Here is a 144,179-nt window from a genome sequence, read left to right as displayed (position 1 = left end):
GTGAAGACTATGCGTCATATATTATTGAATCTCTGAAACATTTTCTCCATGATTTAGCACTTAAGTCTGGTTCAGGAACATTAAAAAAAGTACTGAGAACACAATAGCACGCTGAAAACGTGTTTTGTGAAGAAATGGCACCAGAACGTTTGACATTTCCACTCTTTATTTGTTTCCTCTGTTTTATTTGCCTCATTTCCTCCACTGTCATCTTATTTGGTTTTTAGTATTCTGCTTGTACCACAAGAATTACGTGAATCTTCGATCACGTGACGCGTCGTATCCAAGACTTGTTCATGTCCAAGGGGCATGCTGGGAATGTCCTGTGTCGCCTTGAGGAAGTAACAGAATGAGTAGATTTTTATTCCGTTGCGTTTTAGCGAAATTCTATTCGATCAGGAAAGACTTTCGGTTCTCTGGTAATTTTTCCATCGTGGTTTTGTGGGACTGTTGTATCAGGAGGTATTTATTTAATTATGTATTCCGTAGCTTTCCATCAACTTCTGTTAGTGTGGACATTTCTAGCATACGCAGGAAGCTATATTGTATTGCCACTCATCTTTATCAAGTCACACAGGAGGTGGTGCTACACACGGATGACAACGGATCAGCAGGCAAGTCTCACCAAATCCGTCAACTATTTGATCTGATGGTATTGTCACTCACACACAGAAATGGAGTGTCTTTGTGTGTTCTTTCGTTAGAGATTGTTACACAGATGGACAACATTTTGACTGACAATGTTTTCGAGATTTTAGTATCAGATGGAAGATTAGATTAGATTACTAGAGATGCAGGGCTGATTCCCATTGGACGAAGTTAAGGAGTAAAATAATAGTGGCTTTGTTAAATGGATCATCCATGGGTTAGAGTTGTAAGGTCATCCTTAAGACCGCTGGTCGGTCACGAAAGATCCTTGACTAGATAATGACGGCTCATCACTGATGCCGAAGGATTGCATTTCACAGCCTTACATTCACGCCAGTTCTTGCAAGTAATGGTCTGCGCCTTAAGGTAAAGGGTCATGGAATCTACTCTACAAGTAATAGCCGCAACGCGGAAGTGCACGCGACGCAGCTTTAATAGCATGACTAAATAACGTAACTGATTAACTAATTATAAAATAGCAAACACTGCTGGTAGTTACTTAATTGGATTGTATCGGGTTCTGATTATTCTTATTCTAAAATACCTAGCGTGCACGGGTTTTGTACAACTCCATAAAGTTTACGACGTATTCACGGACCAAAGCCCAATGCATTCTATCGTAAAGTTCACACGCACTAGTAGTCATATAGCGAGGTATACTAGCACCTAGGGCATGTTAACAGGAGCAAATAAGTCATCAGGACTGAAGAAAAGCTTACAGGTCACTTTTAGCAAAAGTCAATTTTTTTCTCCATGGCTGCAGCTATGAGTGAGTCCGAACGGCCCCACTCGTAACGCACAACCCCACGCAACAATAGATCCAATGATTATCACAAAGTTCATTTCTCATAGAAATATCTGTGCCCAACAGACACGCACCATGCTCTGATTCACATCCAGCTGCGACTCTCGCGAAAATTTACAAGCTGAACGATACTGCCAGTTTCTTAGAACAGAGTTCTACTCCCTATTTAGCACTATAATTGTACTTAGTGCCGAGCTCGAACTCCTTCCCTGTCATTGACACGGTGTGTGTTCAACAAGAGCTAGAACGAGTTAGACCGTGAGACATGGGACCCTCCATCGGAAATGTGTTCACCGCCTTCCCATTATCGTCTTGCTTCAACCGATCAGTCTAAAATTTAGGAAAAAACTACGCATTTAAATTAAAGCAATAATTACATTTAATGTACAGGGTGATTCAAAAAGAATACCACAACTTTAAAAATGTGTATTTAATGAAAGAAACATAATATAACCTTCTGTTATACATCATTACAAAGAGTATTTAAAAAGGTTTTTTTCACTCAAAAACAAGTTCAGAGATGTTCAATATGGCCCCCTCCAGACACACGAGCAATATCAACCCGATACTCCAACTCGTTCCACACTCTCTGTAGCATATCAGGCGTAACAGTTTGGATAGCTGCTGTTATTTCTCGTTTCAAATCAATGGTGGCTGGTAGAGGTGGCCGAAACACCATATCCTTAACATACCCCCATAAGAAAAAATCGCACGGAGTAAGATCAGGGCTTCTTGGAGGCCAGTGATGAAGTGCTCTGTCACGGGCTGCCTGGCGGCCGATCCATCGCCTCGGGTAGTTGACGTGCAGGTTTCATAACTAACCTTTTTCGTAGGACTCTCCATACAGTTGATTGTGGAATTTGCAGCTCTCTGCTAGCTCTGCGAGTCGACTTTCCTGGGCTGCGAACAAATGCTTGCTGGATGCGTGCTACATTTTCATCACTCGTTCTCGGCCGTCCAGAACTTTTCCCTTTGCACAAACATCCATTCTCTGTAAACTGTTTATACCAACGTTTAATACACCACCTATCAGGAGGTTTAACACCATACTTCGTTCGAAATGCACGCTGAACAACTGTCGTCGATTCACTTCTGCCGTACTCAATAACACAAAAGGCTTTCTGTTGAGCGGTCGCCACCTTAGCATCAACTGACGCTGACACCTAGTCAACAGCGCCTCAAGCGAACAAATGTACAACTAAATGAAACTTTATACCTCCCTTAATGCGGCGACAGATAGTGCTTAGCTCTGCCTTTTGTCGTTGCAGAGTTTTAAATTCCTAAAGTTGTGGTATTCTTTTTGAATCACCCTGTACTATAACATTTTTTTGTCTTTCCATGCTGCTCATTTCGAGATCTTGCAGTCAGTTTCTGTCACTAAAATGGGAAGTCTATCAATCGATGACAAATACAACAAGCAAACCACTCATATCTAAACATTTTTCTACTGATTAAAACGGTATATCATTTTGTAGCAGTTTTTAATAGGCTTTTCAGTGGTGCTACCAAACTTTACATATGTCACACCACTTCTGAAGTACAGTAATCGCTGTTTCCATTAAATCTTAATTTTACAGTGAAATCCATCTTATATCTTCGGGGTTCACACGTATATGAAGAAAGGTAGCGCGCTTACTTACATCATACTGTCACCTTACTACCTATCTATGTCTGAATTTCTGTTTTCTGGCTGACTTTGATTAATGTATGATTGTAGCATCGGACCAACTTAATGAATAGTCATTATGGTCAATTGGTACTGCTGATAGCAGTAATGTTCTCTGTAGGCATATGGATGTAACTCTAATTTAATATTCATTGATGAGTGAAATGATCTTTTTAGTTTATTTGCCATAACTTTACCCCCTGTGAAGTTTGATGAGTTTATAAAATAAATAAAAATAAAATGGAATAAAATATTAATGATTAATTATTCTGTATGTATGATGATTGGTTGTAATTGGTATTTGCTTATCTGGAACGTGGACGTTTAATTATTCGGTATCAGACGCTTGACAATGGCTATTTGGAAAAGGCAATGTAACTCGTAGTTGACCGTGAAATAAAACTGAAATAATCGGACTTCGTAATTAAATCGTTTCCAAAGACTGCTGCGGTAGGTACGGACTCATGATCTAATCTCAATATTACAATGATTTGCCAGCCATGCCAATACGTCGTACAGAGGTGATTGTCTACTAAACATAAAAAAGTTACACAGTTAGTTAAATCAGATATATTCAATGAAATAGCCTACAGTTCATAATCCTACTTACTTTTATATATAAATTCATTACAGAATCGAGTGCCTAGTGTGGTTGCAACTCGCAGTATTCTTCTATAACATGAAAATATGGCGGTGTGCCAGACAATAAAATAAAATACGTGCTTCTCGCACCACTTCTACCTGAGCTCTCTCCTCTCTTAAACAGACATAAGAGTAACGTAATTATTCTTTTGTCTTTATCAGCGACACAGCGCTGCAGTTGTGTGCCATAGGCTTTATTTATTAGTCACTGATTATTTATTTAATAATATTTCGCGTTTCCGCGGAAACTCACGCTCGGCGTGCAAATGTGCCTTTATATTGCCCCCTGAATTGCGAGGCGAAAGGACACACCTGCAGGCGAGCAATTCACCTAAAGGCACAAGAAAATCTAAGTTATCTACAACTATTCACATGACTTACATTACACACATTATACACGTTATATACAAAATTTGAATGACGCGGGTGCGCCGTAAAAGTTCTTATGTTGGCAGATAGAGTGCGCGCATGCGCAGAAGCGTCTGTGTGACTCCGGCAGTGCCGTTATATCATACAGTTAGATCACGCGGCACAGTAATGCAGTTCATATTGTTCGTGTGCGCGCGTATCTTAGTCGTTGCACAAAGAAAATATTCAACCAAGATTACATATGAAGACTACATTCTATAACAGGTAACTTAGTTTTAAATTTACAATATTTGTTATATCACAATACAACTCAGATTGTTGAATGTTCTTAGTTACATAGTATTGTTTTGAAATACTTCAAAGAAAAATGTCCGTATGTTTCAGGTGCGTCGACCTATTCACATCGTGTCGTTATTACAGTTCATATTCATCTGCTGCACAATAATTTTTTCACAGGTTAGTATCATCGTTGTATAACAATGTGATTAAAACATAAGCGTGTCCATTTCCATTTCCATTATAGTCATTGTGATGCAGTTCGTTGTGACTAAAAAACATTGTTTATTACAGATCTGACGTGACCCGTTAGTAATTGGTCCTCGTGCAGTTTGTTTTTTACATTCCGTGGAAGCTTGGTTGCAGAACCTCGGACGGCACATAGCTGGCGTGGATCCTTGGACAGTGCAGGTAAGAGTGTCCGTCACATTTCGAGAACATTTCATTCCCTGAAGTTCCAACCAAAATTCTTCCACCCGTCGTGTTGTTTTCTGGACAGGCACTTTGTGTCCGTTTAATCCAGTTAACTTCTTGAAGTTAGGTACTGTAGTATTGTCACTAGACGATGTACGAATTATGCACTTCACATTTTCAGTTTTTTGCTGAATATAGCTCACCTAAATGTTCGTAGTTATTAATCAAAGAAATGGTTCATCGCGTTTACATAGGTACGATGCATAATGAATGTCATTAACAGTTTCTTTCACATAGGTTTCTGCGTAGTTGCAGAGTTAGTAATGTTCATTAATGTCCGTGAACAATGGTTCACTATGCAATGTCCTTTTGGCACTCGTTTTGTTCAAATTTCTTTTACATAGTAACAGTTACATTATACATCATTGAAAGAGAAGCAAAAAAAAATATAAGTAATCATACATACACACGTCACATATTTTCATAGCATAAACATAATACAGTTGCACATAAACATGTTTACATCATTATTACATAGCTATGGGTTATTACATTGTGTCACATTTGATTACATGAATTGCAGATAATTACGTCCTCTTTAAGGGTTTTGCTGGGATTTTATCGATGTTTATTTTGTGATGTCATCTGAAATTAAGATAGGTTAGACACAACATTCATTACATCAGTAGGCAAGACCAGGCATTTTCACTACTCAATAAATATTCAAAATAGTAAGAGAGAAAATGTTTGATTCCTCGCGTTTTGTGCGTGTGTGTATAGTGTCTGTGTGGCCTTGACTACTGATAGATGCTTTTCGTGTTGAGAGATGTGCGTCTAATCTATTTCTCAAAGTAAAAGTTCGCTTCACAGATGACGTCTGTCGGTTCGTCAGGTGTCACACCAAGTCAGTGATACCTACAGTCACAAATGTTCCGTGAAAAAATTAATATATCATTCACTGCTACGTAAACATAAATTTTATTTTAATATTCCGTCTTCCAGGTGGTGGCGCGCGCTGAAAGAAGAGTTCTTCTGCCTTTATCATTTAAAATACATTTACCTTTGGAGAAGTCTATAATGCAGTCCTTCTCGCTCATAATATCTATTCCTAATATGCAATTTGTCACAAGGTTTTGTACAACCAGGAATGGCCATTGTACGGTTCCATTACCTATTTTAATGTTTACAAAAACTTGCTTCGTAACCCTACATGACTTATTACCTAGTGCAGTAGTTATTTTACAGTTTTGGGCAGGAAACTCAGGCACAGGTTCCAATTCACACATCTTTTTATAGAAATTAAAAGACAAAACGCTCACAGCTGCACCTGTATCTAGAATAATAGTAGTTGGAATCCCACCTACTACACCAGTGGTAGATGCTAAAACAATTTCATTTGTGTTTGAACGACATTGTGTACTGTCTTGTAAAAGTTCATCTGATATATTGTTATTGTGGTTGTATCTTATAAATAAAACAGGTAATTTTTGTTTAGAATTATTCGGCATATCATTATTCTGATGTTCAACTGTGGTGTCAAATAACTGATTAACATTGAAGTCGCCCCCCAAGAATTCTTCAGCCACGACCAGGGGCATAGAAGTGACTGTTTCTAGTTTGTTGGATTAGCATTTGTACTAGGTACTGACACAGATTGAGGTTGTGTGTCAGGTGTCATTTCTATTATATTCACATTCGGATATTGCCTATTGTGATCTCCAAACTTTTACGGTTGTTGTTGCTGTTGCGCATTATAACTTACCTGTCGGTCATAAGGTATGCTCCAATTTTGTCCTGGTGGCTGCTGTGGTAAAGCAGTGTTTGAATGAAAGTACTGATCGTTACGAGTCCAGCCTTGACGCTGTCTTGGCTCGTAGTTATTATTATTTCTGTTTCTGTTTGTGTTTTTGTTGTTGCCTATGTATCCGTTGTTACCGTTGTAGTTATTACCGCGGTGCCTTTTGTATGGATTGCCGTATGAAGTGTTATTACTGTTGTAACTATTGTTTGTATTGGAATACGCGTGTTGATTTTGATTTCCGTATTGAGACGGCATGTGAGTTTGCTGTTTTTGTTGTACCGCGTATCCAACTGTGGGCGCGCCAGAATTGAGTTGGCAAGCCTGCATGTTTTGCATTCCACTAGTGTAAACATTGTGGCTGCTGTTTTGCCGCGCGAAGCGCTGATCTTCAAGTAACATGTCAACCGAATCTAAAGCTGTTAAAAAATAATCTGAATCGTCATCCGGGATATGTAGGAGTTTTTCTTTAATGTTGAAAGGCAATTTGGCCTTCAACGCACGGAGTATATCGCGTGTTGCGACTGGTTCGTCTAAAAAGTGTCCCATGTTCAAGTATTTTTCAAAATATCGGCGTAAGTTGCCATTTTTACTGTTAAAAGTTTCAGGTTCTAGGATTTGTCTTCTGAGTCGCTCCTGGACGGATTGCGACCAGAATTTGTTCAGAAAAGCACGCTCAAACTCACTGTACGTGGTACATACGTCAGCTTGACTGTATGCCCAGACAGCTGCATCGCCTTGGATGTAACCGACAATATATGAAATCTTTTTCCGGTCACTCCAAGTGCGTGGAAATGCGTTACTAAAAGATTTAAGAAAAATCACCGGATGAATGGTTCGTTTTTCTGGGATAAAAATCTGAAATTGCCTGTGTTTCATTAAGCTTTCTTCTTCCTTCGCATTGTGATATGGATTTGTTCCACTGTAATTACTGCAATGTTCAGCTGGCGAGTAATTACGATAATGTTGCTGTGGTTTACCATGATAATAGCTTGTATTTGTGTTTGTACATCGTGGTATGTGTTGTAGTCGTGGTGTGTTTTGTTCTTGTGTGTTTGTCGCGTGCGGTATGTGTGTGTCATACTCGAATGTATATTGGTTCCTGAACTGTACATTTTGACTGATATTTTCGTTACATTCAGACTGTGGTCGATCGGTGAATTGTGTCATTGGTCCAGTGATGGATTGTACTGCGTCACTGATCAGCTGTTTGTTATTAGTAATGTATTGCGCTACGGAGTCGTGCACAATTGTTGGTAAATTTTCACGTAGGCATCTATCAAAATGTTTGTCTTTGTTCACTACCCAATCATGAAATTCTTTATTAATGTTTTGAAAATGAGCTGTAGCATCAGATTGTAAGATGTCAGTCAGGTGTTGTTCAACATTGTCAAATTTATTCTGTACGTCAGTAATTCGTTTTTCAAGGTTGTCGTGTACTGAAGGATATGTTTGAATTTGTTCAGTAAGAACTTCACACGTGACATTAAGATTTTTTACTTGTGTCTGTAAAAGTGCTACGTCAGTTGTAGTCTTTTCTTGTGTCGTATTAAGCTGGGAAAATTTAGTACTGAGTTCAGTCATCTGTTTGGTCAGTGTGGCGTCTATAAGTTCCACACGTTTACATAAAGTGTCATTACTCGTCTTGAGTGCTATGAGGTCAGATTTAATTTCGTCATTTTGTGTCTGTAAGGTTGCCATGTTTTCGGCGTTCTGTTTCATTATCATTTGTAACATGTCGGCAATGTTTACCGTTTGCAACGTCTGTGCCCCCGCCGCGTCATTAGACGTGACGTCATGCATTAACATGGGCTCTGACTGAGACTTTGAAATTTTTGTGGTGGACGGCCTATTGTCAAAATTTCCGTCAACACTTGCGTCAATGTTTGATAAATCGTCACTACCGGTTGCTGTCGTAAAGTCATTTTCTAACATTTGTCTCTCGTCCGAGTCGGATTGTGTCTGAATAGTACGTCTTTGCTGTTCCATTTTTGCGTATTGATTTCTAGTCATTACCATGCCACACGTGATTTATGTTTCAAGAAAATATTTGACACTGATTTTAAAATGAAATGCAGTTGAGCATGAATCGCTCGTAGCAACAATGGCTGTCCCGTTAATTTAAAAATATAAACTGAATTTGAGATTATTGGTAATGGCTGCTGGCCATGTTACATCATATCGTACAGAAGTCGACCATATTGTACACTCGTGTATTTGTATTGTTGGATACGTTATTGTTTAGGAAAAAGTGCTAAGAATGAAATTTGTTACTGAAAACTGTTATGCGCGAAAGAAACACTACAGAATTAACTGAAAAGCTAATACACTGAATTATACGTCTGGTCAAGCCTGCTAATGCAAAGATGCTGCGTCTTACCTTATTTTGCTGGGAGCTTCATTGCGTCTTCCAGCAAAACTTTAGAATTGGAAAATATCTTCAGATTTTCATTATCTCTCATACATTCACGTCCAGGTCCAGAAAGTTGATTTTTGACATGAAACAAAAAGAACAATGTAACAAATGACAAAATAACAAGTCCGACACGCAGTCGCCAATATAAAATAAATAAAAAATAAAATGGAATAAAATATTAATGATTAATTATTCTGTATGTATGATGATTGGTTGTAATTGGTATTTGCTTATCTGGAACGTGGACGTTTAATTATTCGGTATCAGACGCTTGACAATGGCTATTTGGAAAAGGCAATGTAACTCGTAGTTGACCGTGAAATAAAACTGAAATAATCGGACTTCGTAATTAAATCGTTTCCAAAGACTGCTGCGGTAGGTACGGACTCATGATCTAATCTCAATATTACAATGATTTGCCAGCCATGCCAATACGTCGTACAGAGGTGATTGTCTACTAAACATAAAAAAGTTACACAGTTAGTTAAATCAGATATATTCAATGAAATAGCCTACAGTTCATAATCCTACTTACTTTTATAAATATAAATTCATTACAGAATCGAGTGCCTAGTGTGGTTGCAACTCGCAGTATTCTTCTATAACATGAAAATATGGCTGTGTGCCAGACAATAAAATAAAATACGTGCTTCTCGCACCACTTCTACCTGAGCTCTCTCCTCTCTTAAACAGACATAAGAGTAACGTAATTATTCTTTTGTCTTTATCAGCGACACAGCGCTGCAGTTGTGTGCCATAGGCTTTATTTATTAGTCACTGATTATTTATTTAATTAATATTTCGCGTTTCCGCGGAAACTCACGCTCGGCATGCAAATGTGCCTTTATAAGTTCATATAATTGATAGCAGTACAAGTTTAGATTCCGAATTTTCGTAGTATTAATGGATCACACATATTGCCCCAGAAGTTGGACCATTACGGAATACAGGGAATAGTCCACAATTGGTTCACTTCTTACTTTAACAACAGACAGCAAAAGGTCATTATTCACAGTGTTGATAATGGCTGTAATTTGGGATCTCCATGGGGTATGTTTAAATTGTGGGGGGGGGGGGGAGTGGGGGGGGGGGAAAGGTCAGGAATTAGTGCTGGGGCCACTCCTGTTCCTTATTTATTTAATTAATATGCCCCCTAGTATTAAGGATAACTCTAAAATATTTCTGTTTGCTGATGACACTAGCTTGGTAGTAAAGGATCTTGTGTGCAACATTGGGGCGGTTTCAAGTAGTGCAGTTGATAACATAAGTTCATTGCTTGTAGAAAATAAACTAACGCTGAATCACAGTAACACTCAGTTTTTACAGTTTCTAACTCACAATTCAACTTTTTAATTTCACAGAATCTGCATATGATTAGTGAAACTGAGCAGTTCAAATTTCTAGGTGTTCCGATAGATAGTAAACTGTCGTGGAAAGCCCACGTTCAGGATCTTGTTCAAAGACTTCATGCTGTCATTTTTACTATTCGAACGGTATCTGAAGTAACTGATTAGTCTACTTTGTTTATTTTCATTCGCTTATGTCGTATGGCATTATATTTTGGGGTAACTCTTCCCATTCTAAAAGGATATTTTTGGCTCAGAAACGGGCATTTCGGGCAATAAGTGGTGTAAATTCGCGGACCTGTTGTCGGTCCCTGTTTACTAGTTTGGGTATTTTGACATTGGCCTCACAATATATATAATCTTTACTGTCATTTCTTGTTAACAATATCAGATTATTCCCACGAATAAGCAGCTTTCACTCAGTTAATACTCGGCAGAAATCTAACCTGCATTTCGATCGCACTTCCTTAACTCTTGTGCAGAAGGGTGTGCAGTATACTGCTGCATCCATTTTCAATAAGAAACCAAAAGAATTCAAAAATCTTAGCATTAATCCACGCGCTTTCAGATGGAAACTAAAGAGTTTCTTGAAAAGCTGTCTTTTGTTACACTGTTGATTGCGTTTACTTAAACTTATGGCTTGACTTTTTTTGGGTTCATAAACATTAAAATTTTTATCTGTTATTACTTTGATTTTGTACTTTCATGTACTGACACGTTCCATGAACTTAAAGATTTGCTGCTCTGTTTTGTCCTACGGGACTTGACCTGTAATAAATAAATAAAAAAAAGAACTTCATTCTAGCTGGATAATATGGCCTGCAGCAACCAACAGTCAAAGATACTCGAACGTTTTTGCATAAACCACGTGTACAGAACTCCACCTCCTGTTCCATAGATATCAGCCTGGTTCACGAACGTTAAATTCTATCACAAGTAAGTGCTCTAACAGAGTAGACACCGCCAGAGTCAGAGCTGGGAACCGAGTCTTGATCGCAACCAGTCGACACCCTTGCTAGTTCAGCAACTCAACAGCTGCAGCAGCCACTTCCAGGTTATTGGACTTGCGTATCTCAACGGTCTGGTACAACAGGAATCTTCAGCTGTTTGATATAGTTCCGCATGACAACAGACGAACGTCGGTCACCGTCCTCTTCTAGGCATTATCACAGTGATACAGAAACACAGCCTCCACCACAAAGTCACCACTGGGCAGCTGCATTTAAACCCCAGCCCAGCCCAGCTGATCGTGTTCGGCATGGCACAGTAACGCACGGCGCCTGCCGTGTGTCAGTCTTCGCCACAAATTCTGCTGATGCAGCTTCGTCACCATACCGTAATTGTGACGCCGCCGTCACCGTGTGGTGACCCAGAGACCTCTGCCTCACTGCGTAGGCCCTGGCAGCCAAAACTCTGCCGCTGCCTCTACGGAACCACTCATCTCATCACTGTAGTCCGCCAGCTGCCCGCCACTTTTCCCCAGCCTTCAGCTGACAGTTATCAGTACCGCGAAATCCCGCGTCCGGCCATCCTGCTTTAGGTTTTCCGTGATTTCCCTAAATCGCTCCAGGCAAATGCCGGGATGGTTCCTTTCAAAGGGCACGGCCGACTTCCTTCCCTAATCCGATGAGACCGATGACCTCGCTGTTTGGTCTCTTCCCCCCAAACAAACCAACCCCAACCCCAAGTACCGCGACCTACCGCAAGTAAGAAGACGCCTCTGGCCGCCTTGCACCCAAAGGAAAGCTGCTGTCCACAGCCCCAGACGCGATGGCCGCATCGGCATGAATCGGCATTCCCTGGTATACATGTTGCCCTACCTCCCTACCTCCCCCCTGCCACACACAAACTTGTGTGCGGAGCGCTCAAGCAGCCTGCCTGCCTCGACCGTCGCGCTGAGTGGAAATCTTACGAGCCAACTCCATATCGCCCTGGAGACCAGGGCGCACAAGAATAACTGTCCAGATTTAACTAACTGCGAAATAACTGTGTATGTTCACCGCTAGTTTCTCTAAAGCTGCCTTCAGCATCACGCCCAAGTCATCGAAGGAATGCATTCCTGACAAACAATAAGACGGCTCCCACCACCCGCTAATAGACTTCGCATTTCCGGCCTGCTACACCACAATCGCTTCGATACAAAGGGTGGATTCAAAATTGCACACTGGGAATAGCAGGAGCATCGTTTCTGAAAAACAGAAATTTAACATCAGACATAAATTTAAATCAAAATTTTGAAAAACACGGCCCTCAGTCGCGAACACAATTGATTTGTGACCTAGGTTTCGGTGTCACAAGGAACACCTTCTTCTGACAGAATTAAAACTAAATGTTACAGCATAACGTACGAAAAAATACGAAAGCTGCGGTCATACCTGACAGCGTTAGATAGTCAGAATTAAAATAAAATGCAACAGAGGTGCAAGCCTCTAGGGGCTGCCATGTGTCCTCTGCTACAGTCAACACAAAACTAAAACATCATGTGACTTCCAGAATGAGATTTTCACTCTGCAGCGGAGTGTGCGCTGATATGAAACTTCCTGGCAGATTAAAACTGTGTGCCCGACCGAGACTCGAATTCGGGACCTTTGCCTTTCGCGGGCAAGTGCTCTACCCACTGAGCTACCGAAGCACGACTCACGCCCGGTACTCACAGCTTTACTTCTGCCAGTACCTATCCGGTATAAATTTTCACTGTGGCTAAGCCATGTCTCCGCAATATCCTTTCTTTCAGGAGTGCTAGTTCTGCATGGTTCGCAGGAGAGCTTCTGTAAAGTTTGGGAGGTAGAAGACGAGGTACTGGCAGAAGTAAAGCTGTGAGTACCGGGCCTGAGTCGTGCTTCGGTAGCTCAGTTGGTAGAGCACTTGCCCGCGAAAGGCAAAGGTCCCGAGTTCAAGTCTCGGTCGGGCACACAGTTTTAATCTGCCAGGAAGTTTCATCATGTGACTTGTGCGCCACGGCAACTTCAAGACAAAACCGCCATCTAGGTGGCTAATTGGTAAAACAAGCTGTTTTGTGAACATCTCTCGTAACTGCAGAGAGGGAAATAAACAAACACCTGAACGGTGTACATGAAGTAATTACAATAGCGGGATTCTGCATGATATAAATACAACTAATGAATGACTGGCTGTAGTACATAAATTCCAGAATAAATGCATAAAGAAGATATATACGAAATAATCCATTAAATGGCATTACTGCTTACTGTAATAGATACGTTATAAAAACAAAACAAAAAATTTTAATTTACATATACGAGCGGTTAAAAGTAGAAAGAAAAGGTATCTCTGAATCTGCAAGAAGTAGTTGGTACATCAAAGTGTTAGATCTCGTCAAGCAGCGGCTTTATACCATTGAAATAACTTCTTCCGCGCAACTGCACCTGCTCGTTGAGAAAAAGTCCGTCATTCGAAAGTAAATGCTTGAAAATTTCCAGCTCCTCCAAAATATGAAGTTTACGCCCTGTTTTTCCACATGCAAAATTTCCAACTTCTCAACCCCTTTAAGAGAGTGCCCTGTGATTAACAGGTGATCTGTAAAAGAAGAATTAGGGGCATCTAGGCGCGCAGTCCGGAACCGCGCGACTGCTACGGACGCAGGTTCGAATCCTGCCTCGGGCATGGATGTGTGTGATGTCCTTAGGTTAGTTAGGTTTAAGTAGTTCTAAGTTCTAGGGGACTGATGACCACAGATGTTAAGTCCCATAGTGCTCAGAACCAATTAGGGGCACACGAACAGTTTTTCCTCAGAAAATGTTCTTTACAGCGAATTGAAAAGGCACGTCCTGTTTGACCAATATAATAGGCACCGCAAGTGTCACATGAAATCTCAAGTTGTTATTTGTAGAAAAGGCAATATTACATTTGTATTTAATCCGAAGCAACCTTTGAATCTGGTATGACACTGGACCTAAAAATGGAATTGAGAAGAATTTTTTCTGCGAATTAATTATGTTCGCGACTGAGGGCTGTGTTTTTCAAAATTTTGTATTATACAACAGTCGCTGATTGACAGCCATTTTAAAAACCTTAATAAATTGAAATGTCGGAAAGTCTCTTCTGAAGGTATTTTGAATGTAACCTTGTACAGAAATGAAACGTGGATGATAAATAGTTCAGACAATAGGGAACAGAAGTGCTGAAAAGCGATGCTTTATAAACATCCTGAAGATTAGATGGGTAGATCAAATAAGTAATGAGGAAGTACTGAATCAAACGAGGGAAAACTCATTTCCAGCACAAACTGACCAAGATAAGGTATAGATTCAGAGGACCCATCCTGAGGCAGCAAAGATTCGTCAATTTCGCAATGGCAGGAAGAGTGGTGGGTGGGGGGAGGGGTGAAATTGTCGAAAGGGGGGAGGGTTGGGTTGTTTGGGGAAGGAGACCAGACAGCGAGGTCATCGGTCTCAGCGAATTATGGAAGGATGGGGAAGGAAGTCGGCCGTGCCCTTTGAAAGGAACCATCCCGGCATTTGCCCGGAGCGATTTAGGGAAATCACGGAAAACCTAAGTCAGGATGGCCAGACGCGGGATTGAACCGTCGTCCTCCCGAATGCGAGTCCAGTGTCTAACCACTGCGCCACCTCGCTCGGTTGTAGAAAGGGGCCAATGCAACAACACAGTAACCAGGTTCAAATGTATGTAGCTTGCAGTAGTTAAGCAGAGCTGAAAAGGTTTGCACAGGGTAGACCAGCAAAAGAGTTGCATCTAACACTTTTGAGATTGTAGACACCATTAACAACAACAATAACAACAACAGATGGTGAACGGTAGAGTGTGTCCCTCGGCAAACCACAAGCAGATGATTTCAGTGCTTAAGAAAGACAGCGAATATTCTGGCCACGGCAACGTCGAACACGCTTTGTATCGAGATAGGCCAGGACAGCATGGACAGAATGTGGTCCTGATTTATTTTGTTGAAAGATAATGTTACAGACCTCGAAGATAGCCATTCGCCTTTCTGTGCTCTAGTGCACAAGAGTCGTGGGATCATTGAGATCCTCCATAGCGTTGGGTATAGCTCTTCTGAACCCGTAGACTGCAAATTTTCATAGTAGTCGAGGTAGCTCGTCCAACGAGAGTAGCTATATTGAGGAACTGTAAACCAGTCTTGATAGACCATGACTCTGTCGCTATCGAATTTCCACATATGGTGGATACGCGTTTCTCGTTTTTACGTCACGCATAACACGACCTTCTCACTAACAATCAACATTCAGATTAAATTTCTGACTGAGACATTAGTTGGATTTCTTTCCTTATATACAGAATGCAGACGGCGCTACTCCTAGCTACTCTGTGCGGTTGCCCTGAAACGCTGATCATTTTCATGTCCAAGCCCGTGGTGCTCCTCAAACTAATTTGACGTTTGCTCCGTTCCGTATTCGTGGTGTTGATGTCTTAATGCCCAATGCTGTAATAAGGCACTGCTGCGTACGAGATGAAATTTTCGAAGGCTGGAAAAGTAAAGGTTCATTGGCCCTCTGCACTGAGATCGAACACGGAATATCGAAGCGATTTTACGATACTATGTCGGTAATGATGGGAATGGTTTTCAGCGGCGAATGATTCTCCGCTAGCGGCATTCCGTGTGCTAATAATGGATATTGCGTGAGACGGCTACCTTGTTACAGAGCAAGTTCTGTGCGCGTAACCTTGGCATGGCTCCAACTCTGCAGGAATAATTCCCCATTTCTTATCGAAGGACACCGGATGGACCGTAGTAAATAAGCGTGCGTGCAGTTTCTGTCTGTTTCTTGCGCCCGTAAATGAGGTGAAAACGAATCCGAAGCTTGCACAGATTATCAGTTGCGCAATGAGAGGATTGAAGGATTTCCACACTGTTGTGCGCGGTTAGTTCATGTAGCACCTCTTCGTGAAATACCATGAAAGAAGATGAATAACTTTTTTCACGTAAACAAAATTACAGCATTCAAGCTGGTGATTCGAAACATAACTAAAACAAAGTGTAGATTATATTTCATGTGCCAATACGCAAATGTAGCGATTAGTCTGGACTCTCATCCCAGAGAATCTGTATTCAAACACCCTTTAGAGATTGTGGACCTATTCTGGAAAGGGGGTAGAGTCACTTCCCAATTTATCATTCTGGTTTTAATATTTCGTGATTTCCCTGAAATTATTAAGTCCAATGCCACAATGGTTTATTTGTAAACGATGTGGGCCGATTTTCTTCTTTATCGCTGCACTATTGTAGCGTCTGCTCCAATGGTTTCGTCGTCCACGGGGTGTTAAACACTAATCTACCTTCGTTTCAATTTCTGTGTCTACTGGTTGGATATCTCTGCTTGCTGACTTAATCTGTTCGTTTGTAATTTCACAAACGACGCAACCTTTTTCTTATAGGTATTGTGGGTTCACAGAAATAGTGTATGAGCAAATATAAGTATGCTCCCTCAATAAATACGTTTTTAGTTTATTCTTTAAATCGTCAATTTTTCTGTTGTTTTACTGTCATCCTTCGTCTCTGACTATCTTGTAGTAATCATTTCAATTCTACGTATCAGATTCACTAGTCGTTTTGGTAATTTGCTTCACATCTTTTTCTGGTATCACACATTTTCGCTGCACTACTCATTCCAACAATTACTCGACTCCTTAGCGTGCTAAGAGATTTTCAGTATGGTCCTTTCCACTCCTATTCTTCCTGGCCCCTCTTCGTTTCGTATTTTCTGTTCTATGAAGTTTTTTTACAGCTAAGAAAGTTTCGCTTTCACCGGCTGTGGTTTTTCCATAAACCATACCTCATTTCCATACACGTAAATTCTGAGCGCTTTCACTTATTCTGTGTCAACATCTAATATCATTAAAGCTATCTTATTTGAAACAACTTATTACTGGTATTTTGGTTATCTTTGCTTTAAACTACAGGTAGCACCATAACTAACTTAGTGCCTGTAGTTCTGTACATTTTTTTAATTTTATAATATTATTACAATTACTCTCTATTTTAAAGACATAAACTGATTATGACAATCTAAGAACTCATCCCATTTACATGACATTAGACCGAAAATTAAATAACATAGCTTAGAGAAAATTTTATCGTTGACATTATGATACTCCACATTTTCTTCCAGACCATTAAGTAACTCCTCAATTGCTCAGTATTGTACAGTCCAGAAGAGTCTTTGTAATTGCAACGTTAAAGTCTTTGTGCTTGTTACCCATGGGGGATGATAAGTAATCGAATGTGCGTGAAGAAGACAGAATCCCAAAAACTTATCAATAACAGGAAGAAATTAAGCGTCAGTAAAAAACAGTCGTGGTGACTGCTGACCTTCACTGAAAATTTCGTGTGTTATGTGGTTGGCATTATGATGTGTTAAGATTGACATCACATAATGTTTTATCTCAAAATATTAGCAAACCATTTTATATAAGTAACTTTTTTCTAGTGTTATGTAGATAATAAAAAATTCTTTTTTTGTGCTCATTGTTTTGAGACCAAAGGCCCTCGTTTCCAGTTGGATAATGAAGCTCTTGTAGATCTGTAAGGATATTGCTAGGCGATGCTTTATTATTGGGTGCAGCTCCCCATGCTAGTCTGTGTACCACGAAAGCTTATAACCTGTTTACCGTAGTCAAGTCATGGTCTCCCTCGACATCCCCTCTCCTCCCAGCCACACCGCACACGATACCCATTAATCTGTCCCTTCTTTTAGTCGAGTTTTGCCATGAACTTCTCCCCCCCTCCCCCCGTCCCCCCCCCCCCCAATTAGCTTCAGTACATTTTCATCCGTTACCCTATTTAGCTATCTAGTTTTCACATTCCAAAATTTTCTTGTTTAAACTGTTCATCAAGCACGGTTCAGTTTTGTACTATGGTACACTTCGGACATATACACTGAAGCGGTAAATGTTATGGGATAGCCATAAGCACATATGCAGATCACGGTAGTATGACATACACAGGGTATAAAAGGGAAATGCATTGGTGGAGCTATCATTTGAACTCACGTGATTGAAGCGAAAACTTTTCCGCCTTGATTCTGGCCATACGGTGAGAATTAACAGACTTCGAAAGCGAAATGGTACACTACTGGCCATTAAAATTGCTACACCAGGAAGATGACGTGCTACAGACGCGAAATATAACCCACAGGAAGAAGATGCTGTGATATGCAAATGATTAGCTTTTCAGAGCATTCACACAAGGTTGGTGCCGGTGGCGACACCTACAACGTCATGAAATGAGGAAAGTTTCCAACCGATTTCTCATACACAAACAGCAGTTGCCTGGTGAAACATTGTTGTGATGCCTCGTGCAAGGAGGAGAAATGCGTACCATCACGTTTCCGACTTTGACAAAGGTCGTATTGTAGCCTATCGCGATTGCGGTTTATCGTATCGTGACATTGCTGCTCGCGTTGGTCGAGATCCAATGACTGTTAGCAGAATATGGAATCGATGGGTTCAGGAGGGTAATGAGGAACGTCGTGCTGGATCCCAACGGCCTCGTATCACTAGCAGTCGAGATGACAGCCATCTTATTCGCATAGCTGTAACGGATCGTGAAGCCACGTCTCGATCTGTGAATCAAGAGATGGGGTCATTTGCAAGACAACAACCATCTGCACGAACAGTTCGACGACGTTTGCAGCAGCATGGACTATCAGCACGGAGACCACGGCTGCGGTTACCCTTGACGCTGCATCACAGACAGGAGCACCTGCGATGGTGTACTTAACGACGAACCGGGGTGTACGAATGGCAAAACTTCATTTTTTCGGATGAATCCAGGTTCTGTTTACAGCATCATGATGTTCGCATCCGTGTTTGGCGACATCGCGGTGAACGCACATTGAAAGCGTGTATTCGTCATCTCCATACTGGCGTATCACCCGGTGTGATGGTATGGGGTGCCATTGGTTACCTCTTGTTCGCATTGACGGCACTTTGAATAGTGGACGCTACATTTCACATGTGTTACGACCCGTGGCTCTACTCTTCATTCGATCTCTGCGAAACCCTACATTTCAGCAGGATGATGCACGACCGCATGTTGCAGGTCCTGTACGGGCCTTTCTGGATACAGAAAGTGTTCGACTGCTGCCCTGGACAGCACATTCTCCAGATCTCTCACCAAATGAAAGCGTCTGGTCAATGATGGCCTAGCAACTGGCTCGTGACAAGATGCCAGTCACTACTCTTGATGAACTGTGGTATCGTGTTGAAGCTGCATGGGCAGCTGTACCTGTTTCACTCAATGCCCAGGAGTATCAAGGCCGTTATTACGGCCAGAGATGGTTGTTCTGGGCACTTATTTCTCAGGATGTATGCACCCGAATTGCGTGAAAATGTAATCACATGTCAGTTCTAGTATAATATATTTGTCCAATGAATACCCGTTTTATCATCTGCATTTCTTCTTGGTGTAGCAATTTTAATGGCCAGTAGTGTAGATGGAAATAGACGCATGGTACATTCCATTTCGTAAATCGTTAGGGAATTCAATATTCTGCTATCCACAGTGTCAAGAGTGCCGAGAACGCCACATTTCAGGCATTACCTCTCTCGGCGGACAAAGCAGTGGACCACGGCCTTCTCTTAACGACCGAAAGCGGCGGCATTTGCGTAGAGCTGTCAGTGCTAACAGACAAGCAACACTGCGTGAAGTAACCGCAGAAATCAATATGGGACGTACGACGAACGTATCCGTTATGCCAGTGAGGCGAAATTTGGCCTTAATGGGCCATGACAGCAGACGGCCGACGCGAGTGCCTATGTTAACAGCACGACATCGCCTGCGGCACGTCTCCTTGGCTCATGATCACATTCGTTGGACCCTAGACGAGTGAAAACTCGTGGCCTGGTCGGATGAGTCGCGATTTCAGTTTGTAGGAGTTGATGGTAGGGTCTGAGCGGGGCGTAGGCCCCACGAAGCCATGGACCGAAGTTGTCATGAAGCCACTTTGTAGGGTGTGGGCTGTGTTAAGATGGAATGGACTGTGTCCTCTGGTTGTTCAGTTGGCTGGAGGCCATTTGCCGCCATTCGTGGACTTCATGTTGTGGACGACAATGCGCCGTGTTACCAGCTCGCAGTTGCCCGCGACTGGTTTGAAGAACATTCTGGACAATTTGAGAGATGGATTTGGCCACCCACATAGCTTGTCATGAATCGCATAGAACTTTTATAGAACTTAATCGAAAAGTCAGTTCGTGCACGAAATTGTTCACCGGCAACACCTCTGCTATTAAGAACTGCTACAGGGGCAACATGGTTCAACATTTCTGCGAGCGACTTCCAACGACTTGTTCGTGTCACGACGATTCTGCACCACTCCGGGTATAAGAAGCTCAGACACGGTATTCGGAGGTGTCCCTTGAGTTTTCTCATCTCAGTGTGTCTTCAGGAAAGACTTCCTAGCTATTAAATTTTTATTTCATATTAACAAACTACTTTTTTCCAGAACTGCTTTTTTGCTATTCCTCTCAGAATTTCAAATCCTCCCTACTCCGACAATCATCAGTTACTTCTCCATGCGTATTCGAAGCCTCTTCTGCTGCTAATTATACCAGCGTCGAATAAATGAATTGCTATTGTTTTACTTTCGTTGTTCATGTTATAAACTCTTTTCAGTGGTTATCCAATCTATTCAAATCGTCACTAAAGTCCATTGGCGTCTCTGGCAGTAATATCGTGTCATCGGCAAACAGTATTTCAATATCTTCTCCCTAAATTTTATCTCCGTTTCCAGAGCTTCACAGCTTACTGAATATCACTCCGTCTTCAGGCCACAAGTGGCCCGTCGGGACCATCCGACCGCAGTGTCATCCTCAGTGGAGGATGCGGATAGGAGGGGCATGTGGTCAGCACACCGCTCTCCCGGTCGTTATGATGGTATTCTTGACCGAAGCCGCTACTATTCGGTCGAGTAGCTCTTCAATTGGCATCACGAGGCTGAGTGCACCCCGAAAAATGGCAACAGCGCATGGCGGCCTGGATGGTCACCCATCCAAGTGCCGTCTACGCTCGACAGCGCTTAACTTCGGTGATCTCACGGGAACCGGTGTATCCACTGCGGCAAGGCCGTTGCCCTTACTGAATGTACGTACTGAATAAAATCAGGGGTAAGCTACAACTGTCACTCCCTTCTCAACTACTTGTGCCTTTAAAAGTCCTTCGGTTTACCTTTTACTTCCTTTACTTTATCCTTCATACCTTCAGAATTTCAAAGGGTATATTCCAGTCAATACTGTCAAACGATATCTAGAAATTTACAGATGTCATAAACCAAGGTTTTCCTTTCTTCAATCTCTCTTCTACGATAACTCTTTGAGGCTGTATTACCTCGCGTATTCCTACATTTCTGCGGAACCGAAACTAGCCTTCCCCAAGGTCGGTTATTAAGTTTTCTTATTCGTGTTCAAATAATATGTGTCAGTATTTTGGAACTGTGACCTATTGAAGGGTGGTTCGACGATATTCACAACTACCAACACCTCCCTTCTTTGGGACTGTAAATACTATATTATTCCTGTGGTCTGACCATATTTCATCTATATCATATCCATCAGTGAGCCAAAACACTAAGACTACCCGGTCAATACCTTGCTGGTACGATTGGAAGGCAATACAGCAGCGATTTTGCGTGACATGGATTCGATAAATCGTTGGTAGGTATATAAGTGCAGATCAAATGATTCCAGTAAATTACGGACTGGTAGTTTGTTGACGAGGATGTGGCATCCTATAGCGAGCCGGATGTGTTTCTTCGGGTTCAGATCAGGCTAATTTGGTGGCCAAGACAGCAACGTCAGTTTACTATTACGCACCTCAAACCATTCTAGCACGATTCTGGCGTTTTTCCACGGACATTTATCCTGCTGGAAGATGCCATGACCAAGCGGGAAGTTATAAAGCGTGAAGACAGTCGACGATTTAGCTGTCGTGGTGCAACAGATCCCAAGGAAGAAGTGAGAAATTCCACACATAGCATTTAACTGCCCCCATCGGACACATTAAAAATAATCCACTTTCCATTCTCAGCGATCTCCTACCCACTGCAGCCGTAATTAATGATTTCGTTACGCAACGTGGATAGCCTATTACGGTGCCCCGTGTTAAACATCGCGCTGGACGGTGAATTCCGAAACACTAGAGCTTGCAGTAGCATTGTATTCTGCTTCAGATCTGCCACAGACCAACGCATGTCCTGATTAACAGAGCGGGCAAGCCGATAACGTCTGCATTCTGTGACGGGTCATGGATCTTCAACACTTTGTTGCCTAATCCCTGTTTCACTGTCCTGCAACCATTTTCCGTAGATGTTCACGACAATACGACACGAGGAGCCGACCAGTTTCGCCGTTTCCGAGATTCTCGCTCACATGAGCGATGCCGTGACAGTTTGCCCTCTAAGTCGCTCTTGTATCTGAATTTTACCAGCTGTGCCAGGATCGTCGATACAATTATTCCCCATTCTCCTCTCCTCCACTTCTATACTTCCCTTGCTCATCAAGTGCTTGCAGCGCCGCCAGTGGGCATTCGGTCTAGGGGTGGGCAGTGGTCATACTGCTTTTACTCATATGTATTTATTGCATAGGATGTGAAAGAAAGATTGGCTTTCCCACGGGCTCAGTGATGAGGAAATGCCGTCTAGCCGAGCTGACTTGTTTCTACTCAGGTGTTTCAGTGCTTTGACAGTCTCATCTCGCAGTATCTTATCTCACATCTTATCTTCATCTACGATATCTCCCCTTTCTAAAAATTGTCTTCCAGTTCGTTTCCTTAGTATGTCATAATTATGTCATTTCACAATAGCAAATAAAAATACATATCACTCGTAAAATTTCTTAAGTTCCGAGTGATGAGTTTAAGAACATTTGCCAACGACGATATCGTGCTATAATGAATGTTGAAATTAAGAAAAAAAGGTTCCTATGGGGATCATCATCAAATATTAAACCCAACTCCCGGTTAATGCAGCCATTTTTCTCTGTCCTTCGCCTTTTGTACCATTTCTTTTCACTGATAACATTTCGTGATACGGATAATTTGTGTCTGCCTCAGGATTTTTCCCCCAGTATTTTTCTTTTTAACATTTTTTTAAGAACCTGTTATATCGAATGAGGTGTCTAATTTATTTATTTTATCTCATTTTAAGCATGTGAGTTAGTAATTCCCACCCACCATCTTTTACACATTACATAATAACAATGCTGTTACGGAAGGGGAGAACTTGTCAGGGGGAAACTTTTTCAATTTGTTTCCAACCAAGACTTTTCTGTCTGTTAGAAATTCTATATAATTGCGTAAGTAATCAAAAGTTTTGGTGGCAACATTCTGGATCGGTTTCTGTGCTAAAAACAACTTTAATGTGTGTTTATGAATGACATTTTTTCTTGTGGTGTAGTAACTATTTACATCATTGTTCCTTTTGAATACAGTGCATTATTTACGACAAACTTCACGAGGAAATAAATAAAAGAAGACTATTCGGAAAGTAAGGAATGATCGATAGCGAAATGGGAACCACAGTGAAAACCGATGAAGCTTCGCATAGATGTGATGGGCAGTGTCCCTAGTATGCGTGTCTATAGCGTCAAGTCGCTCTTCTAATTTGCCAGTGCCCACTCCCCCCCGCCTTCCCCCCAGCCTCCCCCCCCCCCCACAAATAACAAATATGGATGCATGCCGGGAGATCTCGTCTGATTTCGTGCAACCGAGCATAGCGTAACTGTCATGTGGTTTCTTCTCCATGGCAGGTCTTAGCCGCGCACTAAAGGGGAATGAGGATACCCCTGCAGCGTTTCCGATGGAAGGTGTTTTATTACCCACCATACAGCCCGGACTTTCCTCCATCTGATATTCATCTTTGCTCAAATGAACCGTTAGCTATGAAGACAGCATTTTCACACAGACAACGAGCTGTAGTCTAGCGTGGAAATATGCCGGAAAGCACACAGGGTGTCTTCTATGCCGAGAGTATTGGAAATTCGGTACAACGCTACGATATATGTCTAAGTCGGAGCTGCGAAGTGGCTGGGAGTGGCTGGAAGGTGTAGATAACTGTTGCCAATAAAACAGTTTTAATTTTCACTGTGGTTTCCATTTCGCGACCGATCGTTCCTTACTTTCCGAATAGCCCTCGTATTTGAAGCAGTAGTCAAAATGTCTAACTACTTAAACAGGTATCTACAAGATGATCGTGGGTGACACCACGTGTTGAGAAATTAAAGCTTCCTTTCTTAAAGGTGAGTAACCCCAGAACATTAGTTTATATGACCTTATGGAATGATAATGCCCAAAATATGTCAGTTTACTGATTTATCCCTGTCCAAGATTTGCAGTGATCGTAAGTGGTAAATGTGACTGAGCCCTCACCGGTAAGGACAGCGAAAGAGAAATTTCGAAAGGAAATTGAAGGAGAAGAAATAAAAACGTCGACGACGACGTTTCAATTTGTCGGAGACGGCGAAGACCTTGGGAGAGCAGATGAACGGAATGGACACTGTCTAGAAAGAAGATTATAAACTGAAATTAACTAAAGTAAAATAAGGGTTATGGAACTTGGTCGTCTTAAATCGGACGGTGCAGAAGAAATTATATTAGGAACGAGGCACCAAAAGTAGTATGTGAGGCCGTTCGCTGTGGCCGAACGGTTCTAGGCGCTTCAATTCGGAACCGCGCTGCTGCGGTCGCAGGTTCGAATCCTGCTTCGGTCATGGATGTGTGTGATATCCTTAGGTTATTTAGGTTTAAGTAGTTCTAAGTACAGGATACTGATGACCTCAGATGTTAAGTCCCATAGCGCTTTGAGCCATTTGAACAATTTTGTAGTCTGTGGATTTTTCCTATCCGGTCAGCAAACAAACTGCTGTGGCCGAAGTGGAGAGGATATAACAAGAAACACATTTCTGATAAAGAGGGATTTGTTAACATCGAATATAAGTTTACATGTCAGGAAATCTTTTCTGATGGTATTTGTCTGGAGTGTAGATGTGTACGGAAATGAAACGTGGACGATAAACACTTCAGACAAGTAGACAATAGAAGCTTTCGAAAGGTGGTGAGCAGAATAATGCTGAAGATTACGTAGGTAGATCAAATAACTAGTAAGAGACACTGAATAGAATTAAGGAAAAAGAAATTTTCGGCACAATTTGACAAAAGCAGGGGATCAATTGCTAAGACAGATCTTAGCAGGTGTCTGGCTTATACTGAAGGGAAGTATGGGCGCTAAAAATTGGAGAGTGAGACCATACCATGAATACAGTAATCGGACTGAAAAGGATGGTTGTTGCCGTAGTTATTCAGTGATATAGAGGCATTTACAGGTTAGACTAGAGTGGAGCGCTTGGACTAGAGTGGCGTGCTACATCAAACGAGTCTTCGGACTGAAGTCCTCAACAACCGCACCTCTCCAGTATACCTCAGTTTTATTTAGTTTTCCAAACAGTTTTTTCAAGTTCTCTTTACCAAAAACCTACTCTGTGTCAAGGAATGCGGCATAAATTTACGTGTTCCTCTCAATTGTTCTTTCAAAGTTTATTCTTAGTGAAATTTAGGCTTTCCTGTTTCCCTTTCTTTCCCTAAATCTAAATTAGTCTTCTTTTAAATGTTAGATAATATTATTTTTTAGTTTTCCTTTAACAATGCTGAGTAGAATTTTTGAAGCATGGCTTTTAAATGCCAAGGTTCTTCAATTTGAAGACCATTGACATTTCCTTTCTTAGATGTGATAATTGTTCTACTTTTTATTAATTCCATTGATAGTTTCCATCCTCACAGTAAACGCACACACACAGATTTGTACAGTTGTTCTTTCACCTTACCTCCAGTATTCCCTTTCACTGGGACGTATACTTACCACCAACTGTATTCCTTTACTGCTTTCACAGGAAAATGTCGTATCACCTCAGTACATCTCTGGCAACTAGTGATAATTTGCTGCACCTGTTATAGTTTCTGTTTGTTGTGAAATATAGCTTTTAATTCCCATGAAATGTCTCTTCAGACGTTCACAGGCCGCCGTAAGTATACATATCACCAAATAACATTGTTACAAAGGCCATTGGGAATATGCTTTCTACCAAAGAAATTTTCCTACTAGTTGTGGGAATGGTACACCGAGATGACAAAACTCATGGAATAGCGATATGCACATATGCGAATGGCAGTGGTATCGCGTACGCAAGGTATAAAAGGGCAGTCCACTGACGGAGCTGTCATTTATACTCAGGTGATTCATGCGAGAAGCTTCCCGACGTGTTTATGCCGTACGACGGGAATTAATAGACTTTGATCGCGGAATGGTAGTTGGAGCTAGACGCATGGGACATCCCATTTAGGAAATCGTTAGGGAATTCAGTATTCCGCAGTCCACAGTTTGGAGAGTGTGTCCAGAACACCAACTTTCACGCATTACCTCTCACCGCGGGCAAGGCAGTGGCCGACAGCCTTCACTTCACGACCGAGAGCAGTGGCGTTTGCTTAGAGTTGCCAGTGCTAACAGACTAGCAACACTGCTTGAAATAACCGAAGAAATCAGTGAAAGAAGTACGACGAACGTATCCGTTAGGACAGTGCGCCGAAGTCTGGCGTAACAGCACGACATATCCTGCAGCGCCTATCCTGGGCTCCTGACCATATCGGCTGGATCCTAGACGATTGGAAAACTGTGGCCTCATCAGAGGAGTCCCGATTTCAGTTGGTAAGAGCTGATGGTAGTGTCCGTGTGTGGGGTTGACCCCACGAAGCCGTGGACCCCAGTTGTTAACAAGGCACTTTGCAAGCTGGTGGTGGCTCCACAACGGTGTGGATTGTGTTTACATGGATTGGACTTGGTCCTCTGGTCCAACTGAAACAATCATTGGTTGAAAATGGCTATGTTCGGTAACTTGGACGCCATTTGCAGCCATTCGTGGACTTCATGTTCCCAAATAACGATGTCATGTCACCGGCCCACAATAGTTCGCGATTGGTTTGAAGAACTTTCTGGACAGTTTGAGCGAATGCTTTGGCCACCCAGATCGCCCGGCATGAGTCCCATCGAACACTTACGGGGCATACTCGAGAGGTGAGTTGGAGCACAACATCCTGCACCGGCAACACTTTCGCTATTGTCGACAGCTGGTTCAGTATACCTGCAGGAGACTTACAACTACTAGTTGAGTGCATGCCACGTCGAGTTGCTGCATCACGAAGGGCAAAAGTAGATCCGACACAATATTACCAGGAATTCCATGAGTTTTGTCACCTCATTGCAAATTCCTAAAATTAATATTCCTTTTTGTGGACTGCAGGAAACATACTTATCACCAAATTAATTGCTCACTAAGCTCATGACAAAATGTCTTACTACATCTACATCTACATCTACATTTATACTCCGCAAGCCACCCAACGGTGTGTGGCTGTGGGCACTTTACGTGCCACTGTCATTACCTCCCTTTTATGTTCCAGTCGCGTATGGTTCGCGGGAAGAACGACTGTCTGAAAGCCTCCATGCGCGCTCGAATCTCTCTAATTTTACATTCGTGATCTCCTCGGGAGGTATAAGTAGGGGGAAGCAATATATTCGATACCTCATCTAGAAACGCACCCTCTCGAAACCTGGCGAGCAAGCTACACCGCGATGCAGAGCGCCTCTCTTGCAGAGTCTGCCACTTGAGTTTGCTAAACATCTCCGTAACGCTACCACGGTTACCAAATAACCCTGTGACGAAACGCGCCGCTCTTCTTTGAATCTTCTCTATCTCCTCCGTCAACCCGATCCGGTACGGATCCCACACTGTTGAGCAATTCTCAAGTATAGGTCGAACGAGTGTTTTGTAAGCCACCTCCTTTGTTGATGGACTACATTTTCTAAGGACTCTCCCAATGAATCTCAACCTGGTACCCGCATTACCAACAATTAATTTTATATGATCATTCCACTTCAAATCGGTGTGCCTGGTATATTATGGCAGCACGCTGTAATTCGCGTATAAAAACTGCGTGGCTGACGTTTCGTGGTCGCACGCTATATCAGGCATATAAGAACTGCTACAACTGTTAGTCTCTGTTTCTCGTAAAATTACTACTGTTGTCACGTCTTGTGTAGTCAGAACACATTGCCTTGTTTCTTCACTAAACACTGTTGGGAAGGAGCACAAATCACCAAATTTTCAAATCTGGGGTACAGCGAGTCACCTTCTACAGCTGTTTAGCGTCATTAAGGGAATTTCGAAGTTTGTGTAGTTGCAACCCATAACAGCATACAAAAGGACGGGGCGAAGGATATTTACCACCATAGTTGTTGGTCCTAAATCACAAAATTAAAATTTTAAGAAATTAAATATAGTCAGTTAATATGATACAAAAAAATTATCTTCGCTGAGTCGCTAGCTCAATTGCACTACGAAAGTGTTGAAAACTCAGCAAGGATGTTATCTTTTCCAGTCGCGTTGTTGTTGTCCAAGTTTTTAAAGTATTGTTGAATTCCGACTAGATAATAAGTGTTCCTGTGAATTCATTTTCATTTCTTCCAGTTATTTAATCTAAATCATATCTATGCAGACGGAAACGCAAAAATTGAGAGCAATCACATCTTCTTCCTTTGCTTTTAACGTGATTCAAAGAGCAGTTTCGTCTAGCGATACTGCACATTTTTACGAGCACCATTGTAAGATTTTCCCGTAATCGTAACATTAACTTTGGGAGAGAGATTTCACATCTTATTCAAATAGGCGAACAATATTTTAAATGATAATGGAGTCTTTTGTGTAGCTGTAATGAAATTGTCTCGATACGTTACCTTCGAAAGAATGACGCTTCATAGAAAAACAGGCGAAAAAATATCATACAATGTAAGCTTTCTCGGCTGGTACTGACATCACTCAAAATTTCCGGGCTACTAGACCGTGGTCGATGTATAAAACTTTCTCCTAACGTTTCCTCTTAGACTGAGGGAAACATCTTCAGAGGTAAAATGGAGAACTGCAATAAGATCTCGACGGAGCTGTATAGGGGGTACCATAGTCTGTCACGTGACATCGGCTACGAGATTATCGTCGGTATTGCCAACGTTCTCGATTGGAAGTAATCGATCGTCGTTCTTACGTTCCATTGTTGATATCCGAATTTTGTTTAATTTAAAAGAGTTAAGTCCTCCAGAAAGAGTCATCACTTCTGTCTCCATGCTGTTCATTTTTGGAGCACAACCTACGACCAGCTTAGAGACAGAAGTGATGACACTTTCTGCAGGACCTAACCATCATTTTGCAGGACAATGCTCAAGCACGTACAGTGCAACTGTTACTGATTTGTTTGACGGGGCTGCTAAGTGCCATACCACCTACTTACTCCCATGACTTAAGCCCATGTGAGTTCAGCTCGATTTCTAAACTTAAGGAAACACTTCTTTGCATTAGCTTCAGACTGCTACAGATTCGCCGGTCAATAGACTGCGCCCCTCGAACTGTAACACAACTGGCACTGCTAAGAGTATCCTAGGACTTCCACATCGCTAGCAACGGTTTATACACAATGCTGGTGACTACTTTGAAGGTCAGTAAAACTTTGAAACACGTATCTATTTTGTACGAGCTGTAAATAAATAGTTGCCACTATTAAAGTTCCAGCCTTCGTATTTAAGTCAGAGTATGTTCTCTCAAAACGTATAGCTATCTGGAGAGCATTTATGAATGTGTGGTTTGATCCCAATATTAATAATTAGGTGTAACAAATAAAAACCACAACCTGCCCTCGGATAGAACGGACAACGTTAAAAAACATATAATTTTTTCATTCTGTTGGTATATTTGAGACATCTTGTTAGCAGGTGAAATTAATTAAGAAGACAGAAATTATTTTACGGACTTTCACAGTTCACAAGTTCTTATCCATTATCAGTCCAGCAGTAGCTACTATGTTGCTACCCTCACACATCTTGCAGTCTGGACAGAATCCATGGTCACAATATTGGTGTTCAGTGCTGCAAGTGTGATCTAACCGAGATCTTTGATCTAGAGCATGTCTCTAATTAGTATTTTGATTAATGTGAGCAGCTATTGTCTGGGAGCAGTCGATTAACATTAATGTGGTGACTGTCCTTTATTCATTTAGTTCAGTGAGCCCCACGGGCACAGTCTGACAAGAGTATTAAATGAGACAGAGGCAGTTAATTAGTTTCAGGTGTAGACCGACGGGAGGGTACAACGACACTCCGATAATAAAGATTAGAATCTGATGTTTCCTACCAGCAGTTCCTTCACATAAGGATCCAGATGTTGGTTAATTATTTTGTTGAAATGGTTCAAATGCCTCTAAGCACTAGTGTACTTAACATCTGAGGTCATCAGTCCCCTAGACTTAGAAATACTTAAACCTAACTAACCTAAGGACAGCACATACATCCATGCCTGAGGCAGGATTCGAACCTGCCACCGTAGCAGCAGCGCGGTTCCGGACTTAAGCACCTAGAACCGATCGGTCACAACGGACGGCTAACTATTTTGCTCGTTAGGACATAATATGTTTTTATAAGGAAATTGTTGTAATTCATTGGTGACGAGAAAAGGAGAGGTGCATGGCAGACAGTATGTGAACGGTCGCTTCTTGGTTGTAATGCAGAGCGTGATTTCGGAAACTAAGGCCATGTGGCCATAGAACATTTTTTATAGGAAAAGATTGGCAGTTTTTGTTTCTTAAAAACCTACCTCACTTTTTACTACAGTCTCAGTGTCTACTTCGAAGCTTGTGGCACCAGCTTCTTCAACCTTTCTACACACAGTTTTTCCTCCTGGGAACTGAACGGCCTTGAGTTTCTTGGCATGATGAAAGTGCTATCCGGCAAGCAATTGTCAAAAGTGCTAAACAGGTAGGTATTGAACGGTGGGTGGTCTATAACTGTCTAAAGTGATCCAAAATCGCTAATATGATTGAGAGTCTTTGCTGTTTATGTTCGTCGGTAAACAATTTTGCTACCCATCTTGCGCACAATTGCTGTATAAGAACGTTTACGTGTAAATAATGTAAGCAGTGATGAGATCAAGACTAGAAAATTCGCCAGTCAGAGCACCAGTAGCCAATTACTGATCTGATAGCAGTTCTTGGTCCACTTGTAGTACGATTTCATCTGTTTGGATACTGTGCCTTCCACTCTGCTATTCATCATGAACGTTTGTAAGGCAATTTTTCTCTCTCGACAACGTTATCTAATTTTTCCTTTATTGGATACCCATAAAGTAGGGATCAAAGTGAAAGCATCCCCTTGTATTGTATTGAATTATAGGGAATTGGGGACCTAGAAACGACGGAGAGGCTTCGTCACCGCCATAGCCCTCAGTGGCTCACAACCCCACAACAGGCTACAGCAGTCCACTCACCACACCGCCGCCCCACATCGAACCCAGGTTTATTGTTTATTGTGCGGTTCGGCCCCCAGTAGACCCCCCCCCCTCCCCCACCGCCACGGCGGGGAACGTCTCTCACCAGACGAGTGTAATCCCAATGTTTACGTGGTAGAGTAATTATGGTGTACGCGTACGTGGAGAAAGTGTTTGCGCAGCAATAGTGTAACTGAGGCGGAATAAGGGGATCCATCCCGCATTCGCCGAGGCAGATGGAAAACCGCCTTAAAAACCATACACAGACTGGCCAGCACAGCGGACTTCGACACTAATCCGCCGGGCGGATTCGTGCCGGGGACCGGCACGCCTTCCCGTCCGGAAAGCAGAAGCATCCCATACTCAGGGAATGAGCGTAGAGGAGTAAATGAAAGTCCCCTGTTTCGCAGTTGTAGGCAAAGCTCTAGTGGAGGTGGTCTGCCGCTCTTTTCTTCCTGCCCGTTATGAAATGTTAAGTTTGTGTTTTTGCGAGTGGATGACTGTGACGAGAGCTTGTGCGGTTTAGTGTCGGGTTTTGTTTTGTTAGGGATGAAGGGAAGGGAAAGAGTGAAATACGTTACCCGCACATAGCCCGCTCCTGCCGAATATTACGAAGGGGGCCGCCAAGGTTAACGTCCGCATCCGACGGACTGGTTACCATCAACTGTGTCGCGTGTCCTCACTTAAAGAGACATCTCGGAGAGGCTTGGAATTTAATCCAGGACGTTGGCACAAAGACTGATGATCAGAGACTTAAGCCACCATTTCTTCAACCCTTACCGCCCAAATACTGGCAGCGAAAATTTTCCAGCATCAGAATTCCAACCGGTTTACCGATGAGTCGAGCGCCACCGCTCAGGTATGTGTTAGCAACCTCAACTACAGAGGTGCCTCATATAGATACCACTGTTAATAAATCCGAGCAGCACTAATCCTTTACACAAAACGTTGAATTACGGCACGTACTTCGCTTCTGGCGGGATCAACGATTTTCGAAGCCATTGTTGTTTGCTTCCTGCTACAGTCAAACGCCTACTGTATCAAATCAGGAACTTCTGTGTCTTCGTAAATAATCAAGAGATGACTCTGGATTAGTGCGATTTTATTCTGATCTAATAACGTTTAAATATAATCAATTTTTCACTTATACCTCGTATTTTTTGAAGCACAGGTCATGTGTTACTGAGCCGTATATGTTTCTTTATTTACGGCTCTGAAGGATGTTAAAACTAAGCGGATAGCTGAAGTACGAAATCAATAAATAAGGAAAGAATAGTAGAAGGAAGAGGTGCATGTTCATAAACTCTTACCAAAAGACAGGGCGGCGGATTGATGGGGCCGGCCGGTGTGGCCGTGCGGTTCTAGGCGCTTCAGTCTGGAACCGCGTGACCGCTACGGTCGCAGGTTCGAATCCTGCCTCGGGCATGGATGTGTGTGATGTCCTTAGGTTAGTTAGGTTTTAGTTCTAAGTCCTAGGGGACTGATGACCACCGATGTTAAGTCCCATAGTGCTCAGAGCCATTTGAACCATTTGAACCGGATTGATGGGACTCGACTTAGAAATCCTGTACGGTTATCTTAGCTTGGGAAGGAGCAGTAAGGAGAATTTTGTAAGGAAACAGAAGCACTAGAATGTGTAAAACAGATTCTGAAATGTAAAGTGAAAGCGCAACAGCTCAGAATGAAAAAGTGCTAAGAGCCGTGATGGGTATGTGTTAACGTTCAATCGTGTTTTTCGTGAGTGAGGAGAGGCGGCACATACGAATTGCTGAGGTGTGGGAAGCATCGGACATACGGGAAAATAAAGGAAAATGTTACGGTTGGGTGCTACCCCACTTACCTTGCTTACATTGGTTTCATAACATTGCAGTCAATCGCAGAGCTATCTCTACAATCACTCCGATCAGATTCAATCATTACAGCTTCCCCCTCATTTGTATTGCCTACAACCAAGAAATTCAGACACTTGTTATCGCAGTGAATCCGACGTTGGACGTATTAATCATTTAATCTTCACTTGTTTCTTGTACCAGCAGCATAGAGAACAATTCCTCGCAGAATTGAGGTATAATGATGAGGCAGTTGATTTCTGATAAGATTTATTTTAGGTAGCAGTTTTAAAATCTGATCACAGACGTATATAAAATGTGTAGTCACTGTTTTTGTGGTCAATCAGAAAAAGTTCTTATCTCAAACAATATTGACTGTTCAAATGGTTCAAATGGCTCTGAGCACTATGCGACTTAACTTCTGAGGTCATCAGTCGCCTAGAACTTACAACTAATTAAACCTAACTAACCTAAGGACATCACACACATCCATGCCTGAGGAAGGATTCGAACCTGCGACCGTAGCGGTTGCGCGGTTCCAGACTGAAGCGCCTAGACCCGCTCGGCCACCCCGGCCGGCTTGACTGTACAAACCTGATAATAAAAATTTTTTGTAAAGAAAAATTTAATTACGAGTATTACCTCTGTGTTTAGAAATTAAGTTTTTCACGGTCTGCTAATAGTGAAGAAACATTGTTTAGTTATTTTAAAGTATAGTGTAAGTATTGGTGAACAAATAATGTACTAACGTTGAAGACCAAATACAAAAACATGAAATATTGCCTAACGCTAATAACATTGACGGTTAGCGTGTGCTAATTTTCTTCTGCTGAATTATAGTTGTCGATGAGCTACGTTTCAAGAGTAGAAGGTGGTAACATTTTATCATGATTTTCTCTAGTCTTTTGTATAATAATACGTATACACGTGGACTGTGAGTAAGCCCCTCGTTAACCTGATCGCCGGTACATACAGATTTTGCAATGTATTGGTGTATAGGTAGAACATAGATAGAACTGATATGTGAACGGCCGCAGTTTTCTAAAGACAACATGCTCTGTCTTCTAAAAATTAAAAAGGAAGATTACGGTTTAATGTCTCGTCGGTATCGTGGCCAATAGAGACGGTTCTAAAAAGTCTTCGTGCTTGAGCACAATACGGTTCCATAGATATGACAGTATTCGTCATCAATATATGTCTGTAGCAGGACGCATCTCATGCTACGTGCTTTGCTTTGGTTTGCTCCACATCTCATTATTTTTATTTTTAAACATATCTTAGGTGCTGACAATCAGGTTTATCGTGGAATTTTTGGCTGTCCGCGCATACAAGGATTAGTACACAAAAGAACAGAGATACGACTGATCTGAGAACTTCCTGAAAGGTAAAATCCAATCTGGATTCCTTAGTAAGGGGACGCAGTGTTGGTTTTACGAGGCGGGGGATGAGGTTTAAAGAAGAGCCGTGCTATTGTCAGTTCTGAGTGACCGAGAGCGTCATTCCGTCCCAATACAGGTGAAACATAAAATGAAAAATATGTTAGGAAGCGAGAAACCTGGCTTCTAAATATCAAAGAACCCACTTATCTAAAAGAGTCACTGGGTACAACAACCAGGACAGCCGTTTCCCATCCAATACTTCCTGCAGTCAAATAAGAGTTTAAAAGCCGCGTAACAGAATAACTTTTGGAAACGTAATTTGTACCATAATGAGCGCCGCAGTCACTTATGTAATAAATGAAAGTGATATTTTTTCACTTAGGCTGTATTTACTTACATCTTCTTTTCTAAAAGCTGATTAGAGTGGCTCTGAGCACTATGGGACTTAACATCTGTGGTCATCAGTCCCCTAGAACTTAGAACTACTTAAACCTAACTAACCTAAGGACATCACACACATCCATGCCCGAGGCAGGATTCGAACCTGCGACCGTAGCAGTCTCGCGGTTCCGGACTGAGCGCCTAGAAGCGCTAGACTACCGCGGCCGGCTAAAAGCTGATTACTTATGGCACTGGGTATACAGTAACACGTGAACAGGAGCAAGAAAAATACCGCTTTCCTCGCATTCTTTTAATGCATTCAAATCTGCAGTAATCTTTTGTAGATGTCACTTCCACTACAAGTAACATTTACATTAGTATTTATAACAACTCTTGAAATGCTCACTATGTTCATAACAGATATCCAAGTTTTCGGACACAAGAGTGATTTTGTTAATGATATTCCATTTTTCACTGTTCCTACTTGTCAAAATAAGCCCATATGACTTTACTGGCTTAATCTAGTAATTGTTCTGAAATCTAGTAGTGCATCGTTAGGAAAAACTCTACAAATCGTTACAGTGTCTCCATATGCAAAGTTTGGAAGTGTCTATCTGCTTTCATTTTCCGCCACCCTCTCCCCTCTCTCTTTTCTGTATTTCAAACATTCCTGTGATGCTATCTTCCTCTCAGACACAATCTCGTTTCTCCTGCACTGTGTCTCAGTTGGTTCTCTCGTTTCTCTGTTCACTTGTATTCGCCAACTCGTAACACCGGTAAATGTATCCTTCATCTGGGTTACGTGTTTGTCTTATATGGAACGAAGAAATTCCCCCAGCACACATTTTCTTTATAGGCTAAAGTAGAAATTAGACTTTGCAACGCAAAGCATTACCTTAAAATTGAATAAGTCTTTTTGGGAACTTTGATTTATGCTTCTTCTCTTTTCCGATAGTACTGCTTACACTATATTTGTACTAACCGACTTTTTTTATTTCGTAGGTATCAAATGTTCCATTGTTTACCCGACTTTATATTGTATAAATATATCAGTTTGTTTTGAATGACGCCTTGAAATCACGTACATTTTTAGGAGTTGCTGTAACAGCTCATTTCCATTTGCTACTGCGATTACATTTATTTCGAAACTAGGTACTTGCCTGAAATGACATATTGCATAACAACTTGCATTTCTCTGGGGTTTTGCCCACTGACACAATGTATAATCACTTGATCATCAATTAGTGACCCTCTCTGGCCCAGGTTGGCTCTCAGCTGCAACTATCTCTGCTTCAAAGCGTTTTGCAACAAGTCATACGGCAGAGAAAGAAATAGATTCCATTCAGCAGTTTGTCATTACAGTCATAAAATGTTCGTGTTCGTAGCTTGCATGTGCGTTTTGTATTCTCTTCTTATGATGTAAGAAGGTCAGATACTTTTCTTTTCATGTGGTACATTCACATTTTCTTCTTGAATTGTGTGCAAAATATTCTTTGCATAAATTATTATCTTTACAATCCTTTCGATTCCGTTTTCCGATACATAAAAAAATGAAATATCAGTTTCTGGTCCACTAGAAAGATATTTAACTTTAACAAACGCTTGTCAAAAATATTAATATTTCCAGTTGCAAAGACGTAAAAATATAGTAAAGTTTATGTCACAGAAGTGAAATGTAAATAAGTAGTTTATGAATTGTAGTGTAATAGCGAACATGAAGATATGTACTTCTATACATGAAATGCAGATGAACTGTTTCACAAAAACAAGTGACTTATCTGTACGTCTTCTTTGTTTCATACTTTATGGTATAAAAGCCTTTATTTACATTTTATTATTACATCCAGAAGGCTGATCGAATACAAAGACACATAATAAATATCATGTTCTTAATCATATATGGTTAGTTATTTTAAATCGGCCGTATGCCTTGTGTGAAAAAAGGTATAGAGCAAAAGCGTTTATGTAAGACATTGTTTCTTTGGTCATCTAAGAGGTTTTTGAGGCTTCTGAGTTACGCTAAAGTATTTTCGCTTATTTACACATATTGTCGTAAGTATTTAACCAATAGAAACAAATGTCTGGTGTTCATCTGAATTGTAAACGCTGCTGTGGATTGTCTATCTGCTGCCTCTCAGCAGACTTATGTGTTACATATAATATATTCAGTACTTAAACTAATGTAATATTCTCATGAAATGTAAGTATGAGAGCCTCTGTTAGGCCAATGATTATTTTTGAGCTCTGTACCAAAGCGTCTGTCTCTATCAGACTGTTTCATTGCCTGAGTGTTGACTTAGAAAGATGCAGTCTAACTTACGATTTACACATCCACTCGAAAAAAAGAAAATAGTTGTTTGGTAATGTTCTTACACTGTTCCCAAACGAGCACATTCTGTAACATAAAGTATATAAGCCTCCAAAAACTTCAGTAGTGTAATGATCGTTCTGTATGAAAGAAATATGCCGATAGAAAAGTGAGAAAATGAAAATGAGGAAAAAAGAATCCACTGCTAGCAAATTACCTCAATGATAATGAAAAACCAGATTAAACATGAAGGACGGTGTTATCACCTGACATGATGCCCTGCAATATCAATGCCCATAAAATTCTTAATATATTTGCTTACTGTAATTTGGTGATCATTAACCTCTTTCAGTAAAGGTACAGTAGTAATAAAACATGTACCTGAAATAGAAATAGTTAGGGAGAGATAGTGGAATTTGCACTTCGAAGTAGGGAAGTCGTGACGAGAGGCAGTGCATTCAAAAGTAGTAGTCCGTCGATCACACAGCGCCTGAATGCAGGCCGTGCGCAGGAGCGTCTGCTGGTTTGCATAAGCAGCAGGCGTAACCTCACAGACAGCAATCAGCTTTCTGCGTCTCGCAAATGATTCGCTATCGTACACTCATTATTACGGCACGATGACGAACAAACAATATGATCTAATCTTCCTACACAATTTAGGAAGGTATAGAATGTTTATCAGTCTCTTTCCTCCTCCACCATTCGAAAAGAGTTGTGCTGTAGACTACTTGTGGTAAAGGTGGCTGCGCCTACGCGTGCAGAAGGCGGCGATCGGGGCGCCGCCTGAGCAAGGCGCGTTCGAAGCTCTTCAGGTGTACGCCGGTGGGGTCCCAGTGCGCCTGCAGCTCTGCCCATTCGGCGGGGTAGTCTGCACGCAGGCGTCGAATCACGCGAATGGCAGCAGCCTTCTGCACCGTCGTGCACCTTGCACAGCGCGTAGCGATGGCCTCCGGCAGTATTCCTGCACAATACATGAAAAAGCAAGAGACTAATTAGGCACAATGTAGGATCCACAGAAGTTTATGGGATCATAAACGATTATATGTCAACCATAATCCTCATACTGCAACTGAAGACGTTACCAAAGAACAGAAAAGAAAGCATGAAATGGGGACGCTCACTGCTACTTCAAATGTCTCGACGAAAAAGTTACATCCGTTAAAAAGATATAAACGGTGGTTAATAGAATCTGGCTAAAGACATCTTATTGTTGGGAAATTTGTTGTCGTGGTCTTCAGCAGTCCGAAAACTGGTTTGATGCAGCCCTCCATGCTGCTTTATCCTATGCAAGCCTCTTCATCCCAGCATAACTACTGCAGCCAACACCCATGTGAACCAGTTTAATGTATAAAGCTTTGGTCTCTCTCTCTCTATTACACCCTCCCCCAACCAAAACACACAAATGCACACACACACACAAACACACACACACACACACACACACACACACACACACACACACACACACACACAATATAACACTGCAACACATAATTCTTATACTATTTATTTTTTCAATCTAGGTTTTTTTCTCAGTATAAATGTGTATATTTTATTATTTTATCGTCAATGATAACTAATTGAAGGAACGTAATGTGCATTTATGACAGACCATTTGAAATCAAGATTATAAACAATATAGAAGCTGCTCCGGTAATGTCAGGGAGCTTGGATTATGTAGAATTCAAAGATAATGTTAAGAGCATGAGAATGAAATCGTAGACACAAGATCGGGTGCAGACACAGAGAAAGAGTTGCAAGCCAACAGTGGTTGAGGGCGGACATAAAGTTGCTATGCTAGCGTGCACAATTAAGTGTATTGTCGACGTGGTATCCAAAGTGCGACGAGACATGGTGAATTTAGGAGTTGGAATTTACACAGGCCACAGTACAACGTTTAATCAAGAATGATTGACAAAATAAATTATTTGAAGAACACTGTGTGGAAAATACTAATACTACGATATTGCAGTGATGCATGTCCAAAGAAACAGGTACTACGGCGACTACATCCATCATGAAATACATTAAGTTAATTCGCAATTGCGAATGAAGACAACTATCGGCTGTAGAATGGAATGACGACAATGAAAATTTGTGCCGGACCAGGATTCGAACCGCAGACGCATGGTTGACGAAATATGGAAGTTTGGGTCTGGCCGTGGGTAGTGCATGGATAGCCAAATTGTAGGGCGCCGCTCGCGCTACGCGGCAAATCCGGGTTCTATTCATGGTCCATCTCAAATTTTCACTGTCGTCATTCCATTCTACAGTTGATGGTTGTCTTCATTCACAATTGCGAATTCACTTCATGTAGGCCTAATATTAATACTGATTGCTCGTTACGGGAGAAGAGTCTGTTTCTGTTTACTGTTTCACAAAATCATTATGTCGTGCCAACTACGGGTTCACCAGAAAGTAAGAGTGTGCCATTTGGCAGTTTAGTGTTGTAAAAGAATTGCAAATGTCATGGACTCAATATCTGAGAACACTGTAGTGCTTTCTGATGAAGTATAACTAGCACTGAGTGCTAATAATTTCCCCAAGTCATCAACCAGCAGTAGCATCATTTTTCTATCATTATTATTACCTAGTGCCTCTTTAGTAGTAACAGATTATTTATCTAAAAGAACTTGAAAGCACTAGCCCGTAAAATTTAGTTTTTGATACTTCATGAAAGGAGAAAGCAATAAGTAACGAAAGCCATTAACTCATTGTAATACGTTTACTCTCTTCTGTAATTATTTGAGAAAGACGTTTGTGCAAAATTGTAGGATGTGAGGTCCGCCAGTTATGCAAAACAACGTTTTGTCAAGTACCCAAACATGTTTCAGCAGTACTGGGCCATCATCAGTGGGTTTCCGTTTTATTTAATCTGTAATGTGTACATTTTTACTAAATGATTACAAAATTATGTGGATATTTAGTTCAAACAATACTTCCTTTCGTTTTGTTAATACCTTTACACTTGGTGTGTATGATTTTTCAGGACCACTTGTGTGTTATTCATTACATCCTACAATTTTAACTGAAAACACGGGAAACACAAGGAGCTGCAAACCCAAATGATGGTAGTTAGTGCATTTAAAACTAACTACAAAATTTTGGCTAACTCAAGTGCTATATTATGATCAAGAAAACTAGTTATAAGTTATGTGTTCTTTAAATGTGTTCGTAATTTCGGCGTTCCTTAACACATTGCTGCTATTTTATGAAATCATGTTGAGATTCAGTGTTATAGAAGGCGTTACGGCATTTTGATAAGTCGTAGATGTTACTTCACAAACCCTGTCGACGACAAACTTTGTGATGAGTAACGTTGCTCAGTCTATACCGTATTACCTACTGTTACTAGCTAAAGTGATTAGATTTTCACTGGTTCTAAATTGTTTCGTACAGTGATAGTTTAATTTCATTCAAGTCATTATCATGGCATTTTCATTAGAACGTCCACGTATGCATTTATCGTTGCCGTCTAAACACATGTCAGTAATTGTTACGTAACAACAGTTTCAAACAAACGTACAAAAATTAATAACTTTTGCTCAAACATAAGCTGGCGACAGAATATTCCCATTCAATAATTAATATTTCAGTCAGTTTGAGTTATGTAATTGATTACAAGCTTCACTAACTACACATAATTAATTAACTTCATTAGAAAGTTTGTGTTCGATTGTTGTCTGTGCTTTAACGATTAGTAGTACACTCGTCGGCTTCCTTTCGCTCAACCATTCCTCGAAATAGATGCCTCTTCTGGAAGTTACAGAAAACTAGGTCATACGTGTCATTAATATAAGGGAAGATTTTGATTGGGTTACAAACCCTCCATAGCAATACTGTCTATTCCTTCATGCTTCAGAATGTGTCCTTCTGTTAGACACGTTGTGCCATGAATTTCATTTCTCCCCAATTCTGTTCAGTACCTCTTCGTTAATTACCCGGTATACCAGCCTAATCTTCAACAATCTCCTGTAGCGGCACATTTCGAAAGCAGCTATTCTCTTCTTGTCTATATTATTTACCTTCCACGTTTCGCTTCCGTACACGGCTTCACTCCAGACAAACTACGCCACGAAAGACTTCCAAGCGCTTAAATTTATACTAAATGTTAAGAAATCTGTCTCTTTCAGAAGTTTTTTTATTGCTTTAGTCAGTTTGCTGTTTATGTCCTATCTACTCCGGCAATCGTTGATTTGACTGCCAAAGTACCAAAATCCCTCTGGTAATTTTAGCTTCTCAGTTCGTAATATAATTTCCTCAGCACAACCCGATTTAATACGTCGTCTCTGACATTCTCAGTATACATAAGCGATTTCTCAGACAGAGTCAGCGGCACTTCAAGGCTGTTAATGGATGATGCTGTTGCGTATAGGAGGGTATTACCACTGAATGATCGAATGAAATTTGCAAAAAGTCCCGACTAAACATTCCTGTTGGTATAATAAATGATAGCTCTCCTCAGGTGTGGATAAATGAGTAATATTGACTATAAGGAAAAGAAAGAACGCTATAGATTCAGATTACAGGATTAGTAGTGAACACCTTGATCGCCATGGATATGATTATTTATGGGTTGTACTTAGAAGCCATAAAATTGGGTGGTAAGGGAAGGCGAATGGAAGGTACAGATTTGTTGAAAGTGTTCTCGGAGTGTGCAGTGCATCAGTAAAGGAAATCGCATACAAGACGCCTGTGAGACCAGTTTTGGAGTATTGATCCAGTGGTTGGAGTCATTAACAAGTATACGTGACGATACACATCAGACGAATTCGGAGACACGTTGGTAGAATTGTAACAGGTCGCTATGGTCCATACGGAAGGGTGACATTAATTTTCATGGAACCTAAATGTGATTCTCCGAAATAAAGATGACGTAGTTCTCGAGACAATCTACGGGTAAATTTCGACAACCTGGATTCGAAGGAGACCGTACGATCATTAAACCGTCAACATTGCATGTCTCCCGTTGAGACTGTGGGAATAGTAAAACACAGATTAGAGCACATACAGAGGCACAAATACAGTAATTTTTTGTTCGCTCGATACCTGAATGGAATAGGACAGAAGAATGATGTATTGCTAGGATGTACCTACCGCTATGCTCTGTACACTGGTTTGCTGAGGATTTATGCAGAAGCTGATGTGGACATACATGTATTATTTCTACTGCATGGTTCAACTAATCTTAGGGCACGAATTTCTGTTTTTAATTAAAAATATGCAGACAAGACGTAATGAAACACAAAGCTGAATGTTCCAGGGAACATTCAGCTTTGTGTTTGATTACACATTACACATTACATTTGTCACAAACAGAAGAGATCGCAATGATTGTGCGACGTGAAGAAAGCACTGCCACACGCCGTAAGGTGGCTTCAGGGGTATAAATATAGATAGATGTCGGTGCCTGTAGACATCTGTAACTGTCTGGATTTACAAAGCGCGACATAGCAATCGCCTGCTTGTAGAGAACAAGCACAGTGTAGCTGTTCGCTGGGTTGCCTGACCAGCAGGCGCTATGCTTCTGCCTATGCATGACAGTAGAGACTGCTCTGGTGCGCTGCTGTCGTACGTACTCTTTAACCTATCATTGTCATTATCATCTATACGCATGTTTACTTACTATTTCAGTTTGATAAGAGGGTGCGTAGGTGACAAGCGCAAGAATAACTTTCTAAACTGAATATCACATAACGGCTTGTTTTATTGCTGTTGTAATATGTCTTCTCACACTATTTCCTAATTTGCTCACTCTTAATTACTTTTCGTGCCTTCTGAGCAAGAGGAGAGAGATAATGAGGGTATAATTCTTCTTTGTGTCTGACTATCGATATTTGATGCGCAACACTGTCAACTGCAGTTAATGAAGTAATACTTCATAGCGATGAGGATACAGCTACTATTACAGAAAGAAAGGAGCAAGGGAGAGGTAAACATATATTCAGTTACTTATAATATAACGAGGTAAATAGGAGCATTGATTCGACAAGTCCTTAGGAGGTTCTCGTGGTATGTGACGGAAGGTGTATACGCACAGATCACGCAGTTAGCGTAAATTACGAACCAGTGGTTAGAGAGCACATAGGTGGCAACGAATGGCTTCCCCTTATGTGATTCATGGGATTCAGATCAGGCCAATTTGTTGGGCAGGACGTCAACATGAGTTCGGTATTATGCTCCTCAAGCCGCTTAGCACGATTCTGGGCTTAGGGTACAAATAGGTACGCTGCTGGAAGATTCCATCGTCCTCAGAGGAAGACATCAACATTAAGAGATTAGGGTGGTCCACAATCACATTCACATAGTCCAGAACTATCACGGTGCCCTTCATTACTACCACAGGTGCCATGAAAACACAGGTGAATGTCTTCCATAGCATAAAACGATCCTCAACGGCCTCCGGAAGCTTTTCGCTTGGATGACGGCGTATCCGGAAACGACCCTATATTTTTGTGAGACGATATGAGACAACACGTTTTCATTGATTCACGACCCAGACTCGATGATACCACATCCATCGTAATCATAGCAGACATGGTTGACGGATAGTTAAAGGACCACGTAGGGTCGTTTGCTGCGGAGCTCCATTTTCAAGAACGTTAGCTGGACAGCGTGCTCCGAAACACTTGTGCCAGCACAAGCATTGAACTTTGTCGCCAGATCTGACAAAAATCACCCTCTTTCCTTCTGTATAGAGGGTAAGGCTCCGACCTCCACGTTCTGTGATGGGTCGTGAGATGGGTCGCGGTTTCACCGTCGTTCAATCACTTTTCCGTATCTGTTCACGACTGCGGCACGTGAGCAGTCGACCAGGTTCGTTGTTTCCGAGATAGTCGTTCCTAGACGCTGAGGCATAAAAATCTGTCCTTGTCGAATACCGTTAGACCCTTAAGTTAATGGATTTCCCCATTTGCGACCCATGTCGTTGCCAGAATGAGTCCAGATTCATATCTGCTCCGCTTATGTATCTTCCCTGACGCGTCATGTGGCACAATACCACAAAGAGGCATTCATTGTCGCAGTGAGCAGCTGTCGTAATGTTTAGGCTGATAAGTGTACTCACTCTTAGCTGAAATAACGTCATTTTTCAGGAAATTTCAAAAGAATGTTGAACACAACCTGAAAACTATTAATTTGCTGTTACTTTCTCTGTCGGCAAACGCCAAGATTGTCCAGTTTCAAATCGAGACTTTCTTTCCATACCGAAATTTTCACTAGGCTTCTAAATCACTTCAAAAGTGTGCGGCATCTTCAGTAACACTGTGATGAGTTTATTCTGTTACGCTTTACGAAAGAAGTGTATTGTCTGCTCCCCCCTCCCTCTCTTTCTCTCTTTCTCTCTCTCTCTCTCTCTCTCTCTCTCTCTCTCTCTCTCTCTGATGACGTTGTAGGAAACCAGATATTAATTCCTAACCTCCTGTAGATGCAATCTAAGTGCTGTTTTTGCAGGTGTTTCCTCACCTCGGCGTCGGAATCCGCGCAAATCAGCTTGTTAAGGCCAAAGGGAAGACCTCTCCATCTCTGATCGTTCGTAGCGCGGCGTGACTGGAAATCGTTTCCAACAGGTTGGAGCAGCAGCCAGTGGAAATGCGAGCGAGCGCCAGGTCAAGACCGACCTGTCTGTTGGCTTTTAATGACGGATGCAGCCGGCGGCCGGCAGCCAGCAGTGCCGGCCAGTTTCGCAAACCTCGAGCGCACCGGCCGCTACCGCTCTCACCTGGCACATCGCGAGCGCGCAGGCACCTAGCTGGCGTCGGCGCCGGTTAGGGCCCTCGTATCGTAACGTATACAGCGTCTTTCATGAGGAATAGTCATTATTCCCGATGACAGTATAGACTAAATCAAATCAAACAGTACATGTAGCATGTCTATAACCTTTATTGGTTAGAGAGAGAGAGAGAGAGAGAGCTCTTAGAATGTAACCCAAAGAACGACCCACAGTAAGTGTTAAGCAAACGAAATTGATTTAAGTTCAGATTTTTCATAAATTGCTCCTCCAACAGCAAGCACTATTCACAGTTCGAACGATCAATTCGTCTCCTGGGTTTATTTTCCCTTTCTAAACTTCGCCTCTCATCCATCGGCAAAGAAAAAAACAATACAGCCAACATTCTTCTCATTTATGAACAGCATGACGTGCGCCCATAAAACACTTTTAAATAAAAATTTGAAATTAAAACTAGTTGGCTGCGCGACCAGTACTGCACAAAATAGAGTGATATAATTAGTAGGGAACTATTTGGAGCTAGACTGATTCTCGACCACGAACTGTGTCCAGAAACGATTAGAACTTTCGCTATAATGGGTCAGCTCGGTGGCAGTGAATCGACGGCTTACTAGAGTCGTTTTCCTGCATTCACCGCAAGGCAAAACTGGCGGAGCTCCAATGTAGCCCACAGAAAACTACAAAAATGCTTCGAGCAAAGTAAGGAGCGAATGCAGACGTGTATACTCGTAACTGAGTTCTAGTCTGACGGTTCCTAGCACAAACTGAACACAGACTATCTGATCAAAAGTACCCGGCACCCCTATGTAACGCTGATGTCACGAAGAGCAGACCCGCCAGTTTAAAAGACAACTATGGTAGGGAAGGTGAATGATCGACTTCGGTTTATTGGAGGAGTTATAGGAAACAGTCGTCCAGCGGAGGCGACCTATAGAACGCTGATGTGACCTATTTTGAGTACTGCTCGAGTGTTTGGGATCCGACCGGGTGGGACTGAAAGAAGACATCGAAGCAATTCGGAGTCGGGCTGCTACATTTATTACCGGTAGTTTCGAACAACGCGTGTTACGGACATGCTTCTGGAACTCAACTGGGAATCCCTGGAGGGAAGGCAACGTTCTTCTCGAGATACACTATTGAGAAAGTTTAGAGAATTGGCATTTGAAGCTGAATGCCACACGATTCTACTGCCGCCAACATACGTTGCCCGTAAAGACCACGAAGATAAGATGCGAGTAATTAGGACTCATACAGAGGCCTACGGCATTCGTTTTTCCCTCGGTTTATTTGCGAGTGGAGCAGGAAAGGAAACGGCTAGTAATGGTACAGAATACCCTCCATCTCGCACCATACGGTGGCATGCGGAGCATATATGTAGATGCATACGCGAAAAAGGAGGCGTGTAATATTGGGTAATCAGAGTAGCAATAGCCGCAGAATGGGTCGGTCACGAGAGCTCATTGACTTCGAAGAGAACTAGTTACGGGAATAACAAATCTATTAGGGCATTTCAACCGTTCTGATGGTGCCAAAGTTGACTGCTGGTGATGTGATTGTCATGCGGAAACGTGAGGTAACAACCACAGCAAAACAGAGACCTGGTAGACGTCACGTACTGACAGACAGGAACCATTGAGCATTGTGGAGGCTGGTAGTAAAAAGATCACATGATCAGTGTAACGAATCACTCAAGAGTTCCAAAGTGTTACCAACAGTCCATATAACACAGTGACTGTGGGTAGGGAGTTAAAATGAATAGGGTACAATTGCCACGGAACTCCTCATAAGCCACACATTTCCATAGTCAGTTTTTGGCTAAACACTGACGTGGTCACCACACCTCAAGGACCTGAAGGGCCAGAAAGTCTTGAAGTGTCTTAGCTAAAGGTCCTGTTTAGAGGACAGGACGCGTCGGCTGCAGTTTGATAGGGGTTTCATGTGATCGAGGCTGGACTGTGGGTGCACAGTGTATGGGACACGGAGGCTACCATACCTGAAGATCAGTTTTGCTATACTCTTTGAGCGGTTGAGGCTGGCGGAAGGCGCTCGACGGACCCAGTCTGTGTGCTGACGCTGATGAACCGCCACTTATCATTCGGTGGCAACTTCTCACGGTGCGCTACTCCCACTTCCCCAGCGTATCATACCGTTGCTCGTCCGACTAAGTAACGCCTCAGTACCAATCGTCCACATGCAACGAGACCCTTTGGGAACCGTGTGAAGTGTGTTCTGAAATGCCTTGGTGTGTGGCCATGCAAAGGCTCAAATCTGTGGATTTAACTGACGGCCAGCCTTTTTAATCCAGAGTCCCAGATTGGTTTTTTAATTTAGTGCCGTAGAGGAGAGTTTGCACTCCTGTCTATGCTCTATTTTCCAACATTTTACATCAGCACCACAACCGTGTACCAGTATTCGCGGATGAGTCTAAACAGTGGGATTCCGTTGGCTCCTCTGCTGTTTTTCCTTGATCGAGTTCTCAAGATCCGGTAGCCTCGAGACCTCATTGGTTTAGATGCCGAATTACCTGCGATATTGAGGGTGCTGGAGGAGATGAGATGTGTCATGCGTTGCTAAATTGCTCATCTTTTCCATCTCCCTGAGTGCCCTTCAGCCTCTAAAATGCATATATCCAGACCATAAAGTAGTTCAGGATATCAAGGACGCCTTTCTCAATTTACAAAATCTGGGGGAAGAGGTATCCTTCTATTGGGTACCAGGGCATATGGGTACTGTGGGGAACGAAAGGGTAGATACAGCAGCCAAGGAGGTGTGACATGACCTTGAGTTACTTCAGTGTGCCATTCCTGTGCACGCTATCACCTCGCCGTTGGGGTACAAAATCAAGCGCCGATGGAAGAAGTTGTTCAAAATGTTCAAATGTGTGTGACCAGCCGCACAGTCCATGACTGCAGCGCCTAAGACCGCTCGGCTAACCCCGCGCGGCATGGAAGAAGAGTGGGTGGAAGTGACAAACAGTAAGCTGTATTAGTAAAGTCCAGAACGCGGCTGTGGTGCACCTCCTTCTAGCCGTGCAAGCAGGATGAGGTCCTCCTTACTCGTCTTCACATAGGCCACCGCGCTATGAAGCATGGCTTCTTGTTTCGGCGAGAGGTCCCTTCAATGTGTGCTGTTTGTAGCATACTATACTGTATTTTATTTTCAGACCAGAGGGCAATGACAGATTTCTGAAAGATCTGCCCGTTATTGTGACATTCAAACAAAAGTGGTTAGTATTTCAAAGTGTTGTGATACGTCCACTTTGCTCCCTAAAATTTTAGGGACATGTTCTTAATGTATTAACAGGGTGATTGGCTGACAAATGTTTTCTGTAAGTGGCCAGCCAGTCACATTTCCGTGTGCTATTATTTTGGCTTCTCTATCGTTTCCTTTATTTTTTAATCCAAGATTTAGTACCTTTCACTCTTTATCCGTTGCCTTACGACGTGACTCTGTATCAAAGCGAGTGAGGTGGTTGTGAGTGAGTGTCACTTTGTAGGTTCTAGCCCTTTTCTGTACAGTCTATCTTTTAATATTTGTAAGGGTGCTGATAACCTCGCCGCTGGGCGTCCATGGACTCCAAGCCCCCACACTGCAGTCAATGCTCAGCGGGGCTTGAGGTGTTATAAAGAGCAACGTCACAGGACAATGGATAACTGGAAACGAGTGATGAATCACGCTGTACCCTGCGGCAATCCGATGGAAAGGTTTGTGTTTGGTGAATGCCTGGAGAGTGAAATACGCAGGAGGCGGTGTTACGGTATGTGGGTGTTTTCCCTAGTCTGGTGTGGTCCCCTCATTCCGCTTAAGAAAAAGTCAATGCCGGTAAGATATGAACACTTTTAACAGCAGCATCTTCTGAGTGCAGAGAGGAACAGCTCTGAGACGGTGGTTCATCAGTATACACGGCACCCTGTCATAAAGCAGCATCTGTGAGGCAATGGTTTGTAGACAATAACATTGCTGATGCATTGGCCTGCCCAGAACTACGTCCTGAACCCCATGGAATATGTTTTGGATGAACCGAAACTTCGAGTTTGCTCAAGACCATGCAGTCCATCGTCACTGCCTTCACTTATTTCGGCTGTTGAGGAAGAATGGGCTGGTATTCCTCCACAGACATTCAGACACGTCACTGACAGTATTCCTAGCAGAATCCAAGCCGTCATAGGGGTGAAGGTCGACGAACCCCTCATTAATGTCCGCCAACAGGTCTTCGAGTATTTTTGATCCAATAATGTATTTGATAAGCACACATATTTCTAACATCAAATTTCTTCATATCATATCAGTTCTTGCGCACGACATTTTCTTAGGCACGGATGAAGTCTGTAGGAAATGTCACTAATATGCGATTACAAAAAGTTCATAGTAATGTACTCACGGTTCTCTATTTTTGTTACACAGTAGTATTCTCCTCATCTCTACACATCTACCACAACTAGCACACTCCATAATTTGTTCTTATGTTTTATAGTCTTTGTTTGGCCCCTATAATTAATAATAACTCCTTACGTCTGCTCCTTTCAATGCTGGGTTAACTAGTCCTTGAAGCTATAGCTGGTGCCTTCTACGCCACCTACGCTTGTGCTTTGTGTTCCCCATAGAGTTCTTCCTGTATTGGTGCTATCTATGCTCTTCCTTATCTGACCACCTGAGTTTAAATCTCCTCCAAATTTCCCATCTACCACGCTTCATTTCCATGGAAGCGTTGCTCTGGGGGCACACTTTTAGCAACACCTTTCGTGTCACTCTTTTATATCAGAGGTCTGTTTTCTTGAGTGAAATAGAATCACTGAGTGACAAAATTCATAGGATAGCGAGGTGCACAAATGCAGATGGCTGTAGTATCGCGTATACAATGAACAACACAGTGACAGACGGCCTTCACTTCACGAGCAAGAGCAGTGGCATTTGCGTAGAATTGTCAGTACTAACAGACAAGCAACAATGCGTGAAATGAACCAGAAATCAATGTCGGAAGTACGATGAACGTATCCGTTAGGACAATGCGGCGAAATGTGGCGTTAATGGGCTATGGCAATAGACAATAGACGCGAGCTACCACCACGACATCGCCTACAGAGTCTATCCTCGATTCGTGACCACATAGGTTGAACCCTAGACGACTCGAAAACCGTGGCCTGGTTAGATGAATCTCGGTAGGGTTCGAGTGTGGCGGAGGCCCCACGAAGCCATGGACGCAAGTTGTCAATCAGGCACTGTGTAAACTGGTGGTGGTTCCATAATGTTGTGGGCTGTATTCACGTGGGATGGACTGCGTCATCTGGTCCAGATGAACCGATCGTTGACTGGAAATGGTTATGTTCGGGTACCTGGAGACCATTTGCAGTCATTCGTGGCTTTAATGTTCCCAAACAACGATGCCCTTGCCACCAGGCCACAATTGTTAGTGATTGGTTTGAAGAACATTCTTAACGATTCGAGCGAATAATTTGGCCACCCAGACCACCCGAAGGGAATTCCATGGAATATTTATGGAACATAATCGAGAGGTCAGTTCGTGCACAGAATCTTACACCGGCGACACGTTCGCGATTATGGACGGCTATAGAGGCAGTATGACTCAGTATTTCTGCAGGTGACTCCCATCGACTTGTTGAGTTCATGCCAAGTCGAGTTGCTGAAATACGCGGGGAAAGAGGAGGTACGACACAATACTAGTAGGTAACACATGACTTTTTACGCTTGATTGCAATTTAGCATTTTATATAAAAGATAGCTCGTGGGTGACAATAGTGTGAAACTACGAGGGTTGACTGAAAAGTAATGGCCCGCATCTCGTGGTCGTGCGGTAGCGTTCTCGCTTTCCACGCCCGGGTTCCCGGGTTCGATTCCCGGCGGGGTCAGGGATTTTCTCTGCCTCGTGATGGCTGGGTGTTGTCTGCTGTCCTTAGGTTAGTTAGGTTTAAGTAGTTCTAAGTTCTAGGGGACTGATGACCACAGCAGTTGAGTCCCATAGTGCTCAGAGCCATTTGAACCATTTTTTTGAAAAGTAATGCCTCCGCCCTCGTAACTCTTCAACAGTTGGCAGCATTGGTATGCGGCAGGTACTGGCTTGTTCCACAGCCTCTTCTCTACAGCTTCAGTTGGTGGGAAGCCTTAGCATTGAACGATTGTGTTGTTACAGTGCAAATTATGGAACCCTGCACAGACGGTCGGTCAATGCGAATTAAGCAACGTGCATTCATTGAATTCTTGATAGCAGAAGGTGTCATCCCAAAGGCGATTCATCAGAGAGTGAAAGCAGTTTATGGTGATGGTGTTCATGTGAGTACTGTGCGTCGTTGGGAGTAAGTTTAAAAATGTTGAGGCGGATACATCTGACCAGCGTGACAAACAAAGAGGTGGACGTCCTGTGACAGCAACCACCGAGTTTCACAAGCAAAATGTTGACAGATAGATTCAGTACGATCGGCGTATCACTCAGAGAGAAACTGCAAGCACAAACGGCATTTTACAAGAACGTGTGGGTCACATTAATGCGTTGCTTGGCTATCGGAAGATCTGTGCACGATGTGTTCCCCGAATGCTGACTCCTGAATTGAAGGCGCAAAGACTTGACGTTTGCCAGGAACTCCTCTCGCGCTACGAGAATGAAGGTGACCCCGTTCTCCATTCAATTGTGACAAAAGACGAAACGTGGGTACACCATTACGATCCGCAGACGAAACGTCAGTCTATGGAATATCGACACAGAGACTTTCCCCAGAAAAAGAAATTCAAGACGCAGCACTCAACTGGAAAAATCATGGCGACAGTGTTCTGGAACGCAGATGGTGTTGTCCATGTTGATTTCCTTGATCGTGGAACTACAATAAATTCAGGGCGTTACATCACATTGCTAAGACCTCTGAAACGCCTGTTAACAAGGGCCCAAAAGGAAAAGGGAAATGTTTTCCTGCAGCATAACAATTTCAAACCACACACTTCACGTGCCACCGCAATACAACTTCAGAGACTGAATCTCACCACCGTACGGCATCCTCCATACAGTTCAGATTTAGCACCGTCTGACTTCCATCTGTTCCCTATAATGAAAGACGATCTGCGGGGACATCATTATGTTTCTGATGAAGACGTTAAGAGAACTGTGAGACTATGGATGCGGAAACAGAGTGTCGACTTCTTCCGTAACGGCTTCAGACGGCGGAGGTTCGAGTCCTCCTTCGGGCATGGGTGTGTGTTTGTCTTTAGGATAATTTAGGTTAAGTAGTGTGTAAGCTTAGGGACTGGTGACCTTAGCAGTTAAGTTCCATAAGATTTCACACACATTTGAACATTTGCACGGCTTCAGAAACCTTTTTCATCGTTGGCAGAAATGTATCCAATTGGCTGGTGATTTTGTGGCAAAGTGAATATTGGTTATTAAAGATCAGATTCTAAGGATTATTTCTGCGTTTGATTTATTAAAATATTCCCATCCAAACGCAATAAACGAAGGTGGAGGCATTACTTTTCATTCAATCCTCGTATAACTGTGTCCCAGAGACGTCCAACAATGTGTAGCCTTGCAAATTTTACGAGCCGTCACAACGCGCCACATCGTCCACGCAGACGGGAAGCCGTGCCGTTGCCCTCGTTTGGGTCGGCGAGCACAACTGCCACGTTGCTCAGATGTTATCTTCGTCCCCATTCGGAAGCAAGGACGTCGGTCACGGTCAACCGGCCGCTGACATAATGGCAAAGCGTGGCGCGCAATGACTATGCGCCGATTCTGGTGGGCTTGCGGCAGGTGGCAGCCGAGCCGCGTAATTGTGGAAGGCTGCGACTCGACACTTACTGAACCTGTAGCACTGACCTTAATTCGCCCGTCTCTTATTCGATAACTGAAGCAAGGCGCTGTTAACACCGAAAACACAATACAGTTGATCGAATACATAATGGTTTATGATGACAACGGAAGAAGATACGATGGTCTTGTTTGCTGTCGTTTAATCCGTCAGCCACAGGACGCAAACATTTATTGAAAACTTGAGTTCCAAGCTATAGCTTTATTTCCCCCTCTGCGAAGTCTATTGAAATGGTCACTTCTAAGATAACTGAGAAAAATTGATACTTATGTAAATAACAGCCCATTCAATTTCCACAGAAAGCCTTTATAGATTTTCCCGCGCGTCACCCCTGCTTAGAGAAGTGGAAAAGATGCCACTCGAAATTAGTGTGATGTCTAAAAACCCAGTACTAATGAATAAAGCTTTGCTTAGTAGTGCTACAATCAAAATGAAGGGGAAAAAGGAAAACAAATTACAAGTAGAGGACTTGGTCGTGAATGCTCTTTATAGTTTGTACTTCTCTGAGTACATGTAGGCTCTGTCTAAATAACAGATGATAAAATCACCTTACACTGTGTATAATAAAGGCAATATATAGACCATGTTTAATGAACAGATATTAAAATCAACTTACAACTCATATATCGAAAGCAGTAGTTATATGACGCAGCTTATAGTACTGGAAGATTCCATTTTTATAAATATTCGAGTTATTTCCAAACAGACTTTCTTATGTAAATAAAAAATTATAAGAGATGTAGCCCCAGCACATAAATAATAGCATCCTATGACGAGAAATATTTTGAATCAAAATTTATATTGGAGAACAAAACATTAGGCCAAGTTACACTCTTTAGATAGAGAGAAGTAGTCGAAGGACGTCGAGAAGAATGGTGTACAGTAATCGCATTAATAACGCCCACTGGACTCGCATTCGGGAGGACGACGGTTCAATCCCGCGTCCGGCCATCCTGATTGAGGTTTTCCGTGATTTCCCTAAATCGCTCCAGGTAAATGTCGGGATGTTCCTTTCAAAGGGCACGGCCGACTTCCTTCCCCGTCCTTCCCTAATCCGATGAGACCGATGACCTCGCTGTCTGGTCTCCTTCCCCAAAACCAACCAACCAACCGATAACGCCCACTATCTGTAACAGTTATCAGTTCACGATTATGGTATTGATTGAACCGACCTTTAGAAAAATACTTGAAAATCACAGTAACGACAAATCGATATGGGAAAAGTTAAAGAAGCAAAAAAGCGTAATTGATGGAGAAATAGACTTACCCGCAGTTAATGACCGTATATCATATTACAAAAATGTAAATCAGTACATAAATAAAACTTATTAATTACTGTAGTATAATACAGTTACGACAACAGAATTAAAGAACTCGAGAAAACACTCTTTGCAACAATCACTTAGGTTTCTGTGAATTAACTGCTCTCGTCAGAGACGGAGCACTTGCCTATATTGACAGAAGACTGACAAGATCATTTAACAGTACTAAGTAACCCAACTAATTTTGAAACATCACACGCAACATGGAGGAGACGAGCACAGTCGCAGATGTTATATTCTAGAAATTTTGCCACAGGAATTACCCATGTTAAGAAATAACCCAGGCCGCTCAGTGATTGTTACGGGCGCAGTGTCAAATCGTGCTGTGAAATCAAAAAAGCTTCCGTTAGTTACATGACTTTCCGTCACAACCTCTAGTTTCCCTTCCTCGTCCAGCCCTGCTCAACAGTTGTTAAGACACTGAATAAACGGTTACAAACCGAGGCGCGATCAAACAGATTTAGATTTTCCATGTTTCTCCTACGTTTAACACGAATGACAAGTCTTCGGATTTCACATTGATTCAGTGACTAAGGTGTCAGTGACGTTACTACTATGTTCAAATGGCTGCACAGTTGGCACCGTGAATCTCAGGGTGACGTTGGCTTCTACTGTACCCAGATAATTTGAGGGCTGTACCAACGGTGCTTTGGACTGTACTCAAAGCTGTTTTCACCTAGATCATTGCATAAGAGCGCTAGAATGTTTGTATAAGCAAAGTCATAGTCTATTCTTTATTGTATCGTAGTCGACCCGTGCTATTATTTTGTTTCTAACGCTATTACTAAGGAAAATACCTTAGATCCGAAAAATAGGAATAATAAAACAAGAAAACAAAAATTTAAGTTTTGACGGCAGGTAACTTCACAATTAATAACATTTTCCGGGATATTAAGCTGTGATTGAAAGGATTTTCTCGATAAACCCAACTTTTCGTCTCCGCCTAAGGAGAATATCTTCGGTGGCTTCGATTCACTAAACATAGTGGTACGCTGCTGACACTTATCGAAAAATCAATTCATGCACAATGGAAGAGCCTGCGAAATTGTAATGACTGGGAGACAAAAGAAATATCATTTTATTACGACTAAAATGGCATTGGAGGTTACAGTGAAAGAAACAGCAGTATAAGGATTATCTTGTTCCTCTGCTGACGAAAAAAGCTGTATTTGAAATGCAGAGATACGAGACAGGTACGTTGCAAAAAGAAATAAGTGCAACAGTCACTAAACGATCACTGAGCACCCTAAGGACAAACTCTAAGTTTCCTATAATCAATGTTAAATTATGCCGTTACGTCCAAGTAAGGATATGCCAGTGGTTGCCCTTGACTCTTGTTGAGAGCATCAGACGAACAAATGTTGGAAAGTCAATTCCCCTCACACTAAAAGTAGGACATTCCCGTTAAGGAAATAACCCTGACTGAAATCCTTGACGGAGGAAACATTGCAGGACTATAGCAAGAAAGCAGTACCTCCTTCCAAGACAGTTAAGAAGGGCCTTTGTTTTAAGTCAAGGAAAAGTAAGTTTGGACGGAGCAGAACAACGGAAACAGTGACTCTACAATTCCCTCGAACCGCTACAGCCTGTTATTATTTCCTTACTGTGCTGTTGTGTTGTAGCCAGAGTAGTCATCTGTGAATTATGTGGCCAAAAATAGTCGTTTATTGAAGGAATGCAAGTTCTATGAAGATGTCCCGTTCATATTCAGACAAAACGCTAGGAATGAGACACAGAACTGTTGGACTCCAGTCTACCACCGCAACAACCTCTTTCTATATTACTGTTGCAAACATAGAGAACTGAAAGTACAAAACCTGGCTTCGGAGTTAACTTTATGAAGCGATCTTGATGTAATTGTAGAAATAAGGAAACCGCGGAAATAAGTATGTGTATCGTACAGATCATAACGAGAACGACGTTCGAGAATAAAGCTTCCATCACTGATGAAGACATGGCAGCACTCTTATTGGTCTCAAATATTGAATGGAGACTCTCTCTTTCCAAGCAGTTATTCCGACTTGCGGGGTCTGCTTTGTAAATACTAATTTGGCATGGTTAACTTTGAAGGGGTGGCCAGATGTCCTTCTTATCGCCACTCCATACCCCCCGGGACGGAAATAGTGAACCCCAGGTGTCTGCGTCTAGTGTAAACCATGAAATAGTGAAAATGGGTTTCAAATGTCTGCGATTCGTGTAAATGAGGCGGAACGTGGGGACTAGCCCGGTATTCACCTAGTGGGATGTAGTAACCGCCTAAAAACCACACCGGCCTTCGTCATTAAGGGGCTCCGGAAAGGCTCAAAATCATGAAAAGTTCAATTTTTACTTTTTTGCGTTTTCTGAATCTGCAGACTATTACCTTTTAATAGATATATAATTTATTCAATTCCGAAGACTACAACTATTTTTAAATTTTTTTTGAAATGTGTTCCACATGGGCGTGACCCACTGTGGCGCTGTTAAACTGCTGTCAAATGGTGTTATTATTAACGTCCGTGTTCATCAGGTACATTTTAGTGATGTGAGATAAAGTATGTGTTGTGGCTAACCTGTGATGGTTCAATATATATCGCTGGTGTGATTGTCGATTGTTTCATGTTTATTTACTCTGTCGTTATCTCGAAAATATTCGTAATTAATTCTGTTTCTTGAGTCTCTGTTTTGTTGAAGTATAATAATGAGTAAAAGTAAAGTTATTAGAAATCCTCTGATCCTTTCAATGATGGCAACATTGTAAGGTGCAAGGTATTTAGAAATATGGGAATGAAGATAGGTTCTAACATGGTACGAGCGATGCTTGCTTTAGACAAGGAACGCCTTCGGGCTGCAGACAGCGCTGTAAAGAGTCTAGAAATACAAGCAAGAGTAAACAGGAGGAGGAACAAGAGGAAGCTGGAGGAGGAGTTTGCAGAGGATGAAGATAATCCATCCTATGGACCTGGAATGCACTAAAAAGTTAATCCAATCTTTGTCGCTCGATTCCCAAAACTTTTATTTTCTCATACTAATTACATGTTTTCTAAGGATCTTCCAAAAACATATTTGTTTCAAACTTTCAGTAACTGTTACACAGTACCTTCTGCAAAATTTAACACAGCCTTTTTCCAAAAAACTGTATATTTTTGAATATATAAATAAAAAATTGCAAAAAATGTTGTGAATTTTCATTACAATTGAAATAAAATCATCTTTAATAACTGAACTAAAATTTTGTAAAATCCCTGTGTTAAGTTGTAGCCCATATTCCAATAAATAATCTGTAAAAAGTTCAACTTCCTACCTCAAATACTTTGTGAGGAAAGATGTAATTTATATGCGTTATTTTAACATTGCAAGTATAGGGCGTTCCGGAGCCCCTTAATCCGCCGGGCGGATTCAATCCGGAGCCGGCGCGCCTACCCGAGTCCAGGAAGCAGTGCGTTAGCGCTCTCGGTTACCCTGGTTGGTACTGAACGAAGACTATTAGCAAGATAAAAAACAGCACCCTACGGATGGGTCAGTATTTTCCCAGTAAGGCAGGTCCTTATCTCCGGCCAGTTGTACAGGGTGACAGAGAATATTGCAGGGTGTACATTACTTGTTCACGCTGGGAGTACAGAGCTTGCTCACGGATGGCAGGCGCAGTTAGGAAAGGGTTACGGTGTGCTTAATGCACAATACGACGATACTCCCTTGTGGTGGTCGGACATGCTCCTCTGCCATTTTGATGATGAGTATTCCTGCCCTCTTGTTCCCATGGAGCCCAACATCCGGCCACTGTCGCATTCGCACACCCCACAATCTGAGCTGCGCAGCCAAATGGAGACCCACAATGAGGCCCTTTCAAACACTGTGGGGTGCTCATAATACTGTGTCACACGATTTCGCAGCATCTCCGTGTCCTTCAGAGTATCAGTCAACATCTGACGTTGTTCACACCTCTCACACCATCCAGTAAGTTTACAGTCTGTGCTAATGAAAAATAAAGAAAAGTTAAGATGGTGGTTTTAATTATTCAAATGTTCTACAAAGTTTACTCCCTCCACCCCCGTTGAGCACAACGCACATAACATTCATACAACGATGTGAAACTGTCAGAAAAGTCCTTCTTTGGGATGTAGCACAGCTCGCGTGGCTTGAATGTCAGTAATGTCGTCAAAGCGTTGATCATTCATGTGCATTTTTGCTCTTTATCGTTAGTGGTGGCGCACTTAAAATAGCGTTGGTTACGTAAGTAAGGATAACGTGTAGGGGTCGTAGCTTGCTTTAAGCATCGACTCTGATCAAGGTCTCTCTATTTCGCCCTGCTGCGCAACCTCTCACTGACTATGCGCTGATGCGCGACTAGGAATATTTGCCATGCTACACAGCCTTACGTTTTCCTCAAGAACAAGCAGAGAATGGAACCAAAAACTTCTAACATGTAGAGGGAAATACCCGTCAATCTGCTCAATCTAATGTACGAAGCACCTATCTCAGTAGCTTCAAACGAGCACTTATGCTCCTGAAGATGTAGAATTACACAAAAAAGGCGGATAAAGCGATGAAAATATAATAGTACAGTAAAGTTGCAAATAAATTTTTGTCTAATATGAACCGTGTTGTGAATTGAACATAGGCTTTCCAAATGAGGTAATCATTTCTCTTGTTTTGCAGTCAGTGACAGCGATGTAACGTCTAATGACAGTTATATTCACCACGAACGCTGATGATTTCACCTCCATAGCGATTTAATGATTATTTTCGTGTTGCTAATGCTATTTGTATACTATTTCGATGAATACTTAAATGCAAGCTTGTGTCTACAAAAACAAAGACAAACTTTAGCCATAGCCCTCAGCTGTGTATCGCTTGTGGCATATTGACTTACCCTGTTATCGCCAATGCTCGTCTTTCTGGAAACTATATATTTGGCTGTAACGAGAAGTTCTATAGTTTCTACAGGTTAACAGTTGAAAAACTGAAGATCTACATAACCTCTCTGTAATGACACAAACTGTCGTATGTTACTTTCTGAGAAATTGCGAATACGGTTTCCCTCACACCTTTACAGTGGACTACAGGAATAAAATAAACTTATATTTGACCTGTGAAGCTGTAACATATTTACATCGTAATTTCGCCAAACGCATATTTACAGATTGTGGCGGCAATTTTCAATTCAATAAGTATTTACTGTAAATAATTTGAGCCAACGCATCTTGCTTCACACTAAATGGTTCAAATGGTTCAAAATGGCTCTGAGCACTATGGGACTTCACTTCTGAGGTCATCAGTCCCCTAGAACTTAGAACTTCTTAAACCTAACTAACCTAAGACAGGATTCGAACCTGCGACCGAAGCGGTCGCGCGGCTCCAGACTGTAGCGCCTAGAACCGCTCGGCCACATCGGCCGGCTGCTTCACACTTCATCGTGCCTGTTTTAGTACCGTTTTTGCACGTGTAATGATTCGTTTTGCACCCAGTTTCGTAAATTACATTTTTACATACAGTGTAACACATTCAATATTGCTCTCACTGCAGTTAAATCAAACTACGCTGTTTGTAAAATACACATCAAAATCAATTTGAAAATGATGTCTCTTGTATTTGGCATCAATTTGAGTTATCTAATGTAACAAACACAGTACTCAGTTCATGAGCTGCCAATGATACAAAAATGACTGCAGAGTTCATTCTTGTGGTAATTACATGAATTCAGTAGGTAACTGCTTAAAAATGTCACCGTGTGGTATGCATCCAAAATAACATTCAAAACACACTTTTTATACGTTAGCTAGTTACGTAATCAGCTCGCTGCAATCCTGCTTCCACTTTTCTGAAACATACTATTAGTAATTTGAACAAATATGCGCTACGTTCTGTTTCAGATATATTTGACATGAGTTGGCGTCGTATCAAAACACTGACTAAGGAAAGAATGCCATTAAAGTCCCATTACACCGATAGCAAGACAAATGTTCCCTAATCACTTGTATTGTCTCAGAAAATAACTTTACATATTGATTCCATTATGATGTTACAAACTGTCAGGGATGATGGAGAAGGGTAAATCCATCAATTTCTGGTAATAGACCCTGGTCCAGAAACGAACGAGTCCAAGTTCCAAGCGTCAATCGTTCTGACATCTCTGAAAGTGGAATACCGGTACTGTTGTTGCTAACATTGTAGTGTAAGCAAATTTCAGAGGTAGTAGTGTGGAGCAAAACAAGTGAAAAGATGTCTGATAAACATGGGTGCTGAAATGCATACTTTAACAGTTAAGAGCGATTGTTCGTCGTCGCTACTGTGAAATTCATCGCTTCTACTGAACAAGTGCCCATAGCTCTTAAGGTATTCATTTTAGAGCCCATGTTTATCAGACTTTTTTTCTTTTTGGTCCACACTACAAATATAGCAACAACTTGACTGCTACATGTATTCATTGCCAGGACCAGGGTATTTTACCTCAAATTGATACATTTACCCTTCTCCATCGCCCCTAAAGTTTGTATTATCACCGCAGAATCACACTGTATACAGGGTGGTCAGAAACAGTCTCAAAAGCTTGTAAGCGTGTTGTAGGGGAGATTGAGCCGAAAAATAGTTGTTGTTGGATGACACGAATGGTATACAGCCAGCCTTCAAACTAATCTTGCTAAATCCGTAAGTAACAATGCCGATCCTGTGCCGATGTGGAACAAAGGCAGAAGCAAAAGAAGAAGAAGAAGAAGAAGAAAAAGATTCATCTTCAGAGCCAAAGAAGAATAAGCTTAAAAACTGACGATAAGAATCTGGTCAGTGTAGGTGTAAATTTATGTTCAGCGTCATAAATTATGAGATGTCCAAAGTGTTGGTGGGGGTGGGGGTGGGGGGAGACAGTGGACCTGAACAATGGTGTGGTAGGCTGTAACATTTGTTTATCACTCCCCAAGGACGTGACAGTGTGATGTGAAAGAAATTGATTCGTTGGCAGAAAGATGTAAGCATAGGACACTTTGCTGAAATCAATTGGCGTACATTGGGTCTGTCTTGTGTACAAGGTGCAAGGGTGTTGATGTGTTGATGCTATTCACCCAGTGTTGAGCAATTCTTTCACAGGCAAAAATTAAGTATGGGCTTTGATCCACCCTAGCGGTAGTTTGGCATACGGATAGTATTAGTAAATTTTAGAACCATCTGCCTATCTGTGCTGTCACAATGCCACTAGATAATTCTCATATGAATATATAAAGGCGTTGTTCTTATGAAAATATTAGGGACTCAATAACACACAGCTCAGGCGCAGCATAGAATCTCAGTAGCATGCTGAGCTTGGTGAACCTTTTATTATTTCTGGTTCTGTCTGTCTTCAGGATACGCACATTGAAAAGCTCTTCAACATAGGCGCTTTTCGCTATTATTGACAAAGCATCATCAGTGGTTTATTGTAATCATAACGAGTGGATGACACTTGTCGTTATTTCAATATTAGCCGGCCGTTGTGGCCGAGCGGTTCTAGGAGCTTCAGTCTGGAACCGCGCGAGCGCTACGGTCGCAGGTTCGAATCCTGCCTTGGGCATGGATGTGTATGATGCCCTTAGGTTAGTTAGGTTTAAGTAGTTCTAAGTTATAGGGGGCTGATGACATCAGATGTTAAATCTGATAGTGCTCAGAGCCATCTGAACCATTTTTTTTTTCAATATTACAGACTCAATGAGATATTTGCTTACAGATAACATATTATATATATATATTACTGTCAGCTTTTTTTAGGTCCTCATTCCACATTTTGATAAAAACTGCTTTTCCTTTCATGTTAGTGGAAGCTGGAATCGAACTTCAACAGCTTTTTGAGCACGCATTTTCTGCTGTTGTGTATTGTTTCCTGCACAGTAGCCTTTCTTGAGTTTGAATTTTATTTATTCATGGCTTATGCAGTCCTCTTGTGGAAGCTCATGTTTATAGTCAATACTGTGTTGTTATCTTTTCATTTGTGTGCCTCTCTTTTGCAGATAGTGCCAATGACGATGATCTCAAGAAAAATATTTTCTAAGTTTATAATCATAAAAAAAAATTATTGCCTTAGGTACCCGTAATGTTTACAGTATACTTACTGGGGGTAGTCGGAAAGCCTTCCGGAGTGGCCGTGCGGTTCTAGGCACTACAGTCTGGAGCCGCACGACCGCTACGGTCGCAGGTTCGAATCCTACCTCGGGCATGGATGTGTGTGATGTCCTTAGGTTGGTTAGGTTTAATTAGTTCTAAGTTCTAGGGGACTGATGACCTCAGAAGTTAAGTCGCATAGTGCTCAGAGCCATTTGAACCATTTTTTGGTAGTCGGGAAATGTAAATCGTATCTGGTGAAGGAGCTTTTTATTTTTCTGTATGCTCAAGACAGAAAAACACAAATAATTGTGCAGTTAGTGATTTATGATGTTTATTTTGCAGTCGGTGCATCCGAGTATTATTAGTAACTATGGTTTAGTCCCTAAACGGAGATACTGAAATACTTCCAGTATTCCAGCCATCGACAACTGCTCTAATCACTTTACAGCCTGCTTAAGGGACGCATCGGCTACTATTCTTAATGCCGATAGTATAACTGAATCTTGACAACGACACAAACTATGTTTGTCGATCATATGATCCATAACTTACTTTCTGATTGGCACAAAGTTATCCTGTTATGTTCACTTGATATATTTGTGTCACTTCCATAGAACAGTCAGAGAGATTTTCACTTAACGTGTGACTAGTTTATTATGGTTTTGAATTCAGGAACATTAAGTTGCTACCAGTGTCATCTTTTATGTTGCGATTTATCTTCCTAGCCTCACTAGGGCAATAAGGGAGAGACGAATACCACAGCCGTCTTCTCTCTGAGGTAATGTGCTCACCTGTAAAGTGGAGGCTGCTCTGGCTTGCTGAAGACAGGATTTTTAACCATCCTGTGACATAATTACAAGAAACCAAACAAAAAATCAATAAGCAAATCCTAACAGTACTTCTCCATCAAAAGTCGGTTCCCTACTTCCATTACCCCTTAGAGTAAGGGTGAAAAACTTATGATACTACGAAACTGGTATTGCCCTTTGGATTCTGCTGACATAATTTTTGGTTTTTGTGAACACACAATTTTATTTATGCAATGCCATATTTCCATACTACTTGAGTAGGATAACTAGTAAATCCAGACCGTTTTGAAGTCCAAAGTGAATAATATGTTGCTGAGTTGTACCGATATAGGCACACTCACGGTACAGATGCTGTGTGTTTTACTGAAATAGACTTCTGTCATGAAGTTATCGTGGTACGTATTATTTCATTTGTGTTAGTACAGGGCATATTTTAATAACGTTCTCCATTCATTTATTAAACGCAACAGTAAACATCAGAGAGACATTAATCATCAACAATATATTCTCTTACATTATCTATAAGAATCTGACAGTGCTAAGGTATTTTGCTGTTTCCACACCTGCAGAAACCTAACGGTTCTGAGTTGAAGATGTCGTCAAACTTGGTCTGAAGTGTATTTTCGATAGGAAAGGAGTTTTCTTGTCAGTTTCTCGACAGGGAATGGCAAAAGTAAAAATTTTATGGGGAAAGATGGGAAGAAAATATCTGTGAGGGATGACTTGGCGAGCAAACTTTTCAATAGTTTTTTTTTTATTAGCAAAGTGTGTTATCGTCAAATAGCACAACATGATGCACTTTTGTGGATCGTTTTTACATTGAGACAGAAAGGTGACTCAGTTTCTGGCAACAAATACCAACTGCTATTCAAACACCCTGGGGAAGAGTATGTTGCGCACAACACACCTTTTGAAACACCAGATGCAAAATATTATGTTCACACTGCCCTTTGCTCGGGTGTATATTTTTTGTCAGGGCTCAGCTATTAATTTCTTCTTAGGAAGTTAAAGTAAAGGTATCATAACCTATCGCCGGTAACAATAGTGAATAGGGATTCTGAATGAGTGAACTGACGAAGTTAAAGTAAAAATGCAGTCATGCTCGCTGAATTAGAGCATGCAGGATTCCTACCCCAAACTTCTGAACCTTGTCTATTGAATGCAAATGCCATGACGGTTAAATAAACGTTGGAAAATCATCACATATGTCAGTTATCGAGACTTCCTGAATGTGGAAAATCATTCATGCCTGAATGAATGATCTTTCTTGAAACAAGAAAATTATTTTCTGACGTGTTTTGCCAAAAAAAAAAAAAAATATCGCTGCACAGACAATACAAAAGATTCGAACTACCTCCAGTGTCTTCACACCTTTACTAAACCCCAACCGAACAATATATCGCAAAAGTTAAACGTTTTTAAAATTACGACTATTTTACAACACTTAAACGACGTTCATAAATTTGAAAATATAAAGTTTAACTGCAAGATAAATACTAGAACTTCAAATAAGAAAGTGATGTTTAATACACTCATTACGCCACGCGGAATTCACTTGGGCTGACTGCGACTGAAGTCAGGCAGAGGGTGGCATGTGGCCGGTAGTTGGTGGCCGCTGTAGGGCGAGGAAACTCTCGAGCGTAAATTGTTCTGGTTTTGATGTGGCCATAAGCTGTTTTGCGGAATAGTTTCTGGAAGCTTTTGTTATTACTGGTTGGTTATTAAGTGAGGCGAATTATCTTTTAGGTTCCATCAGACTGGTAACTTCAGCCGACAGCCGAAATCCAGTTTAAAAAATAGGAGTGGTCACGAACTCGCGACCGTATTTACAGCGCACACGATGTTTCCTTCTTTTGTCTTTTTTAACGTGTTTCTTCTTCCTTTCTTCTTCGAGGAGATCGGTTTTGTGCCGACGTCGCATGACGTCTCGCAGAGTCTGTTGATAAAAACGTTACTCAGTTTTTAATGCAGAGTGTGGCCACCCCCTGATCGAACCCACTAAGCTAGAGCACCAGCCCCACTAGACTGAAAGCTGATACAATACTGTCATAACTCGAGACGAAAATGATTCCTCCTCTAGACACTTCTGCATCCTACAGTGTTGTCAGATCATGCATACGGTAAGACTTAGAATTCTGGCAGTTGCAATGGCAGATGACTGTGGCAAAAAGCAGGAATACCTGCAGACTATGGACCAGTGGTGCAGGGGCTGGCAGATGACCCTGACTCTAAATAAATGTATCATACTCTGCATAAATAGGAGAAGAAATCCACTATTGTTCGGTTACATTACTGTCGACAAATCACTGAAACAGTAACTACCTTTAACCAGATGTAAACATCCAGAGTGACCTACAGTAGAGTGATCGCATAAATCAAAGAGTAAAGAAAGAATACACAAGACCGAGATTCGTTGAGAGAGAAAATGTAAATCATTAACGAAAGAAGTGGCTTACAAGACAATCATTCGACCGATTCATAAGTAATGTACATAAGTGTGGGACACTTATCAAGTAGGATTAACAGAAGAGATAGAGAAGACCCAACGAATAGCGGCACGGTACGTCACGGGATCGTTTATTCGGCGCGAGAACGTTACGGAGATGCTCGATTAACTCCAGTGGCAGACACCACGAAAGACATTTTGTGCGTCACTGGCAAGTTTAGTGTTGATGACTCGAGCGCGTATATTCCAAGAAGACAGATGCAACATTTTACTTTCTTTCACATACGTCTCACAATACGATCATGACAAGAAAATCAAAGAAATTAGATGTCATACAAAGCTTTTCTGACAATCATTATTCCTACATGCATTTTGTGAATGGAACAGCAAAGAAGCTAGAAGACAATGGTATCAGGGATACCTTCCGTCACATACAGTAAGATGGATTATGGTACACAGATGCAGATGCAGTAGATGTAAATATATTCCGTGGTCGACTGAAATGAGCAGCCATATGGACGTCCGAGAATGGAGTAAAACACATTGCTTGAGAAAAAAGTGAAGCATCCAGAAAGGGAAGGAGAAGCAAAAAGAAACTTCACGGATTCAAACGCAATGTGATGTTACTTCAGCGACTGGAAAATCGAGAGTTACAAGTAACTTCATGAAATATTTTCGCAAATAAAGGACTACAGCTATACAATTTATTGGAAACAAATGAAAATTCGTGCCGGACCGGGACTAGAATCCGGATTTCCCGCTTTAAGTGAGCTATCGCCTTTACCGATTCGACTTTCCGAGCGCGCTTCACAGAGAGACCCAAACTTCCGTATATCCTTTTGTCTGCTACTGATAGTTCTCACACAATTATTTGATTGCTGCTCAGAGAAAGACTTATATAATTTTCTCGTCACACTGTCTTGCCTTTGGCATGAAATACATTAAAATAATGTTTATATTTAACAGTGTCTGCAAAGTTCGTTGCAATGTCCGAAGCAAATTGCGAATACATTTCATGATTTAATGCGGCTATAAATCCTGTCAGTTCCTTTGGACACGCAAGTATGTTCGAAAGAGCATTACATAAATTTTATTGACACTGTCAAATACAAACACTGCACTAATCTGTACAAAACAGATTGCTGTATGAGCCCTTTGTCAGTATGATGTTGCCTCCCCTCAGGCCTGTATGCATGCACTGAATCGCATGGGCAGGGTATCAAGAACTGTCGTGTTCTCTCCTGAGGCAAGCTGGTCCAGAACTGCGTTAGCTGGTCCTTGATATCCTGGATATTGGCACTGAGACAGACTTAACATCTGAGTAGGTTCCACTGAAGTTCTATTGGGGCAGATCTGGGGCTCTTGTTGGCCACGGGAATACCTCATCATGTCAATGATAATTCACGGACACCTGTCATGTGTGGACGATCACTGTCTTGTTGAAAAAATACATCACGATACTGTTGAATATGACAAGCGATACCTAAGGACGCAGGATGTTCGTGATGTACCGTAGTGGACACGTCATGCCACGACGCCAGGAGTAACACCGCTTTACCAGTCCAAAACTATGACAAAATGGGATCTCTCCTCTGGTCACCGCCATACTCCTCAACGATGACATCCGCGGTATTGCTGAACCACAGTTCATCGCTGAACGGAATGCGACGCCATTCATCAATAGTCTATGCGACCCAGTTACGGCACCAATCCAAACGCAGCCGTTTTGGTTGTTTTAGCGGCAGCCTACGCATGAGACAGTAATTCCCTAGGTAGGCAGCTGTTAGTCTGTTATCATTGACGTGGATCGACACAGAAAGTTTCAGGGAGTCCTTTACCTTGTCATAAGAGGCTGGTGCAGATAAGAAATGATTACTATGTGCCCAGTGCACAATACGGCAGTTAGATGTGGTCGACCAGGACATTGGTGACAAGTATGCCTGATCTCAAGTTTGCATACAGTCCAACATCGGGCCACTGTCTCATCTGAAATCTTGCATATTGCACGATTCAACCAGCTGGCCAAATGGAGACTGACAATGAGGCCTGTTTTGAACTGTGTAAGGTGCTGATAGCGCTTTCTCACACGTATACGTGGCATCTTCACTCCCTTCATAGTGATCACTCACCCTCTTATACTGGGTGTATCGAAAAGGAATGGCCAAATTTTCAGGAACGTATCACCACAGTGTAAAAAACTAAATGAAATGTTTACAATTTCCGCCACTAGCCAAGTATACATACATCGATCTGCCGTAACACTGAATCCTTGGTGAATCCCTGCAGAATTGTGTATCATTTCACAGCCTTCCAGAACACGGGCACAAAGATCCTGTACATCTTACATCAGGGTTCGTATAACAGATCTTCCAAATGCCTCCACAAATAAAGGTCTCGCGGGCTTAGGTCTGGAGAGCGTGGAGACCAAGGAATTGGTCCTCCTCTACCTATTCATCTTTCATGGAATCTGTTATTTAGAAGGCTACAAGAATTAACGCTATAAATGAGGAGGAACTCCACTGTGCATGAAGTACTTGTTCTGTTACACTCGTAGAGGCACGTGTTCTAGCAGAACAGGTAGGGTTAGTATTCTCTATGAAAGCATGGTAAGTTTCTCCGTTGAGTCTGGGTGGACGAATACGACACCGTGACAAACAGTCGCCAACAATGCCAACCCAAACGTTGGCAGAAGACGTTTGTTGATTATGTGATTGCACAATTTGAGAAATCAGACGGACTTTACTAAAGAACAGTGTTGGACCCAAAATTGAACCCTGTGAGACTCCCTTCGTGATGTATCCTTTGTCACTATTTTTTTCTTCCAATATTGTTTCAATTTTCCAGCACAATTTTTGCACCCTGTTTGTTTAGTATGAATCAAACTGGTCGTGGTTTCCACGATTAATGTGGTAATGAAGAAAAGTAGAAAACGGGGTATAAATTGGAAATATAGCCTTTCCAGCCCCATATCCATATAACCCATTTTATGCCACTGTGTGTTAGGAATGTTTGCTGAATTTTTGCCCATATATTTTTCTCAGACGCCGTATATCTGACCAGACCTGGTAGGATCGCTAAATGCGAGGAACACTAACACGTTCTGATAGCTGTTCTACATGTCACAACGAATTGTAACTCTAATGATTAATGATGTATATATGCAGACTGAAGTGACGAATGATAATTTGTACCAAATTCGGCATCTGAACCCATGTCTCCTACTTACTACCCAGATGCGCTAACCCCTACGCCACCCTGGCACAGTGTTGTGCCGTGGCGGCGGTATTCCCGATCGATTCTCGATCGTTGGGGCTCCTAGTGGTGTTTCGTTCTCCGTTCGGGGCGCCTCCTGGCGGAGGGTGGCACCTTCTGCCTGGTGGCGTGCGCGCGGCCAGTCAAGTTTGGGGCGTGCGGCGCGAGCATTGCCTTTTGCGTCGGACGGTGGGTCACCCCGCGCTGTCGCTGGCCGGGGCTGGTGTTACTTGCTGCTCCCCGGTCGGTGGTTGGAGTCGTCGCCTCATTACCAGCTTTCCGGCCCTGTCTCACTGCGCCTTACTGAGGTCTGGGTTCGATACTCGTGCTGGATCATCTTCCTAGCGGCGATTTTCCCTGGACCGCGCCTTGGCAGGAGCTTGTGGCTGTGCTGCTCCCGGATATAGTTTACAGGGGAGTACTTTTCCGTCCTCGGAAGTTTGGTGCTGTTTGTGTGTTTCAGCGTGCTATGGCTAAGAAGATTATTTTCGTGGTTATGATTGTGTCGGAATCGTGGGCAAACCCCAGTGTTCGTGTTTCTCGGCATTCTGTGGGGTGATGTACCTTACTTAATGTGTTTTACTTGGCGTTTTATTGTGCTGTTGCAGAACTTTGTTTAACCTTTTCCCTCCTTACTCTTATGCAGAGTGTCTTTGGATCCTGTGGCCCGTAATTTTGCTTGTGCCAAGTTCCGGGGGTTTGGGGGATAATTGATTAAATTATGTTTTGGAATTTATGGGATTCTGTGTGTTTGTCTGAGGTTTTTGCTGGCCTGTGCCCGTAAGATTTCCCGTTTCCTCGCCCGGGCGTCGTACGTAAAGTTTAAGGTGAGTGAATTTTGGTAGTTCCCGTCCAGTGGTTCGGTGGGCCCCGTCACGAATTGTTTTTTTGCACCCTGCCTGTCCTCTCTCCCTGGCTTAAGGTTGGCTCCGTTTCTTGCCGACTTCTCTGCATAGACTACCGAATCTGTAATTTGGTCTATGCCTTGTTATAGTTGCTTCAAGTTGGTTCGCACACTCACCTTGGTAATGACATCTGCGCACATATGAGATTGATTATTGTTTTGAACTATTGTGAGCTGGCGGTTGTCGCCGTGTGTGTTAAATTTTAACTTTTGTTTGAATTCTGGTGTAATTGTATTTTGCTTACTGAGTTAATTTTATCTTGCCTGCTGCTGCGATGTCAGAAATGTTAAAATCTAGCCTTGGCCTCCTTGTGAATTTTTATGTTGATAACTGATGCAGCATTTTAGTGTAATGATTTATCTTTTATGTTTTGGGGAAATTTTATCTTGGCAAATCCTTGGGGTTAAATTGTGCAACTTGTGTCTATGATCTATGAAAATGTTGGGGTGGATTGCACTTTCTCGTTAGGCCTATCACTTATTGTTTTACTAAAGGCATTAAGGGATGTTTGTTGAAAGTTTAAAGAAAATTTTTTCAACTATCATAAATTTAATATTACCTGTGAAACCATATTTGTGGAGAGTTGTTATTTAAATTTCATTGTCTACTGTTCACTCCAATAAAGCCACCCTGTTAAAGAAAAAAATTTGGTGCTACCATTTGTTTCCCCCTTGTTCCCCTACCACGGCTCAGTGTCTTTACGGAACAGCACAGATTACGCTAGCACGCCTCCCTCCTTAATCCCAATTCCCGATCCATGCCTCTGTCCACTTCGTATTTACCCTAAGCTCACACAGCACTGCGGTAGCTCTCCAACTATTTCGGAACAGCATCTCAGCGTGATTTCTGGAACCATGTTGATTCATCTGATTGAAGCACCTATGCTTGGATTTCGGACAGGATCCCTCCTCTCGTTCAGTGCTGAGAGGCGCTATTCGAATGCAATGGTGTTCCAGTGTAGGGAATACCAAATGGGCTGAGGAGGGAGGCGTGGTAGGATTTGTGATGCAATTGTACAAAGTCATTGTGCCAGGATGGCGCAGTGCTAGCGCATCTACCTAGTAACCAAGAGACGTGAGTTCGAGTCCCAGCCTTGCTACAAATTTCAGTTCTTCGCCTCAGCCTGCATATATACAGCTAATCGTTTACTTCCGAAATCCGTAACAAAAGAAAAAAAAAGAATGTAAGAAAACCGCAAATTGAGAAAGTCGGGTGGACAATTTCAAACCTATGTTCGTGAAATGTAACTGCCTTCCGCAAAAAAACGCGGCAGTAGTGCACGCAAAGGTGAGCGGCGCGTTGCGTAACAGAGAGAACCGATACGCGGTTGCAGCGGCGGCGGGTCTGCGTATGGCGCAATGCGGAGGATCGGCGCGGTGCGCCGGGCCCCGGTATTTAACCCGATGCCCCGCTCTCATTACGCGCCTCTGCTCCGCGGATGCTCGCCGCTCGGTGAAAGTGGCCTGTCTGGGCTGCGGCGCGCGCTGGGGAAGGGGAGGCAGCCCGCACAGGCATTCCGCGGGCCGCGCCCTTGATCCCGCGGCCGCGGATCGCTGCTCGCTACCTGTCCGCACGCGGACTGCTGCCCTCTGGCTCGATACCGTTACTCGCGCGCACGCACTGCTTCCGCTGCCTTTATTTCCTTATCTCACTCACATTCTTCAAAGTATTTCAACGACAATCCATAAGAACTGAAATAAGTCCGTCGCTACACAAAATAAAATTGGATGGGTGTGGGTAGGACTCGGACACTGACGGTCCTTACAAGTTGAATTTGACTTATAGGCAGTTTACCCACCCCGGAAATCGAGGTTAAGAATTTCCTCTGGTGTCGACACTGATACTGGCAAGATATCGGCCCCACGGATTCCAAGACTTTCCGGAACATTTTAATTTCAGATCGAACAAAACACATATTTTTTTCCTGTAATATACACTGAAGTGCTAAAGGAACTGGTATGCGAATGCGTATTCAAATACAGAGATACGTAGACAGGCAGAATAAGGCGCTGCGGTTGGCAACCCCTATATAAGACAACAAGTGTCTTGACAGTCGTTAAATCAGTTACTGCTGCTACAATAGCAGGGTATCAACATTTACGTGAGTTTGAACATGGTGTTATAGTCGACGTACGAGCGATGGGACACAGCATCTCTGAGGTAGCGATGAAGTGGGGACTTTCCCGTACGACCATTTCACGAGTGTACCGTGAGTATCAGGAATCCGGTAAAACATCAAGTCTCCAACAGCGCTGCGGCCGGAAGAAGATCCTGCAACGGGACCAAGGACGATTGAAGAGAATCGTTCTACGTGACAGAAGTGCCACCCTTCCGCAAACTGCTACAGGTTTCATTGCTAGGCCATCAACAAGTGTCAGCGTGCGAACCATTCCCTATGAGCTTTCGGAACCAACGGCCCACTCATGTACCCTTGATTACTGCACTACAAAAAGTTTTACGCATCGCCTGGGCCCGTCAACACCGACATTGGACTTTTGAAGATTGGAAATATGTTGCCTGGTCGGACGATTCTCGCTTCAGATCGTGTCGAGCGGACGGACATGTACGGGTATGGAGACAACCTCATGTCAGTAGGGGACTGTTAAAGATGGTGGAGGCTCTGTAATGGTGTAGGGCGTGTGTAGTTGGAGTGGCATGGGACCCCTGTTACGTCTAGATAGGACTCTGAGAGGTGACAGGTATGTAAGTATCCTGTCTGACCACCTGCATCCACTCACGTCCACTGTGCATTTCGACGGACTCGGGCAATACCAGGAAGACAATGTGACACCCCAAAAGTTGAGAATTGCTACAGAGTGGCTCCAGAAACACTCTTCTGAGTTTAAATACTTCCACTGGCCACCAAACTCCCCAGACATGAACATTATTGAGCATACCTGGGATGCTTTGCAACGTGCTGTTCAGAACAGATCTCTACCCCTCGTACTCTTATGGATTTATGGACAGCCCTACAGGATTCATGGTGTCATTTCCCTCCAGCACTAGTTCAGGCATTACTCGAGTCCACGCCACGTCGTGTTGCGGCACTTTTGCGTGATCGTGGGGGCCCTACACGCTATTACGCTGGTGTACCAGTTTCTTTGGTTTTCAAAATAATCATAAATTAAAAATTATCTGATTTTTCCCCCTTTACTTGTATTGTGAAACGTTTCTTCATCATGAAGTTAATGGGTACCTGAACACAGAGCTGCCGCAACGATGGATTGGCCTTGCTACAGAAGGGGACAGCTGTTTCATAAAATTGCATCCCCGATTGACAGATATCACTCTGTGTGACTTTTTTCTGTACGTACACGTTAAAGATCTGGTGTATGTACCGCCTCTACCGCGTGATGTAGCAGAGCTCCGGGAGAGTATACGGTAAGCGATTGTCACAGTCGATGATGACATGCTGGGACAGGTATGGCAAGAATTTGATTATCGTGTTGACGTCTGCTGGGTAACTCATAGTTCGCATACCGAATGTTAGTAAAAAAATTTTTTCAGAGTTTCTCTTCAAAATGCAATATATATGACATACGTTCAATGTTTAGTTCTTGTGCAGTAAATAATTGAAAGTGTTCCCGGACTTTATGTACACTCTGTATTTGATACATGTACCCGTTTATAAAAAAAAAAAAAAAAAAAAAAAAAAAAAAAAAAAAAAAAAACAGCCCAACGGACACACAGACAGTCTGATAACAAATGACAAAACAATTTTTTCGTGTAATATACACTCCTGGAAATGGAAAAAAGAACACATTGACACCGGTGTGTCAGACCCACCATACTTGCTCCGGACACTGCGAGAGGGCTGTACAAGCAATGATCACACGCACGGCACAGCGGACACACCAGGAACCGCGGTGTTGGCCGTCGAATGGCGCTAGCTGCGCAGCATTTGTGCACCGCCGCCGTCAGTGTCAGCCAGTTTGCCGTGGCATACGGAGCTCCATCGCAGTCTTTAACATTAGTAGCATGCCGCGACAGCGTGGACGTGAACCGTACGTGCAGTTGACGGACTTTGAGCGAGGGCGTATAGTGGGCATGCGGGAGGCCGGGTGGACGTACCGCCGAATTGCTCAACACGTGGGGCGTGAGGTCTCCACAGTACATCGATGTTGTCGCCAGTGGTCGGCGGAAGGTGCACGTGCCCGTCGACCTGGGACCGGACCGCAGCGACGCACGGTTGCACGCCAAGACCGTAGGATCCTACGCAGTGCAGTAGGGGACCGCACCGCCACTTCCCAGCAAATTAGGGACACTGTTGCTCCTGGGGTATCGGCGAGGACCATTCGCAACCGTCTCCATGAAGCTGGGCTACGGTCCCGCACACCGTTAGGCCGTCTTCCGCTCACGCCCCAACATCGTGCAGCCCGTCTCCAGTGGTGTCGCGACAGGCGTGAATGGAGGGACGAATGGAGACGTGTCGTCTTCAGCGATGAGAGTCGCTTCTGCCTTGGTGCCAATGATGGTCGTATGCGTGTTTGGCGCCGTGCAGGTGAGCGCCACAATCAGGACTGCATACGACCGAGGCACACAGGGCCAACACCCGGCATCATGGTGTGGGGAGCGATCTCCTACACTGGCCGTACACCACTGGTGATCGTCGAGGGGACACTGAATAGTGCACGGTACATCCAAACCGTCATCGAACCCATCGTTCTACCATTCCTAGACCGGCAAGGGAACTTGCTGTTCCAACAGGGCAATGCACGTCCGCATGTATCCCGTGCCACCCAACGTGCTCTAGAAGGTGTAAGTCAACTACCCTGGCCAGCAAGATCTCCGGATCTGTCCCCCATTGAGCATGTTTGGGACTGGATGAAGCGTCGTCTCACGCGGTCTGCACGTCCAGCACGAACGCTGGTCCAACTGAGGCGCCAGGTGGAAATGGCATGGCAAGCCGTTCCACAGGACTACATCCAGCATCTCTACGATCGTCTCCATGGGAGAATAGCAGCCTGCATTGCTGCGAAAGGTGGATATACACTGTACTAGTGCCGACATTGTGCATGCTCTGTTGCCTGTGTCTATGTGCCTGTGGTTCTGTCAGTGTGATCATGTGATGTATCTGACCCCAGGAATGTGTCAATAAAGTTTCCCCTTCCTGGGACAATGAATTCACGGTGTTCTTATTTCAATTTCCAGGAGTGTAGTTACAAATTAACAAATTTCGGATATTTTTCCTTTGGTTGTAGTCAGCCCTTTAGGATTTGACGAGTGTGTGCGAATATCGAAATAAATCACATAAATGGCCATATCTTTTAATTGCATTGACTTAGATGCAGGCGCTTCAGTCTGGGACCGCGCTGCTGCTACGGTCACAGGTTCGAATCCTGCCTCGGATGTGTGTGATGTCCTTAGGTTAGATAGGTTTAAGTAGTTCTAAGTTCTAGGGGATTGATGACCTGAGATGTGAAGTCCCATAGTGCTTAGAGCCATTTGAACCATTTGAACTTAGATGCTTAGATCCCCGAAAAGTGTTTTGAACAGTTGGGCAGACGAACAGACGGACAACAATGTGATCCTATAAGCGTCCCGTTTTTACGCACTAAGGTACGGAACCCTAAAAACCAGGGGGTATATCTATAGGTGGCGGTGGCTGATCACGTCAAAATCCTCTCCGCTCTCGGGGACTTACAATGGACTTACGCAACATATCATCCACTTCACTTGTCCTTCAGGTAACTGTAGTACATGCTCATATTTAACAAATGCTGCTCTTGTAGGCTGCCCTTCTCAAGTACCCCCAGGAAATCAAGGAACACGGCATCAATATGGACGCCACTTACCTGCACTGCACTGGACTCGCATTCGGGAGGACGACGGTTCAATCCCGTCTCCGGCCATCCTGATTTAGGTTTTCCGTGATTTCCCTAAATCGTTTCAGGCAAATGCCGAGATGGTTCCTTTGAAAGGGCACGGCCGATTTCCTTCCCAATCCTTCCCTAACCCGAGCTTGCGCTCCGTCTCTAATGACCTCGTTGTCGACGGGACGTTAAACACTAACCACCACCACCACCACCTGCACTGCCTCACAAAATCAGGAACTGAAAATACATGGCCGGATGTCGATGTTACTTCCTACACGTACACACGGTCAGCCAGTATGTAAACGATTAGAGTTGCAATTTTCTGTGACAGATGGAACGGCCACCATTCATTGGTATTTTTCCTGTTTAGTGTTCTTTCCAGGTTATATAATAGGCGGTGAAGGACACTGAGATGCCGTTTACTCGTGTGAGACGGCGCTATCAGACGAAGTTTGAAGGAGGACTCATTGTGAATCTCCATTTGGCTGTCTAGGCGAATCGTGCAGTATCGATATTTGTGGATCATCCGTATGTGACAGTGGCCCATTGTTCAACTGCCTGGGAACTTGAGGTCAGGTATACTCTTCATCGAGGATCCGGTCGACGATGTCTAATCACGTGAAGGATCACTGTATTGTGCGCCAAGTACTTCGTAGCCCCTCCACATCTGTGCCTGCCTCCGAGAAGAGAAATGGATTTCCTGCAACATTTTGTGTCATCCGGCATCATTGGTTGGAGATTAGAAGCAGAAAGCGTAGGGAATAGTCGTCTCATGTGTAGGCTGCTGTTAACAACACAACACAGACCACCGCGTTTAGAGTGGTGCTGTGACAGGGAAGCATGCACTGATGATGTACAGACTCGCATTGCCTTCATTCATGAATCCGGGTTCTGTGCTACCCTGGATGAACATTGTCGGGTAGTATGACGTCGACTTGTCGAGACGTTCCATTCTTACAATATTTTGAAGAGGCACAGCGTTGTTACTCCTGCCACCGTGGAGTCGGAAAGCATTGGTTATGTCCTCATGTCACTGCTGGTAGTGATTCAGGCAACTCATGGACAGTCAAGAAAAACAGAAGAAAAAATTTAAAAGCCAATCTTGACTATGGAGAAGAATGCTTAAGGCGAAGTGGACTGACAGACTTAAGAATGAAGAAGTAATGAAGACGATAGGGGAAGAAAGATGGTTATTGGAAGTGATCAGAAAAAGGAAAATATCTTAGCTGGGACATCTACTACGCAGGAATTGCCTGCAACAAAGAATTATAGGGGGAAAAGTGGAAGGAATGAGAGGAATAGGTAGAGGGGAATTTGTATGATGGACGACATTAGAAGAGGACGAACATACTAATAGATGAAGGATGACAGAGGGACGAGGTGGAGAGCCTTCAGTTGAAACCTGTCATAAGACAGAAGAAAGAAGAAGAAGAAATAACATGAGATACCCTCTCAACCGTTGAAGTTGCCTCCTCACGTTCTGGGTGCTTCAATTCGTTTTTTCAGGCAGGTCTTAAGTGCGAATCTTCAATGCGCACCAGCATGGAAACCATGGGCGACGAAAGATTGTAAAGCACTCGGAGCTTTACGAATCTTCGAACATCGTGATAACACCTTCAGTTCAAAACATCGTAAACGTGTCTCTGCTGCTTATTGTAACGAATCAGCGCTCTGAGCCATTACGAACTATTGACCAACAACCAGATCATCTCTAGTATCGAAATAAAGCGGTCTGAAACAAAGCGCGTAGAAAATCAGGGAGCCTCCACTCATTGCCCGAGTAGGGGACACAGCTGCCTTTTTTATGCCAAAGCCAATACAAACACAGTGTCCATTATGATTCTAGAAGTTTTCCCGGCGTAATGAGAACTCTGTGAGTTTTCGGGCTTGCAGTCGTATCATGTTGAGATCTTGTCTAGATAATTCGGCTAACAACCATTCAGATGAATTTTGCACTGGAGACTGCGTTCCGGACGCTCCTCCTATAGGTGGGTAACATTCATCCAAATTAGAATTTATAAAAAAAGTTATGTTAGTGTAATCTCTCGGGCACCTGTCTCGATCGGTGTTCTTCCTTTTTCTGTAAAGAATGATCTCGGTTTATGGAAAGCTGTAATCTACAGAATACCATGTCAATATGGCAAAGTCTACGTTGGTCAAATCACAAGCAACCTTCATAAAAGGGGCATGGATCGTCAGACTTGTCTTTCGCAAGCCACTAAGCGATAGCTGACCATATATCTCCACGGGACACACCATACATTATTCTGTTCTGTCACGAAAATCTTGGCTACGATCAGATGGTTCTGGGATTCAGTTTGTAAGGAATTTGTGGAAATACGTTCGTCCGATGAAGCAAGGAAGGAGGATCGGGATTAACGTACCGTCGAGATGAAGGACAAGCTCGGATTGGTTTAAGGATGGTAAGAAAATCGGCCGTGCCCTTTCAATGGAAACATCTCGGCATTTGCGTGGAGCGATTTAGGGAAATCACAGAAAACCTAAATGTGGATGGCCAGACGAGGGTTTGAACCGTCGTCCTCCTGAATGAGAGACCAGTGTACTAACGGCTGAGCCACCTCGCTTGGTGTTTGTTGGTTGATCTTATTAATCATGAGGGTAGCTTTCAAATAGATATTACGTGGTACCGGTAATATCTATAATTTCTTCACAAAAAAATTCCAGCAATGCAGGTTTAATGAAAGTTAATTTTCGTGGTTTGACCACTGTAGTTTAGCTCCACAGGAACGCAATTCGACTGAGGGCCTACATGCTCACCGTTATGTATGCGCCACAGATGGAGCAATATTCCACAGAGAGCGCTAAACTCGACGTAAGGTGGTTCTGCAGCGAAAACCTATGCGCATGTGTCAACGCCAATTTTCGGTATTAAGTCGTGAGGTGTACCAGTAATCTCCAGAGAAATACTCACCTAATGAACATGAATGAACGGTTGTCAGTCGAAATATCGTGGCAAGGCATTGACATCATCCGTCAGCAAGCCCGAAAGCTCATGGAATTCAGGGTACATTACTCGAAGCAGGGTACATTATTTGAAGCAGGTATAGGTTCGTATAGCTTCATTGCGATATCTGCATGGGTGTATCGATAAAAACACGCTGTTTCATCATGATTCCTTATATCCGAATATGATTACCCTTACTATTATTGTTCGTTTCCGAAGATACGCGATGTTTTGGAGCAATACAAGAGCATGGTGGAAGATCAGAAAAAAGTTATGTGACTTCATGCAGTATGGTTAGATTTCTAGTCGTCCGCCTTTGCCGGTTGCGCTGACTCTGCTTCTTGACGGCTGACGCTCTCGTATGCTAGTCAACGGGCTCTTAAAACGTCGCAACTCGATTTATCGGCAGTGTTTCAGAAACGCATCGTACCAGAGCAATATTTGTCTTACAGCAAGTCTCACATAGCTTTGCCACCTCATGTAATTGCGAAATGAAACAAAATGTGGAAAATTCAATTGGCCAGGCTTCAGCTATGTGAAGGACACACTCGCAGGAAAGCACTATCACCACACATAAACAAACATCACTTTCAACATAAAGTTACTTTTTTTTGGGGAGGAGGGGAGGGGGAGGGAGGAATAGTGGGTTCACTGCTCTAAACCTTATAGTTTCTGGAATACTTAGACTTTAAGTAATGGAAACGGTGCCATAGTTTCTGCTGTGATGCGGATTGTCTGCACTGTCCTGACTCCTGCTGTAAACAACATGTACCGTTTAAAAACACGTAACTTTCTATTGAAAGTGATGTTTGTTTACATTTATGAATTGTGCATTCCTGTCCATTGTGTGGACGTTTGACATATGTGCATTGTTGGCCAACTGCATTTTTCGCATTTTGTTTCGTTTCGGGAATATATGAAGGGCTTCTTTCAATAGTGGTACAAGTCCATTTTTGTTCATTCTGAGATACAGAGTCCTAAAGTTAAATGAGCGCTGAAAAATCGGCCGTTGAGATACCAGAAATATTCAAGTATATATATATATATATATATATATATATATATATATATATATATATATATATATATATATAATTTAGGACTCTGTATCTCAGAATGAACAAAAGTGGACTTGTACCACTATTGAAATAAGCCATTCATATGAGGTGGTAGAGTTAGGTGGGACACCGTGTACATTAGGAAGTATAACAATCATGCGAGAGATGAGTAAAACAGTCTTCAAGGTATGTTTTTGGCTTAAGCGATTTACAGCAACCACGGAAAAACGTAAGCCTGGATGGCCATCCACAGAAGTTCAGGCAGTTGACTCACAAGGGCAGTGCTTAACCTCGAACGCTCTGGATCAGACTAAAATATACTTAGAATATAAATCGGTCATCTCAAGAACAGTAGTGTGAGCCATTAACATGGAAGACCGAGCGTCTTGCAGCGAGAACCATTTGAGTGATAACCCATTTGAGAACTGAGAGAGGAAATTTTATGACGCCAAGAAACAAAATGTCTTTATAATAGGACCAAAAACACGCGTCTTTCACTGCCGTGACTTGTTGTTGTATTTTATTCTACTTATGTTATCTGAACAAGAAATTGAATGTATGTTTGTTTCTTCAAGTTATTGTTCAGATAACAAAAGTAGACTAAAATACAATTAGAACACTGCTTCACCTCCAAGTATCTTGGAGTAACTCTTGATCGAGCACTTACCTACAGAATACATCGCTTGAACACCAAACGGAAGGTATCTGCAAGAAACAACATTCTCCGGAAATTATCGGGTACAACTTGGAGGACGCATTCTCGCATCTTAAGAACGTCTGCTGGAGCTCTTTGTTATTCAGCTGCAGAATATGGTTGCCCTGTCTGGTACTGATCTAGTCATGCTAAACAAGTGTATATAGCCTTGAATGAAACCTGCAAACACATTGCGGGAAGTTTGAGACCTACACCACTTGATAAAGTTTATTGTCTAGCGGGCATCCCACCTATCCCACCTCCTCATATTCGTCGAGATGTGCATCCAGACTGGAAAAGTCTAAGGCATGGAATCTGAAGACCCACGCACTATACGGGTATCAGCCAGTAGTACCAAGGCTCAAGTAAAGGAAAAGCTTTCTCCATTCAACTGAAAGCCTCACTGAACCCCCTTCGAACTTCAGAGTCCACTCATGGCGTTCCAGATCCAGCCACCGTGTAGGGTGGATGTTCCCGACCGAAAACCACCCATCAGGTCACGAAGAAAACTGGTCAATATGGAAGATCCTCAACAGGCTGCGCTCTGGAGTTGGAAGAACGAAAGCCAACTTGAAAAAGTGGGGATTTGCATGTGACTCCACAGCATGCGAATGTGGTGAAGAGCAGACAATGAGTCACCTTCTTGTCTGCAGCCTATGCCCAACGTCATGCACGCCACTGAATGTCATCGATGCCACCAAGGAAGCATGCAAAGTTGCTGCATACTGGTCACGCCGCATTTAATTGTAATGCTTATAGTACCATGTTTTGGAACATTTTGTATAACTTGTAAGCTGTAGTGTGTGTTTCTGACACGATTAAATAAAAAAACTAATTTTTCCTACTGACTGATAGTGTTGCACAATTACTTGTGGCCGGCCAGTGTGGCCGAGCGGTTCTAGGCACTTCAGTCTGGAACCGCGCGACCGCTACGGTCGCAGGTTCGAATCCTGCCTCGGGCATGGATGTGTGTGATGTCCTTAGGTTACTTAGGTTTAAGTAGTTCTAAGTTCTAGGGGACTGATGACGTCAGAAGTTAAGTTCCATAGTGCTCAGAGCCATTTGAAACATTTGAATTGTTTGTGGTGGTGGTAAGCACCTATGGGACCAAACTGCTGAGGTCAGCGATCCCTAGGCTTACACACTACTTAATCTGACTTAAAATAACTCACGCTAAGGACAACACCCATGCACGAGGAGGACTCGAACCTCCGACGGAGGGTAGCCACGCAAACCGTGACAAGACGCGTCTTCAAAGTGTAAGATTTCAATGAAGTGGTCAAAACAAAGTGGAACAGAACAATATGCTCATTTAACTAAAGCAAGTTTTTCACATGCAACATCACTTCTTCGTTCAAGCAGTTCAGTATCATCGTCTGAATATTTAATTAATGTGGCCTTCAGTATTGGACTGCTTGAATGCGGAAGTGATCCTGAATGTGAAAATATGGCTTAAGTCAGTTCTTGATATTGTTCTGTGCTTTGACCACTTCATCGAAATCCCACACGTGTACTAAATTAAATCTGAGTGAACTCTGGTCACCATGTTGCACCATGGGATCGAACCCGAGTCTTCCGCTGCCCATTGAGCTGCGGATGCTTATTTCGGTCAGACAAATGAAGGAAAGTATCTTTATCGTCGGAATTTCAGCCAGCTGCAAAGCTTTAAGTTGCCCTCCTGCGTATGAAGCACTCTTACACTTTTGTTAGCATGTACTGGCCGGCGAGCCTGACATTCTGGAAGCTTCGGTACGCTGTGCACCTTTTTTCAGCAACGAGGCCGTAGTCAAGTCGCACCGACACAGTTTTATTACGTAACTGCAAAGTGAGTAGGTCGGTGTCCGGAGACAAAAAGTGCTGGGCGAACCATAAAAATTGGATCGATCGCAGTAAAAGCTAAAGACGGTGTTGAGAGGAAGAATTGTGCTAAGAATTCGAGTGGTCAGACTCAAGTTAAGCAGAAGGAGTGAGTGTTGCCTTTCTAGTGTGAATAGAACAGGAGTTACTGATTACAATTCCCGTGGATTAACGACCCACAGGAGACTGTAACAATAACTGCCACCGATGTCGATGAGAAAATGAACGTCAATTAATCAGTGACTTCTATGGAATAATGTGGGTTTGAAAGATATAGTTAGGAACTTTCAGTTTTTTTGGGGAGGGTGAATCAGTAAATTAAGTCTTTATACGAAGGCTATTTTTCTTTCAAGGCCTCGAAATCTAAACCACAGAGCAAGTAAAAAATGTTTCATTTGCAACATTTAGCTGCCTCTTCCAGCTATGTCTGTAAACAATAGCCGCTCCGAGTTGGACATTTGTGGGAGTGTGGTAACAACTTTCCAATTCACTCGTCACAGAAGGCTGCCTGTGCTTTCCACCAATTCCCTATACTGGTCTGCAGCTCGTTGTATGCGCCAAAACGCTGTAGTCACAGCCAGCGGTTCTTTCGAGCAAAGACATGAAAAAAAGAGGGGGATGAGTCTGGGCTGTATGGCGGGTAATCGAACACTTCCCATCAAAAACGCTGCAGAAGCGTCAGTGTGCGGCCCAGAATTCTAACGAAACAGGACAATGCCTTCGCTTGTTCTGAATTGACTTCGTAGACGATTTTCTCAAAGCGCCTGAGCCACTCGCTGAACAAGACAATCGGTTGACATTCCTTTCCTGACAACGTTCATCATGAATGCCGAGCGAGGTAGCGCAGAGTTTAGCACACTGGTGTCGCATTCAGGAGGACAACAGTTCAAACTCGTGTCCGGCGATATAATTTAGGTTTTCCTTAATTTTCTTAAATCGCTAAACACTATGTCGGGATGGTTCCTTTGAAAGGGCGCTACCGATTTCCTTCCTCATCCTTCCCTAATCCGAGCTTGCGCTCCGTGTCTAATTATCTCGTGGTCAATGGGACGTTAAATAGTTTTCTCCTCCTCCTACTGCACAATGAACGTCTCTGTTGTCCTTCTTCAAAGTTCCTACACATTTGCCACTGTTGCGACTGTAGTAACTGAATACTACTATAACTCAGTCCAAACAAACACAGTAGCAGGAAAATATTTACTTGCTATAGTTCCTTAGAGATAGCCAATTCACGCTTGCTAACTACATATTTGTGAGACAGTGGCGGTGTTATAACAGAAATGTGGCAATACAGTAAAAAATAACAACATTTATTAAGAGTATGTTAAAAAGTGGTATGTAACTTCGGTGCAATTTGATGTTTGACACTTAATGTCCTAAACCTAATACAATGATATCTAATTACTTTGCTGTCTGTTGGCAGTCTATGGTACAAAACTGATAGTAATGTTGCAGATACTCTTAATTGTCTAGTTACTCCGTAAATAGCGACCGCTAAGTCGGAAGTCTCCAGAGAGCTGTAAACAGCGGGCTGCAGGCTCTGAACTAAACTGTCTAACAGCTGGTTCATAACAGAGTGTCTGTGGCACATTGTGTCTTGGTGCCTGTCGGTGGAAAGATTTCCATCTCCTCCAGTACAAGGAAGAAGCAATGGAGACCGTAGTTGCCAGCATTCCCTGTTGGCTGTTCACACCATCAGTGGGCACATTCAACACACTGTAGAAAGTGGTGCAGAAGCAGTACGATGTAGGGTTTGTGCGTGCCATCTGGAGGATGCTGCCCGGAGAACTGAGGGACGCCGTGTGAGTGGTTTTGCTTAGTGTGATGGCTGCCTCTCGAGGTACTTGTTGTGCACCTCTTGTTTGGCACACGTCAGTCGCACTTTCCTGTAGCACATTAGAGATAAGGTATGTGGGGTGCATAAAATCAGGCGGAACACGTCGGCACAAAGAAATCAAATAACAATAAGCGCTTCACAGCTGGTGAGAGATTCTACTGCTCTAGGCATCTATACGTGCTCAGTATGTCTTCAGAACCGAAAACTGCGACATGACATGGTTGATGGGCATACTAGAGACAATGTGCAACACATCTACACAAAGTTTCTTCAGAATTTCACGGCGGTTTTAACTTCAAGGCAGATCGGACCTTGAAAAAAAGAAAATTCTTCATACATCGTTGTGTTGTTTTCTACAGGTCCTGATCATGCCTGAGTACCGGGTCGACAGCTATTAATTACAGACATGTCACGAACAACAGATTCATTTCTCCGTTGGGGCTGATCTTTTGTAAGTCGTTTCCCTTAAAAGTCCATTCGCCAAACAATAGCTACACAGTAATATACTATGTGATCAAAAGTATCCGGACACCTGGCTGAAAATGAATTACAAGTTAGTGGTACCCTCCATCGGTAATGCTGGAATTCAGTATGGTGTTGGCCCACCCTTAGCCTTGATGACAGCTTCCACTCTCGCAGGCATAAGTTCAATCAGGTGCTGGAAGGTTTCTTGGGGAACAGCAGCCCATTCTTCACGGAGTGCTGCACTGAAGAGAGGTATCGATGTCGGTCGGTGAGGCCTGCCATGAAGTCAACGTTCCAAAACATTCCAAATATGTTCTGTAGGATTCAGGTGAGGACTCTGTGCTGGCCAGTCCATTACAGGGACGTTATTGTCGTGTAACCAATCCACCACAGGCTCTATCGTGTTGAAAGATGCAATTGCCATCCCCGAATAGCTATACAACAGTGGAAAGGAAGAAGGTGCTTAAAACGTAAATGTAGGCCTGTGCTGTGATAGTGCCACACAAAGCAACAAGGGGTCAAGCCCCTCCGAATTTTACTGTTGGCACTACACACGCCGGCAGATGACGTTCACCGGCCAATTGCCATACGCACACCCTGCCATCGGGTCGCCACATTGTGTACAGTGATTCGTCACTCCACACAACGTTTTCCCACCGTTCAATCGTCCAATGTTTATGCTCTTTACACCAAGCGAGGCTTCGTTTGGCATTTACCAGCGTGATGTGTGGCTTATGAGCAGCCGCTCGACCATGAAATCTAAGTTTTCTCACCTCCCGCCTAATTGTCATAGTACTTGCAGTGGATCGTGATGCAGTTTGGAATTCCTGTGTGATAATCTGGTCAGATGTCTGCCTATTACACATTACGATCCTCTTCAACTGTCGGCAGTCTCTGTCAGTCAACAGACGAGGTCGTCCTGTACGCTTTTGTGTTGTACGTGTCCCTTCACGTTTCCACTTTATTATCACATCGAAAACAGTGGACCTAGGGATGTTAAAGAATGTGGAAATCTCGCGTACAAACATTGATACAAATGACACCCAATCAGCTTACCACGTTCGAAGTCCATGAGTTCCACAGAGCGCTCCATTATTCTCTCTCACGATGTCTAATGACTACTGAGGTCGCTGATATGAAGTACCTGGCAGTAGGTGGCAGCAAAATGCATCTAATTTGAAAAACGTATGTTTTTGGGGGGTGTCCGGATACTTTTGATGACAGTGTATATCAAAAAATTTTATAGGAGCTGTTACACATCGCGCCACTGTACCCGATGATGCAGACTGAAGGTACCACGTAATTTTTTCCCGACAAATTGAGTTTGGAGTATGACTTGAACACACACAACCGTTTCAAGACTTGCAGGGGCCTAAATCGGGAAGAGACGGCACTGGCATGCATGCAGTCCACCTTGATCTGAGAGGTAACACTACACTGCTGGCTGCAACACAGCCAAGGGCGTGGCTCGCTTATGTCGAACCGCACTCGAGAATGGACGAGATTGGAGAGGAGAGCAAAATACGTGCTGCTGACCACTGGCACTATTCGCTGACCTTGAGTGGGTGGCTCAACCCTGAAATTATTTATGCGATTTAATAACTATTCCGCTCACACACACAGAGAGAAGGAGACAGCCGAAGAACACGCAGCTCCCGTGCGTCGGGCCAGGAGTTGTGGCGATGAAGGGAGCGGTCTCGGCGAGGTCAGCGTGTGGAAGGGAAGCAGAAGTTTAAAGAAAATAAAAAGCTCGCCGAGAAAAAGGCGGCAGCGCGCCCGTTACAGATGGCGCTGCTGCGAATTACGCAAGCGCCGGACCGGTTCGGGCTGTAAACAGGATCGCTGCAGCGGCTCCAGACGTGGAAAAGCTGGCCTCGGGGGCGACAGGTGGCGGAGCGGTGTGTTCTGGGCCTCACGCACCGGCCTCTGTTTATGTTTGGCTCCTATTAATACATTACCCAGAGCCAGCGTCTAACACGTGCCAGTATCACCTGTATTTCAAATACCCAAAAATTCTACCACGTTCACCATGTCTTACATACGCTATGCGATCTGCCGTGCTTTCCAGACAAATTCGCCCCCCCCCCCCTCCTATTCCATATTAAACATCAACGTATCTCCTGCACTTTAGACAAACTTGAAACCAACCACTCCATTACTACCCGCCCCTCTCCCCCACTGATTTCCAACCTCAGTGCTCTGTCGGACTTACAGCAGCGCTTACTTCGACATCACGCCAGCACATTCTCCTTAACTTCCCCCAAAGAGATTTTAATGCCCTCCATAAAAACCTGTCTTATCACCTATTGAGCCTTCCAGATTTCATACTTTCTGCATTACCCTATCTATGAGGGGCAGGCAAATGAAAACCGAACACTCGCCATAACATGACCAGGGAATGGTTCCATTGAAAAGCAATCTCAACATATGTTAAGACATTTACTCCATTGGGAGATGAGAAGTGAAAGATTCTGGCTGTGCGGAGGACGTTGCAGTGTTTCCCAACGACATCACTGAAACATAGCCTCCATCTGATTGGCAGGGTGGGGGCTGGCGATATCGTGCAACAGGATGATCCTTTTGATAGCATTTTGACTTTCCACGTTTCATCTTCAAAATCGACAAAATCGCTCACCTTATCCAAGCCGACTCTCTCGTTTAACTCACATATCACCTTCATAGCTAACTTAATTCATACAGGGAAACAAAAACAGTAGATACAGCTGAGTAAATAGGTTCCGTCTCTAGTCTCAGTTAAAAATGGTTCAAATGGCTCTGAATACTATGGGACTTAACATCTGAGGTCATCAGTCCCCTAGAACGTAGAACTACTTAAACCTAACTAACCTAGGGACATCACATACATCCATGCCCGAGGCAGGATTCGAACCCGCGACCGTAGACTGAAGCGCCTAGAACCGCTCGGCCACACCGACCGGCCTCTAATCTCAGTTGTCTGCCGTGCATATAGTAGCAGTTTCCCTGACATAACACCAGCTCATTCGGCACTGTGCTACGTTGTCGACTGGTGATGAATATACGATGATACGGAATATCTTCGTAGATATAATCGTCTCAAAGAATTTGTTACTAATATAACTCAATTAGTTTTACTGAAAGGTGGATGCAAACAGAAACTGCAGTAACAGGTGGTGTGCCCCAAGAAATGATGATTTTGTCAGTATTGTATTTATTTGTGTGGATCCACATCATCCAGATGTTTGATAAACGTAAACATGATCTGTAGTAGGCTGTAAAGTGTTTTTTATTTAATTGTGCGATTAGCAAATTTTGACTGCTTGTCATTGTCAAATACTTGTAAAAACCAACGTGGAAAAGCACTACATTGTCTGCACGCACCGCATACATGGCTCTTTACACTTCTCACATTAAGACAAAGCATTACTGCACAAATTTCTTAAAAGTACATGGTAACTGACCCATTTTCTTAGTATATTATGTAAAAGATTTGTACAATAAGGTCACCAGACGGCACTATCAGAGTGTTTGCAGACTACGCTGTTGTCCACAAAAAAAGTACTGTTGTTTAACTTTGGAGTACTTGACCCTCGTAAAATTTGCGATTGCAGTTGGTACCAATTCGACGTTCCCGTCAGTGTGGTGTCGTCAGTATAGCATGTAAAACAGTACATTTTGTATGTGACATACCATTGGAGACCTTGTAATTGCAATTAACTACAAATTATGACTTCCTTTGAAAAAAAATATGGAGTAGTAAAATTTGCAATGTTTTAATGACAATGTGACACCCTTCCCCCAGGGTTAATGATCGTAAGAAAATACAGAACCACTTAGAACTTCCGTTTAATGTAATGAATGCAAGTTCTGTTTCAATGTGGCTTACGATATGATAATGACCAAGACACAGTGAAAGATACGGATAGTATCCAATTACAAAATTAGCGATAAACTTCTGAACTGGTCCACATCGTTGAAATACTTAGGCGTAACATTAGTAAGTGATATGAAATGAAACTGAGACGTGGTATCATTAGTAATGAAGATGACTGGTCACTCAAATATGATGGTGCGGCTTTGGGAAAGTACAGTGCATCTGCAAAGGAAATCGCATACACGATGCTAGTGCTGTTCAAGAGTTTATGCAGTATTTGGAGTCCTTTATGCAGGCATGACAGCATATAACATGACAATCTAGACACGTGCTGTTAGAATCATAAGAGGTGTGTACAGTCCCGACGAAACATAACAAAGATGCACCGTGAACTTAAATGGAAATCTGTGGAACAAAGGCGAATACAATATCGAAGTGCCCGTATTTTACAGTATGAAATACAGACACAGCCCTACTGTATTTCGTGCCAAAGAAAGGCAATCTGGCGAGCAAAACAATGTCTCTACCTGTACAGAAATCATCCGATTTGTATACATGCACTATGAGAAGCAAACACTACGACTTAGCCGCGGGGTGTGGCCGCGCGGTCTGAGGCGCCATGTCACTGATTGCTTGGCCCCTCCCGCCAGAGGTTCGAGTCCTCCATCGGCCATTGGTGTGTGTGTTGTTTTTAGCATAAGTTTGTTTAAGTAGTGTGTAAGTCTAGGGACCGATGACCTCAGCAGTTTGGTCCCTTAGGAATCCACACACACGCTACGACTTATGGAAGTTTGGGTTGGTCCTGGGGACATGCTCAGATGACCGTCGAGGTCAAGGCGATCCCTAGCGTAAAACGGGAAATACTGATTCGAGTCCCTGTCCGGCACAAAACTTCATATGTTATTGGTAAATCGTATAGCCATTGTACAAACATATTTGCAATTTGCGAATGCATTTCATAAAGGCGAATATATTCTTGCATAATCCTACGGGGTAGACTTAGGGAACAAGTATTCGCGGAAGATTATCTAATAATTCTGTCCAGAATAGGATAAAGGGGGGGGGGGGAGATGGGAGGGGACTGAGACAAGTACGGCGGCATACTGTTATAGGTGAATAAGCAGAGTTCTTGAAAGCTGATGTACAGAGACAATCATACGACATTCAGCTGTAGGAAACAACCAAACATCAAACTGAATCAACTATAACATCCTTAAAGAGTAAAAACCCTTATGTGTATGATGAAATTTCACTAGGATCATAAAGATCAATGCACCGTATATCAGTTCTGCAGTCGGTCTCTGTGCGATGTGGCTATCAGGTTGACTCACTTGACTGACACATTTGAGTACTCGTCTGTGAAGACACTTTATAAAATGTGTGATTACATAACGAACGCAATTACCGGCCAGTTTCTTTGGTAAGAGTGTTTTCAAATATGTGAGAAAACAATTGTAGGAGAATAGTATCGTATCTCATTATAGGTAATAGAGTAATAAACCCACAGTTTGGCTCCGGGAAAGGAGAATCCACAAAAAATACAATTTTTTCATTTGTGTATGAGGCACTAGCAGGACTAAGCGATGGGGTAACGGCAGTTTTTTCTTTGACTTAACAAAACCATTGAATGTATGAAGCGTGCAATATTTTGACATACTAGCACTATTTGTTCTGATCACAGAATTTTATTGACTTCATTACACCGTACTCGTTTCGGCTGGACCCCGTTTTCAAAGGATCCAAAAATATAACACAATATTTTATGGATAAAAAAAGACGAATGAATTTGTCCAATATAGGTACACAGTATCACGTCTACATTAACTTTAAGACATGTAAGAAAGCTCACATGTCGTGACGTTAATATAAACGAGACACTGTGTAGCTATAGTGGACAAATTCATTCTGCTTTTTGCTCTCTACAAAACATTGTGTTGTATTTTTGGAACCAAACCTCTGAAAATGAGGAATGCTGAAATGCGTAAGTTGTAGTGTCAATAAGTCATCGTGGTCAAGACCAATGACATCATAGTGTAACAAAATGATCTCGATGTCTCAAATTTTGCATAAGTTGAAACATTATGAGACTAGTGAAAAAAAAAACTCAACAGCGGCTCACATCATGTCTGAAAACTAGTAAGTGAAAGGCTGTCCTTCAGCTTGTACAAACAGAGAATAGGTTTGAATTTGACTGGGATCAAGCAAAATGGCGGAGGGGTTGAGCAGGGTGTCGGTTGCTTTTCTCGATACATGTAGTGGTCGTTGTTGTCTTCAGCCGGAAGACCGGTTTGATCCACTGTCAATGCCACTCTATCCTGTGCAAGCCTCTCCATCTCCGGATACCTACTGCAGCTTACATCCTTCCGAATCTGTTTACTGTATTCGTCTCTTGGTCCCTTTTATACACCACACTTCCTTCCAATACTAAATTAGTGATACCTTAATGTCTCAGAATGTGTCCTGTCAACACATTCTTCTAGTCAGGTTTTGCCACAAATTTCTTTTCTCCCTAATTCTATTCAGTACCTCCTCATTACTTACAAAATCTACCCATATAATCTTCAGCATTCTTCTGTAGCACCACATTTCAAAAGCTTCTATTCTCTTCTTCTCCAAACTATTTATTGTCCACGTTTCACTTTCATACATGGCTATACTTCCAGGAAAGACTTACTAACTCTTAAACGAATATTCGACATTAACAAATCAATTTCTTCAGAAATGGTTTTCTTTCCATTGCCAGCCTACATTTTATATACTCCCTACTTTGGCTATCGTCAGTTATTTCCTGCACAAATAATAAAATTCATCTTCTACTTTAAGTATCTCGTTTCCTTGTGTAATAATCTCAGCATCATCTGATTTAATTCTATTACATTCCATTATCCTTTTGTTCTGTCGATGTTCATCTTATATCCTTTACATCCTTTCAAGGCTCTGTAAATTCCGTTCAACTGCTCTTCCAAGTCATGTAATTTCTCTGCCAGAATTACAATGTCGTCGGCAGACCTCAGGTCTCCGAACTTCAATTCTTACTCCAAAATTTTCTTTGGTTTTCTTTACAGCTTGCTAAGTGTTCAAACCAAAAATAAATAAAACGACGCACCAAGAAGGTGTTATCCAAATGAGACGGAAATCTGTAGATGTGGTGTACACGTACGGACAGACAAATGTTTACAATTTCAGAAAAAATTGGATGGTTTTTTCAAGAGAAAGAACTTCACAAATTAAGCAAGTCAATAATGCGTTGGTCTACATCTGGCCCTTATGCAAGCAGTAATTTGGCTTAACATTGACTGACAAAGTTGTTGGATGTTCCTTTGCGAGATATCGTGCCAAATTCTAATTGGAGCGTTAGATCGCCCAAACTCTGAGCTGTTTGGAGGACGCTGCCCGTATTTCTCCAAACGTTCTCAGTTGGGGAGATATCCGGTGACCTTGCTAGTCGTGGCAGGGTTTGGCAAGCAGGAAGGCAAGCGGTAGATTCACACGGTGTGTGCAGGCGGGCATTTCTTTGCTGAAATGTAAGCCCACTACAGATTACCATGAAGGGATAAAAACTGTCCACGTACTGCTGTCTTGTAAAGGTGCCTCAGATGACAACCAAAGGGGTCTTGATATGAAAAGAAATAGTACCCCAGACCGCCACTCCTGGTAGTACGGCTGTGTGGTGGGTGACAGTGAAGTTCGTTTCTCACCACTGTACCAGGCATCTCCAGACACGTCTTGGCCAGGAATCTCATTTACTGAAGCATAACTGTCTTCAGTGATGAAACTCGCTTCGTATTGCGCCCCGATGACCAGCAAAAAAAGTGAGTGGAAACGCCCCTGACACTGGTGAGATACCAAATTCGCTGTCGTCCGCCCAACGGACCGATAACTAGGAGCAATGGTCTGACGTGCCATTTTATATTACAACAGGATTTCTTCGGCTGTCTACCGCACCACCGTTACATCACAGCGGTACGCCGACAATACTCTACGTCTAGTTTTGTTGTCCTCCGTGGAAAGCCATCCTGGGCTCACATTTCAGCAAGACAATGCCCGCCAGCACACAGCGATTGTTTCTCCAGCTTGTTTTCGTGCTTGCGAAACCGTGCCTTGACTTGTGAGGTCGCCGGATCTATCCCTAGATGAGAACATTTGGAGCATTATGGGCAGAGCCACATCCACAGCCCGGGAGTTTGACGATCTAACACACCAACAGGACAGAATTCGGTAGTATGACCCTCAGAAGAACGTCCAACAACTCTATCAATCTATGCCAAGCCGAATGGCTGCTTGCGTAAGGACCAGATGCTGACCAACGCATTATTGACTTGCTCAATTTGTGAAGCTCATACTTTTGAATAAATCATCCACTTTTTCTGAAATTAATTTTTTTTTCTTTTTTTTTTAACATCATACCTACCGATTACTGTTCCTTTCGGATAATTCTTTCGTTGTGTGTCTCTTTTCTTTTTGTTGTTATCTTAGAGTGTACATATTGACTCATCGACATGTGGGCGGCCTCTTTGTTCTCTAGGTGTTTCGATTATGCTGTAGAAGTTTCACTGGGAACCCTTACACGTCCTCCATGCAATCCGATCTCGCCCCATGCGGTTTCCATATTTTTGGAGCCCTAGAAAGAGGCTTCGGACGACGAGGTGCACGTGCGGATATAATCCTGGTTCCGCAGGCAACCACAAACATCTGCCGTGGAGCCACTGGCCGTCTTGTCTCACAGAGGGAGCAGCTATTAACAGTTACGGCGATTACCTTCCAAATAATGCACGGTTTACTTACTTTTTTTCTCTCTGTCTCGTTTTCATTTGGCTGTCCCTTACAGACCGACCGTGATTTTCTAAAGTACATCAGTTAAAAGTCAACAATTGGACAGTTACTTCTGAAGAGAATCTCTCATTTCTTCCCTGCATCGATCCGAAACACCTTCTGGCTCGTTTCCATTGGTCTCGATGTCAACGACACGCTTATGATTTAGCAAAGTTTGTTATATTTTTCTGTAACGAAATTTGTTTACAAAAAATATTTTATCGATTCCCCGCTTCTTCTTGGTAAAACTATTCCATATTTAAGGTTGAATAACAAGTACACTGTTTTAGTTCTACTGGTGTCCTATTCCATACCTTCCTTACCACACAAACTTCAACAATATAACTTGCGATACTTTAATATTTTGTGTTTTAACCACGTACTGTGTTTAATATTGCACATTGCATAAAATGTTTTGTTCGCAGTGTAAAACATGTTTGTTGTACAACATAAATGAAGAGTGCTGCGTTTAACAGTTTCTCATCCAATGTTAAGACCTCACAAAATTTGCCATTATAACCATTTAACCTATAATATTGTGTAGCTCGATTATTTATTGTGGTTAACATTGTCGATTGTGTAAAGAGTAATTTCAAAGTTAAGAAACAAGTTTACCCACATCAGTCTATGAAAGTGACTGTATATTTACTTCTAATGTTTGATAAGCTAAGAACTAGTGTCTCTTTCAGACGCTAGTCAGTTGTTTCCTAAAGATGGCCTAATAAACCGAAAACTAGTTTCAAATAATGAAAAGTCAGTAGAACAGAAACAGTGTACTTGTTATTCAAGCTTAAATTAAAAATTATGAAAGATAGTTTAGTTAGAATTTTGTGCAGAGGACAACAGCTATTTGGAGATTACGATGGCGTTTAGTTAGGCGTCGAGAGTATTACGATATATTTCAAAAAGCTACAGGACGTCGAGGCACCAGACATGAATGCCACGAGCTGAACTATTTGTCAGGAGACGTCCACTATTTCTTCATTTTCTTTTTCACGGGAAAGTGAATCGTTCCCAAAGACGTATTCATGTACTGTTACCAATTCGTGATAGCCCAGACGAATAATACAGGACTTGCATAAATGAAAGAAATGTAAGAAAGTTTGTTGTGGTGCAAATACTGTTGACTGAAAACCCAAAGCGGAGAAACGGAATTTTAAGATTTAAGATGCGTCAAATTCCAGGTCACTAGAGACTTGTCGACCGTGCTCTTCAGTGGAAGAAACCATTTAAAAAATTGCTTTAAGTGATGTAGAGTAATCGTACTAGACCTTACTGAGTTATTTAATGTGAATTATTTATCCAGCCTCTTCATTACCGTGTCACCTTGCTTGGTCCGAAACCCGTACTAAGACCGCCGTCAGCCATGGAATACAAAATACCAGTCTGTTTTTTCCGTTGACGGCCTTCGGATTGTCTTCCGTAACACAGATTTGGCAGTTTACTTGGAAGATGGAGCAGCAGCTGCTGTTACTTCGTTCCGTTAAGCCTGCCACAAGGCTACGGGAGGGGAGTGGCTACGACTACTGCAGTCGTCGCTTTGCTCCTTGAGGTTTCACTAACGACGACGTCGTAATAAAATTCCTGCTCGATTAGCGAGGAACTCGCGTTCAGTGCTACGAGTATTAATAGTAGAGGACAGGTTGTCCTCAGAACCGCCAATGGTGCGCTCTACCGCGATGCTGTATTGCCAGAAGTGGTTTCCGTATTGGTCTGCAACTGTGGCACTGACGTACATATTCTCTAAGATATACAGCGTACTATAACTTTATATGGGAGAATTATTGTCTCATAAATAATAATAAACACTGTCAGCTGCAAATTGACATAAAGTACGTCAGTTGTTTCCAAGCCTGGAATAATTAAACAAAATTCAACAGTGTGAAATTTGAAGCCCAAAATCGAAAATATCTATTGGTCTTTTTCACAAGATAATAATAATAGCTCGGTTATAAGACATACCCAAAAGCAACAAGAAGTAAAATGACTACTGCGAGCGGCGTTACTCGAAGGAGAAACCAGAGATACATTGCGTGACAAAAAGGTGAAGCACTTGGACGGAGAGGAAATGAAACGATACTTAACGGGCTGAGAGGAGATGTGATGTTATTTTCGTGATAACAATGTCGGTAATTTCCAAGAAAAGTTGCACGTTAAAGTCGCAGCCATACTCCGAGCTATATATACCGAACACTCGACTCTCGAGATGTTGACAACAGAGGCGACACAAGACGAACGTACTGAGAAAGGAAGTCATTAAAAAAATAAAGTAAAAGTACTTTCACTAACGAAAATTTATTAAAGAAATGAATATCACATACGTTACTCGTGAGGCATATAGTTGTCGTGCACAGTACTATGCGTGCTGCAGGCAATGGGCACTATTCCTTCTTTTCTGTACCCAGGATACACTTTGACACGTTTTTTAGGAAAGCTGGAAAAGTTTCATAGGAGAGAGATTTGCCAGATAGTCTTAAGTTGTGAAGATATAAAAACTGAAATATTTACAGCTCATCTCAATTCTCAGGTCTCCCTTCCTTCGTAATAGACGATTTAAGTGACTTGCAAAGACGTTTAGTGTTCAGTGTGTACAGATTAGTTGTTGGACGAAGTCATAATCAGTTCCCTCAATTTCTTGAAAGACGTCACGTTTACGCCAGTGATTGTTAAACTCTTTATTTCCACTATTGCAATTTCGGCCTTAGGCTATTACCAAGTGCAGAATTTTTGGCTTTAAGCCATGTCTACTTTATGCAAGCTGTTCCCTCAGGAAGACTTCGTACCTGATAAAATAAAATGTTTAATGAGAGGTACTAACGTTTACTTTCCCCTGGAATGCGCAAGTAAAATGAAGCACTTTCTTGACTTCCGCTCGATTCTTCCAAAAACCCAGATGTGTTCTATTCCATTCTTAAGTAACAGTCCTCTTCCATGCCTGCTAGTTCAAATGGTTCAAATGGCTCTGAGCACTATGGGACTTAACATCTATGGTCATCAGTCCCCTAGAACTTAGAACTACTTAAACCTAACTAACCTAAGGACATCACACAACACCCAGTCATCACGAGGCAGAGAAAATCCCTGACCCCGCCGGGAATCGAACCCGGGAACCCGGGCGCGGGAAGCGAGAACGCTACCGCACGACCACGAGCTGCGGACTGCCTGCTAGTGACGGTGTGGGATTCATCTACTTCTAAAAATTTGTTGACGACCAATGAGGACACTATCACTAGTAACAATAATATAATGCACCTCCCTACAAAACTGTAATAGTAATAAACCGTATTCACTAAAGGTTCGCACTAGGACAAAATTCCCTTACAAAGTAAGATTACGTGTCCAGCACACAACAGATGTTATGCTCTGGTGAATATTTAATTTTGTGCTCTCAGACCACGTGTTCTTTGTTTTCACTGTCCTCTTAGACAGCGTCACAGAATTTTCGCAGCCAGAGTGAAAGTAATTTCTCGCGCCATGATGTGGAAACAATCCACATTACCAGTAGAATTCTAGACATTTTTGCGTGTCACTCACAAGGAGAGATCCACAGCGTTGCGGTCCACTTTTTGAAACAGTCTGTACGGTGATGTAGGTTAAGGTCCGAGGGTTCACACCCTGCGGCCTTTCACTGTGATTAGCCCTCGTTTGTGTGTAGTAGACGATGAAAAAATTCCAGAGTTGCACGTGATGTTGTATAGTTTTAAATATGGCAACAATTTGTAGACTGGCTGCACACCGTAATTGTTAAGGTACTAACCTCACATTCATAAGGTTGTCGGTTCGAATCTTGTCAGATACACTCAATTGCTTTATTTTTAAATCTTTATCGCAATGCCTTTGATCATTATTTTTATTCATTTACTTGGTTTAAATGTAATTCTCTCTGTTCAGTTGTCACGCCGTATTTGTCATCGTATGAAATACATCATTTGCTCTCATTTTTCTTGCTACCACTTTTTTTCCACTTGGGAGGCTTTTTCGTGCCTTTTTGATTAGTGTTATGTGTTATCTTCGATTTAATTGCTTCTATTTTGTCATCTGACATTTTCGCACATGTTACTGAATTCACTATTTATAGTTCTCATTTTCCTTGGACTTCGTTTTACTTATAATCCCTGCATTCGTTTAAATCATCATCCAGTTATTTCGGCTACAATAAAATAAGAATATATGTTTTAAATGTTTGTATAATGATTACCACCCAAATAGATATACATCTTGTAAAGAAAAATATATTCTTGACACCACTGCACAGTCAATATAAATAAATTATTTCTTCTTTTGTTTTTTAACCGACAGATCGGCATTTTAAGACGTTTGAACATTATTATGAATAAATAAAAATAGTTAAATTCATATGCATAAAGATCCCAAGTGCAAAAAAAAGATAGAAAGAAAAAATAACTGCAATAGAAGAAGTTGGATTTGTTTATAGACAACTTTCTGCTACCAGTCAAGATTTTCTTTTATTCATGTTTTACACAGCTCGTTTCGGGAAATGATTCCCATTTTCACGTGTAGATTTCTTTGTGTTGTTCCACTTTTTCGTAATGCTTTCGATGTGTGAGGTTCTGCTTTGTTTTGTTGACTTAACGACAATATATAAAGACATTTATATTCTGCGCATCGAAAGCATTACGAAAAAATGAAATAGTAGAAAGAAATCCACATTTGAAAATGGGGATCATTTCCCGAAACGAGTCGTGTAAACCATAAATTTAAAAATTTGTGACTGTTAGCAGAAAGTTATTTATAAAGAATCCCATTGTCTTCACATTCGCAGGCTTTCAGGAAAACTATTTATGATGGACAAAATCATATTGAAGAAGTTAAAATGTTGCTTAAAATGATGTGAAAAGAAATACAAATAAAATAAATTGTGCGTCAAACAGTTAACTGAATTAAATTCTTTTAGATAAAGATTTAAAAACTAAAAGAAAATCAATGTACCTGACGAGTTTCGAACCAAAAACTTTCTGCATGTGAAATCATTACACTATCTACATCTACATCTACATTTATACTCCGCAAGCCACCCAACAGTGTTTGGCGGAGGGCACTTCACGTGCCACTGTCATTACCTCCCTTTCCTGTTCCAGTCGCGTATGGTTCGCGCGAAGAACGACTGCCGGAAAGCCTCCGTGCGCGCTCGAATCTCTCTAATTTTACATTCGTGATCTCCTCGGGAGGTGTAAGTAGGGGAAAGCAATATATTCGATACCTCATCCGGAAACGCACCCTCTCGAAACCTGGACAGCAAGCTACACCGCGATGCAGAGCGCCTCTCTTGCAGAGTCTGCCACTTGAGTTTGCTGAACATCTCCGTAACGCTATCACGCTTACCAAATAACCCTGTGATGAAACGCGCCGCTCTTCTTTGGATCTTCTCTATCTCCTCTGTCAACCCGACCTGGTACGGATTCCACACTGATGAGCAATACTCAAGTATAGGTCGAACGAGTGTTTTGTAAGCCACCTCCTTTGTTGATGGACTACATTTTCTATGGACTCTACCAATGAATCTCAACCTGGCACCCGCCTTACCAACAATCAATTTTATATGATCATTCCACTTCAAATCGTTCCGTACGCATACTCTCAGATATTTTACAGAAGTAACTGCTACCAGTGTTTGTTCCGCTATCATATAATCATACAATAAAGGATCCTTCTTCCTATGTATTCCAAATACATTACATTTGTCTATGTTAAGTGCCTATCCGCTGCAGATCTTCCTGCATTTCGCTGCAATTTTCTAATGCTGCAACTTCTCTGTATACTACAGCATCATCCTACCACTCTGTTAGTTATAACTATTTTTAAAGCTATAAGGATTACGCGATATTTCGAAATTCTTATTCGTCGATTACTCGCAAACGAGGGTTCACCAGGGCGAATGGTTGCAGAATACGATTCCTTGCACCTTACCCTACACCACCGAATACAGGGTGAAAAGTATTTAAACCGACAAACTCTGGGAGGTTGTAGGGGACATCAAAACAAATATTTTTCCCTAGCGTCATTTTCTCCTATGAGGAGTATTTAGACGGGTAGAGAAAGATTTCTCTGGCGCCAAATTAATTAAACCAACAAACACTTTTCCATTTTTGTATGACCAAGACACAACACATTAACACAACCCAATTTCAATTACAGTAGATTTTCAAAAATGCCTTCACTGACACGTAAACAAAGGTTACACCTTTGGATGATGTTCTGTCTGACACGAGCAAAAACCCCAAGAGTATCCTGAATTGTTCCTGCTGCTGCTACTATCCGGGCAACCAGAACCTCTTCTGATGCAACAGGAGTTACGTAAACAACGTCGCACATCTCTCCCCACACAAAAAATTCCAGAGGGGAGATATCTGGGGATCGAGCAGGCCATGGTACAGGACCACCTCTGCGAATCCACTTTTCTTGGAACCGTCGGTCCAGGAATCGACGCACACGACGACTGAAATGTGCCGGCGCCCCGTCATGTTGGAACCACACGCGTTGTCTTGTAGGGAGCGTGACGTCTTCCAGCAATTCTGGCAATGCTCTGGTCAGAAAATTGTAATAGTGCCTGCCATTTAATGGCCTAGGTAGCAGATACGGCCCAATTAGACAGTCCCCAACAACACCGACCCACGCATTAACAAAGAACCACACTTGATGAGTGCTAGTAACTGTGGCATGTGGGCTATCCTCACTCCAAACATGCGAATTGAGCATGTTTCTACCACGCCCGAACGTTGCTTCATCGGTAAACAACACAGAGGATGGAAATGTAGGAAGCATTTCACACTGTTCCAGGTACCACTGCGAAAACTGTGCTCTGGGTGGATAATCAACTGGTTCCAGGTTGTGAACACGCTGTAAGTGAAATGGACGTAACAACTGCTCTCGAAGGACTGTTCTTACATTCGTCTGATTCGTCCCCATGTTACGTGCAATTGAACGAGTGCTGATTGAAGTATCCCGCTCCACATGCTGCATGACAGCTTCCTCAAATTGCAACGTTCTTAAAGTGCGACGGCGTCCCTGTCCAGGTAATCTGCTAAATGACCCGGTCTCACGCAGACGTTGGTACACAGCAGCAAAGGTCGTATGATGCCGGATACGGCGATTAGGATATTGTTGCTGATAAACCCGCTGTGCAGCTCGTCCGTTGTGTGCGCTACGTAGTACGCACCAACCATATCAGTGTAACCACCCCATGTGTGTCGCTCCATTAGTAAACAGAGACAATGCCCTACTACACTGGTGGACAGCAGTTGCCTACAACTGAAGAGCGTAATACGCCCTCTAACAACTAAATATCGTAATACGGCCTCTAACAACTGAAGAGCGTAATTCGGCCCCCACCGGTTGAAATAATCCTCATAGGAAAAAATGACAGTAGGGAAAAATATTTGTTTTGATGTCCCCTACAACCTCCCTGAGTTTGTCGGTTTAAATACTTTCCACCCTGTAGATTGTTTCAAAAAGTCGATCCCGCCGATGGGGAGCTCTCCTTCTCAAACGGGGAATCAGCTGCTTCCACGTACGAGAATTTGACACGGACATAGCGCTACATACACTCGTGCTTCTGTAACATTCTTGCGACGTTCTACTACTCTCATGCGACCTACTGTTGTGAAAGCAGAAAGTAATAATCATATTTCCTCCTTCGTGAGTCGAGCGTTCCATGTCTATCAAGCGCAGTGAGGCTGCGACTTCGAATTCCCAGTTTCTTACAGTTTACCACAATATCGGCTCAAATTTACAAAGAATTGGCGGTATGAGCCTACAGTATGACGATGCACTAGCTCTGCATCGATGCATGCACAGATTCCGTTGGGAAGGTTGTCAAAAAGCTGTTGTATCCTCTCCTGAGGAAAGCAGGCCCACAACTGCCGCAACTGGTCCTTGATATCTTGGATAGTAGAACTGAGACTGTGTTGATGTCTGAAAGGGTTCCACACATGTTTTATCGGGGACAGACAGGGGAATCTTGCTGGCCACTGGAGTACTTTAAAAGCAGGCACATAGTCCGTAGAGACACGCGCGATATGTGGAAGGGCAACGTTCCGTTGAAAAATGGTACCACGTAACTGTCGCATGAGAGGTAACTCATTCGTTGCAGGATGTCCGTGACAAACAGTTATGCAGTCAGAGTTCCCTCAATCAGTACCAGGCGTGCCCTTAAGGTGAATTAGAAAGGAAAAAAAAATTCGTGCATGGCGTTTATTATTGTTGCAAATTTAATGGCCGGAAGTGCATGTCTCACGAAATTATAACGATGCAACCTCTTATGGAGGCTATCATCAATCGCTTTCTCCAAGCACCATTGGCGTCTCGAATATGAAAAAGATGAAGATGTATGATGCCTGTTACACTGAATATGTCACTAGTAGCAGTAGACATTAAAGTTCCATTTTCAGTTCCCTGATTAAAGATTCACTCTTTACAAGTGAATAAAACACAAAGGAAATGATACTACAACGTGATCTGACTTTTTCAGGAATAATTCGTCACATGAATGTAAACGTAACGCAACGGAAACTGTCTTGGTATCCGAAATGACCTACTATTAGTTATGGTGACCTAGTAATGTATCGTTGTCAGAGAACACAATAAAGAGAAGGTGCAACAACTGTTACCCCAGAACTATAGACACAAACTCACCTTCTGTGATCTGAAAATAATTTAATGATGGTGGAAAATGATATTTGAACAAACTGCTCGGAGATGAAGTGGTTTCAGTCGAGGTTGTTGTTGCTGTTGTTGTTGTTGTGGTCTTCAGACCTGAGACTGTTTTGATGCAGCTCTCCATGCTACTCTATCCTGTGCAAGCTTCTTCATCTCCCAGTACCTACTGCAACCTACATCCTTCTGAATCTGCTTAGTGGGTTCATCTCTTGGTCTCCCTCTACGATTTTTACCCTCCACGCTGCCCTCCAATACTAAATTGGTGATCCCTTGATGCCTCAAAACATGTCCTACCAACCGATCCCTTCTTCTAGACAAGTTGTGCCACAAACTCCTCTTCTCCCCAATTCTATTCAATACATCCTCATTAGTTATGTGATCTACCCATCTAATCTTCAGCATTCTTCTGTAGCACCACATTTCGAAAGCTTCTATTCTCTTCTTGTCCAAACTATTTATCGTCCACTTTTCACTTCCATATATGGCTACACTCCATACAAATACTTTCAGAAACGACTTCCTGACACTTAAATCTATACTCGATGTTAACAAATTTCTCTTCTTCGGAAACGCTTTCCTTGCCATTGCCAGTCTACATTTTATATCCTCTCTACTTCGACAATCATCAGTTATTTTGTTCCCCAAATAGCAAAACTCCTTTACTACTTTAAGTGTCTCATTTCCTGATCTAATTCCCTCAGCATCACACGACTTAATTCGACTACATTCCATTATCCTCGTTTTGCTTTTGTTGATATTCATCTTATACCCTCCTTTCAAGACACTGTCCATTCCGTTCAACTGCTATTCCAGGTGTTTTGCTGTCTCTGACAGAATTACAATGTCATCGGCGAATCTCAACGTTTTTATTTCTTTTCCGTGGATTTTAATACCTACTCCGAATTTTTTTTTTTTGTTTCCTTTACTGCGTGGCCGGTTCTGCAGGTACCGCCGTATGACAAGCTGTTCAGTGCTACTGTCTTGCAAAAGTAGTTTAATAACTTATATTTATATCTATGAAAGCAACGAAACAGCAGTAAAGATATGGAGTTTTTTTCCTAACTTCAGGGCTACTACTTGATCCCAAAAACACAAGGATTCAACACAGAACAATCAATCAGTGTTACATTATTTACATTGTCCTCTTAGCACAGTCATACGAATACCTGCTCCATAAAGTGGATTTAAAAATAAAATGCAAAAGACGTTGGTGAATAAGATACCGGCTTGCTAATCCCATCACGTATCAAATCACATGTAACTAGAACGGGATCTGCGCCGTGATAACCACGACTGTCGCTCTACTACTTATTCGGTGACATTGCCTAAACCACCACACTGCTCCAATATCGCTCGGCGGATCGTAAAATAAAGACACATAATGTCTTGTCAAATGAAACTGTATGGTTCCAGAGATCTTTTCAAGTCTCAAACATCTAACCATTGGCTAACCACTACGCCACCCTAGCCGAGTGGCTTCGCACAACTGTTTTGACTACCCCAGCACGCCTCCGTCCTCAGTCCCAATTCTCATTTATGCTTCAAACCACTTGATATTTTCACTAAACTCCAACAGCATTGCGGAGATTCTCCAGCTGTACTGGAGTAGCACCTCACCATCGAACAACAAGGTGGTGTAGTGGTTGGTGCATCTGCCTAGCGAGCAGGAGATATGGGTTCGAATCCCGCCTTTGTATAAATTTTCATTCGTCTCTTAAGTCTCCATATATCTATCACGCATGTTTGAGACTTGAAAAGGTCTCTGGAACCATACAGATTCATTTGATTAAAGCACCTCTCCCTGCATTTCAAGGAAGATCCCCCATTTCGTTCGATTGTGAGGAGTTTTTCCAATACAATGCTACACTACTGGCCATTAAATTTGCTACACCAAAAAGAAATGCAGATGATAAACGGGTATTCATTGGACGAATATATTGCACTAGAACTGACATGTGATTACATTTTCACGCAATTTGGTTGCATAGATCCTGAGAAATCAGTAACCAGAACAACCACCTCTTGCCGTACTAACGGCCTTGATACGCCTGGGCATTGAGTCAAACAGAGCTTGGATGACGTGTACAGGTACAGCTGCCCATGCAGCTTCAACACGATACCACCGTTCATCAAGAGTAGTGACTGGCGTATTGTGACGAGCCAGTTGCTCGGCCACCATTGACCAGACGTTTTCAATTGGTGAGAGATCTGGAGAATGTGCTGGCCAGGGCAGCAGTCGAACATTTTCTGCATCCAGAAAGGCCCGTACAGGACCTGCAACATGCGGTCGTGCATTATCCTGCTGAAATGTAAGGTTTCGCAGGGATCGAATGAAGGGTAGAGCCACGGGTAGTAACACATCTGAAATGTAACGTCTATTGTTCAAAGTGCCGTCAATGCGAAGAAGAGGCGACCGAGTCGTGTAACCAATGGCACCCCAGGGACCCCATACCATCACGCCGGGTGATACGCCAGTATGGCGATGACGAATACACCCTTCCAATGTGCGTTCACCGTGATGTCGCCAAACACGGATGCGACCATCATAATGCTGTAAACAGAACCTGGATTTATCCGAAAAAATGACGTTTTGCCATTCGTGCACCCAGGTTCGTTGTTGAGTACACCACCGCAGGTGCTCCTGTCTGTGATGCAGCGTCAAGGGTAACCGCAGACATGGTCTCCGAGCTGATAGTCCATGCTGCTGCAAACGTCGTCGAACTGTTCGTGCAGATGGTTGTCGTCTTGCAAACGTCCCCATCTGTTGACTCAGGGATCGAGACGTGGCTGCACGATCCGTTACAGCCATGCGGATAATATGCCTGTCATCTCGACTGCTAGTGATACGAGGCCGTTGGGATCCAGCACGGCGTTCGGTATTACTCTCCTCAACCCACCGATTCCATATTCTGCTAACAGTCATTGGATCTCGACCAACGCGAGCAGCAATGTCGCGATACGATAAACCGCAATCGCGATAGGCTACAATCCGACCTTTATCAAAGTCGGAAACGTGATGGTACGCATTTCTTCTCCTTACACGTGGCATCACAACAACGTTTCACCAGGCAACGCCGGTCAAATGCTGTTTGAGTATGAGAAATCGGTTGGAAACTTTCCTCATGTTAGCACGTTGTAGCCGGCCGGTGTGGCCATGCGGTTCTAGGCGCTTCAGTCAGGAACCGCGCTACCGCTGCGGTCGCAGGTTCGAATCCTGCCTCGGGCATGGGTGTGTGTGATGTCCTTAGGCTAGTTGGGTATAAGTAGTTCTAAGTTCTAGACTTAAAGAAAGCTTTTGACAACGTTAACTGGAATACTCTCTTTCAAATTCTGAAGTTGACAGGGGTAAAATACAGGGAGCTATTTACAATTTGCACAGAAACCAGATGGCAGTTATAAGAGTCGAGGGGCATGAAAGGGAAGCAGTGGTTGGGAAAGGAGTGAGACAGGGTTGTAGTCTCTCCCCGATGTTATTTAATCTGTATATTGAGCAAGCAGTAAAGGAAACAAAAGAAAAATTCGGAGCAGGTATTAAAATTCATGGAGAAGAAGTAAAAACTTTGAGGTTCGCCGATGACATTGTAATTCTGTCAGAGACAGCAAAGGACTTGGAAGAGCAGTTGAACGGAATGGACAGTGTCTTGAAAGGAGGATATAAGATGAACATCAACAAAAGCAAAACGAGGATAATGGAATGTAGTCAAATTAAATCGGGTGATGCTGAGGGGATTAGATTAGGAAATGAGACACTTAAAGTAGTAAAGGAGTTTTACTATTTAGGGAGTAAAATAACTGATGATGGTCGAAGTAGAGAGGATATAAAATGTAGACTGGCAATGGCAAGGAAATCGTTTCTGAAGAAGAGAAATTTGTTAACATCGAGTATAGATTTAAGTGTCAGGAAGTCGTTTCTGAAAGTATTTGTATGGAGTGTAGCCATGTATGGAAGTGAAACATGGACGATAACCAGTTTGGACAAGAAGAGAATAGAAGCTTTCGAAATGTAGTGCTACAGAAGAATGCTGAAGATAAGGTGGGTAGATCATGTAACTAATGAGGAGGTATTGAATAGGATTGGGGAGAAGAGAAGTTTGTGGCACAACTTGACTAGAAGAAGGGATCGGTTGGTAGGACATGTTTTGAGGCATCAAGGGATCACAAATTTAGCATTGGAGGGCAGCGTGGAGGGTAAAAATCGTAGAGGGAGACCAAGAGATGAATACACTAAGCAGATTCAGAAGGATGTAGGTTGGAGTAGGTACTGGGAGATGAAGAAGCTTGCACAGGATAGAGTAGCATGGAGAGCTGCATCAAACCAGTCTCAGGACTGAAGACCACAACAACAAGTTCTAGGGGACTGATGACCTGAGATGTTAAGTCCCATAGTTGTAGGTGTCGCCACCGGCGTCAACCTTGTGTGAATGCTCTGAAAAGCTAATCATTTGCATATCACAGCATCTTCGTCCTGTCGGTTAAATTACGCGTCTGTAGCATGTCATCTTCGTGGTGTAGCAATTTTAATGGCCAGTAGTGTATTTGAGTTTAGGAAGAACACCAAGGGAGCTGAGGTGTGAATGGTAATTTAGGGAGACGTGCTAGGGTAGTCCGTGTAGTCTTGCAAAACCACTGGTGCAATGGTCAGCCGATCTGCCTAGTGAGCAGGAGACACGGGTTCCAATCCCGGACTTGGCACCGCTTTTCATTCGTCGCTTGAATCTGCATATATCACCTTTTGTTCAAAATAGTAGCACTGAGTTGAGCTGTATATGCTTGTTGTAATCACTTCGTCAATAAAACCCACTTGCTGCTTTTATGCATCACTCCCTCTCTTTCCCTCAGTATATCTTAATGCAGCCACGCTCGTTATCATACCGTATCACACACGAACAAACGACGTCTTCATTCCAGTGCAGCCAAACAGAATAGACTGAAGCAGAATGACTTGATTTTCTTCCAAACCGACACGCCATGTGTGGTGACCACGCCCTCGTTACACAATGGTGGAAGCCACTTTCATCTAAGACACCTCAGGCAGACTCGTGCAGCCGAGGTAGATGCGAATATGCGGAATTCCATCAATTCTTCGCGAGACAAAGGTACTTAAAAAAACAGAATATATGTCTGTTTATGATGGACACCTTCCAAAGTGCCTGTGACACAAAGAGAACCCTCCGTACACACCGGAGGACGGTTTACGGAGAACAGATGTAGATGTGATCGTGGCAGCCGTGTGCTACGGAGGAAGTGCCCTTGCAACAGATCAGCAGGCAGGCCGCGCCACGGAATGCGGTGCAGTTTGTCCGGAGGGCGATCCCGGCGCTCCTTTCACCAGACCACGCCTGTCCGGCCGGCCGCAGACGACCAAGGACAGCGCCGCAATTTCCTCGTCGTCCTTCTCGCGCGCCGCAACCATAAATCCTGTGTTAACGGCGCGCAGCGGGTACAAATACACCACCTTATACTGTCGCCGCATCCGGCTCTCAGGATCGCCCAACTTGCATTAAAGCAGTGTCTCTAGGGCTCAGTCACGGCCTACGAAAAATGGTACCGCTGTACTACTACTACTTGTCTTGTCAAACAATGCGACACTCGTCTGAAAATGTAAGGACTATTGGATTGAAAAGAACGAAGTGGCACATACTACCTTCGTCAGTCCATCTATCTCTCTGCCTCTCTCTCATTTTTCTACAGAGTATTAATAATCCTCCCCAGGTTTGTGAAAGCGTAGCAATGATATTCCTTCTGACCCCCTCTCCCCCCCTCCCTCGCTCTGACTATAATAGGATAATTTACTTACGTTAAAGAGCTTCAGAAATTGCGCAAATCAATAACTCGTTGGTCCGCCCATGGCCTTTAGTAGAATAGTCATAGTAGTATAGTCATTGCCCTTGTGCCCTTGGCATTTATTAACGGAGTTATTGGAATCCTCGTGAGGGGTATCGTGCCAAATTCTGTCCAATTGGCGCGTTAAATCGTCAAAATCCCAGGATGATTGGAGGACCCGGCTATAATTCTCCAAGGTTTCTCAACTGGGGACAGATGTGGTGATATTGCTGGCCAAGGTATTGTCTGACAACCACGAAGACAAGCAGAGAAACGGTCCCCATGTGCGGGTGGGTATTACCTTGTTCAAAAGTATGTCCTGGATGGCTTGCCATGACAGACAACGTCAAAACGTGGCGTAGAATACTGTCGACGTATCACTGTGCTTCAAGGGTGCCGCGGATGGCCATCATAGGTGTCCTGCCATGAAATGAAATGGATCCGAGATAATCGTTCCTGGTTGTCGGCCAATATGGTAGGCTGTCCAGGAAGTCTCCAGACAAGCCTTCGCTGGTCTTCGGGGCTCATTCCGAAGCGGGACTCATCACTGAAGAAAGTTCTACTCCAATCAGTGAGATTCCAGACCGAAGGCGTATCTGGAGAAGTCCTCTCGCATAAGGCGAGAGTTTCTACTGCTTGTCTTTGCGCTTTCGAAACCCTACATGGCCTTTTTGTCACCGGATTAGTCCTCATTTGAGAACGTTCGGAGCATTATTGGCAGCTCAAGATTCTGACGCTCTAACTCACCAGTCGGACATAATTTGGTACGATATCCTTCAGCAGGATATCGAACAGCTGTATCAGTCAACGATAAGCCGAATAAGTGCTTGCTTAAGGGTCAGAGGTGGACCATCGCGTTAGTGACTTGATCAATTTGTGAAGCCATACCTCTTGACTGTATCATCCATTTCTTCTGAAATTTTAATCATCTCTTTGTCTGTACACATACATCACATCTACCTATTTACATCCCATTCGGATAATTCCTTCGTGATGGGTCGTTTTTCTTATTTTGTGTGTGTGTGTGTGTGTGTATGTGTGTGTGTAAGAGTCTATTACATAATAACTGAAGATAAAAAAATTAATATTTACTAGATTTGAACATATGCAGTGAAACTGTTGAATTAATTGATAGTTGCGCATATAAATCGAACTTGTCGTCTGATTGCTTGGCAATTTTGAAGATAGCGGAGCAGCAGAATTCATTTTTGTCATTGTACCGGAAAGCGACTGGAGGAGCTACCAGGCGAGAAGCGGGGACGCTGATGTGAGTGGAAGACGTGTCACGTGGAGGGGCCAAAGTGGTTTCTCGTACCTTCTAGAAGTCTAGCTTATGGATACACTTCCGATGAAAACAAAAGCAAGGAGCAATCTGAACGGAAGGATACTCCATGAACCAAAAAGAATGGACTCGTCTAAAATTCTCGAAATAGTATTATAAGTGAGTAATTACGACGAACGGTAGATGTGATTTACGTGTACAGACAAACAAATGATGACCACTTCAGGAAAATTGGATGATTTACTCAAAAGAAAGACCCTCACGAATTGACCAAGACAATATCGCGTTGTTCCACTTCTGGCGACGGCCGCTGTGGCCGAGCGGTTCTAGGCGCTTCAGTCTGGAACCGCGCGACCGCTACGGTCGCAGGTTCGAATCCTGCCTCGGGCATGGATGTGTGTGATGGCCTCAGGTTAGTTAGGTTTAAGTAGTTCTAAGTTCTAGGAGATTGATGACCTCAGAAGTTAAGTCGCATAGTGCTCAGAGCCATTTGAACCATTTCTGGCTCTTATGCAAGCAATTATTCGGCTTCGCACTGACTGATAGAAGTTTTGGATGTTCTCCTGCGGCATATCGTGCCAAATTGTGTCCAAATGTCGCATTAGATAGTTAAAATCTCGAGCTGGTTGGAGGGCCGTGTTCATAATGTTGCAAGCACTCTCAACTGGAAAGAGATACGGCGACGTCGCTGGCGACGGTAGGGGCTGACATGCACGAAGACAAACAGCAGTAACTCCTGCCGTGTGCGGGAGCTGAAGTGTAAGCCCAGGATGACATGCCATAAAGGGCGACTAAACGGGATGTAGAATATCGTCGATGTACCGCTGTCCTGTAAGGATGCCGCGGTTGACAACCAAAGAGGTCCTGTTATGAAAAGAAATGGCATCCTAAACCATCACTTCTGGCTGTCGGACCATGTGGTGGGCGACAGTCAGGCTCGTATCCCACTGGTGTTCAGAGCGTCTCCAGCCAAGTCTTCGGCCTGGAATCTAAGTAAATGGATTAGAATTGTCTTCAGTGATGAGCCCTGCTTCGAACTGAGCCACGATGACCAGCGAAGACGTGTCTGGAGACACACCAGGTGAGGTGGGGAACTGCTTGTCTTCGTGCTTCCCAAACCCTGCCTGGCCAGCAGGGTCTGTGAAACGTTTGGAGCATTATGGACAGCGGCCCAACTCAGAATTGTGATGATCTAACGTGGCAGATGGACAGAATTTGGCACTAAATCCCTCAGGAGGACATCCAGTAACTCCGTCAACCAAAGCCAATCCGAATAACTGCGTAAGGTCCAGAGGCGAAACAAAAGCGTTAATGACTTTCTCGATTTGTGAAGATCTTTCTCTTCAATAAATCATCAATTTTTTTTTTTGGAAATTGTAATTATGTGTTGTCTGCACCGATTTTCGTCCCATTCGTAGTGTCTTGGTCTTTTTCTCTTAGAGTGTATAAGCGTTCGTCAGTATTGGTGCTAGCAAAAGTAATTAGGTGAGGTTTACGAATATTGACCTATAAAACTGAAGACAGCTATCGAGAATTTCAGTACTGACCTGAGTGCACCTAGCTGAAGATAAAGAGTTAACGCTCAACCCATCAAAAACTAAAGCGATACTTTCTCTAGTTTCAGTAGCTCGAAATATCGGGAATCCCTACCATCTTCAACCCCGAACGGGACAATAATGAACTTCTCTTCTCCAGCAAAGACTGTAGGAGTAATGAAAGATGAAAATCTAAACTGGACTGGGCACGTTAACTGTAATGTGCAAGAAAGTATCAGCAGTTCTCCAAGCACTACAAAAATATAAAAAAAACTTTTCCCTCTTGACCTGAAATATAAACTTGTACAAACACTTACTTATATTGCAAGGCCTTTCTCAAGACGGCTCACGGTGCGTGCAACTGGTTGCAAATGCCTGTGTTCGTTACAGCTGCTATATTTGATTCTTTGATCAAATTCCATCATCACATGCACAGCTATCCTAACTGTGTGCAGGCACGTGCAGATATTTTCAAACCCTCTGTCTTCTCTACTGTCTTATTGATGAACACTGTCATATCTCTCCTAGACCTTAACGCCCTTGTCCGAACAAAATCGCAGAAACGCCTGTTCTAATAATAGCAAAATACTTTCCCATTCCATCGTTCAGCCTCCTTCTCGAAATCGTCCTCAGTATCAGGAAGCCAATTCTGGAACAACCTCCCGCATTGTATTAAAAAACTAAATAATATCTCCAGCTCCAAAAGACAGGTAATGACGTATCTATTAAAGTAACGATATGGATTATCATTGTTCCTGTACATCCTTCTTTCCGATCGAATCTTCTTAGCTCACGCTGTCTCCTTAAATTTCCTTTTCTCAGAACTCGGTATATCGGAAAACACCTATGTTGTTCGCTTACAAGTTCTTCTTATATGTACCTTTGTCATAATTGGTATTAATATCACTATTATTATTATTGGTATTAATATCACAATTATTATTATTATTATTATTGTTGTTTTCACTATCAATGGCAGTAGCTGCAGTTGTACAAGTAATGCCTTAATAACTTTGCTAGTCTGTAGTCAATAATTTACTCACACTGCCACTTCAGACACTCAAATCATTTTAATACAAGTTGTCATACTAATATTGTTACTTTTTATGAAGCTGTGATGTAATGGATACTGCATATGTGAGATCCTGTACTGTTGTTAGAGAGGAGCGGGATGGCCCAAATCAAACCATCTTAAATAAATACATAAAAAATAAAATATGTAAGATAATACTGCACAGTGGGTTTCTTATTCAGAAACAGCGTTCGAATGTAAGTGCTTTGTGAGAAAATTGTTTTATGCCTCGTGCAATAAGGAAAAGCTTCTACTAGCAAGTACTGGAATTCGACAGCGGCAGAATCGTGGCCTATCGTCCTCAGTCATGGTGTCCCCTATGGGGGACATAACACATAGCATTATTTGAAACTGGCAGCATCTCATGCAACAACAGTTCGTCATCGCTGTGTTGAATTACATTATTGCTAGGCAGAATAGAAAATGTCTTTCAGAAGAAAACGTATTTTCAGAGGAGAGGCTCTTTGTAAGCATTTTGTTATTGCTTTATTCAGTATAATTTACATTGGAGAATGTAAATGAATAATCAGATAATAATTATTTAAAATTATAATTTTAACAATTTTACAATTGTCTTTGAAAAATGTATTGAAATTCCAGTGTACCCTGTAGGGGACATTAGGAGTTAAGAGTGATATATAACGTGCTTTGTCAACAAGATATATTTCACCTTTTTTTTACAAAAATGATGTTTTAATTGTTCATTTTATATTCTGTGGTGAATAATAGATTAATATTAATTATGTTTCAGGAAACTGTAATCAACAGGTGAACAATTTTACAATTTTTAGGCCCAGTTTCGAATTTTTTTTCAGATTCAAAGGCATTTGAAGATATTGTAAATGAATCATTTGATGGAGATGTTAGTGAATTGGAATTCTCTGATGATGGTGAAGATGATGATGATGATGATGATGATATCTGTACAGATCCAGGTTACCACGTTAGTAATGAACAGGGATTAGACATAGCTAATGAATAAGAAGACGAAGCTGAAGACAGGAACGATAGCAGATGTGAAAGAATCTGCTCTAGTCAATCCACCATCGAAGGGACATTTTGGAAAAGGACTTTGGATTTTTTCCCTTTACCACCTGCACCTGAACATGAGGAACAAGTAGCAGTCGGTGTGAACTTACCACCTCATGACTATGTGAGTAAATATCTGCCAGAAAATATTTTTAGCACCCTTACCGAATATACAAACAGAAGATATCTTAAAAATTCTGGGAGAGAGCTGAAATGTACTGTAGATGAAATGAGATGGTTTATCTCTGCAATAGTTATGATGTCATACTTGTGCTGTCCTAGGATTAGGGTGTATTGGCCAAAAAGACTAGGATGGAATGTACTGCTAAAAACATTTGCCGTGACAGATATTTTACAATTAGAAAACATTTGAAACTTGTTGATGATGATGAAGTGTCCCTCGAAGTAAAACAAAACAACAAATTTTGGAAAATACAACTAATTCTTGAAAGTGTATGGAATGGTTGCAGATTGAACCCCAAGCCCACTAACGTTTCCGTTGATGAACAGTTGATTCCATTTTGGGGTCACAATCCAGCAACACAAGTCATAAAAGCGAAACCTAACCCTTGTAGACTAAATAATTTTGTAATGGCTTAATCTGATGGCCTTCCTTTTGATTTCTTCTTTTACAAAGGGAAAGGTGATCCTATAGTGACTAACATTCAGTATGAGACCTCCGGCCGGTGTGGCCGAGCGGTTCTAGGAGCTTCAGTCTGGAACCGCGCGACCGCTACTGTCGCAGGTTCCAATCCTACCTCGGGCATGGATGTGTGTAACGTCCTTAGGTTGGCTAGGTTTAACTGGTTCTAAGTTCTGGGGGACTGATGACCTCAGATGTTACGTCTTATAGTGCTCAGAGCCATTTTCAGTATGAGAATTTGGATGTAGGTGGAAAAACTGTTATAAAACTGACAGCGACTATTCTCCCTGGATTGACCATCTACATGGACCGTTATTTCACATAGGAGTCGCTTTTAGACGATTGCACAGTGAAGCTGAGTGTTAAGCTACTGGAACATTACAGAACTCTAGAATTGCAGAAGCTTCCAAACTATCATTGGACAATGATATGAAGAAAAATGGTAGGAGATCCATTGATCAGTCATTGAGAAGTGATGTCCAAGTTTGTGTAGTGAAGTGGTTCGACAATCGCCCTGTTATGTTCATGTCCAGTAGAGAACGAGTAAATCCAGTTGATAAATGTTGCCGCTGGTGCAGGAAAGAAAAGAGTTCTCGTAAGGTTGATCAGCTATTATAGAATAACTGCCACAACTAAGAAATGGACTGTAAGGGTGATTATGCACTTCATTGTTCTCGCTATTTGTGCTTCTTGGGTAGAATACAAACGTGATCAAGCTGTCTTGGGTACATTGAAGAATGGCTTTCTAGACTGCCTCCAGTTCAGAGAAAAGTTTGAGGAATATCTATGGCATACACGTCAACCTGAAGAGATATCTGATGATGATCCTGACTTCGAAAATACAGCACCAAAGCGTTCAAAATCTAGAGATGATCATCCTCCTGACACCCTTCGAACCAAAAATGTTCTACATCTACCAGAATGGCCTCAACCGGTAACCAAACATCGCTGTCGATTTCCAGGGTGTTCAGTTAATAAGGCACGCATAAGATGTTCCACCTGCAAATTTTTCCTCTGCCTGGAAGATACATGCAACTACTGCAAGCTTTATCATGAGCTGAAAGACTAAATGAATTAAATTTGTCATCAGAAATAAATGATTATGATAGACATACTGTATTTCGAATTGTTTTCTAATCCAATTTTCTTTTGTTCAGTAGATATACTTAGGTACAACTTTGTAACAATAAAATCTATTTTTGTAGTAATTTAAATAAATAATGCACCGATAAAACTAAAAATAATGTTATTAATTAAATATGATTTGTGGAACTTCATTACACCGTGAGACCTAACATCCCCTGTGGAGGACATCCCTTTGTAGGACTAGGAGCAATGAATGATTTGTTAAACATTTTTCTTGTGTTTCTGGTAGTTCTAATACGCAAATTATGGAACAAAATACTTAAAAAATTAAATAAAAGTGTTCTCAGGACTGAGGAGGCTATGTAGTCTGCTGTCTATCATTGCACGATATTCCTGCTCGCATTGGTCAGGATCCTTCGACTGTTGTACATGTGTGGTAACGATGGGTGCTGGAGAGTCATACTCAAGGACACACAGGGTCTCAATTTTGGCGGCCGCTGCAACATTTCTGACATGTTAAGGCAGCTGGCTGTGCTCTGTCTTCGACATATTTGTGACACCATCTTTCAACAAGATAACAGATGAGCGCTTGTTACCCCCGTTGTCATGACCTTCCACGACGCAGAGAGTGTTCGACTTTTGTCCTGTCCGGCACGTTCTCTAAACCTCTCGCCTATTGAAAACGTCTGGTCAGGTGTTGCCGAGAGGCTGACACTCCACCACTCGCCAGGCACTGTGACTGATGAACTCTGACACAGAGCTAAAGCTGTGTGAGACGACCTACACGTATCTGTCATCAGAGCTCTGTTACACTGAGTAACTACCGGGTTAGAGCTGTTGTTGCCCCCCCCTCCCCCCCCAGAGATGGAAAACCTGCACTACATTTCTTTCCTGTAATCGATAACCTCAAGTACAGATTGAATCATGCATCCTTCCTGTTATACAGGGTGTAACGGGAATAACTGCAGATATTTTTGTATGTAGTACCTTATAATGTACACACCTCGTGTGTTGGTTGTTTTTTCTCTGCGTCGAACAGTGTTCCCACAATCATGTCTCATAGCCTTCAAATGATGTTCTCTACGTGACCGTAACTGTACCACTAAATGGGTTACTCCGGCCAGTATAGACCATCCGTTTTGTGCCCGTGCGTCCACACTTCAGCACCGTGCCTACCGCTCAGTGGAAAGTCAGCATTAATGGCTTCTTTTGCCACGTTCTAGGTGGTACTACCCAGCCTAAAAACATACAACGTGTAATTATTAGTCCGTAAATGAAGAAAATATTGATATAACGTTGTTCAGTACACAGTCCTCGGTCACCAATAGAAATATCTGCACAAATAGCTGTTATACCCTGTATATACACACAATTAGATTAATTTCGTTATTTATTTTCTTTCCTGTTGTTACATTCTCAGTGTTCTGCAGCGTATGTAGCAGGATACAACATGTTAATTTACTTTTCTAAGAACGTACCCTTGCGGAATTTTAGAAGAAGTCGTAACGTGATACACAACGACTCTCTCGTTGTGCATGTCTAACCTGGATGAACATCTCTGTGACTCTTTCTTGTGAAATAAAACAAGCGTGTGGCGAAACACACTGATCTCCTTTGGATCTTTTATGCTTTATCTATCATTTATACCCTCGAAAGTTCCTGGAATGTGGAGCAATACTCAGGAATTGGTCTCTTTGAAAACTGGTAATTCCGTCCAAAATGCGGCTTCAAGGTTGACCACTATGTTGGTAACACAGCTTCACAGATTTTCCCCTCTCCCATCTCGTATTACATGACACTGAATTTGTTTGTTTTAGTAGGGTAGTTCTATACCTATGGACCATGCTGTATATTGTGAGCTGTAGCATTCACGCTCGGAAGTACTTCTACGTTTTCTCCTCTGTTAAGAATGGCGCGATGTGTTCTGTTTCCTAGAAACTCTTCAGTACAGTCAAGAAACTGGGCTGACATTCTATACTCTCGCTTTTTTTTCATTTTGTGACAGTAAGGAACATCTCCTAGGATGCCAATATCCATTGCGTTCTGCGTTTGTGGAGTGACAGAGAGGTCTGAGTTTCACATAGTCGTTGATTTCCTCAGAGATTTTATATTTTCCGTGAATTTCTTAAATAATTTTAGCTGAATGCCGAGATGATTATTTGAAAAAAGTCACAACTGATTTCTTTATAGTACTGACCGCGAGACGTTAAATTTTAGCCTCCGTTACACAGAATTATATGGAAGATATACGATTCGAAAGATGCTGTTATACCATTTAACAAACGCTGTAGTTAACATTTACTATACTGGATTTACAAAGTTTATATAGTTTATGCCCTCACATACAGAAAGAAAGGACGACTTTCGTTTGATTCCAATGAAGAAACAGTGGTGATTGAAAACGTTACACTCTTTTTCTCTTTTATATACTGTCACCTCAAAAATAATATCACGCTGTTAGAAGTTTACGGAGAAAATAGACACATTTTGTTTATCAATACATTTTCGTAACGTATGGAACACATGAAACAAGGGATACGAAACACCAGGTTGTTATCTCGATGGTTAAGAGAAATTGTTTGAGTTATAGTTAGCATGACGTAAGGTCCAATGTGAATAAGATAGCAGCTGAAGTGACTAGATTGGGCGTAATACGGTTCAGGTGAAAAAGGAATTCGAACTGTCGCTATTACCGCTAGTTTCAGGCTACAAATAAAAACAAAAAATAAGAAATGCGAGACTAGGATAGAAAGTAAGAGTGAGCAGAAACAAAGGTACGCAGGGCAATTAGCGTTCCGTGCCTGTGAGTCTCAGCGCCTGCACCAACATAGCAGCGGTGTGAAGCGGGTTGCAGGTATGACTCTCTGCAGGCGGATTTCATAGCGTAAGCTTCAATTTCGTTTCGTTCGAGTGAGGGGGTATTTGCAATAAAGCGGAAAATTAATTATCACATTTCATGAAATTCATAAAACTCTTTTTTCTGTTGTGCCGCAATCAGTCTGTGACAGCTTTTCGTTGGCGGAGTGGAAGTAGAAATAGCTGATTTCAAATGTGAGTGAATTTCCTTAGTAATACGTTCTGTGTGACATTTCGTCACTTTATTTGATCGTTATCTCTTTGAAATCACGGGATAGTGTATTATCTTCTCTGTATACGGTGTTAGATCCCAAGACACTGGGGCCAAGTACGAGAATCCCGTGGCATTACGTGTATTTGAAAAAAACTTGTTGTGCTGGTATGTATTTCGAAGTAATGTATCTTGAGTACCAACCCAATAAATTCAGTATCAAATTTCAGGTAGTGATGAAGGTACAGCTCAGTGAAAGACTATGTGACATCTCTCTGACCAACTAGTGACCTTATCACTATCTGAAACTTGGTAATAGATGACTGCCGTCGGAAATTGGTCGTTAAGAAATACTAATATGCAAGTCAGACTGAGAACTAAGTAGCATATTCTGATCAATTACTGTTATTCCCTGCCATCATGACAAATATTGCCATCCTTCGTAGTTCGTGAAGGTTGGTAATGGGTCTATTTCTCCATATTCAACATTTAGGAAACGTACCAAGAGCAGGCATTTTTCTGCAAGGGAGCCAGTGGTAAAACTAAGTTTTCAAAAACAGCCAAGGGGCACACTTTGTATTTTTTAATATGATCGGTTTCGCTCTTCAAATCAACAAGATCATCATCATAGTATACAGTTTAAAGTTGGCTGAGAGCATTAAAGATTGCCTTCAAATTGAGTCAATTTCATCTTTGGCGCTGTCAGTGTCAATTTCATCATTTACTACTGTACTTTAACGTAAATTTAAGTACTATAGTACAGCCAAATTAATATTTAGAGCCGTGAGACAACTGTAAAGGCAATGTTTAAAGTTGACAGCCAACTTTAAACTGTATGTTCTGATAATGCTCTGTTTCATTTGAAGAGCGAAACGGATCATAATAAAAAGTACAAAGTGCGATTTGTGGCTGTTTTTGAAAAGATATTTCAGAAATAAACAGCTGATTTCAACTTGATTATTTTTTTTCTTTATGATCTATGTAAAGGGCGACACAAAAGCTTCGGAGGAAGCTCACAATATTATGTACGATCCATAATTTAAGGGTATGAAGTACCTGGTTCTATAGCTTTATTGGGAGAAGAGTGAGGTACATTTTACATGAAGAATTATTTATGAGACTGCTCTGTGCAAAACAGATGAAGGATTTATTGAGTTCTGATTAAAATAAAACACGCAAACAAATGTTTTGACTTTTTGAACAATCGGTATCTTGATGAAATGTCGGCCAATTACTTAAACCCGGAAACCAATCAACAGTTAAAGACATGATGGAAGCAGGTGAACTGGTAAAAACGAAAGTGAGGTCGATTTTATCTGCCAGAAATAGTATAGGCAATGTTTCCTGGGCTGTAAGATGGATTCGTCTTACTGATCATCCTATAAAGGGCAAAGAACAACCTCCGAATATTACGAATCTCTTCTGGTGGTAAACGAAACAGACCTGAATTAAAATGAGAAAGAAGCTTATTTGTTAAGCATTACGCACGTTCCCATGTATTTTCCATTTGTATGGAAAAATTAAGCAATTTTAAGTACCAATTTTATTCATCAGACTGGCTCATTTTAAGACACTTGTGGCCTAAAAACTGGCTGTTATACTGTCCTAATTTCTTTAATTTTACTCTCATTTCTCATTACGCTAAAGGATGCAATATTTTGACATAGTAAACTATTCGTGGTAAAAGTTCTCGGAATTTCGACAGCAAGTGTTTCGCATTTGTGCTAACTAATCATACCTTCAGAGCCGTAGAGCCGTAATTTATTTGTAGATTCTACTCACCTGACGGACTCTGGATGTAGCGCGACCTAAAATGAATATTTGTTAAAAAATAACTGAATTTTATTTCAGTCTTCTTCTCTTGAGCTTCTCTTGTGTACCATCAAACTGTCTCATGGGCAGATGACCGGGAACCTAGTATTAGCTTGCTTTTTTCGAGCGAATGGGTATTTATAATAAGTCACTATATTGAAATCACATTTTATACTGTTCTAGAAACGGTCTGCATTATGCTGTAATGAGAGCTCTGCGCCATCTACTTAATGTAAAAGTGAAATTAGCTTTAGTTGACTTCGTAAGTGATTACAGTCTGTACTGTTTTCTTGAAATTAGCGCTAATCACAAAGCTATAAAGGATGTCCCAGGAGGAATGGTCCATGTTGTGGGACATGACAGGATCAATAATTTGAAGGAAAAGAGTTCACAATACATGGGCTCTAAATTGCTTACCGTAAGAGCTATAACCACTTCTTTTTGATGCTCTCAAACAAATCTCTTTTACCGCAAGCTCTTTGCTTTCGACATTTTGAGATGTGGTATGCATCAAAACCAGAAAAAGAGTCAAGGAAATGGGGGCTCTAAGGCGCATAGATTAAGAGCTATAAGCATTTGTTCACCTTCGCTATGTGAGACATCTCTTTCACTGAAAAAAGTGCTCATAGCTCTTACGTTATGTATTACAAAGCATATATTTACTACACTTTTTTGCTTCTGATGATCGTTCCTTTCATAACCATGACTACTAACCATTCTTCCTCGGCACCCTATTTACAGAGCGTGAGCCCATAGGCGTCCATAATGCAGTCACTATTACGTGTAGGCGCTGCAGGAACAAAACACCTGATGCGCACATAGAAAACGCAAGTCTAATCCATGCATATAACCGCGCTGAAACCTCTCATCGTGAGCAACCAACCAAAGCGGCAAACAGCTACTGCACACGCGACCACACTTAAGATGTGGAAACATATCTGCAAGTGCAGAATTCGACTTATTTAAGGCAAACGTAGTCTGGAAGGTAAAAGGAATCGCAGTGGTCCGACAGGTTCCCGGATAACATTATGGCTGACCGCCAACTGCCTCTGGCTCGCCGCTCATTGGCATTAATTGCGACAGTCTGACCGAAAGTTCGGTCACGCACCCCACGCAATTCCATGGCGCTTTCTCCAGTGAGGCAACAACTTGTTTTGATTAATAGTACGTACGTTACTTGGCCCTGTCTACGTAACATGCAGGTAATTTTCGGTAGAAAATAGCTCGGACTAAAGTAGATGTTGTATGATAGTACTTCATTCTTTACCAGTACCAGCGTTGTATTCACACTTTTAAAATGCGTGCAGAAAACCTTAAAAATAACGTTTTAAGAAGCCCCAAGCAAATACCGCTGGTCACTTCTTTCATGCGATGCCCACTGTCGACGGAAAGCGCTGACTGCTACCGTAATGCAACAGTGCTGCTCAGTCGCTGTTGGAGTACGGTTTAGTCTTCGTGTTTTAGTCTCTGTTAATACATTTCGACAAAACGAATATCGCACCACATAATTTTGGATTGCTCTATCGAATGGTCTTGTAAAATTCTCGTTTAAAAAGATTTGTTTTCGTAAAGGGAAACAGAGTGACGTCTTCCGTCGAAAGTGTGCGCCGCATGAAAGACGTGATGAGCAGTATTTGTTTAGGGCGATTCCAGCCACATACCGGAAAAAGAAATTGCAAATTCCTGTATACACACCAGAGAAAATGAGCCTGACGCCTCTTAGGAGGGACATTTTGTATATATATGGAGTGTTTCAAAAATACTTATACAAGCTTAGGTAACAGGCTTGTTACACCAAAACAAGTAAAGAAGTCTAGTAAACAGGAGCTCTAAAACGCATAACTTAAGTATTAAGAGCACTTGCTTATCTTCAGAAATGTGTAACACATCTCTCCTACAGCAAGCTCTTTGTTTTCCATGTTTTGGAAGGCGTTAATATGGACCAAAACAAGAAAAAAATATCCAGAAAACCTGGGCTCTAAAATGCATATCTTCAGACCTATGAGCACTTGTTCAGTAGAGGAAATGTGATTCACAATAGCGATGACAAGCAAGTGCTCATAGTTCTTAAGGTATGCATCTTAGAGCCCACATTTATCCGACATTGTTTCTTTGTTTTAGAGTAAGGAATCTGTCCCTACAGTTCGTAAAAGTAATTTTGTAGCATCCTTTATATAGGCGAAACAGATAATGCACCAGATAAAGTTTCCGTGTCACATTTATAGATGCCAAGGAAAAAATTGTTGCGGTATTTCTAAAATGTAAGCACAAAAGATAACCAATTTCCATCAGAGCGTCACACGAAGCACTTGCGATTTGCGAGAGAGAGTGAAGCCAATCGGCACCAGATCGAATGTTGGTCCGCTGCTCTGATGCAACAACTAGTCTGTGGTTTACAGCCGGTTTTCCACATCCGTTAAACTGAGTGACTTGTTCCTCATCTTGGTCTTAGAACCAAAAGAAACAAGCAATTAATTGACTTAGATCTCACGAGGCCGTACCGCTATATACCTAGTGCTAATGTGACGACTTCTGGAACGATGTTGGACTGTGTTAATGGAGAGATGCTGTGGCCGCAGTAGAAGTGATTGCATACACAATCATATGACGCGCAGACGGATGATATCTCATTTCAACACTATATTGTGAGAAGAATTGAATTCAGCCACAGAAAAAAAAATTACACTAAATTCAGTATACTGAACTGAACAATAAAGACAATGCATTTAATTAATTTTCTACTGTCAATACGTCGTTTTTTTCTGTGCCCTCTCTTCTCCCGCCCTCCTCCCATCCACATCGTATTTTTCTCATATCTCTATAACGGTGTCTGTGTCTTAATTCTCTCTCTTTTAGACTGACCCCTGCCAGCAAATGGTAATCACAGCATCATTCTCCCCAAGAATAAATGGTTATCAAGAACTGAGATAATATTGAAATAGCGCTTTTCGTGCGATGTATGTATTTACCTGGAAACTGAGCTGAGAATATGTAACTGTAGTCTGAACTATGTACTCAAGAGTGTCACTCTGCAAGAAATAGTTTGCAAAATTCAATGTATTATGTCCCTAAATTGTTGTTGCAACACTCTCGTGTATACTTAAAAAAGAGGGAGTCTTAGGTTTCCTGAATTTATCTGCAGTCTCGTTTCAAGCAGCTGCTTAGCTTTTAAAGAAAAGTCCTTTTACATGAAAATTCAATTTTACCTTAATTTAAAAATTATATCAAGAAAACTTGGAGACAGTCTGTCAATAAGAGATGCTATGGTTCGAATCCCATATAAAAATATCGTTTAAAGTACACAGTCTCCCCGCCATTCTGTCTGCATGCACGTCATCATGTATCATACACAACACATCTCAAAGATTCCATTTGTAAGATATGAAGTTCTGACAACTACAATGTAGTAGAGACGTGAAATATGTAAAGATTCTTATTTCAGTAGTACACATGCTTCAAACTATGGTTTCCAACATTTCAGGAATTTCGAATGTTTAATATGGTAGTTAAAAAAATATTCATAAATCTTGTGAGCATGAATCACGGCTTCAGTAACGAGGATGGCCCATTCAGGCGGTTGAAACCGGTTATCTTAAAACATAATTGTAACTGTGTCGGAAAAAAGAACAAAATATTTTAAACACTTGGTTCAGAAACCTCGACAGCGAACGCACATCGGGGACGAAAATAATGTTCTGTAAAAATACAAATATTTTGTCAAGCAGAATGAGCAGTCATACACGAAAGTAATAAAGGTCGATAAATAATGTGTGGTTATAATTAAAGTGCACCTACACATAGAAGTCCAGTGTAGGCTGTCATTATCGTAGGACAGAGTAACTTCGTAGACATTGTAGTGCGTTAATGCTGTCCGATGTACGTTGAAAAACATTTGTTCCAGTTTTGGCCACCAGCTGCAAATCTGACGCTGTGAGTACCAGAAATACGTATAGAAATGTTTCCATATGTAATGGATTACGAACGGGACGTGGGCAGGAAAGGTCTAACAAATGAGAAAGTCATAATGTTAACTTCGTCATTAACTGTCGTTTACACAGTTTGTTCAATATGAGCAAGAGGGAAGTTTGCGAGATGGTGTACATTGCCAGATTTGCACCTTGTGGCTAAAATTGGAACTAATTTTTTCAGTGTAAATCGGTTCCGCATTAATGCGTCAGCATAGGTACCAAGTTTCGCTGCCATATGATAATGACAGCCCACACTGGACTTCCGTGAGTAACTGCATCTTAATCATAACTAACCGATATACGAGTGGTAATTTACGTTCATTGTGGATAAATGGAAGATAATGCTTATAAACAGAGGAAAGAGTGCTACAGCATACAGTTATAGCACTACTGATAGAGCTCGCCCCTGGTAGTAGAGTGGCCAGCGTGACTGAATGTCATATCAAACGGCCCGGGTTCGGTTCCCGGAAGGTCGGATTTTTCTCCGCTCAGGGTCTGTGTGTTGTGTTGTCCTTATCATCATCATTTCATCCCCATCGACACGCAAGTTGCCGAAGGGGCGTCAACTCGAAAGACTAGCACTACCCGACGGGAGGTCTATTTTACTACTGCTAGAGCTCCGAATATTAATGGAAATTGTGCAGGTAATACTACGAGTGATGTGCAGTGTAACAAGGATACGAAATCGGCTGTTAAGTGAGTGAAGCGCTGACTTCTGTTTATTTAGGAATTGAGACAGTGCAGGGTATGATATTCAGGTCACCGCACACCTAACTCTCGTGCGATCTCTGCTTCAGTATTGCTCCACTGTATGAATCCTTCTTAAGTCATAGTCAAGCAGGAGATCGATCGAAATCAAAGTTGTACTACTAGGTTTGAAACTGACCAAAATAAGCAAAGAAGAATTCTTAGGGCTTAACGTCATGGTGTTAAAGAGACCTTTAGGAGCGCAGATCGATATCCTCATACGAAAGATTTATTTAGGTGCCCGTGTAATTTTATCGGGTGTTCTTCAGCTAAAAAATGGATCAAATGGCTCTGAGCACTATGGGACTTAACTTCTAAGGTCATCAGTCCCCTAGAGCTTAGAACTACTTAAACCTAACTACCCTAAGGACAGCACACACATCCATGCCCGAGGCAGGATTCAAACCTGCGACCGTAGCGGTCGCGCGGTTCCAAACTGTAGCGCCTAGAACCGCTCGGCCACCCCGGCCGGCTCTTCAGCTAAAAGCTACTGGTCAAAATCAGTGAACCAATGTTGGAGATATGTCGCAAAACTGTTCTTCTATCTCCTATACATATTTTGCTAATTGAATAACAAGAGAAATTACAACAAACACAGACGCAAAATAACAGGTTTTCTAAGGCAGTAAGCAGCTAAAAACGTGGGGAAATAACCTCTTATATTAACTACATCCTTTCCTGTGGTGTCCATATACATTGAAATATAGAGCGTCAGTTACATTTGTGTGTTTGTCTTATTTATGTGTTTATTTATCAGAGTGATCCCGCAATGAGCTGAAATTTAAGCATTCGGCCATATGTTACACAGACTTAACAAACATCCTCATCTGTAAACGTAGAAAAGTCTTACGATAGCATAAAAGGTAAACTGCATTGGTCGTGACACATCCGTTATAACAACCATGAATATGTAAACACCACGATCTACATTACAGGTCGACTTTCTTAAAACAGATGTTGTGATTGAACGGCCTTAATAAGATAGTTCTAAATTCGTCTTTGCATTTAAGCGAACAGTTACGTGAACTACTACGTTTCTTCACGGCTCTGCGGCTACTGGCTATTGTTCTTTCCCGTTCGCCCTTCATGAACGAGGACTGTCAGGCGATAAAAAGACAGCAATTGCTCAGAAACTGAATAAGAAGAAAAACACCACAGCTGTATGTGTTGGGTGCAGGGCAACATACGGCGCTATAGTGGTCGGTCAACCCAGTATGGCACTTATACCGAGCGCAGTCAACGAAATATTCCAAGTTCCTGTCAATATTTCAGTGGGCAATTGTGCATTTTTAAATTATGGAACTGGCAGATTTCTGTAATCTTGTAACCAAGAGGATGTTCGATGAAACGGAACCGGTCGTAGCTTAATAAATACATCTAAAACAACAGCTGCGGTTGTTTTCTTAACACTAACATTAATCGTCTGCGAAAGCACATCACTTTCTGGATTATTTGTTACAGAAACTGTTCACTAATACGGGAAGGAATACACACATCTAAAACATCCTCTCAAGCCAAGTTTAATGAGCAAACAAACATAGCCTATGATTCCGATTTCGATTATAGCGCTTGAGATTAATATGTGTAGCAAAAATGAGAACAAAAGACAAAACGCAACGGAAGCTCGTCTCCCCGACTGAAATCTTCAATTGCATAACCTGTATCTTCATGTCTTTCAATTTTCGGAACGAAAGCAGATGTGTTTTGACTCCGTCCAGGAAAAAAATACAGTGACCCGTCAGTCAGAGCGCGGTCCCCGAGTTATTTCGTAATACCGTCCCGCCTCTGGTTAACGAGGCGCCCAGTAAGGCAGCGGTTCTAACTGGAAGCAGGAGTTGTCTCCTCGCTGCCCGGAATGGCCAGCAAGCAGCGGCAGCTGTGAGGCGACTGCCTGCCCACCGCTCAGGCGGCCTGCCAGCCGCTGCGTTCCGTCTGGGCCCGCCGTTTGAAAGTCCTGCTCGCTGGCCGAGCAAACAAATGTCATCGAGATACGCGCGTTCACACTGCGTCATTGCGACAAGTCATTTCTACAGTTTCACCAACTTACTTGTACTCTCACTAATAAATACATTCACATTTCGAGAGGGGTAGAGCAGTGGTTAACGCATAGGGAGTTGTGTATGTGTGTTCATGACGTTAGACTTGCGGGTTCCAGTCCCCGTGATGCCACTTAGGTTCGATTTTCCTCTGTTTATCTAAATCGATTTAGACGAATAATACTAGGATGATTACGTTCAGTCCGCAGCTCGTGGTTGTGCGGTAGCGTTCTCGCTTCCCACGCCCGGGTTCCCGGGTTCGATTCCCGGCGGGGTCAGGGATTTTCTCTGCCTCGTGATGACTGCGTGTTGTGTGATGTCCTTAGGTTAATTAGGTTTAAGTAGTTCTACGTTCTAAGGCACTGATGACCATAGATGTTAACTCCCATAGTGCTCAGAGCCATTTGAACCATTTTTTTTTTTGATTACGTTGAAACGTACGCGATTCTCCTTGCCGTGTTAAAGCTTCTGTGTGGCCTCTAATGACGTCATTTCTTGTGGGAGGTTATCGACTGATGTCCTTCAACTCAGTTGTAAATTTATAGACATTGTTATCGCGTACGCCACAAGTGCTCAACTCCTCACTCTCAGAAGCATGAGAATGCATTTCTTGCAGCAACGGGTACATGATATGAACGCCAAAGGAAGTAGAGAGATATCACTTTGCCGATATTTCTTGGATCTCATCCTCAGATACGCACCACTGCTTGAAGAAACAGTTTCACAGTTGATGTATTTTCAAGTAGGTTTGTAAGTAGGCTGTTTAGGTTTTTATGTTGGTAACGCCACGTAGTGATCTGTATGAAAATCGCTGACTGCGCTGTGTGCAGTCTGTGGCCGTTTGGACTCATTGTTGGAATATTCGGTAGTGTAGTGTTGGGCAGTTGGATATGAACAGCGCGTAGCGTTGGGAGAGAGATGCCAGAGTTTCGCGAGGTTACTATGAGCGGATGACCTGGACGTGTGTCCTGGGAAATTTGTAAGACTGGTTGTCATGAACTGATATATATATTATGACTTTTGAACACTATTAAGGTATAATTGTTTGTTCTGTATCAAAATCTTTCATTTGCTAACTATGCCTACCAGTAGTTAGTGTCTTCAGTAGTTAGAATCTTTTATTTAGCTGGCAGTATTGGCGCTCGCTGTATTGCAGTAGTTCGAGTAACAAAGATTTTTGTGAAGTAAGTGATTCATGAAAGGTATAAGCTATTGTTAGTCAGGCCCATTCTTTTGTAGGGATTATTGAAAGTCAGGTGGCCGTGCGGTTAAAGGCGCTGCAGTCTGGAACCGCAAGACCGCTACGGTCGCAGGTTCGAATCCTGCCTCGGGCATGGATGTTTGTGATGTCCTTAGGTTAGTTAGGTTTAACTAGTTCTAAGTTCTAGGGGACTAATGACCTCAGAAGTTGAGTCCCATAGTGCTCAGAGCCATTTGAAAGTCAGGTTGCGTTGCGCTAAAATATTGTTTGTCAGTTTAGTGATGATCAGAATAAGTAAAGAGAAAATTGTCTGAGTACGTTGAGTTTTACTCAGCTGTTTCTGTATCAAATAACGTAAGAGCTTTTCCAGCACTGTCATTTTTAAATTTCTAAGGGAAGTTTCAGGTTGTCGGCAAAACACAGGGAATTAAAGAAGAATCAGCGAATTAGATAATGTTATAGCTTATCATCACTGGAGAATTTCTCACTTCCAGTCCGTAAATTTCAAGATCATTAAAAGCACTCATGTCGCAGATGACACACCGTACTATGAAACAAAACCCAGCATGAACTGGAAAATGAAAAAAATGACAAGTGATAAAATAAAGGTTATCAAATATGTGAGCGTCTACAGTCTAAAACGTTAGAAGTTACTGTATCTTCACGATTCACCGTCTTCATTTTCGGTACTTTCAGGAACACGAGTAATCCCTCTCGATGGAAGGCAAAACTTATTGGAAAACTTTTTTAATCAGACTTAATCGGACAAATATCGGTTTTGCAAAAATAGGCACCTACAGATCCATTATAGCACGCCTGTTGTAGAATGATGACAATATTACAAAAAACAATCTGCCTTTTGCAGTAAGTTTCACTTGCCGAGGAAAAATTTCGACACATACAACAGCTTCCATCAGAATATGCATTTGATAACCGAGAATGTAACGATGTATTATTGTAATGAGGAAAAAAAAAGGGTATGAAAGTTTGAAACACGTCGTCCTATAATAAACACTACCTCACGATGCTTGCTGTCACACATTTTAAAAAACATATGCGTAATGTGTGTTTTTAAATACGTCAATTTCGATTCGACTTCTTGATCATTTCTGTCTCTTTAAGCCTGCAAATGAATATTCTGTGTTCATATTTCACCTGTAATGGTAAGATGAGGAGATAGGACTTCTCGTCAACCGGATAAGGTCGCCATACTTCTGTCGCTGTTGACTGTAAGGTGCTCTGTGAAACACTAAAACAAGAGCCCAGCATCTGTGTTGTGTGTCACGGCTCAGTGCCTCGATCGCTGATCAGAAGAAGCTGTTGGTGGCGTTACATAACGCACTGCGGGAGAACCACAGACATTTCACGTTCTGTCAATGTTTCACAGAACCGCAACGTTCACGGGAGAAATTTAGTGCAGACAAGAGAAAACTGAACGGAAAACTATTCGTCTCTGTGTCATAAAACTCAGTAAAAGCGTCTTAACTTGGCGAATATGCTATCGTCCATACGCCATCTCGAAGTCTTTGTTGCAGGCCCGAAATTGCAAACGATGTCAGGTAAGTACTGGTATGAATTATGTTTGACGATGAACCAGAAAATATTAATCTAAATTCGAAGTGTTCTAATTGGATTAGGACTCCACGATTATTCCGAGTTCCAGTGTAACGCTGTCTGCGGAGTAGCAGTCACCTTTCACCGTAATCAGTTCATATTTCAGAACGGATAAGTATGATCCTGATAGCTCTACACCTACATATACAGGGTGAAGCGAAATTCGAGCACTCTGGCTTCGCAGTGCGACTCCTCACATGCCAGCGATAAAAAAAATGTCTATCACAAAATTTCGTCCGGCGAATACGTCCGGCAGAAAAAGGACGTCAAAGAGTGGCAATCTGGCAGCACTGTAACCACATGGATAGTAACTAGCTCTGTCCACACATCATAGTTGTGCTGTACAGGTGGCTAGAGTTTTGGGTTAGCATGGAGGAGGTCGAGAGTTCGATCCTGGGTTGAAGCATATGTTTTTTATTTGGTAAATGTAGTCTTAGTGGTACGGTATCTGGTATCTTAATCGTCAACAGCGATTGCAGCGGATCCTCTGGAAAACATTTGCACTTACATACGACAATCGTATAAATGGAACATTGGTCAATTTTGAAAGATGCCCTTTCCACATCGTGGGCTCGAATTTATTCGCACAACTTCCTCTACTAGAAGCGAAACCTGTTTTCTTTGTACCCCCCTCTAATGCTCACATAGATTAGTACCAACTATTATTCTTGCCTCGTTCAGGTCCATTACATTTCGTTGGGGCCTTAACTTACCAGTAGGACTAGCAATGTACTTTGCGGAATAATGTCCAAACTCGGTTACTGTTTGTGTGTGTTATCAGCATGGTGCCATTAATTGTTTCAACTGTCTATTTCTTATTTGTCTGCCGGCCGAAGTGGCCGCGCGGTTCTGGCGCTGCAGTCTGGAACCGCGAGACCGCTACGGTCGCAGGTTCGAATCCTGCCTCGGGCATGGATGTGTGTGATGTCCTTAGGTTAGTTAGGTTTAACTAGTTTTAAGTTCTAGGGGTCTAGTGACCTCAGCAGTTGAGTCCCATAGTGCTCAGAGCCATTTGAACCATCTTATTTGTCTAACCACGTATTTGTTGTGTTCAGCGTTACAAATGTTGTAAATTTAGGGTAGATGTGACATAAGAAACTGTGTATATTATAGTATGAAATGACAGAATGAAATTAACAAATAAAAAGAAATGCACTCCAACCCAACTGCACGGCACAAGGAATATATGCTGTAGAGGTAGTTACCACACGTTTTGTTACAGTGTTGCCAGATTGACACTCTAACTTTATACTCGCCAGACGAAATTCTGTGAGAGACATTTTTTTTATCGCTGGCATGTGTGGAGTCGCACTGCGAAGCCCGAATGCGCGAACTTCGATCCACCCGGTATATTTCGCAAATAACCGTATGGTGCATGGTGGATAGTGCCTTGCAGCACGGCTGTTTATTCGCTTTCCTGTTCCACTCACAGATGGAGAGGGGGGAAAAGCGACTGCCAATATGCTTTCCGTACGAGCCCTGATTTCTCTTTCCTTGTGTCCGCGCTCCTTACGCGAAATGTACGTTGCTGGCAGCAGGATCGTTCTGCAGTCGGTCGCAGATGCCGGTGCTCTAAACTTTCTCAGTAGTGTTCTGCGAAAGGAACTTCTTCCATTCAGGGATTCTCATTGGAGTCCATGGATCATTTTCGGAATACTTGCGGGTTGATCGTAGCTACCGGTAACAACTCTTGCAGCCCACCTCTTAACTGCCTAGTTGTCTTCTTTTAATCCGATTTGGTATAGTAATGGGTCGCACAGGTGTTCCGTACGCAGTTAAATAGACATGAGTTACAGTTTCCTAGAACTCTCCCAATAAACCGAAATCACCACTCGCGTTCACTACAGCCGACCTTAAGTGCTCGACCATTTCATGTATCTTTAGCAGCACACCCCTAATGCTGTATTCGAACATTAAAAGACTATTTTTCCCAGTCATCTGCGTTAAATTACCTTATCTCGATTTGAGATCAAACTAGGAATCACCAGTTCCTCATCAAAGACACTTTCCCACACACTACGGGGCTATGAACAAATAGTCGTTTGTGTATACAGAGAACAAGAGTGGTCCTATCACACATGTCGAAGATCATATTGGGAGCTGGGATGTTAATGATTTGTTTATTCATATTCAGATACCCACTGTGGCCGGCCGCGGTGGCCGTGTGGTTCTAGGCGCTTAAGTCCGGAATCGCGTGACTGCTACGGTCGCAGGTTCGAATCCTGCCTCGGGCATGGGCGTGTGTGATGTCCTTAGGTTAGTTAGGTTTAAGCAGTTCTAAGTTCTAGGGGACTGATGACGTCAGCAGTTAAGTTCCATAGTGCTCAGAGCGATTTGAACCAACCCACTGTGAAGAAAATTTATTTCCAGTGTGACCCAGATACATCTCCGACTAGTTGGGAGTCAGAACGCAGCGAATTGTCGATGTATGGAGGGATCGGCATCCATAGAGAAGACACCGAACGAATATTTCGTTCGTGTGTCCATCATGGTATGAAATTAATAAGTTCACAACTGTGAATACTGCTTCAGGCCTATGTCTTATGACTGAGATAACGGTAAGGAGGTGTCACTTGGAACATAGCAACATCATCCAGCCCGAGCCTAACATCGATGAGCTGCTACAAAACCTAATGTTCACATGAGTACCGTTGTACAGAATCAAACTTTTTTTTTTTGTTTCTCGCTAGGTACTGGAGGATTGTAGCGGAAAACTGATGAAGGAAATGACGTTTCTTGATGTGGTGCACTGGTACTGAATGAAAATATTGAAAACGTACGTATCAGAAATGATAGTCGGCAATTTGTTCCACTTATATGACACTATCACACAAATGCTGAACTAAATGAATAAAAAGATGATCAAGGAAGATGTCAAAACTGAATAGCTTTCCACTTTAGCATCCACATTTCATCACACTTATGTGTGTCTCTAGAGTAGCTCACGTTTAGCGCGAATGTTCCCTTCTCTTTAATTTGTTAGCTTTCGAGACGTGCCCATGCAGCCATCTCAACAGTGGAATGTCATTAAGGACGACACAACACCCAGTCCTCAAGCCGAGAAAATCTCCGACTCGACCACAAATCGAACGCGGCCCCTTTGCTCAGCAGTTTGCCCGCTGAGCGCGCAGCTACCGAGGCGGACTAGCCCGGAAGTTTATAAGCTGACAAACACATTACCACGCGTGGGAAATGTGAAAGCATTTCAAAGCTTAGGTTTGACAGGATGTCAATAGTTCACTTTTCAATGCATAATGTTTTGTTTTCGCTTAGGGACCATGGGAGTGAAAAGAAAGTCTGTTTTCTTGAACATAAGATTTGTCTTGGGAGCAAAGATGGATCTCATGTAGTTCTCACACAAACTATCTACGTCATTGTATGAAATACTAGTGTGGCAGAACGTAACACACTTTGGGTCTCTGCTTCGAAAATTGAAATACACGGCAGAAGTTATTTGGACCATACGCAGTCTACTGCGCATTAACAAACGTCATACCTTTTACGTTGAAAAATAAATTACTTAGTCTTCTTATTGATCTGTATTCCTAATGTTCCCTCACGGTGTGTGTACCATTTGCTCATTGTGTGAGGACAGAAAATGTTGTCTCTACCTTTATTTTTCAACTCGAAATTCTCTAAATTCATTCTCGTTGTCACTATAGGAATTGTAAGTTGCACTATATCAGTTTGAGAAAATCTTCTCTTATAGCAGAAGATAAAAGTGAAGAGACAGGTTGTGACTTACCTGGATAAAATTAACACTCTAAATTAATGGTGGTTAATAGAGTCCAGCCTGAATGAGGGTTTGGGCGGTTTCCCCACTTCTGTAAAGGCGAAGGTGTGTTTCTTGATGTAGATTTTGAACAGTTTCCTAAAACTATTGTGAGTGACTGAATGCTTCTATCTAAACGTATAAAATCGATAGTATCAATTACTTGTCGAACTAATTTAGTCCGAGTCTTCAAACTAAGATGTCGATGGTACTCTAAATCCCCATTAATACAAGTAATTTAGTTAAATTATCCTAAGCAGTTCCATCATAAATTAATGTTCCATTATTATCGACGTACATCGCTGCGATCAACGAGAGCAATGTCAGTGTTGAAAGGAACGCATGATAGCTTTTTTCATTCCGTCGATGTGCGTATATGTTTAGTAACTGGAAGTATGTACACACAGATTTTAAAATTATAAATTCTATTTTTTACAAGACTCTGAAGTAAATAATATATTCACAGTCTTACACCAGCCCATTGCCAGTATAGAGGCATTACAAGAGCAGATCGTCTTTCGAAATTTTCTAGTTGTAAAGAGCAAATACCACTAGAATTTAATCTTGCTCCCAGAGATGGATTAATACATTGGACTCGGATAGGGGAGGGGGGGACTGCCGTCCAAATTCCCGTGTTATCACGCTAGTTTAGACGGCCGAGGTGGCCGAGCGGTTCTAGGCGCTACAGTCTGGAACCGCGCGACCGCTACGGTCGCAGGTTCGAATCCTGCCTCGGGCATGGATGTTTGTGATGTCCTTAGGTCAGTTAGGTTTAAGTAGTTCTAAGTTCTAGGGGACTGATGACCTCAGATGTTACGTCCCATAGTGCTCAGAGCCATTTGAACCACGCTAGTTTAGTTTACTTTGGCTCACTCCCTGCAAATTCCAACGTGAATCATTCTTTAGGGACTGATTTCTAATTAAAACAGTGCAGATCAGACAGCAGGCTTTAACATTTCTTCTTTCGAATGCCGTATATGAGGATAATGCTCAACTGAGCTTTGGAGCAACCACAGAGGCGAAATCAGTGTCTACTATAGGGTAACACACGAAATTCGAAAACTGATGTGAGGATTCGTATTTTCATTCTTTTAGCTCCTAATAATATAATTCTGTTGTATGTAAAGCACTCGTTTATATTTCAGACTGAAATATTTAAGAGATACTAGGTGGGATCCAAACAAAAGAGCACGCGTGGAAGTTATTACTCGACGGAGAAAATTGTAGTGCCCATCGGAGCGGGACTTGGTGAGGGGTTCAGGTCTAGTTGCACTGCGGTTCTTCAAAGCAGTGGGCTTCGTTACCACTCAGTGCAATCGGGAAAACTGTGATGGAGTATTTCGTCGCAGACAGACACGGCAGCTTTCAATTGCAGTCGTCATATTTATTGGTGATGGAAAGTAGAGACAAACGATAGTCGTAATAGAGGAGGAGACACTACATGCTGGGAATACGTTGGACGTCGAGTAACTCGATAATGTAAAAGTGAAAGCAGAAGGGAAACTATGTTAAGCGGCATCGGCTTCAGCTACGTCACAGGTGATAGAGATAACTGTGTAATTTTGCATCAGTTCTTACGATATTGTGAGAAGCAGAGGAGGTATTAAATGTACGAAAACTGGACATTCCTGACAAAACTAGTTTTCAAGATTCCCAAAAGAAGTCTCATAAAGAATTATTCTATTCTATTCCACTCTCTAGCGGATTTATTTTTAAAACTACCATGTGAAAGGAAAGATACTGCGCAGATAACAAGACATTGTTGAGAAATTGGCACAGTACGTTATATTATTACGAAAAAATTACGTTTGTACTTTAGAAACATGTAGGTTACAGTAGATGGTGTTAGTCTCGTTAAAACGCTTAAAGGTATGCTGCCGAGTCATCTTATTCGCCAAATATTAAAATACTAAAATAACCTACATTTTCGTCAAGAAGCAGAGGCCATTCTCATGGTCAGCGCCGAAGAAGACCATTTTAACACGACCGAAGCGTCGGTGGTATCAGTATTTCAGTATTTACAGTAATTTTTAAGATGATACGGCAACACACCTAGAAGGATTTTTACAAGATTTTGTGCAGTTTGTTTAGCCTGGACGTGGAATTTTACGCAGTGCGGTGATGAGAAATTCTGGCCAAAATGTCTACTTGTCGGTATGAAACATCGGCCTTAATCTGAGGAAGAAATTTCTGAGGATGTGCGTTTGGAGCACAGAGCGGCATTGCGTGGAAGTGAGTCATGCACTGTGGGTAAAGTTGGAAAGGAAGGGAATGGAAGGTTTTGATATGAGGTGCTGTACAAAGATGTTGAAAATTAGATTCACTGATTAAGGTACGAGGAGGTTCTCTGCAGAGTTGTCGAGGACAGAAAGGCATGGGAAACATTCACAAGAAGAGGGGCGGGGTTATAGGAAGTCTGCAAAGACAACAGGGAATAACTTCCATGGTACTAAAGTAAGCTGTAGAGGGTAAAAATTTCAGGGGAAGAAAAAAAAAATGGTTCAAATGGCTGTGAGCACTATGGGACTTAACATCTGAGGTCATCAGTCCCCTAGAACTTAGAACTACTTAAGCCTAACTAACCTAAGGACATCACACACATCCATGCCCGAGGCAGGATTCGAACCTGCGACCGTAGCGGTCGCGCTGTTCCAAACAGAAGCGCCTAGAACCGCTCGGGCACTTCGGCCGGCTCAGGGGAAGACAGAGATTGAAATACATCCAGAAAATAATTCAGGACGTAGATTGAAAGTCCTACACTGAGATGAAAAGTTTGGCACAGGAGACGAATTCGTGGGGTGCCGCATCGAATCAGTCAGAAGACGAGATGAAAAGAAAATATACGTAAGTTTATGTTAGCGTGGCGGATTGTAAGACAATGTTGATCTGTCGCTTGACACTTAGCGCTCCGTTTCTGCCCCCGTCTATATCTCGGGCCATACTTGACAGTGCCTGCCGGATAGTATGGAGTGCAGTGAATGTGTGTTGGGCGCGCGCCACTCACTCTTGAGCTCGGTGCCCTCCGGCGGGCAGCGCTTGCGGCCGAGCAGGCACTGCACGTATCTGGAGACGAGCCGCTTGTTGGAGAGCAGCGCGTCTATCTGCTCGGCAGTGGGTTCGAGGCCCGAGCCGACGCCGGCCGCCGCACACGCCGCCACCAGCCACAGAAACAGCACCAGGACTCGCATCTCGCGTCTTCAGCAGCGGCCAGCAGCTACACAGCCCACTACTGGGTCCGCGGCCGCCGCGCGCCGCCCTATATATAGCGTCGCCGCGGCTGCGAGGAGGGGCGCCGGCCGTGGACGAGCCGCGGTGTCGGCACACGCACCGCCGCGCGTGCCCACACTGCAGGCCACGTGCCACCTGTCATCGCAGCCGTCATAGGTCCCTGACCTCCGCAGGCACCCAACGGCACGATTGGTTTGATTCTGCAAAATTCTCTGAAGTGTGTCTCCCTAAAAGACATACCTCCTGAAGCCTAGAACTGTTTCTGTTACAGCCCTCAGACCGTAGAGTAGCCTGACGCTGCTCTACTCGCTAGTACATCTCGTGTACGCCTCTTCACCTCTGCAAAGCTTCTGCAACAAACGTCATTTCAAACGCTCATTATACAAAAGCTTTGCTCTCCCACTACAATTTTTACTTCCCATACTTTTCCCAGACGCTTCCTACCATTACCAAATTGACCATTCCTTGATGTCTTAAGGTGCGTCCTTCCAACCGACACGTTCTTTCCGTCAAGTTGTCCACAAATTTCCTTCTCCCATAATTAGAACAAATATAAGAAATTCGGGTTCTATACAACACCACTTACTTTTGTGAGCTTAACTTACGACCAGAATCATTAAAATGTCCAACACCAAAACGAACAGAGGCTCAATTTGATTGGAGCGCCTATGACCTCAGTTGCATTTGCGCCAAAAAAAAAAAAAAAAAAAAAATCCATCTCTGATTGGTTACATCTTGTGCAAAAATAGTTTAGAAATATTTTTCGTCTTATAAATAAATTAAATGAAAAATGCTTCAAATAAAACAGTTGGGTTATTTGGAATAGACAGCCCCCTCCCCCCACCAAAAAAAATAAAATAAATAAAATGAAATAAGAGAAACTAAATTCTTAAGACAAACAAGATGTAATGAGAGATAATACATTATCTTATATTATCTGTAAAACAATTCCTAACACAGTTTTCTTGCTTAGTAAGGAAACAGCTTATTTTATTTGCAGATATTACAGAAGCAGTCTTCCTCTCTGCACCAGCACAATGAAGGTGGGTCCACAGACAAACAATTCATCCAAATCTCTCTTTATCTTCACACATTCAGCATCGTTATCTTCCGGATGGTGCTAACTCCATTACAAATAATACATCAGAAAGGAAAAATTCATCATCGCCATTTTAGTCATCCTTCTAAGTAAATTGTATATTTATGAAGGGATTCCTGACTTAGAACAATTTTCGCCTTTGGGCTGTTGCTTCAATTCAAAATGGTTCAAATGGCTCTGAGCACTATGGGACTCAACTGCTGAGGTCATAAGTCCCATAGAACTTAGAACTACTTAAACCTAACTAACCTAAGGACAACACACACATCCATGCCCGAGGCAGGATTCGAACCTGCGACCGTAGCGGTCGCGCGGTTCCAGACTGTAGCGCCAGAACTGCTCGGCCACCAACGGCCGGCTTTGCTTCAATTGCTTCGACGTCTAACTGACTTCTGTGTGGCGAACAGTTCAATGCTGGGCGTATTCTAATCAGAATTGGCAGCAAACCAACGCTAACAACAACAGCTTAGGAATACATGCCGACGTCTGAAGTAGACAGTGAAAAGATACAGAAAGTATATGACTGTTCATAACCTGACAATCTAATAATTATGGGGGACTGAAACGCGATATCATGGAAAGTACCAGAAGAAAGTGTTACAAATCAATAAAGGATTGATAGTAGCAATGAGAAAGGAGTAAAACTGATTAAATTGCGTAGTAAATTTCAGCTCCTTATAGCGAATACCCTGTTCAAAAATCACAAGAGGAAGAGGTAACGCTTTCAGATTCCAGCATGGAAAAATTTCACCTGCATTACATCATGGTAAGACAGAGATTCCGCAATCAGATATTGGATTGCAAGGCATACACAGGAGCAGAAATTAATAATGATTGAGACGAGGCTGAAGTTTAGGAGACTCATACGGAAGACTGAACTTCTGAAATCATAGGGTTTAGTGGCAACCAAGCGACTACTCAAGTTGACGTGTAGAATCTGTGAGTTTGGGGACGTGTGTCAAACGTTGGCGTTCCAAAACATCCCACAGGTGTTCTATAGGATTCAGGTCAGGACCCTGCGCAGGCCAGTCAACTACAGAGATGTTATTGTCGTGTAACCACTCCGCAACAAGCTGTGCGTTATGAACAGGTGGTCGATCGGGTTGAAAGGTGCAATCGCCATCCCCGAATTGCTCTTCAACAGTGGGAAGCAAGAAGGTGCTTAAAACATCAATCTAGACCTGTGCTATTATAGTACCACGCAAAACAACAAGGGATGCAAACCCCCTCCATGGGAAACACGATCACACCATAACACCATCACCTTCGAATTTTGCTGTTAGCACTACACACGCTGGTAGATAAAGTTCACCAGGCACTCGTCATACCCACACCCTGCCGTCGGATCTCCACATTGTGTACTATGATTCGTCACTCCACACAACGTTTGTCCACAATTCAACCGTCGAATGTTTACGCTCCTTACACCAAGCGAGGTACCATTTGGCATTTACCGATCTGGTTCAAATGGCTCTGAGCACTATGGGACTTAACTTCTGAGGTCATCAGTCCCCTAGAACTTAGAACTACTTAAACCTAACTAACCTAAGGACATCACACACCTCCATCTCCGATGCAGGACTCGAACCTGCGACCGTAGCGGTCGCGCGGTTCCAGACTGTAGCGCCTAGAACTTTACCGATGTGATGTGTGGCTGATGAGCAGCCGCTCGACCATGAAATCCAAGTTTTATCACCTCCCACCTAACTGTCATAGTACTTGCAGTGGATCCTGACGCAGTTAGGAATTCCTGTGCGATCCATTCTGCTCTCTCACGATGTCTAATGACTACTGAGGTCGCTGATATGGAGTACCTGGCAGTAGGTGGCAGCACAATGCACCTAACATGAAAAACGTATGTTTTTGTTGGTGACCGGATACTTTTGATCACATACTGTACAATATGTAGAGGAACTAAGAGGAAACAATAATATTGGGAGACAATGAAAGAATTGCACAGATAAAAATGGGTATAAGTCAGAGTCGCAAACTTTCATCCCAATTGTTCAATCTCTAGGTCGGAGAGGCAATGGCAGAAATAAAAAAGTATTCAAGAGCGCGATTAAAATTCAGGGTGAAAGGATATCAATGGTAAGATTCGCTGATGACATTGCTATCCTCGATGGAAGTGAAGAGTAAGTTATGTTGAATGTAATTAGCAGTCTAAGGAGTACAGACTATGAACTAAGAGTGAACGCAAGAAAGACGAAGTAATCAGGAGTAGCAGAAATGAGACTAGCGATAAACATATCGAAATTGGCAACCACGATGTAGACGAAGTTAAGGAATTTGGCTACCTTGGAGACAAAATAACACATGATGGTCGAAAAAGGAAGACATGAAAACAGATTAGCACAGGCAAAGAAGGCATTCCTTGCCAATGGAAGTCTGTTGATATCAAACATCGGCTTTAATTTTGGGAAGATGATTCTGAGAATATGCTTTTGGAGCACAGCATTGTATGGTAGTGAATCGAACATTGCGGAAAAACTGGAAACGAAAAGAATGGAAGCGTCAAAGATGTGGGGCTACAGAATAAATGAGAATGTTCGCCGCAGATTCGACGAAGAAAGGAACGCACGGAAGATACTAACCGCAAGAAGGGACAGGATGATAGGACGTTTGTTAAAACATCAGGGAATAATTCTCACGGTACTGGAGGGAGCTGTGGAGGGTAAAAACAGTAGAGGAAGACAGAGATTGGAATACATATAACAAACAATTGTTATGTGCAAGTCCTACTCTGGGATGAAGCGGTTGGCACAAAAGAGGAATTCGCTGCGAGCCACATCGGACCGGACAGAAGAATGGCGAGTCCCATTTCTAGAGAATAGTGTAGTATAAACGATCTCCCCGCTATTCTGCCTCTACTGGACATCTTTTTCGGTGTTCGTACTGCAGGAATTTGGAAATACCAATAACACAACATATTACCATATTTAACACAGCGTAGAAAAGCCGTCGGCATTCAAAACTGGTTCAAAAATGGCTCTGAGAACTATGGGACTTAACTTCTGAGGTCATCAGTACCCTAGAACTTAGAAAAACGTAAACCTAACTAACCTAAGGACATCACACACGCTCTTGCCCGAGGCTGGATTCGAATATGCGACCGTAGCGGTCGCGCCGTTCCAGACTGTAACTCTCAGAACCGCTCGGCCACCCCGGCCGGCTTCAAAACTGGTTTCATTCGTCTCGGAACGGATAAATACAGATCCTACATGGTTTTCACATCATTCTTCCTGGAAAACAGAGGTACGTTCAGGTAACGATGGTGGAATTTACGCCCCTTCTCTCCAAAATAGACATCAGAGGCCCAATAATACTGAGATCTGGAGACTATGATGGCCAGAGGAGACCACGGTGCGACCTGTGTGAAGAGGACTCAAATGGCTCTGAGCACGATGGGACTTAACATCTGAGGTCATCAGTCCCCTAGACTTACAATTACTTAAACCCAACTAACCTAAGGACATCACAAACATCCATGCCCGAGGCAGGATTCGAACCTGCGACTGTAGCAGCAGCGCGGTTTGGGACTGAAGCGCCTAGAACCGCTCGGCCACAGCGGCCGGCTTGTGAAGAGGAACTCTGTCGTCTTGGAACACACCAGCACCACTGGGGAACTAAGAATATAGGAGGGACCTCATCAGCCGAAATGGTTACTTAACTCTGGGCAGTAATGTGTCCTTGCAGAGTAGAACAATGGGGCGCACATAACGATATCGGTGCAAAAATCATCACCGATCCCCGCCATGTTTCACTTTCGGGACGAACTCGGCCAGAAGTTGGAAACTATGTGATACAAAAGTCGAGTGACCAAATTACTTTGTTGCGCTGCTCCATACTCCAGGTTTTAAGATTTCAGCAGCACGTTTTCCTGTTACGGGCATATGCATCATTTACGGGTGGTTTTCAAACTCCAACTCGCCCTCCAATACCATTCTTATGGAGATCTTCTTGTGTTGTTTTGGCCCTGAAAGGGTTCGAGAATGGGATGTTCAGTTCTGTAGTGAATTTTACACATGTTATCCTCTTATATTTCGTCACAATCCTTTTCGACGACCGTCCGTCACGATGACTTAACACACACTTTCGTCTGTGTTACGACCTAGCGGATGATATTCTTTCACTTTCGCTGTAAGCGGTATAAATCTTCGACACAATTCCTCTTGATAGACGGAACACTTCGGGTACGTTGGGTACGGAAACACCTTGGTTACGACCAGCAACAATTTGCCACGTTGGAATTCAGCTACATTCGACGCAATGTAGTGACATCTACACAAATCACTCTTGTGACCACAACTAACACTTGCAAGGTATTGAGGACACTGCACAGGTGGCGTTCGTGTTCAAATGAATCAGCACAAACAGCAGCATTTCAGTATCTAATACACACATGTAATATTGAATACAATATTTTGAAAAGTTACATGTAGAAATTCCACAAAGCTGGACCACAAACTTTATTGAACAGCGAACAAAAGTCTTGACAAATGGTCGCCACTCAATACAGAGCATCATGGGAGTCATGAAAAGTAGTGTCCGATATTCCCACGAAGCAATAGCACCTGAAAGAGAAGGAACGCTGGCATGCCACATTATCCCACTATTTCGTAATACCCGAATCTTCTGTAGGTTCTCCTCAGTTATTTGCTCTATCCATCTACTCTTAGCCGGCCGAAGTGGCCGTGCGGTTAAAGGCGCTGCAGTCTGGAACCGCAAGATCGCTACGGTCGCAGGTTCGAATCCTGCCTCGGGCATGGATGTTTGTGATGTCCTTAGGTTAGTTAGGTTTAACTAGTTCTAAGTTCTAGGGGACTAATGACCTCAGCAGTTGAGTCCCATAGTGCTCAGAGCCATTTGAACCATCTACTCTTCTGCATTCTTCTGTAGCACAAAACTGCGAAAGCTTCTATTCACTTTTGTCTCAACTGTTTGTCTTCCAAGTATCATTTCAGTACAGTGCTACACTTCATACAAATGACTTCAGAAAACATTACCTAACAAATAAATTTCTATTTGTCCTCAACAAATTTCTGTTTTTGAGAAATGCTTTCCTTGCTATTGGCCGTCTGCATTTTATTTCCTATCTAATTCAAGCATCATCACATGCTTTTCGGTATAAATGACAAGACTCATCTACAATTTTTAATGCCTCGTTTCCTAATTAAATACCATCAGCATCGCATCGATCGCATTCCATTACTCTTGTTTTATTATTCTTATTGTTCATATTATGACTCTTTTTCAGTACACCACCAGTTCCATTCAACTGATCTTCCAAGTTTTTTAACATCAGCGACAGATGACATTGTCATCAGTAAAGCCCAAAAAATCAGTAGCTTCTTTCTGAACTTCAATTCCTTCCCAAAATTACTCCTTGGTTTCATTCATAGTTTGATCGATGTACAAATGAATAACATTGGGAACAAGCCGCAACCCTGTCTCACTTGCTTCTCAACTGTTGTTTCCCTTTCAAGTTCTTTGACGTTCTAACTGCAGGTTCGTTTTAGTACAAGTTACAGATAACCTTTCGCTTCCCGTATTTTATCTCTGCAAGCTTAGGAATTTCAGGTATTCCAGACAACAGCGTCAAAGGCTTTCTCCAAATATATAAATTATATAAACGTAGGTTTACCTTATTCATCCTGTATTCTTGGATAAGTAGTAGGCTTAGTATTGCCTCGAGTGTTTCTATTTGAATCCGCACATCCAAATTTTCATATAGATGTTTCTCTTTTCTGCATAGGTCTCTTTAATTTTTTTGTATTCGACGTCTGGCTTTCCTCTAATCTTGCATTTTTTCTACAGCCATGTATTCGTCCTCTAGCCATACCTGCCTAGCTATTTTGTGCTTCGTCAGTTTCATTTTTTAGACATCTGTATTCCCCATTGTCAGCTTCTGCTACATTTTTATATTTTCTCCTTCCGCCAGTACAATGCAGTACCTCTTGTGTCATTCAGGGATTTGTACTGGGCTTCGTCTTCCTGCTTATTTGGTCCTCTGCTACTTTCACTATTTCCTTTCTCAAAGCTATACATTGGTTTTATATTGTATTCACTTTCAATCAATCGTAGCCTACACATCAATTTGAAGCAGTTTCTTCAGTTTTGATCTGCTGTTTATAACCCATAAATTATGTTTAGAATCTACATCAGTCACTGGAAACATCTTGCAGTTTTGATTTCTATTTGTCTTAGCATTACAATAATCTTTCTGAAACCTTGGTGCGACGTCAGGTCTCTTCCACGAATACAATCGAATTACGACCTTTATAATCCTTAAACTACATCTACATTTATACTCCGCAAGCCACCCAACGGTGTGTGGCGGAGGGAACTTTACGTGCCACTGTCATTACCTCCCTTTCCTGTTCTAGTCGCGTATGGTTCGCGGGAAGAACGACTGCCGGAAAGCCTCCGTGCGCGCTCGAATCTCTCTAATTTTACATTCGTGATCTCCTCGGGAGGTGTAAGTAGGGGAAAGCAATACATTCGATACCTCATCCAGAAACGCCCTCTCGAAACCTGGACAGCAAGCTACACCGCGATGCAGAGCGCCTCTCTTGCAGAGTCTGCCACTTGAGTTTGCTAAACATCTCCGTAACGCTATCACGCTTACCAAATAACCCTGTGATGAAACGCGCCGCTCTTCTTTGGATCTTCTCTATCTCCTCTGTCAACCCGATCTGGTACGGATCCCACACTTTTGAGCAATACTCAAGTATAGGTCGAACGAGTGTTTTGTAAGCCACCTCCTTTGTTGATGGACTACATTTTCTAAGTACTCTCCCAATGAATCTCAACCTGGTATCCGCCTTACCAACAATTAATTTTAGATGATCATTCCACTTCAAATCGTTCCGCACGCATACTCCCAGATATTTTACAGAAGTAACTGCTACCAATGTTTGTTCCGCTACCATATAATCATACAATAAAGGATCCTTCTTTCTATGTATTTGCAATACATTACATTTGTCTATGTTAAGGGACAGTTGCCACTCCCTGCACCAAGTGCCTATCCGCTGCAGATCTTCCGGCATTTCACTACAATTTTCTAATGCTGCAACTTCTCTGTATACTACAGCATCATCCGCGAAAAGCCGCATGGAACTTCCGACACTATCTACTAGGTCATTTATATATATTGGGAAAGTAGCAGCAACGAACAAATTGTCTTC

General features: G+C 42.4%; 1 protein-coding gene across 1 annotated transcript; it reads right to left on the bottom strand.

Annotated features, from left to right (window-relative positions):
• Positions 1–37,085: 37,085 nt before the first annotated feature.
• On the bottom strand, positions 37,086–135,887 carry LOC126262506 (ejaculatory bulb-specific protein 3-like). The gene is made up of 2 exons (XM_049959178.1): positions 135,667–135,887; positions 37,086–38,580 (listed from the first exon to the last, which is right to left on the bottom strand). The coding sequence occupies exons 1-2, from the start codon at positions 135,848–135,850 to the stop codon at positions 38,369–38,371; spliced, it is 396 nt and encodes a 131-aa protein (XP_049815135.1). The 5' UTR covers positions 135,851–135,887; the 3' UTR covers positions 37,086–38,368.
• Positions 135,888–144,179: the final 8,292 nt, after the last annotated feature.

This window comes from Schistocerca nitens, chromosome 6 (genome assembly GCF_023898315.1).
Source record: "Schistocerca nitens isolate TAMUIC-IGC-003100 chromosome 6, iqSchNite1.1, whole genome shotgun sequence".
Lineage (NCBI taxonomy): Eukaryota > Metazoa > Arthropoda > Insecta > Orthoptera > Acrididae > Schistocerca > Schistocerca nitens.
Note: the sequence above shows the minus strand (reverse complement) of the source record. Positions and strands in the feature narration are given on the sequence as shown.

Coding starts and splice junctions, on each gene's coding strand:
- LOC126262506 (XM_049959178.1), bottom strand. CDS start 135,850: ATGCGAGTCCTGGTGCTGTTTCTGTGGCTGGTGGCGGCGTGTGCGGCG. Junction 38,581..135,666: donor GGAGGGCACCGAGCTCAAGA/GTGAGTGGCGCG, acceptor TGTATTGTGCAG/GAATACTGCCGGAGGCCATC.